Consider the following 144,179-nt stretch of genomic DNA (forward strand, 5'->3'; position numbering starts at 1 on the left):
TGTGGGTCCCCTGTGGGATCACAAGTCCTGCCAAGAAACATTGTTCGAGTATGGGCTCCTCTCTTCATGGGGCCACAGGTCCTGCCAGGAGCCTGCTTCAGTGTGGGCTTCCCATGGAGTCACAGCCTCCTTCAGAAATCCCCCTGCTCTGGCTGGGACGCTCCAGGAGCTGCAGGTGGATCTCTGCTCCCCCATGGCCCTCCATGGGCTGCAGGGGCACTGCTGATTCACCATGGGCTGCTCCAGGGGCTGCAGGGGGATCTCAGCTCTGGAGCACCTCCTGCCCCTCCTTCTTGCACTGCCCTTGGGTCTGCAGGGCAGTTCCTGTCACATACTCTTACTCGTCTCTCTTGGTTGCTGTTCCCCAGCAGTTTTTTTCCTGTTTTTATCCCTGTTATCCCAGAGTCACTGCCACATCTCTGATGGGCTTGACCTTGGCCAGTGGCACGTCTGTCTTGGAGGCAGCTGGCATTGGTTCTGTCAGACATGGGGGAAGCTTCTGGCAGGTTCTCAGAGATGCCACCTTTGTACCCCCACTACCAAAACCTTGCAATGCTATCACAACACACTATTCCTTCCAGAAGACAGAGAAAATACGTAAACTTGAGACCAGCCTCACCGGTCATCTGTTGCGCCACAAATGTCCCCCATCTTCTAATTGGTGCAGTGTTCTGCTAACCCTAACACTGATCCTAGATTCAACAGCAGAATAAATACTCCTCCCGTGCTGTTCTGTTCACATACAGAAGAGCGGGGCTCAGGCAACCATGCAGGGTTTTGTCTTACTTGTATTTTACTCTCTTCTTTTTTCAAATTATTCATGAGAAGATTGAAAAAGGATCAAATGTATTTACTCTTCCAGACAGTGCACTCATTTCCACTAAAATATTTTATCCCACCAGAAGCTCTCTGCAGTTTGGGGAGTGGATATTTCATATTCCTTCTTAGGAGTTTGAAGTGACTGGTACACATCATGGCACCCTGTTTCTTTTTTCCTGTATTCCGATCACAGATCGCTAACACATTCAGAGATGACAGGTCACAATTCATGCAGATAAGAGCTCATATTTAAAATTCCCTTATGTATACATTAATTTTATTAAGATTTGTCAAAAAGCCCTCCCAACATTGAGAGCAAATGGGAAAGATTCACAATTTACTAGATACTCCAGCTATCATTTGATTTGAGACTTTATTTTTTTTAAATGTTCCTACTGTAAAAATATCTGTAGATTATGAACAGCCTTTTCAAATTTTTATATCATATCATATCATTACACATCTTCACTAGAGTTCTCCTTTTGAGATACCTCCTGTTAATCCCCGGATTTTTCCTGGATACTTCTCACCTATAAATTCCAGAGCAACTCCAGTATTCCTAAATCCTTATTTTCCCAATGGATTTTCCTGAAACACCAAAACTTGCTACTTTATGCCTCAAGGATAATCAAGCGCTTCTCCAGACTGGCAGATGACCTCTGTAGCTAGGAAATTCAAGCCAAATATTCATTCTTTTAGTTTCTCTAATTCCATTTTTTAATGTTTTCTTTATATTTTAGCAGTTAGATTTGGATGTCAGGGACCCAAACCACCTCACACTGGATCTTTAACATTCAGTAGTTTTTATTTCCAGTGTTACTTTTTCTCCCTTTCCTCCTCCTCCACAATATGTCCCTAGTTTTCCTTCTGCTCTACTCCCACCCCAACATCTCTGACTTTGCCTGACTCCTTTTAGTGTAGGGCATTCAACTGCTTTAACACACAATCTTCTTTTTCTTCTGCATCATTACTGAAGAAACTACTTGACAACAATAATTACAAAGATCCCTGGTTTGCCACCTCACTCTGCCAAAAATACTACCCTTAGTGCTAACCTTATATGTTCTTAATTTCATTTTCAGTCCCAGGAGAGCTTGTATTCAGGCTCATCTGAATTCTTTCTGAGTGTGAGTTTTTCAGCCACTGCAGTTCCTGCTCACTGCTTTAGGAAATTATGTGTTTTAATCCAAAAGCAAGTTCAACTGCTTTCCTTTCAATGACTGTCTTAGCCATTCTATGAAAAAAAATCTGGCAAGATTTTTGCTTTATGAACATAGTAATTTCTTTTCCTCATGCTTCTGAGGACCAAATCTTTTTCACCAGTAGGCTGGTTATCTATTTCTCTGCTAAGCTGGAAAAACTCCATAAAAGTAAATAATATTATACCAGCTTTGACCTAGGCATTTTATCAACGTTCATTCCTCTTCTGTAGAGGCAAGAAGTTCTGGATACTGGCCTTAACTAATATTTTCAAAAATATCATGTAGACTTTTTCTTGGTGTGGAGCTGTCTGTTCATTTTGAGACATCTTGGATCTCATTTGAAAGCATATAGACATCCAGAAGTTTGTTAGACACCCAGAAGTACTAGCAAATTTAAAACCACTAATGTTCCGCCATTCCCACTGTCCATGAAATGCAAATACAGCCTCTCAATCTTGCAGGCATATTATGAGGAAAAATATGTCACTGTAACTTAAGATCTCAGATACTGTGCTAATGAAGCAAATACAGATAAACAGCTCCATAGACATGAACTAATTTTTTCTTCCTTCTCCTTACATTATTGAAAACCTCTACACTTCAGCTGTGGTTATATTACTTGTGCTAGCACATAAAATAGCATTTTTTATCCTTTTGTACTTTGTCCTTCACAGACTCAGGATGAGTTGTTGTCCCAAGGGAAATCACTGAAATGAGGAACATGAGCAAGATCAGGTTTCTGCAATACAAACCTGACTCAAAACATGATCTACACTTTGGTGCCACTCAGGTCATGTAAGAGGGCAAAATGTACCCAGTAATAGCTGTGATTGTTAGTTTACACTCAATGTAATCACAAGTTGATATCATATCTGGTACTTTTTGTTCCATTTTAACCAGCCATTGCAGGTCTTCTGAATCCTCCTGCTCATCAAATTGTGAAAGCTCTTAGACTTCAAAACTACAAAGAAGCCTTCCAAACTGAGATCAAATAAAATACAGAGTGTCCACTGTGTAAACAGGCTCCTCCATGAAGAATAAATCTAATGAAGCCTGGTATCACACAGATCTGTGACCTGTGATATCTCCCCACCCATCTCCTCGGAACTTAAGGGATAAATGCTGGCACAAGCTTGCCAGGATTGGGAGTTTTCCGTGGGCAAGTGTGATACTCAGAGCAGCTGACAGCCCCACAGGGTTCATTTCAATGCATTTCCCCAAATCACAGTTTCGAGAAAACTTTAAGGAGTATTTTTGACAACATTTTCAAGATGATAGCTATGCCCTCTGCCAGACTGGTGAATTGCCCTGATTGTGTCAAGGTCATTAAAAGCAGATATGACAGGCAAAGATCCTAATATGCAACTATATAATTCATTGCCTTGGCATATCAGGCTAAAATTCTCAAATTTCCCAGAATAAAATGTCACCAAGGAGAAAATAGTGAGATCCATATGCAATCTGCTTTGCCGGGGGAGAACAGAAACTTGACATGTTTTTCTACCAAAGAGAAAACAAAGGGGTAATTCCAGTGTGGTTGTTTCACAGGAGGAAAGTGGCTCAAAAGGATTCCCTCTGTAACAGATAAATGCCATAATAAGGTATAAGGATTGTAGACTAAATCTAGGTCTATAAGACTGGAAATAAAATGCAGCTTTAGTAAGTGAGGAGCAACTTAAAACCAGCAACTAATGCAGCAATCAGAGTAGATGAAGTGCTAGGAAGGTGAAGCCCCTATATAAGCTTTTAAACAGTAATAAGTACTGTTACAAAAATACTTTTTTGGTAGCAGTATTGCTAAGTAACACTGCCCCGGGCTGCCTCCCACCAGCATCTTCACATGCACCCCAAAATCTCCTGGCCTGGACCTTCAACCAAACCATTCAGAGCTCACTTCTTTGTCAGCTTGAATATGTTTTAGCTGTTGGAGCTGAGACCGATAAGATCAGTGCAAGACCTGACACTGTTCAACACTTTCATCAACAAACTAGGAGCAACTATAAAATCACTGCAGATAAGTTTTGTAGAGCTGGGAATGCAAAAACAAAGAAACAAACAAACTAACAAAACCCACAAAACAAAACAAAAAAAACAGAGAAAAATAGTAACAGAGACAGAACATTATTAACAGCAAACTGGTGTTGAGGAAATGATTTCATGGAAATAAGTGAAAATTCATATTCCTGGGAAAAAGAAATGCAATATTTATGCACCAAGGGATTTTACCAACAGTAAAAAAAGGGGTATATTTAGCAGTGAGCACACTGCAGAACTGTCAGGAAAGACTTAGAAAATAATGACAAAAGATTATTTTTCAGTGAGAGAATTGAGTTGAATTAGTTTTCAAAGATAATCAATAAATGTCATGTCATTCAAATGCTGGAATACTTTTATGGGAGAAAACACCGTGTCCTATGTATTGAATGGAGTTCTAATCTGGTGGGGAATAAAACAAAACAAAACAAAACAAAATTCAAATGTCTGGAAGCAAAAAGGAAATCTAAATTAGAAACTACGAACAAAGTTCTAGCAGTGAGGGAGACTAAACTCCTGAGCAAAACACCTGAGATAGTGTTGGATTTTCAGCCTCTTGATGTTGTTGTGTCATGACCTGATGCTTTTTTGTTTCAGGGCTGAGATTCTGGATGCAAAGTAACCAGTGTAATGCATTTAGCTCAGGTTTGGTGATCTCCTGCTGCCCTTTTTCATTTGTAAGCTCCGTGAATATATGTGAATGTTGTCTTTACACTTTCACAGATGTTCCTTTTCTTGTTTCAGTTTCTAGCCAAACTGAGAAAGAATATAAAATCTGTTGCCTAGCCTAACTAGAATCAGTCCATGTTTTATTAATACATATCCATTTCTGTTCCAATAGGAGAAGAAGTTGAAGAAGGCCTTAGTCCCTTACTTATACTCCTGGGCTATATGTGTTTTCATATTTTTTCCAAATGCCAGTTTAGCACTGTGAAGTATGAAATTAAATCAGCAATGTAGAAGCATTTTTTCTGTATATTTATACAGCATTTTGCAAAATATATTCTGCTATTTTCTTCTTCTATTGCCTGTGAGGCTTTTCAGCAGCATGTCATTATCCCAAACTGCATGATTTCTTGCAGGTATTTATTTTGTCTCTCTATATATTATAGGTCCAATAAAAATCGATTTTATAGGAGAAAAAAATTAAAAATTCTCAGATTTGTGAGCTGTAGGCAATGCAGGCATTACGGGAAAGTTTGAACTCATTTACCTTCATCAGGCTCCAATTAAAAACACCATTTAAAAGGCACGTGATAACTGCAGTCTTCAGAGAGGCTGCAGGAGATTCACAAGATGAGAAGGGGCAAATAAAGTTCAGCACAAAAGAGAAATATATTCCCAATGAACAATTAACCAGCCTTAACAAATAACAATTAAGCAGGATCTGCTGACTGGGTATACCCTGGAGAAGAGAAGGTTCCAGGGAGACTCATAGCACCTTGCAGTACCTTTGCAGTACCTAAAAGGGACGTATCAGATGGGGAAAAACTTTTTAGCAGGGTGTCTAGAACAAGGGGGAATGGCTTTGAACAGAAATAGGGCACTGGTCACTATGAGGGTGGTGAGGCACTGGTGGCACAGGCTGCCCAGAGAGGCTGTGTATCCAGTCTCTCAGGAGCAGAGCTGTGCAGATCTTGTTGGAGGCACTTGATGATGTAGGGAAAAATGTAAAGGTGTTTGTTGCTTGCCAGAAACAACCTGATGGAAAGCTAGACTTTGAGAACCCAGTGAGTGCATTTACACAGATATTACTCATCGATAACTGCAAAATAAATGAAAACTAAACTCACCCCGAGGTAATAAATTTACCTTTCTCAAAATTAATAGCCAAGAAGACAATAAATATTTATGAGAAAGGCAAAAGAAAATAGAGAAAAAGTCAGGTAGAAGTCATAATTTGTTTCTTTGAGTGTTGAATAGATAGTGCAACTGTCTGACTATGAAATTTAGTCTTTTCTATCATTAGATCTCACCTTTCAGTTCCAGAGTCTTCTCTCCATGTCTCTCCAGAACAGAAAGACCAAGAATGAGACATTACAAAGTCTACATTTTTAAGTTTTTCAGCATTTGGCCAGTACTTCAGGGTCTGGAGTGTCCTGCAATGTGCAAACAGAGAAATTCTTTAAACTAAAATGTTTTGAAGCATGTCATATAAAGTTGGTACCTACCTACTCATCTGCCCATAGCTAGAAACAAGTAGACACCTTCTTCTATTATCTCCATCCAGTGCAATAAAACAAGAATGGAATTTCTGAGACTCACAGTGAGGCTATAAAAAGCAACAGAGCCATTGGAATGGGATGTTTGAGACAAGCAAACATGAGGTGATGGCTCCTCGAGATGATCTGGCAGAAAGATTGGTCTCCTAATGCATGTATGTGTGCCTGACATGTTATTTTGGCAAGAAAGAAAGAGCAAATGACAGGACAAGAGCTGTAGGTATTTGTGCAGTACAGCTGATGGCTGTGCATGGAGCCCTTTTTGTTGTATGGCACTGGTTTTGCTTCATGAGTTAAAGCATTCCTAGAAATTTCAAATCAGTTAATCCCAGAGCTCCTCACATGGCTGCAGGGAGTAGGGATTATTCATGAATTAAGCAAATGAAGAGTGAAGCTACACTTGTAGATGATGTAGACAAAGAGACATGGAAGTTGAGATGCACACTGTTCTTTGCTAGTTATAAATCCTCCAGACTCCTAATGGCAGAGTGACCCCATATCTGTAACAGAGTTTTGAAAAAAATTAGGAGAGTCTTACTAAAAGTTTCTATGATGTCGTAATTTTCTATTAAAAGAACCAAACCAAACCAACAAACAATACAAATCAAATCAAATCAAAACAAAACCCCAAACAACTAAAGAGGAAGATAAAAATAAATGCTAGGGAGGTGTTTAATAATGCAGAAAAATGACATTTGCCCTTGACATGGATCAATCAAACAAAAAATCCTGTTTTGTGCCAGACTTTGATGGAGGTAATTGAACATGAGATGACAATGTCCTCGTAACTTCTTGTATACTGTTCTACAGAGGAGGATGTGTTGCATGGGTAAGACAGCAGCCAATAAATACCTGTAACTTTCAGCAAACATTGCCTGAAGTGAGCCCCCCATATCCACATCTATCCGTTCAGAGCACTGAACATCTGCGATGACTCCCTGATGGATGCTGCCTTCCTAAGTATGAATGTGCTGATATGAGCCAAGACTCTCCAAAGTAGCCATCAGACCTGGGGATCCCACTTGCATGCCTGACTTGAGATATTGCAAAAAAAGAATTTGTATTGCAGACAGTTTTGGGTAACTGCCCCCCAGTTTTGATCTTTTGATAGGAATACAGTTGTATTATTGCTCTTGAAGTGTCATCCTTCAGCAGCAAAGAAGAAGGGAAAGAAGAAAGAAAACAGGAAAACAGATATCAGTTATTCTCACCTGCTTAACTACCATGGTGAGCTGAACCCTTGCTGATGCTGATACAAATCTGAACCATTTCCTCAAAGCATAGCACACTGGAGATTATTTTACAGAGAGGCTTCTGAGGCAATTCAGTGAGCTAGAGCTGTCTCTAAGTGAGAACACGGCAGACTTCATGGCAGGTACATTCTTGAGGGAAATGGATTTATTTGCTATGTTTGCTTGTCGAGCCCAGCACCTTGTCTTCCGTGCTAGTCAGAACTTTACTTTCTGTTTGATTTCAGAATACTGTGATGGCTTTATACATTTTTCTCTTTTGATTAATACTTTTTTTTTATTGAATATCACTACTACTCTTGCCATATCACTTCAGCTAACCCTAAAATAACATGGAAAGGGAGATATAAACCATACAGTCCCAACAACAACAACAAAAAAATTAAACCCCCCAATTTCTCTCACAAATACAGAGAATTGACAGTAAGGGCTGAAATGTGGCAATCAATGACTGAAAAACCAGAAGTTACACAGTTTAAAGTAAAGTCTCCAGGCAAGCCAGGGAAATGTTTGCAGCCACTGGATAGTTGACCTCACTGCAGGACAAACCACACATTTCTTCCCCTAAGCCCCAAAAGAAACAAACTACACTGGGAAAATAATGTTGGTGCAGCAAATTTTGCTGGCATTGCAGGCTCTGTAAGGCATCATTTGTCATCGAATTGAACAACATGACTGTTGTAGGAGAATTGTGATGCCAGCCTGGCCTCTGGCAGTCACAAGATCCATAGCCCTGCTCTATATAAAAAGCATTACAATTTAGGACATTGAGAAGGGTCATTCTGCTCAATTTTAATTAAGAAATGTAGCACTTATGATTTAACAAAGGAAAAAAGCTCCGTAATAAAATGTTTGACAAGCTTCTTACAAACTACAGCTTTGCCACTAGAAGAAGATGCCAACATTTACAAATGGGACAAAACCATAGAAACTGTGATAACAACTGGCACTGCATATGACAGTGCCAGGCAAGGCGTGTTACTGAAACAAAATGTAACATGGCAGAAATGCAATTGCAAAGAGGAAAGATAATCAGCTGAGCTGGCTGAATCTGATGGAAACAGAAACTGCTGAATAGAGGGGGATGGAAATATCTGGAAGAACAAGAGCTTGACTGGTGCGGATTTTTGTGAACAAAGCACACCTTCAGTGTGTAGTCTGAGGCTGTAGGAAATAGGCAGGACAGATGGTGAGTACCAAGGTAGCCTATAAAGGCCTCAGGGAAGAGCTGAGGCCACTGCTTGTTGCTGGTGATTTTCTCAACAGCAGATCAGGTCTTGTTAGCTACAACCTCCCTGGGTTGTCCCCGTGCACTTGGACCATATCCAGAAGGGTGTTCCAGCTTCCAGCCTGGATCATCATCTCAGATTTTCAGCTGCATTTCTGCTCAGGCATGGTCCACACCAGTGCTGCTCTCATCCCACCACCGCAGCCCAAATGCTGTGTTTTCCAGAAGAGAGCCATGGCCCACCCTGGCCAGGTCTTCGAACTGAGTGAGTGCAGACCAGAGGGCACCTCTAGATATTTGAGATACAGCCCGAGTGCCCCCGTGAACAACCTTTGGAGTTTACCTGAGGGTCTGTGCTGCAGTCACAAGAACATGGCTAGTTTAAGGAGATTTTATCAAGGGCACACCTGAGAGGCTTGTTTCATGGAGTTGAATTGAATTGAATATACCTCATTTTGTTTCTTTGCTAACTCCATTGGACATAGGCACATTTGCTTATTAGAATCACTGTCAACTGAATCCTTGAAATCCCCATATGCTCACATTTTAAAATGAGCTGTGACACCTGGCTTCAGTAAAACAAGCAGAAATTTGAGATTTGCAATAAATATAGTTCAGATATGCATTTATGATATATAGGTGTTTTGAACAAACAAGGCAGAGCATAAACAACATCTCACAGCATGATGATGAGTACAAAAATTCAGAGCCAGGGACAGAGCTAGCCTAGCATTCTGAGCCAGGAAAAATCATTGGATGTAAGGCATAGCAGTGACTTCCAAGAAAATAGCTGACATAGGAAAAGAATGGGTAATTTTAATAAACATAAAATATATGAAATGCATTTATTTATATATATAAAAAGATGCTTTCAAACAAGCTGACATGAGTTCAGCAATTAAAACAGAAATATAGGACTTTAAATGGCAGAAAATTCACTAGAAAATAGAAAAGTAAGGAGTCCCCCAGTGACAGATAAGGTGAAACACTAGGTTGGGAAGACACAAAATTATCCATGGACTGATCAGAACCAGGACAGAGAGCATTCAGATGCAATAACCCTCAGATGTAGCATATATACCATGGATTCTAACAGAAACTTGAGACAACAAAGAGTTGTCACATGAGGGGAAAGCAAGGAGATGAATCTGATCCAACAATCCATGCAAATAGTCTCAGCAAAATCTTGGAGATTTAAGTAAAGTAGTACCTGTGTTGTAAAACCTGTGTACTCTTTCAAGGGTGGCTTGTAAGGCTGACGAGGTGAAAGAGGCTAAGCTCCCACTGACAGACTTATTCCTGTATATAGTTGGGTCATATTTAGTAATAATAAGTTTGCTGACACCCTCTGGAGCCTACCCAGCAGTAGGAACAAATGGATTCTTTATCTTGTGGGCCAGCATTGCTCCAATAATTTATTATTCAATATGAATCCCTTAACAATGTCATAGGCTTTGGAGGAGGAGATACTGTAGCACAAATGATGCTGAAAGACTAACAAATCCTCATAATGACTTTATTAACCCTGGGGAAGTATGGAAAAAGAGCACTGAGCTTGGTTTCCCAGGATTTTGGTCTCTCAGGGCTGGCAATTGAAACCAACAAAAACAATGTTTTGTTCTGCAAAGAGATTATATTAGATATGAAGATGGTCAAAAGAAAATCAATAAGCTCTGAAATTTCCAACGGCATTTATATGTCAACATTTAGAGGACTGCATACATTAAAGATTATTTAAATTTTGGAAAATTGCTGAAAACTAAAATATAGAACAATCAATTCTCCCATAGTATCTAAAATACAAATGGGAATGTTCCCAAAATAAAACTTTGTTTCTGAGTGCATATGTAAGAACAAAACTGAAAGGACTTCACTGGCTTCAGTAGTTTGAGCTCACTCATTCAAAGTCAAATAAATCCATCAGGTCAAGAGACAAATATTGTACAGCATAAATTATCCAGAAACATCATGAAAAACACCTCACAAAATGCCACATCCACAAATTTTAAGAAGCAATTGAGCTGTTTAAAAACCACTAAAGAAACTATTACATAGGGAAAATGAGTGCTGGGGTAGCACATGCACCTTTTACCTGCAAAATGACAGAAAGGCCAAAGCTCAGTAGTACAAGGCAATGATGCTGAGCCCCAGAAAAACTAGTTTTCTCAGGAAATATGAGGGGGGTCTGCTAGGAGCTGCCAAAGCTGGTAGCAGGAAGGAAGTGAGGTTGCCATAGCTCCATGTCCAGCACACAGTGAGGCTGAGCACATATACTTGATAAGCACATGACCATGTGTCTATACACACCCCAAGCCAGGGTTTGAGTCAGTAAGGGAAGAGGCCAATAAGAAGTGGATCCTGCGAGGTGGGAAAATGTTTTTTATGATGCCAGTGTTCTCTGGCTCAGGTGTGGAAAATCCCCTCCAGAGGAGTTACTGGGACATTGTCCTGGGTAGGAGCAGAAGCTTCAGACAAAGTTTACTAAAGAAGGCCTCCCATTGAGTCACAAGGTGCAGAAAGGACCCCCTTGCTTTCTAAACTCCTCAGAGAGAAGAGCCCAGACACAGCTGGATTCAGTCCTAGTTTAGTGAGAAGGCAAGAGAGACTACACTGGTCAGGCACAGGGCATGGACAGACTGACACTTGTATTGACCATTCCCAGCTCACAGGGGATTGACTGGACCCTTTTATTGCTCCATTCACAGGATCATAAAATTCCATTTTTTCCCCAATACACTTTGATTCATCTCTTCTCTCACTTTTGGTTGCTACTTCAAATTTCCACTACAAGTCCTGTACTTACCCAAAATACACTTCCCATACATCCTGCAGGGTGCTCCCTTGCCCCTTAAAGCAGTAATGCTCTCAGTTTATGCAGAGGTCCTGAGAGATGCTCCCCAGTCAACCCCCTTTGGTGATTTTCTCACCTTAACCATGGACTGATTGCTGTGCAGTGAAAACTCTAAAAGAGGTCAGGTTGGGGCTCCATTTCTGCGATGAGGATATTTTAGTTCCCCCATTCCTTTGCATTGACAGAGATTGATCTTTAGCCACACCAATGGCCCCTGTTCTCTTTCCTTGCCGTGCTACAGGACAGGCTCCTAATCACTTGGTGCAACCTGTGAAACTTGCTCCTTTGAAATTAACCCTTATCCTGTAAGAATGGAAAACAAGGTGAATTTATTGAAGTGGGGTTCATCCACTCACAGTTGTGCCTCTGTGCTCCTCTGTGTCTGTGGAGATGAGTGCTTTGCCATATAACCTTGCAGATTCTTTTTCTGTCATTTGAGAGGCACCTCCTTTTGCATGCAGAGAAACTTGCTGAACTCAAACTGAATGTCTGCTTAGATGCTGCTTTCTACACCCCAGCTACTGTCTGCTTGGAGTCAACCTACAGAACTGTAAATTGATATAAATTCTTAATTGTTAATAAAAGCATTTTAGGAAAAAAACAAATGACACCAAGAGTAATCAAATTACTGCTATCAGATGCTACTCATCCAAGCAATCTAGAACCTGGAGATGCAACCACTGAGTTTCAAACTAAGTACAAACTAATATTTAGACCAGTCTCAGTATATATGTCCATAGCTGTGGTCAGCTCACAGACCTATATTACACTACTGAGAACCATGTGGGAGTCTGGAGGGTAACTCACCTAACTGTGGGCAAGATTCAGACTTCCCGTATCGTGTTAAGATGGTCCAGGATTACCAAAACACCCGCAGATAACACACAAAACCATGGAGAAGGTTCTCCTCCCTTCCTGAAACCCCGCGAAGATGTTGCAGTGGCTTCTCCCACAGACAGCATGTGAAAAGTTAACTTCAGCAGATGCTTGTTTTCTACCAAAGAATACTTAGACACTTGAGAAATCTGTAAGTAGCAGAAATACTGATTAATCCTTACAGAACCAAATAAATTAAAGCAGAAGAACGGGAGGTCTGACAAGGCTCATAATACATTCCAGCCATTATAGAATGGTAGTGAGTGATGTATAGAGCTTCTCTAGTCCTTCAGCTGAAAACATTTTAATACAGAATTAAGAAAACAATCACTTTTCCATTATGTCTCTCCCTGAGATGTCACTGAGTGGAACCTCTTAGGCTGTCTATCAACTAATCTCATTCCTCACTCCTAGTAAAGGGTTTTTCAAGTTAACACTTTCCCTTCTCTGTCAACATGTTGAGAAAGCAATCCATCCTTACAGATAAGGCCAAGTCCAGAGCAAATATGTAGAGACTTGTCCAATTTTAAAATGTCTGGATTTTTCTTTGTGGTTTTCTATATAGGAACTGGAATTTCAGTGGGAACAGCTGCATCTCTTTTTACAGTTATAAATTATTTACTACAGCATCTCTAAAAAGATGCAGAAGCCTAACTTTAACTCTGCCCTCATGAAAATCCTTGGAGTGGAGGTGGGATTTTTCAGGAGTGCCTGTGTGACTTTAAAATGAGATTTATTATCAATGAAAAATCAGCAATGGAGCTTGCTTGTGGGTCTCATATCAGTCATTATTCCTTGGACAACTTCAAAGGTAAATTCTGCATAAGGACAGCTATTTCTTCTAGTGACGCAATAGTGGTGACAGGCAGGATAACACTGAGTTTGCAGGGTAATTTGTAGTTTTATTGATAGAGAAGAATAAAGTTTTACAGAACATCAGGCAAACCCATCCTCTTATTTGCCCAGTACTTGAGGATGAACAGTTACAGACAAGAAAATTATCCAGTTACTTGTAGTGCATCTAATGATTAAATTACATTAAAACTGTTAACAATATTATATTGTAAAATATAAGTTCATGTACAGTATATAAATACAATAGCTTTCTGCTCCTTATCAGGAACATAAGCTAATCACACACATTTTGCAGTTTAATTTAGCTTGCGCTAAAGTACATTTCCATCTTAAATATATACCTTAATGTAAACCATATCTATGAAATCTCTGTTTCACTCCCTGCCTCTTAACTTGCAACTAATATTACAGCACTTCAAAAGCTGAATGAACACTCTTATTCAGAAGAGGTTTCTGTCCAAATTTCCTCCCTTTTAAATCTTTGGCAATGCTTCACAGGACACTCTCATTAGTCAGACTTAGTTTTATACCACATGACATTTTAATATTACCCAAAGCAGGACATTCTGATTCCTGACTCTTTCTGTCTGAAAGAGCAGGCAATGCAAATGTGCTGTATGAGTGTTAAAACTATAAAAATCCTACACTGTAGGAGAAAATTGACATTGTGCAAAATATATTAATAAACATTTTAAAGATTCGAAAGATACAACATTGTTAGACTTGGCAACACTGGCCAACTGCATAAAAACACTACTTCATACCTGGTCAGTCGGTGGCCACTCACTGCTCTGGAAACTTGTGCCTTGACAGGTTGCACTGCAGTAAGACAGAGCAGGAGGATGTGCATGGCTGTGTATTCGGGCCAGCCTTTCCAACAGCTGATGGCTACGATTAGAACCCTCAAACCTATCAAGCTTCTGAACAAGTTATCTGACTCTCACAAGGATGTGTCACATTCACTGGGTACCAGGGCCACCTCTGTAGGCTGTAGGTACCCAGCTCAGCAAATATCCATTGATAGGACCGTGGCAGTATTCACCTGCACCTGACAGAACTGCCACCAAACTCTGAACTGGTTAAATCCTTCTGCACCTGGTAGAAGCACCTTCTCAGAGCTGCTCACCAGGACATAACTGAAGCAGAACAGATACAAATGGACTTCAAAGTCCTTCATTCTCCCAATACACAAGTAGAAAGATGAAAAACCAAGAGGAAAAGCAACTTGCATTTCTATCTTCTCAGTCCTACCAAAGATGTTTCTTGCAGAAGTATTTCATGTCAAGTAAAATATGCTGCACAGAAATATATTCTATTTGTGTGTAGTGTATGGGTTAGGTAAACAACAAATTCACTGTGAAACAATGGAAACACTGAGATTTCATTTAAAACAGCTTAAAGACTAAGAAACCTTCAAGATGAAAAGCTGAAGTTACCCTTTTTCTTCTCTGCTAACTACCTGTGTTTGCTCCACTGTGGCACTTCCATAAGAAAGGTTGATTCTGTGGTATCACACAGGCAGAGACTCATCCCTTCCAAGTGCATGCCAAGTATTTAACTTTGTCCATGCTAAAATCAAAATTAGAGCATCACTCAGAACTATTGCTTGAACAAATACATGCAGTTAAAACTACATGCTGTAACAAATCCCTATCAGAAATGCCCTCATCAATATGGAGATAAAAGTGCTCATTACAGTCACCAGATGGTAGATGACAGTGGAAATATTCTTAAGAGAAAACAAAATATAGATATATTTAGCAGTATATTACTCTAGCACTGTAATGCCAAATGGTAGATTTCCAAATGGTAGATTTCTGAGGAATATACTGAAGGCAGGCAAAATATTACATATATTTCTATCTTAGTTTGTATGACTACCGTGGAGAGGTTTTGGCATAACATATTTCTTGGGGGAATGTTATGATTAAAAATTTCCCTTAGAAAAATTTGTTTCTTCATAACAGGAATGATTATGATAAATAGTTATGTTATTGCACAAACCACAGGGTTTTTAGAAAAACAAGACCAAAAATAGTGCTTCAACATTTGGAGTGGAAGTCATCTATGAAGTGTGAGACAGAAAGTCAAATATGAACACTGAAAATCAGGATTGTACACGGGGACTCAGCATGCAGGCTTGCTGAACAAAACTAATTTCTACTCAGATACCAACTTATTATTTTTTTTCTTCCAAAACAGACAAAAGAAGCAAAAAAACCCGTAAAGGGCATGTTAGGTACTACTTAAGGCAAAACATAAGAATGCAAAAATAATTATTATATATTCCAATAGAAATATAGATATGTAGTCTACAGACTTCTAGCCACAGGTAATAAAAAATATAGTATTTCATACTTTCATATAGATGAAATCAAGGATAAAGAAATTGTGTAAAAAATGGGTCAGAGTAACAGTTACCAAAATGTACAAAAATAAACTGCTTATCATGTGTGATGTTGAATGCTTTTGCATGAAAGTAATATTGCTTTGATAAACAAAACAAAATCTTGTAACTTTTCATTCAAAGTCCGGAAGAGATATATAATTACTTTCTAAAAAAATAATGAATTTTCACATGTATATCCTACATCTCTTACAAACTGTACCTCTTCACACAGTACCAGTAGTTGAAAGCAGGTCCTGAGTCAAGAATTTCTTGTTAAGGAATGAAATAGTTCACAGTGCCTGGTTAATTACTTTAAGCCAGCCGCCAAGTCTGTAGCATTTGAATCTGCAGAAAAGCTCCCTGTTGCATTAGCAAGAACTGTGGATGCAGGATAAATGATTTCTTCAACCGTCACGTATGTCCCTGTTAAAAATCCAACAAATCCAACAACAGCTATAAAAACATCTTTAAATATTGTCCATAAACTTAAGTTTTCCTTGTAGAAAGTCAGTATTTCAACCAGAGGTGGCAGAATCAGTCCCAGAGTGCTGCTGCTGACGGCTCCGACGAAAGAAATCACCAGGTCTAAGCGAGGGATCAGAACTGCTACAGCACCTAAAGCACAATAGGAGAAATAGTGGCTTCAGATTCAACATCTTCATGAGAAACAAAACTGCAACACCATGGTTCAGGCGTTTTACTGATCTACTGATTTACTCCATCATTCAGTATTTTTCCAGCTCCATGTGGTGTGCACTATACAGATGAATGCACATATTTGTCAGTAACCCACATCTTTATGCTCACATGAGAGACCCAGTTTCAATTCTGAATTTCTGCATGAGCTGGCAGAGCATCAAGTTAAAGTACTCTTGTACTTGGAGGGTAAACAGGTTTGGCCTGCAAATCATAGAGAAATGAAAGATATAAAATTGCAAGGAAACGTTTTACTTTTTTGGTTGTCAATAGATTTTTAGCATGAAAGAATAAAAGCTGAGGAAGAGTAGAAAGGGCTGTTGCATGCTGCCCAGGTGACAGTGGGCAAAGATACATTAGTGTCTATTAATTTGTATGACTAATCTAAAAACCACATAAAATTATTCAAAATGAACAAAGCCTGTTGATGGCTTGGCAGTCACACAGTCATTTAAGTGACTTTTACCTGGAAACTTGAAAAATCTTGGTTTTTAAGATTTCATTCAGATTGTAAAATGTTGCTGTAATAGTTGCCTAGTTAACTAAATAAGAACTCAGCCCTGCCAAGAGGAGTCAGAACCCAAGGCCCACTTTTAAGCTTGGCCAGTCTCACCTCCTGAAACTACAACAGTTATAGAAACAGAATCCATCATGTTGGATCAGAAACACTTCTGATTTTAACCACTTTGGCTGGCAAGGTCCCCTAGTGTTAACTCAGATACATCAGTTGTTGTGTCATATTTTCAATCCTGGATTAGAAAACAGCTTTCAAAAGCCTCTAAATGACCCCTGTATATGGTGGAAATGTCTGGTTTTTTTCTTCCCTGAATATACTGCCTTTTAACTATCAGACATTAGTGTACACATTCACAGCATCAGCCTGTTTGCACCCTTCCATCACATCTCAGCACCCTTCCATCACGTCTCATCAAGACAAAGAAGCAATCATAAAGAAAGGAGAAGGGGAAAAGAGGTGTAAAAGCCACCAGCACACAAAAAAATACCATGTAATAGGTTTTTGTTCTTCCGTAACTCCCTTCTTCACCCTGAAGACAAAATAAAATCATGTTTGGCTTTCAGAGCAACTTCACCGACCATATGTTATCCAGACAGTGTTTATGGAACAAGCAGGAAGGCAATCTCCACATAACATGTGAGGATGAAAACCAAAAGGTGTGTATTAGCTTTATAATTATGAAGTTGTGCTTTCTATTTGCAGAGTGTCTTTGCTGTGGGCTGAATGGCACCAGCTGCATCAAAATCTGACACACTGTGATTATGAAAGGCAGCATACCCAAATTATGTTCCTGTTGATGTTCTCCATTGAGAATAACTTGGGGAAAACTGCATTGGAAAATACACTCAAAATCCACTTAAGGAACCCAAGAGTTGTCCACTGCTACCTGGGAACTGTTTGCTACACATCTTAATGAAACTTGTAACTATAGAGTTCTCACATAAAGGAGCTGAGACTAAAAGGTATAAACCTGCAGAGGGATAGATAGGATTCTCCAGCCCATTCTATTTGAAAGGAACATATCATGCACAGATCTGCCAAAAATAAATCAATTAACTTGTTCCTCCTTCAGATGACTATAGTTTATCAACATCTTGGGATTCTACAGAGATATGAGAGGCACCATTTGGCCAAAGAAAGACTGGGCAGAGGCAGAAGTGGAAACCTTGGAAACATCCTGTCGTTCAAAAATACATAAGACAAGGGTTTTTTTATCCCACTGTAAGGATGGACATACCCAATGCAAACCAGTTTCTTCTGTTACATGACGTGACATTTGAAGACTGGAAATGTCACAGGTTTATGCATTATCCAGGACAATGCTGAATGACATGAGAAAGGAATTATGCCAAAGTCAATAGAAGACACCAAATACCCACCACTGTAACTTTTGCAGCCGTAACTATTCAAGCCACAAGAGTAGGCACTATAAATGAACAAACAATACAAGATGAGTACTCAGGCCAGATTGGCAAGTGTGATACTTAAACAGCCATACAGAATCCAAAAGTAATTGAAAACTGCAGCTGAAGTGTATTTGCAATGTCTGGTAAAATTCTCAGCTAATGACTATGTTGAGTGTGTTGTTCTGAAGTAAAAGAGAGGGCTGCACACTTATTATCTTGCCAATTTAATAGATATAGTGGGTGTATTCATTAAATATAGATTTTCAACTTCTGCAATAGACCTCTTTCAGTTCCACATGTGTCCAGAGTTTAGAAGCCACTCATTAGTTTATAGTTCATAGTTTTGATTCAAACACTCTGCTTTATTAAAATAATGAGACTATGTTTCATATTTTTTAATTGGAAAAAAAATCCAACTGTAGTTTGTAATTGCTTCAAGTTACAGAAAAACAAAATGGTGTGTGTTGACTTGAATCTCATCAAACGTTTGTCTGACTCATACAAATTTGTATGAATCTGGATATTGCTGTGGGAGGAGGTTTGGAAAAATTTCAAGGTTTTAATTAGTGTCTTATTTATTCCCTAACAAGCCAAGAGAAATACAATGCATGTTTATTACCTACCAAAGAATGTATTCAAGAGTTAAGAAAGGGCTCCTTTTTCCAGAAGCAAACAAGGGACATGCCTACAGGTAGGGAGCCTGATTTTCCAAGCAATTTGTAGGTTTCAAAAATACAATACAAGAAGAAATTCTGATCCTTTATCTGCAGTCATGAAACCTTCTGGTTTGGAGGCTCTGGGAATCTCAGCTGAAGAATTAAGTTCTATATTAGAAGTAAGAAACTTTTTTTGGTCAACAGTTAAATTGTCTTCAGACTTGAATAAGAGAGTGGGGGCCACATGAACAAAGCATTCTGCAGAGATAACAAGAGGTAGCATCATATTGCTTCTACCTTAAACTCTACAGTCTAATCTCAAATCTACAACTCAAGGTTTCTCCAGCCTGTTTCAGCTATCTAGTCCCACATTTGTCAGCTGAGACTTTTTGAGGAGAGGAATGCTGTAGTACAATGGTTAGATTTTCTTAATGGACACAATACCCCAGTGGGAAGACACTTAATTTTATTCTCTCTATTTTGTAGTGCTGCTTCTTTTACAACTTTTTCTCTTCGTCACAGAATCAGGATATTACTCATCAGACTTGCCTGTTGGGAGGGAATTCCAGTAAGATTCTGGGGAAAAGCAAAGTTTTGCTATTTCTACCCAACCTAAATGCATTATACCTGCTGATGAAATCAAATAGGTGATTACTATATTCCAATACTTCCTCCAGTAATCAAATATTGAGCTACCTTATTTCTATCAGAAAGTAATGCATATGCCATGCTAAATCCTTGAGCAAGATGGGCACAACTCTAATTACGATCTATGGATCTAAATAAATATTGAATAAAATTTTGGTCCTATCCATAGATAGTTCAAAAGCAAAGCATATTATGTCTTCATCAGGACAGTTTAATCACAGAGCTCACTTAAAAAGCCTTTTTTTGCATATTTCCAGTAGAACTTAATTGATTTATAAGCATTTTTAGGAAGCCAGAAAACAATTTTGAAATTTAAAATGCTAATAATAATGATAATTTCTGCTGTATTTTCCTTTTGTTCAATAATAAAGCAGTTTAATATTTCTTCACTAAAATCATCAAAAGAAATTATTTTTCTGATAATACCAGATTTTAGATTTTATCTAGGTATTCAAACATAATTCTGACAAAAAACCCCAGGTCAGTGGTATTCAAACGTTGCATCTGAAAAAAAGTAGTACATACATTAACAGATCAGTAGTATGGCCCAAGCAAATCATCCTAACATCAGGTTTTATAAATAGGCACAGTCAAAAAGACTGGGGGCTTCTTATGTACAAAGAATGTTGGCTATTACTAGGGAGTGGTAACTTCACACAGTTGAAAAGCAAAATAATTGTCTCAAGACATACAACCAGTTCTCTTCAAAGGCAGTGACAGCGCTGAGGAGGCCCCTGTCCTGCAGGGAGCCAGCACACCCCAAACTTTCTATTTGTACCACTTTCCCAGGACCAGATGGCAGACTACAACATTGATGTGTTAAAGATGGGTGTCTGACATCCATACGACTTTCTAAAAACACAAAACAAAATTGCATTCTTAGCACACAGATGTCTATGTCATGGCAAAGAAAGGGTCTCTGCTGGGAGTTAAAGACGCTTAAATTAAATGTTTGGTCAAGAATTCTGCCTGTAGGTAAAAAAGCAATTCAAAATATCAGCCTGAATCCTCTTTCCCAATCTAATATCCCAGGCTGCACTCTCTGTCCATCCTTCTTTACCGCTGTACTGCTCAACCACTCAATCTGGCATCCTCTTCTTTCCTTCCTCCTTGTTGCAGTGTTTCCTGGATTCCCTTCCTCAATGCAGCACCTTTGTATTTTCTTCCAACTCCCTCCTTTTCTGCAACAGTCCCCTCCACATTGCCCAAGGTTTTTTTTTTGTTGTTGTTTTTTTTTGGTTTTTTTTTTTTTTTTTTTGGTTTTTTTTTTTTTTTGGGGTTTTTTTTTTTTTTTTTTTTTTTTTTTGTTTTTTTTTTTTTTTTAATCTCCCGTGAAATGGAGTTTGGCTGCAAGGAGCTTACACGTACAGGCTGGACAACTGGCAAGTCAAGATAACATGATCTTCTCAAGTCCTACATCACAATTAAAACTATTCGCCTTTTAAAAATAAACGTCAAAATCTATCAAAATTTAATGTTTCCATGAAAAGTTGCTCATGTAAATTAATAAAAAATAATGCCTTCCCTGAGAGAATGCCCTCCACAATGGCCACCAAATTGTTTTGATACATATGTACAGAGGAATATGAGACCAAGGAGAAATTGTTACCTATCTGCAGATAATCCAATGCAAATAATAACTTAAGAACATCTGTGAATAATTTACATGTTGATGGTTAAAAAAGGATTTTAGTTAAAGATCCTGGTATTATATAACTGCAAATTAGAATTTTACTTTTTTGTTTGCTAAAAATGATAATTAACATAGGATTTTAGGCAGTGTTTGTCTCAACTGTTGAGACATTAAGACTATAAGATACATATACAAGATTTTTTTTTTCACAAAAAGTAATTTTCTTAATCCAATTTTCTAAAAAGCACACTTTTAAATATGCTCAATCTCAAAACCAAAACTAAATAGGAAAAGGAACAAAGCAGAAGACAGGCTGCAGTTATACTATGAGGTGACAAATTCTACTTGCACATTGGAGAGAAAAAGAGGGACAGCTTGGACACAGGATAACTACACACATCATCTAGTTTGGCTTTGTTCCCTTTGCAATGAAAAACTCCTCCATCATCATCTTCCTGCAACATACAGAATGAGAGACAGAAACATAAAGTACTTCACATTACTTGCCCTCACACTACACCACCACATTTTTGATTGTTTTGTCCTGGTAGGAAAGACCAGACTCACACAGGAGAAGATGATTTCAATATCCTTATCCTTCACAATGAGAGGTGACACAGGACTCTGCCCTGACACAGAGAAGGGCCCTGTTCAGGGAATGGACAGATCCATCCCTTCCTCAGAGCCCTCCACTTTTCTCAAACATGTAAATGAATTCTGTTTTTACAGCACTTTGCATCCAAGATTTCAAAACTGTTATCAAAAGGGTTTTTGTTATTTTTATTCCTTAAACAGAAAGACTTATGAAGAATGACATCAGACCAAAGAGCAATTTAACAGCAGACTGAGTCCAGTCTTCTTACCAGGCTACTTTAAATACCTATAGCCAGGGCAAAGTACTGGCACATACCACTGGTACGAGACACCTGTTCCAAGGCAGCATTTCCCCCCTTGCTCCACTGATAAGATCACTCCCCTCAAGCTGTCTGTGTTCTATATAACCCCAAAATTCAGGCAGTGCAGTTAGTTCAGATTTCAGCTTCCACAACATGCACTCATTTTAAGCAAAATCCAGTGTCACAACAATCCAATGCAGGAGGAGGCTGTGTGAGCAGGTGTAGCTTTACAGGGACAGAGATGATCAGCAGTGACCCAGCTGTAAGGCAATTCTTCCCCTGCTCTCCTCCTTGGGACAACCCAGACTGACTTCTCTCTCTAAGCCAAATGTCTAAGTGGTAGTTAATAAGCTGCTTGGCCTCCTCATCCTGTTCTGCCTGCCCCCATCAGATCTTCAGGATTAATGTATTTTTACTAAGCACCCCCCTTGGATGGCAGCACACCAAGAAAACCAGGCTGTGAGAGGACAAGGAATGTCTTTGTCCTGCACATTGCAAATCCAGAGCTGCAGGACCAAATGGTCTTCACAAAACCAGCAAGCAGACATGCATGGTGTAGCACATGCCAGACTGGGTGTAAATGTATTTGACCATTTAATTAACTACAATCCACGTGGTCAGAAATGGTGCCTGTTTTAGGCTAACAGATCTGAAGCACTATATTTATTCATTTGTCTCTGCAGGAAATTTATTTGAGTTTTGCTGCCGATACTTTATCGTACAAATCTTTTCAGACATTCTTCAGTGAAATAACACAACCAGCTGTTAACATGCATTTCTGGATTCTAACTGAGCTCCAAATGGATGATCCTAGACCATAAGAGTACTGACACTTCCCACTTGCAGTCAGTCTCCTGATTCTACAAGCTCACCAGAAATGAGTCCACAATTGAACTTCTGTCCTCTTTATCTCACTCTCTCAAAATAATCTGTGGCTCTGAGACAGCTGAAAGGTTTCGAACTGCACAAGCAAAAATTAATGTTTGCTTATCCAATGAGAAGACTTTTTGCTACAGAGAGCAGAGGTGAAGAAAAGAGTCAGGAGGAGTGGTTAAGCCTTGAAGAGCCAGCCACGCTGCTTTCAGTGATGCTCAAGAGCTGTATTTTCCAGCATTCATCATCACCACTCCACACTCCCCAGTCTTTCTCTTAGATGCACTGCGTATAGCAAGCTATCCCACAGGAAAGTAAGCAGGGATACATGGCTGCTACTTTGTAGTCTCATAACAAAAGCAATAATAAATTCAAATAATTTCATATTAAAATTTCTATATTAAAGTTTGTCTTGTCATTACCCTTGAAAGTAAGACTTTTATTATATACCTTTTGATTACTACATAAAGCAAGAAATAATGTGGTGAAGATGAAATTGAACATACTTAGCTTTAATCTCAAGCTAATATAGTTTGCTCCATAAATACATAAATATGAAGGAGCAACATCGCCAAAGACACCTTTAGGAATAGTAAAAATTACTTATCTTTATCCTTCAGGCTTCTTTTCCTGTTTCATAATAAAATTTTACATTTCTTTAATAAAGATAATTGAAGAAACAGAATATTAAGATGACAAAAAGTATCTGTTATTTTGGAATCCTTTTGCAGTAATATAATCCATCAGGGTGCCATAAATTGTTACAATCATGCTAGGTACATTATCTTCTCTAATCACCATCTAAGGACTAAACAATACATTAAGTAATAGAGTAAGTTAGCTCTCCCTCCTCTCACCAAATATTAAGAAAACAACATAACAAAGAGATTTTGTTCTGAATAACCTTAAAGAAACTTCTGAGTCTCTAACCTATGTTTTCGGGGAGGTGGGGATTGTTTATATGTGCTACAGCTTCCAACGGCGGGAAAACATTAATTTGCAGAATTTCCAAACAAGGAAGTGTACCAGTCCAGTCTGCTTAACAAGAGAATTCATGACAGAGCTCTCTATACTAAGAAAAGCCACAAAGAGGAGATTAAGTGAGGACATACTACAAAAGAGAAATTTAGAAACATCACATGGACAAGTCTGGATGGTCTCAGGAAAGGCAAAATTCTACTAAACAGACACACTTAAGAGATGCTACAGGCAAAAAGAAAAGCTTTTACAACTGATACTTTTACAGCTGATAACAAAAGGCTGAAAGAAGGAAAGTGAGCCTGCTCCTGGATGGCATGTGGGATTCAGTGACAGCACACACAGGTATCCAGTGCTGTGGCTGAGGTATCCAGTGCTGCCTTGGTCTCCCAGTCCCTAGTGTCAGTGAAAGACCGCAAGAAGAAGAATTTTCATCAGGAGATGAAGATTGAATCGGATTATTTGAGACAACTCAAACCATAAGGATATACAGAACATGAAGAGTTGCATTCAAGAGTGTTGAAGAGAACTGGCCAATGTCCTTCTAACACGACTCTGTATTGTCTTTTAAAAGTCATGGAATTTTGGGGAAATCCCTGGGGACAAGAGAAATTAAATGTTGTCAAGAAAGGCCAAAAGAATGATACAGGGAAATACAGGCAAGTCATTTTTATTTTGGTCCTTGGAAAAATCATGGAGCAAGTCATCTTGAAGCATATTTCAGGGCACATGAAGGAGAAAAGGGTATTTGGGAACAGAGAATTAATGGATTTATGTAAGAGGAAACATGTCTCACCATCCTGATAGCCTTCTTTGATACAATATCTGGATTTATGGATGAGAGGAGAGCAGAAGATGACATTTACCTCAGTTTTAGAAAGGACGTTGACATTGTCTGCTACAATATTCTCGTGTCTGTATGGAGGGAAAACAGATAAATAAAAAAACCTCAATGGACCAAACAATAGTTGTTAACGGGTTATGCTCTACCTGGAGGTTGGCAAAAATCCAGCTGGTAGGGAAAGCAAAAGCTTCCTGTTACTGATAAAAACATGAAATGATCACTTAAGATGAGATGAATTAGATTCTTTAAACCTAGAAAATGATAATGCACTCACTACAACACTAATATCTAAATATGCCCCTGTATCACAAAGTACCAGTGTTGGAAGTGAGCTGACGTCACACTTTAATAAACATTAATTTACATCATTAATTTTTAATCCTGATTCAAAATTGGATTAAATTTGATATTTTAACAGTAATACTTCACAGTACTTTTATGCAAAATGGCTTAAAAATATATTAATTACTGCTTATTGATAACTTCAGATTACACATCATATTATTTAAGTAACAGCAGTGCTAAGTACTTTACAAGACAAAACGCTTTATTCCGCAGAGAAATTTTAGCCATTTTCATGGGAAGCCACATTCTGATTTCACACAATGTCAAAAGTTTTTCACAAAAAACAAATACATGGATTCTCATGTCGATTTTAAGTATCTGAATTGGCCTACTTATTTTGGGCTGATGACCAATGCATTTCCAAAATAATGCTTTGCAACAGCTGGTGTCACAGGCATGGGCTGGTTAAAGCCTGCTGTGGTGACTGATGATGTAGGAACAAGAAGCTGCCAAGAGCCTTGGCTCTCTGGAGAGGATCACACACAGTAGCTGGTTGAGGTTCAGCTCCCTGTGCTGACAGGCTTAGGCAGATTAAGTACTGAATTATGGCCTGCAGTCCAAATCCATCAAAAAATGCAGTCATATGCAGATGTTTTCAGTCTTAATTTGTTGGTATTTCACCTCACAAAATGAAGTTCAAAGAGAGCAGCTTGCTTCATCACGTGGGTGAAGTGGCCTCCAGCTCAGCGCAAGGGAATTCAGTCCCAGCTCGTGTCTGGAGCTGTCCTCTCCCAGCATCCCACCAGCCGTGCTCGCTGCAGGCTGGGGCACGCTTTGCCACGTGTCTGAGAACACTCACTGCATACTAGGCATGCCCAAGGGAAGGGCCACCCTCCTAGGCATTCTTCCTTCGTTTTTTGTGACCCAAGTAAATCAATACCCAACAAAAAGACATGATTGCATATCAGAAGCCTGTACCTACACATATTACCCTCTATCTGCAATTTTCTAAGAGCTCGCGACCATCTTTTCACCTTGATGGGAGACAGGAAATACTGACCTAGTGCTTACAGCAGTTACACAGGAATAGGGGAACTCAGCTTGGACATGCTCCTTGAGGAACTGAGGTTTAAGTCCCAAATACAGGGTTTTTACTTATAAAATTACCTTTCAATTATTTTTTTTTCTAAATAAGAAACTGGGCTTGTGTTGTGTGAGCAGAAACATTTTTTTCTGGCTATCCTCAAATGCTCTGCGTTCTGTTTTAGGGGTGTTTTTTTCCCCACACCAACTCTACCTTTGGTATTGCTTTTAAGTGGACAGTGAAATGATTATGTGGAAATATACTTTATAAAGCAGCATGAACTCCTGCAGAATAAAAGGCAATACTAAATATCAAGCACAAGATATTACTTTGTTATAGTGCCATTTTTTAACTAGCAGACATTACAACCAGATCAACTAATAATGCAAGCAAAAAAAAGAAAACTTCCAAATATGTAATACTGCCACCATACTTTGATACAAATACTTGCCTTAACTAAAATTTATTGGAATATTCTTGTGGAAATTATTATGTACATATGCTGTCTGTGGTCCTCACATTACTTAAAAATTATCTGCAATTGTAAACTAGCTAAAAAATTTACTTGTAAACTAGCAATTTTTACTGTCCAAAAAATTCCTCCAATGATTTCATTGTTAGCTCTGGATCACACTGTTATTTATAATGTAATATTCAAATCTAGAGTAGTTTTGTAAAACAAAATACAGGAAAACAAAACCAAAGTATAAGAAAGATCTTACATTACTCTGGTGTTCCCAAAACACTGATCTGAATGTTGGAGCACTGTTTTGCTCTCAGCCTAAATGGAGGGAGCACTTTATTCCTTGCCAGGAGCTTTGTAAATATTGATTTAAGGATGTGATTACAACCATGGAGTTAGAATATTGATCTACCCATTGTCAGTGTAAGAATCAATTTAGAAAACAAGTGAAACACAAATGTGCCACAATTTTTTCACTTAGAAGAGATAATACAGCTGTTTATAAATCAGATGAGCAAAAATTTAATTAGTTGTCCTCTGGGAAAAAAGTCATGAAAGAAAAACAAGAAGAGGGAACAACTAAAATACTCACAGAACAGTATCATCAAATGGTATCAGAATGGACTAGGAGGACTTCCAACATAAATAAAAGGACAAAAAACTATAGTAGATCTGGATTTAAGTAAAAGGAGGCTTATGATAAGGTAGATCAGTAGTGATTGTTGGTTTCTGGGCATAAACAAAACCTGATGGTTGGATCATCTTGAATGTAAACATCAAGTCAAAGAAAGAAACTGTTTTATAGGTTAGGGACAGCTGAACACCATGGAGAATTTGGAGAACCGTTAACATGGTCAGGCAACACAGTAGATCAAAATTTTGCTCTAATATTCTGCAATAATTACAGCACAAGGAAGAAAGTCCTTCAATGAGGAGAAAGGGAAAATGACAAGGTTTTATCCATCCCTCCTTCTCATGGCATGAATTTAGCAAGTATATCCATACAAGCAGGTCATACAGACATTCCGAAGCATCTTCCTCCTTGGAGTGAGTTGCAGTATTCCAGTAAGCCAGGAGAAGGAAAAACACCCACAAAAAACCCCCCCCTCAATGTAAAGCAATAATGCCAAAACTGTAACACCACAAGGATTTAATTAATTTAAATATGTTATAAGTTTTTCCTTATTTTTGCTGTAACACTTTAAAGCTGCCTTTATTATGACAAGGGATATTTGAAGTCCTAACTCTGCAGTCTGGTGCAGTCATTATAATCAATCCACAGAGGACTTAATTCTCGTACAGTTCCACTGGTGTCTCAAGACTAAGAGTCTTGGTGCTTATTACACATGGTAAGGGTGGAAGAAACAAAACAAAGATTAAAAATTTGCTAATTTTGACCGAATGCAGTTCAGAAAGCACAACAAGCTGCTAGTACTCAGCAACCTCTCTCCAATCCTTTAAAAACAAGGCAGAAATTTGAAAGCCTTTGTGGGGATCAGCTTATCAAGCCACAAATCATGAGTAACACTCAGACATCATTAATATTCTAGCTTTTATGCTTATTTGAAGCACCAGCTAAGAAAAAGCCTGGAGTGACTAATTCCAGCTATGAAGTAATTTTTTAAGAGACAATTGAAAGCAAAGCAATGTTTCACCCTTACTGAAAAGAAAAAGAGGCAGTAGGATGCAGGTACACAAACCAGCACAAAAGTTGTACTTTGATGGCCCTGAGTGTTTATTTCTCTTTTCAATATACAGTGAAAACCTCTCAAACATTTTCAAGGAACACTTTTGCTACCTTGCAATTTTCAAAACACTTACTTGCAACCTGCTTATCATTTGTGGTATCTCAAAAGAACTCTGTACATTTGGCTCTCTGCACAGCAATCTATCTATGCTTGAGGAAAAATGTTATTTCCTCATCAATAAATTAGGAAAGTATTTTGAAAATAAGTTGCAACCCAACTTCGCAGCAGTGGGCCTCATTTTAGGAGACTGACAATCAATTTTCAATTTTTATTTTCACTCAGCATACATCAAATATAGTATTTAGCTATTCAAATTTTAAATGCTCTCTCATGCTAACCTAGAAATGCAGATGGGTAAGATCAGTTTTCACACACTTTTTACATCAGCTCATACCTTTTGTGGGATGCTGACTGCACTTCCCCTGCCTCCCCTGACATAGAGCTTGCTTGCTCTGAGAAAGCAGAGCTTGCTCTTCAACAAGTAGTGCTGCTATAGAAACGTAATCAGACTTCCTGTCACTATTAAATTCATATAAAATCCCACCTAAATGCCCCCTACCAGCTGAGTGATCTCCATAGTGCCACACACATAGCACACCGAAGTATGTGTTAGCTCTCCAGTGAATTCCCCACAGGGACAGAGTCCACAGAAGGGAATTCACTGGACCACAGTTTGTCACTAGAGCCAGTATCTTGCTGGTCTACTTATAGGCCTTAAAAATAATTACCACCAGAAAATCATAGCCAAATGTCTGCAATATGTAAACATAAAACATACTTGGAGATGATCAGCTGAACTATTTCCTTCTTGCTTAGTAGTTAGATTTTTCCATGTGCTGCATTTGTGGCTAAAACATGAAAGCGCACACATCATTGCTGTAAACAGTTCCCTAATCAATTAGCTGAACTAGTTAGACCATTTTCTTCTACCACCTTATTGAGAGGACAGCATAGCTAAAGAGAAATTAAATCCCACAGGCCACAGCTGAGTCAGGGTTCTCTTTTCATCTTGTCTCCTAGTTTGAGTTAGAAAGTCATACTCCAAGGGAGAAATGGCTTCTGTGTCTAAGTTGAAAAGACTGGTGCCAATCTGACTGGTAACATCTCTTAACATTTTGCTCCATATTTTACATACATTCCTGAAGGGAAATTGACAATAATTTTCAGCTTCCTTTTCTCACAGAACTACCTAGCTCCCCAGTCATATTCACTCCCTTGCTCAGCAGAATGTTTGATAGGTCTTAATTATAGTATGTATCTGAAAATTACTTGGAATTGTACCTAAATGACTTTCAAAAGTACTTTAAGTAAGATTGTAAGTCTCCCCATTAAGTACTCAGACTTCACTGTCAATTAGTCAGAGGAGTATCATTGAGCAAATAATGCTTAGCTGGTTTTGCTCAATGTTTTTTTATCTACTTTTCCCTAGAGCTGCACCACTCCCTAACCAAAATGTTTACTGAGCTGGCTCCTCTGGAGAGGATAGTGTTCAGCATTTCCCAACTTACTAATTAGCCTGCTTATCTTGACTGGCAACATAAATATCCTGTCTGCAAAGGGCAAAATCAACACAGGCATTAACTGGCCATTCCACTCTTCTTTTAAGCCACAGCCACAGGGAAGACCACTTGACCAAGCACATCAGTCTAGGCTGATTGATGCTACTGAAGACGATAGAACATTATAAGAAAGGGAAAACAATTTGAGCTAAACAATAAAATTAGGCAGACACAACCATGGGACAGAGTAAAGATTACACAAGATATAACAGCCTGAGGCAGAGGCAGAATTCTAATGCCTAAAATTCCCAAGATTTTATTGAGTAAATTCTTCAGACTTCATTTTCTGCTATGCAGAGAAATAAACTTCAGAAATGTATGTCTCACATAAGTAGGCTTCTTTATTCAGTGCTGCAAACCAGAGAAGTCATCCCCTGGGTAAAGGACCCATTTGTTCTTCTGCTGCATAGTGGCTTCCACAAAAAGATGGACACCTTCTGTGAAAATCTGTTTTGAGTTACAGAATCACAAAATATGTCAGGTTGGAAAGAAACCATATGGATCATTGAGTCCCAACTCCCTGCTCTTCACAGAAGCCATCTAATCTGGTTTTCAAATGTTAGGGAGACTTCATTTCCCTATGCCATCAGCCACTGTCTGCACAACACTTTCAGAAGTTTGTTTTCTCTTTGCTGACTCACCCCTGCCCTGAATGTAGTTCAGTTTCATTTTTATGTTACTAATTCACTGTTGATTAGTTTATCCTGGGCTGTGTAGGCTAGGATTAAGCTAGAAAAGCAAGAGATCAGGAAGAGTAAATGATTATTAAAGAATTTCTAAAGTGCAAGCTGTAACCTACCACTGAAAGGACAATGGAATACCAATACACTAAGAATTAGTAACAATGCAAACCCAAACCCAGCCTACAGGAGTGCTTTGGCCATGATAAAAGCAATCACTTCAACTGGCTGCTCCACTAAGATATCACTAAAAGATTACTATGTAAATTATACAACTATGATTGCTTTATCTTTAGAAAACAGTTCTTTTATTGGTTTTACCTCTGTCGTCATGGTCATTTTATACTTAATCATGGTAGTTCAATTTACTACAAAACCTCTCCATCAGAAAACTGAAGTTTTTTCTTCTTTAACTTCCATCCAAAATCAGTTCAGCACGACTTTTTCCTGAGCTATGTGCCTTAGCCCTGCTAAACACCACAACAAAGGTTTTGTCCCAGAATAGTTTTCATCTTTGCTACAATGTTTAAGATATTTTCTTTAATTGATGATATTGACAAAGGGATTCAACACATATTCAGGAACTCTACAGATGACACCAAGCTGATGGTACAGCTGACACTCCTGTAGGATGGGATACCATCCAGAGGGACCTGGACAAGCTCAAGAAATGGATCCATGGGAACCTCAGGAGGTTTAACAAGACCAGGTGCCAGGCGCTGCACCTGGGTTGGAGCAACCCCTGGTTATCAGCACAGGCTGGGGATGAACAGATCAGAGCAGCCCAGCCCAGAAGGGCTTGGGAGTGCTGGTGGGTGAGAGGCTGGACAGGACCCAGCCATGGGCACTCACAGCCCAGGAAGCCAAATGTGTCCTGGGCTGCATCCAAAGCAGCGTGGGCAGCAGGGCAGGGAGGGGATTCTGTCCCTATGCTCTGCTCTGGTGAGACCCCACCTGCAGTGCTGGGTCCAGCTCTGGGGTCCACAACATAAGGAGGACATGGGCCTATTAGAACAAACCCAAGGGAGGGCCACAAAGCTGATCAGAAGGATGGGACAGTTCTCCTATGTGGAAAGGCCAAGACACTGGTAAGAGAGTTGGGGTTGTTCAGCCTGGAGAAGAGAAGGCCCTGAGGAGACCTAATACCTAAAACTGGCTTATAAAAGAGCTGGAGAGGGACTTTTCACAACAGCATGCAGCGACAGAACAAGGAGTAATTGTTTTAAACACAGTGAGGGTGGGTTTATATCTGATACTAAGAATAAATTCTTTAATGTGAGGGTGGTGAGACACTGGCACACACTGCCCAGAGAAGCTGTGGATGTCCCATCCCTGGGAGTGTTCAAGGATGGGACTTTAAGCAACTCGCTCTTGTGGAAGGTGTCCCAGCCCATGGCAGGGGATTGGAACTGGATGGTCTTTAAGGTCCCTTCCAACACAAACCATTCTATGATTCAAGTGTGTGTACCCAGATGGAGGCCATCAAGAGCACTGGATCATGTAGTCCTATTGCAGTTTAAATGGCTTCCTGAGAGAAACATAGTTCACTTTTTGATCTCAACAGACACCATTTTCATTACTGGCAGGCTTGTCACTTTCAATTCAATGTACCGAGTGTCAAACAGTTACAAAGCTGCATCAGGATGAGTGGTTGAAAAGAGCTCATCAACTGATTCAGTTGTTGCCATACTAACGCTCTTCTGAAAACCCTGAATTAGCTACACTAAAAAAATGGAGATGGAAAGAGGTGAAACAAAAGAAAAAGTAATGATTCTCAAGGAAGGAAAATACCAGAGTAATGACAAATTTAATAAGGTAAGATACTGTGGTGATAAATATTTGGACATCTGTAATATAGCTGTGGAAAGAGTTCATTGTGATAAATGCCAAATAAAAATACTTTCAATTTTATTTCACACAGGTCTGTTTCCTTCCAGAAAATTTTTCATGCCTTCAGAGAACAAATTTCCACTTTTGACTTCAGTCAATTTTGTTGTAAATAGGTATATTTGTGACTGTGAAGAGGATATAATTTTATTTTTAATTCTATCATATAATAAAATTGATGCAGAATTGTGCTATTTTGCACATGTTCCTTTATACCTAGAAGTCCCTGCCAAGCAGAATGCATAATCAAACAAAAAGTTACATATAAGAGGCAGTAGTTGCACATCAGGACAAAAATGGCTGCCTACTTCAATATGAACTGTTTTTATAGTACATGTCTAACAAAATATAGTGTCAGAAATAAAAAAAGTAGCCTACTCTACATTACTGTTCAACTGCCTGTAAAATTGTACACTAAAAATGAAGCCTTTCAGAAATGATATTGAAAAGGATCCAAAACTATTTCACTTCTCCATTCGAGAAAACAAATTTCAATTTTAAAGAAAGGCTTTTCCTGTATAATAATACAATTTAAAATTAAATAAAATAGAAACTTCTGAAATCTAAGGGTGTTGTTGGAAACCCATACTTTCGGAAAATACCTTCTTCAATTAAGTATAGAGGAGGAGCCTACAATGCTTGACAAGCTGCCATCAACACCATAGCACTGCTTAGTTAACTACGCAATGTGTGATGTAGCACCTGCAGAATGTTCACAGTCAAACACTCTCCAAATAAGCACACTTCTTACATCCTAAGTGTTGACACAGTAACTCTCTGTAAAACCAGTGGAATAGAACTTGGAAGTTCTGGTCATCTTTCAAGCTTTTACTATGTTAAAGAGAGAAAAAAAGAATAATTGCTATATCAACGTAAAGCACAATAACTATCTAGTTTGTGCCTTAAAGAAGTCTGCCTAAGCACAACTGCCAATACCCCTAACGCTGTCACACATATCCAACGGAGAAATCTTTCTGCATATTAAGAGACACAATCTGTTTGTTTTCTCAACAGGTTCATATTCAAAAGTTCTTAAAGCTTTGTAGCTGCTTTTATCAAATACTTTCACCTATTTCAAATAAACAAAAATAACTTAGAGGCCATGGCCCTTCATAATCATGTATATACATTATATTCTAAAGATGTTCTGTAATTAACCAAATACTTTATGGTACTGGATAAATAGTCTGAAATTTACCTAGTTTCATGTTACCAGATTATCGTGCAGATTAGACTATTTGTGGTTGACCTTACTCAGTTTTGCTAACAAAAAACCCCAAAGCGTGGGGCAAAATCAAAAGCATTATAGTATGACTTTAGAACACAGCAGTTTGCACTGGTAATTGTTTTAATGGATCATTTAAATTAAAAAATTCAAATACTAGGAACTTTTGAAAAAATTGGATTAAAGTTTCTTCACAGTTGGCTCAGATGTATGCACAGCTGCAGAAAGACTGAAATCAGTGCAACACCATTTTATCCAATGACTTGCTGTGCCTAAATTTTCCAACACAGGTCCTCAAAAATAGTCGGTATTAAACCCCCCTAGTATTGTATCTGTGTATTATGGCATCTAAATAATCAGACTGCTTTCCTCACCACCTGCAGTTGTGTAAGACAAACTAACGAAAAACCTCCTTGGCATGCTGCACAAAAGTATCAGGCTGTGTAAATCTGAACATTGCTGTTTTCATACAGTCAAAGCTAAATACCCCTTAGGCACCTCATCAAGCCCTTAATTGCTTCCTGTGGATAAACTGAAATTTAGGATGACTTACATGTATCAGCACAAGGATAATTCACTACAAGTGTCTGAATGACAGCATTTAACATAAGTGTCAGACACAGAGCAGCGTGACTTGAAGAACAAAAATAAATGCTCTGCAAAATGCAAGGATAGCAAGAGAAAAATACTAGGAAAAAAACCTGTCTCATACACATCTAGACTTTCTCAAATGTATGTTTAATATTTGAAATTCTTCTATTAGGCCTACTTATGGAGATCAAATACTAAGGTATATTTTCCCAATTCTACAGAGTTGAATCTTTGGCTAAGTAGTCAAATGAAGGAACTGGTACATTTCATTCAGCAGTAATGAAGTCAGAACTTGAAATGCTTAAGCAGAGATAGTGAACATTCAAACAACAGAGCCAATTACATGCAGATCAGACAGGTGATGAGAACATTATGAAAAGTGATTAGTCTTCACTAGGAGAGAAGAAAATGTAGAAATAAAGTTAGATTTTTTGGAGGATGTTTTTTCAAAAATTCAATTAATAAAATCCAGACAGAATTGGGCAGGAAATGAAAAACAAAGCTTGACAAGCCTATTTATTCTGGCTCACAAGCATTTGCTTAAAATGAAAGAAAATTGCTTCTTACTCCAATAGACTTCTGAGATTTTGATTTGGGTCAAGGTATTAATCCCATTCCATGAAAGGTATTTCAATAAATGTGCAATACTTTTATAGGAAGACAAACCTCCTTTCTATGTTAGCTGTACCAGGAACAGATAAAGAGACTCCAAACTGCAGAAGTTCAGAATAAAGCAAGAAATGCATTCTGCATACTTGTTACATAGATGAATGTTTAAGGGCCTGGTCTTGAAATATTATGGACAAACTCATGCCATTCACTGCCTTAGTGGTCTGTTTGTGACAGTGAGAGCTCTTACGTGAAATCTTTAATGTAAATGCTTTTCACAAATCTTTGACAACCAGAAGAGCACATAGGCAATGTATGTATTTGTATATCTAGAATATAATTTGCTCTTTTGATAAAAGAAAGGATCAAGACTGTACAGACAATCTTGATTTCAATGATTTCCTAATGTCAAAGCTTCATAGCAAAACTACGGAATACAAAACAACACAGTTTGAGACCAGACTTGAATACAAAACTGCGTGCTACATATTTAATGTGCCCAACTGTTTAAAAATACCGTATTTTCCCAGTCAAAATCCATGCAATTTCTTGACATTCACCCTATCAATGTATTAAAAATGTATTTAATCAACAGGAAAAAAAGCCTGGGAAAAACACTAAGAAAAATCATTATTCTTAAGTATCATTTGACAGCATTTTGCTAAATGCTCATTTCCTAGCTGCAGGATTTGATTTAAATGTAAAACAGTGAAGTATAGCATATTTATCATTTTCCTTCCCCTTTGTTTCAATAAAAATCCTAAAATCCCATGTCCCATATCCAACTTCCGTAAGCATCTATACTGACACCTCCCATCATCACACTACTCACACTAGCTTTAAATAACTTCCTAATCAACCTTAGAAAGTTTAGTCCTCCACGGGTATTTGCATTCAGTTCTGTCTTCTATGGGTACTTTGAAAAGCCAGTGCCAAGGGCAATCACGGATTTCCTTCTCATCTGAGTGTAAGAAGAATGAAGTTTCCACTGCATTTTATAGTGTAAACAGAAGCCTCCCAAATAACTCAATTTAAATCAATACAGTGATAATTAATATGCAAATGATACACAGATATTCCCTCAGGATGCCACAGTTCTGCGGTTTTCTCTCAACAAGAATGTGATGGATACAAAGCATACTAAATCTATTTCTGTTTATCATTAAGTTTTTCTACAAAAGCAAGCCGAGAAATGTCTCTCCTTTTAGAAGCATTATAGTTAGTAAGGACTGGGGTAGGTACAAATCACCTGTTTCTCTCTCATCCCTTTACTTGCTCATTTCATCTACCCAGACACAGAACTTCACAGAATCAGGATTTTTAGCTCCTCTGGAATAGGATAAAGTAGGAAAATTATTTAGTTTTGATTATATTTTATTTCTTTTTGTGCAGGAAAGAAGATCTATCCATGATTACTTCAATGTCCAAGGTACCCCTTATCAGCTAAAGTAGATATGCTTAAAATCATGATTGATTATGAGTTAGAAATCCCTGGGAAGATTTTCAGTTTCATCTATTGGTTTAAGAAGCCTGAGTTAAAAAATTCAGCAATGGTGCCACAGATCTTACATACATGTTTCTTGTAGCATAGTAATTCTTAATTTGAGTGCAATGAAAGATCTCACAACTAATGTCTAATGTTTTTTCTAACTTGTGTATACTTTAAGTGATGCCAATGAAGACTTTCATGACATTAAAAAAATCTCAATATGAGATCCTACAAAAACATTTAGGGAACAAGGGTTTGAAATTAACCGTTTCACAGAATTGCTGAAAATCTCTCCCCAGAGACTTCTACTGATAATCCATTCTGCTTCTGAAACTCACAATACAGCTCTGCTTCAGCACACTAGGAGACACCTCGCTTCTGTGGTTTCTTCTTTGTATTCCTACAAATTGAGCAATCAGATGTAAATCATCACCATGCTTAAGATTTTTGCATCAAGTTTTGTTCTCCTAACTACTAAACAATGTACTGTAAATTACTTTGGCGTAAAGAAAGTTATTGATGCTATTTTCTGAGAGCAGGTTAATTTGCAAACCCAATAGTATTTTACAAATCCTTTATCTATTGTAAATGTGATGTTTACCTAACCCATGTTTGCAAGGTGCTCTACAATCATGATGCATGTGAAGCACAAGCATCAATTTTCCGCACTGGAACTGCCTTTGGAAAATTGCAATTCTAATGTAATTTCATCATAGTATTGCAAAAGTAGAGAGAACTCAGTAATCTGTGACTGAGGCACTTCAACGCTCACCATCTTAACAAGACCAACTATCCTCTTGTTGTTTGTTGAATTGACTCCATGCAATGAAAAGCAGACCACATTAAGATCCAGTTACACCACTAGAAAATAAAAGGAGTTTTCATATGCCTGCGAGTACATTCCTGTACCAAGTTTAAGTAGACTGGATTTGGAAGGCTGATTCACTCACAAGAAGCACCTCTACATACCATTTACTTCAAAATCAGATATTTCATGAAACATGCTTATGTAAACAAAACCACCTTGAGAATATTTTAGATGTATTTTTAAAATGACATGTTTGTGTGTTTTTCTATCTGCAGTCATGTATTTCACTTTGGTAATTATTATCTTGTTTCTCCAACTTTCTGCTGCAACCACTGCTTTGCCTGTGTGAGAGGTCACAGCCCTCAAGGCAGAGTTGAGCTCCTCTATGATTTGAAATTGCATTTGTCCCCTCCAAAGGATGCTGATGGCAGAGATGCTCCTAATTTTAGCGTAACAGGAAAGTGTCTAATGTTGAACTGAATGAGTCTGGTCTTGTGATTTAAGCTAGATAGGGCAGATCTGTGTGACTCAGAAAAATTTGAGCTAAAATGTTATGGAGTTCTAACATATACCGAAACAGCAAATTTTAAAAGTTTTTATGTATGCAATTTTGAGTCTTTTCTGAGAGATAACAAGCAACTCATCAGGAAGCTGTAACTTTTTCTGGTAGCAAAATATTCCTAGTTCATTCTTGCAACGGCATCTCTACTGCCTACATAAATAGGAACTAATGGATTCAGCTCCCAGAACTCATTTTTGCCTTTGGAGGTTTCAAGGCAACAGGAAGCAGCAGATAAAAGGAAGAAAATGCTATGGAAAGGGGAAAGTATTACCCTCTTTAAGAGACTGGGAGAAAGAGAAAGGGAGGCCAAGAGCAGACCAGTGCTACGGAGCTCCAGATCTAACAGCACAGGAATGAACAAACAGTGGGTACCCACTCTTCACAAACAGGAACCACTCAGAAACTACAAGAACTTGCGAAGCATGATAGATGTGAGTCCAACACCTGCAACCACTCTGTGAGAGCTAAATTCTTTTATTACCTCTGCTGTTCAGTGCACATATCGATTTTGAAAATATTTCCAAATTACTGCAAAGCTGAAGGATCAAATCTATCTTGTTAGCTATGGGTGGATGCTTCGAATTTGCTGAATAACCTCACACTAGTAATGTTCCTACTGACAGGTATCAGGAACTAAACTGTGAAAACAATATTCAAACATCTACTGGATGTCAGAAATGTCAATCACCAAGCAATCACCACTTTTCTTCAGTTGTATTTGTTGCATGTCTCAGCACTTCAGAAAATGGGATGTCTAGATCTAGGCTATATTAATTGCAGGCTTTCATTCCTTAAAATGCTGTCATCTTATAAACCTGGGCAATAAATAAGGAGAATTTATAATTTAGTTACATTCTACCATATATATCTTACTATTTGGCTGGCCATAAATAAAAAAACCTTTTATGTTTATATGAGGAGTTTCAAGGAACTGGCTATCTCATGTCCTACACCTCCTTCACTAATAAAGGTGTCTTAAGGGCTTTTAAGTTGCTCTATCTATCAAATGTTCCACTGAGCTGTGACTCATAATCTTATACAGGAAATACATTTTAAAATGTACTCATTTTTCAACTAAATCTCATATTTACACTTCTGAACCCATCCTCTTCTTTATTTCAAGTGTCTCTAAGAGTTAGGCTGAATTTTCAAAGTATTGTATTAGCCTTACGAACAAGGAGAATTGAGCTCTAAAGAAAATTTGCTCTTAAAATGCTTAAATGCATTTTAAAATTGTATTTTTAGACTCAAATGTACACCTGCCTAGCTCAGGAACATACTGGTGCATGTTGACAAAGAGCCACAAAGATGACTCAAGGACTGAGCATTATTCATGAGACAGCAGGAACTGTTCAGCCTGGAGAAGAGATGTCTCAGGAAGACCTTGTCAATGTGTACACTTACCTCATGGAGGAAGCAAAGAATACAGTCAGAATCTTCACAGTGCTGCCCAGTCAGAGGACAAGAGGCAGCAGGCACAAACTGAAATACAAGAATTTCTTCCTGAACACGAGAAAGAACATCTCCACTGTGACAGTGGTCAACACCAGAGCTAGTCACCCAGTGGGGCTGTGTAGTCTCCTTCCTTGGAGGTTCTCAAAAACCACATGAGCAGGACAACAGGGCTGACAAGCTCCTCTGGTGCCTTCCTTCCTTCCTCTACTGTCCTATGACTCTAGATTTGCATTCATGTTTTCAAAGACTGTTCTGTTGTTTGTTTGTATAATGGAACTGCTTTTATACAGGTGCTATTTATCTGATTTTTTCTACTTGTTGTTGTTGTTGTTGTTATTGGAAGTAATGCCTGGAAAGGTGCATAAAGTAACTTACATACTGTATGCACAAATAGATTTATGAACAATTCAAAAGTTCAGTACTTTTCAAAAGTAAAAGAAGCCCATATCAGCTTCAAAAAAACCAAAACAAGTTGATCATATAAAAGACGCAGGAGTTGCACAGACAAATCAGAAGAACATGACTAATTTAAACGCCAATACTGAGAATAAAGAAAGACAAGAATAAAGGCTGACTTCATAAAGTCTAAACTGAAGAAGTACTTGCATGAACTTGGTAATAAAAGCATTTACCTTTTTCAGTGTGATGTGACATAATAGCCAATGAAGGTTGAAGGCACAGCATGTTTTCACTAATCTGATTTTTGTGAGCTTATAAAATAAATACAATGAAACAATTTAACCTATTGATGTAATGGATTTTACCACACAAGAAGAACTAGAAGACTTTCCAAGCTTGTATGATTGTAAATTATGTGCAATTCTCAAAGACAGGCATTGTGAATACCTGCAGTTTTAACAACATAGAAGTCTGTATTTTATACCGTACTAGATACCCTGTGTCTAATTATCTCAATACTCAGATTCTTTGTAAATGACCAAAGAGTGTTTCTTTTCTCTAGAGCCTGAACCTTCCAAGGGCATTAACTACACTGTGAGAACACCATGCAAAACCGAAGTATTTGCAATGAGTCACGTATGTGTTACATGGCGGCAATTTTCCAGAACTCCAAAGTACCTAATGATTAGGACATCTCTTGAGAGCACTTGGACAAGCAAGTAGGTGGCAAGAACATAAGCCAGTAACAAAGGAACATTTAATTATCCTAGTATGTATATGCATCAAAAGCTCAGTGGCCATCCTCTACAGAGAAGATAAGGCACAATGCAGACAGTGTAAGTACCATGTTTTACAGCTCCATAAGACAAAAACATACACACTAGTATTGCTATTTCAGGGAGAAAAGATGCTGTTGATGTAGATCAAGGAAAACAGAAATAATTCTTTGTCCACATTAAAAAAAAAAAAAAAAATATATATATACATATATATATATATATTTAATGTTGATGAGGCCTCAAAACTAACATCTGGTTTCTAACAATGCAATGTAATATGTAGTAATGCACTCCCACACCTGAGCAGGTGTTTCCAAATAAGGAAAAGGAGTTCCAGTTTCATCCCTGACTTAAGCAGCCCCAGAACTTTCTGTTCTTCTCCTATTGTAATTGGTCCAATGCCAGCACAGGGGCACTGGCTGGGCTTTAGAAATGTTTCTCAACATCCGTACCTGCTTCTATTGGCAGCGGGCCAAGCTGTCCCTCCTAAAGCTTTACGTGTTTATGAAGGTGCACGAAGGAGCTCAATTGCGTTTTTGGCTGCCTTAGCAGAGTAAGAGTGTTCTCTGCACTCTGTTCAATTTGTATTTCTTTTGTTCTATAATGTTTGTTATTTTTGTCATTATTAAAACCTTTTGTTTTACAAAGCATGTCCAGAGAAGTTGTCTCACTATTATTAAGCCATTTCTCTATGAGGGCTGGCCCCTCAGAGGTGACTGACCTTCGTGGGGTTTATCACATCTGACCCCATGCAAGATTCCAACAGTAATATTCAGTTCTTCCATTAATACATCATATCCCAAGAGCACACTGCAATATGAGGACATGGGAAGACATCTTACAAGCTGGGAACTGACAGAATGAAGGTTCCTTATCCAAGCAAAGGGAAGATTCTGTTGCTACAAAAAGTTGGTACAGAGTTGTGCTGTAGAGTATGTAGTCTTTAAAATATCTGATATATTTCGAGTAATTTTTTCCAACAGTTTTGCATGCAATTTTTTCAGCATCCATAGCGATATTTTAAAATGCTACTTCATTAAACATGTAAGCCATTAAATATTATTTTGCTACAATCAGAAAAAGTCCACAGGCTTTGTAAACTCTCAGAGCGCAGGGTCTCTGGATTTGTCTGGACCTGTATTAGCCTGAGCTGATTTTGGCTCATTTTAACTGTGAGAACAATTCTTTAGCCATCAAACAGTCAAACTGAGTTTTGCCCAATTTGTTCTAGCTCAGTCCTCAGACTACAGTACATGTTAACAAACTACTAAGTTCATGAACCCACTGAGCAACCTTCCATTTTGTACAGCAAAGTCACATTGCATATAGCTTTTCTGTCATAATTAACTTGGGCTATGAGTTATGGGTTAGTGTCATTATAACCGGATTAGTAACAACTGCATTGTACTTGAATTACACTCATATAATATTGGGCTTAATTAATAAAACCTTGCATCTTGTAATGTATTCTGTCTTAGCCCACAGCATAATTCTCTGTAAAAAAAAACCCAAATAACAAATTTAGGAAAAAGTTGTAATTGAGATTTTAGCCAAACATATGTATTCCTATGCGCTCTGCTATTGCATCACAATAAAGAAGATGTTGATCACAGAACTTCAGTGTTAATATACATTATGTTTCTTTAACAAAGTAACAATACTGCAAATTTCAGAAGAAACCATCAGATTATTTGATATGGATCAACAGCATTTTGTCATTTCTACTAATCCACTTCCACACCTCCTCTTGTAGCTGTTAAGCATTTTTCTTTCTGACATACCATCTCACATACACTGCATCTCATGTCCCTTCATAACCATGACTGTCTTTAACTTCTCTAAAACAATGATTCATCTTTTCCCATTCGTTTGCAGGAAACTGCTACAGATCCCAAATTTGTTCACCCATCTTATCCTTCACGATCAATAAAAACCACACACATGATGGCTCAGTCCCAAACACTTCACTCAGTTCACTGGCTTGGGATGGGTCAATGGCTAGGGAGATTTTTATTTTTCTTTTACTTACCATCTAATTAAAGTTTTCAGTTATTTAAGGGGGTTTTAAACTACATATTGATAAGCATCAGCATTTATAGAATGGAAAATCTCTACAGCTGCATTATAGTTTTCAGCTTTCTCACATGAAGGTCACTGGAATGAAATGGAACTGGAGAGATAATTGCAATTTGATCCATAAGACAGAATTACTACCTGATTATATAGCAGGGTAATTAAACTATACTTAATTGAGATGCTGCATCATGTCTGCCACTGCCAGCAATGTGCAGTGTTAGAGATCCTAGTCAAGATCTCTGCCTTCATTTCAGTACTGTGAAGGCACTGTCTTTAACAGGACTCTGCATTTTATACTGAAATATACTTTTTACAAAAAAATTATCTCCTTATTTAAAAAAATATATTCTCCCATGTCCTGGACTATGGAAGTACCACACCACTTACATACAAACTTCAGGAGAGAGCAAATCGCCACACTAAAAAGATGGAGATGCAAACAATACTGTGGAGTACCATAAAGTTGAGAGCCATTCCCTAGAAATACATGGAGTGTCTTTAGTACAACACTACAGCAGTGCTTGACATTTCAAAATCCAGGATGAAAACCACCATATATACCCTATGAAAATCCTGAAATGGATGGGACTTGATAGCTCTGATAACAGAAAGCTTCTGCTTTATATGCTTTGGAAAGAAAATCCAATCACATTCCCAACATGAGCAATTGAAAAATCAATTCAAATACCGTTAAAGAGAAAAGTTTTGCTTGGTTTTGAATTCTCTGCTGCCTTTTAGGATGAGAACTATTGCCTATGTCTGTAAACAAGTTATTGGAAAAGATCACAGAAGTTTAACCACCATTTACACTGCTGTAGAATATTTGTTTTCTGCTTATGGAAATCTCAGATCCTGACTGCTACAATTCTAAATGAGATATCCAGTTGCAAAATTAAAGGTCCGAATTTGTTTTCTCCCAAAAGCGTAAGTACAACACAGAAACAGATTGTGCAATTTGTCTCTTAATTTCCAAATAAACATAGGAGACAATGCAATTAAAATTTGGAATGTAGAAGCACACACAAAAATCAATTTTTGTTCAGAGCAATGAAAGATTCGAACCTCTAAAGAAGCTAAATTCATCTGAGATAATCAGTGCACGCATTGATCAGCTTAGCACATAAACTACTAACAGCTATATCAAACTGCTCTAATCTCTCAATCTGTGTGAATGTTGTTGATTGGAACTTCCTTGGCATCAGAAAGAAACATTTCCAGCACCATCAGCACTCTCTCATTCCTGAAGGTAAACAGTCTCCAGGAAAAAACAACAGTATCATCTTTCTCCTGCCATTCGGCTGTTTGGCCTTTCTTCTCCATGTGTAACCTTTCCTAGCAAAACATGCCTTTCCTGCACGAGCTCCAGAAACTCCCAGATCCCCAGTGGATTGTTTTAAGCTTTGCCATCATTCCTCCTCACTGAGTTAGAAGTCAGGCAGACACATCACCTACTCTGCAGCTCTCTGCAGTGGTGCTGCAGCCAATACCAACACCCACCACTGGAGAGCAAATAACATCTCGCTCCTTTGCATCATAGTTTGTACCATTACAGTTCTACACTGATTAAAAAAGCTGTGATGAAAACCAAATTGCAACCCTCTGAAAAGGCTATGGAATTATGAAATTAAGGGAACTACAATTATGTACTCAATTAGCTGGCATTGTTATTTGGAAAAGCTGCCATTTAAGAAATTCAATTCTAAATCACGAGCTGTAGTAAATTACTTCACTGTACATACAATTTAAGGTCAAACTAAATTACATTTTAAGTAACTCACTGGTCTTTGAACAAGTCTCAAGATTCTAGGGCAACTTTAGGGTTCAAAAAGCAACTAACTAGATAATGAAATTATCAACCTCAAAAAGTTCACATTCATCTATAAACAAAAGCTTAAACATTCTAATCAATTCCTTTACTCCAAAATTTAAATGGTATACCATGTTCAAAAGTACTCCAATGAAGGAGTAAATCAGCACAGAACAACTTGTATCAAAATGGAGATAAGCACAAGTTTTGTTTTATAAACTTACTGGTACTAAGGATGGAAGAATTGTTCATATATAAAAGCTGATAATTATGTTCAGTTTTATAAATTTTTATGCTCTCAAATTGCATTGTTATTATTACCAATAATTCAGTTAATATTCCTGCAAGTGAAATACTTACAAATATTAAAAGTTTTTCTCCTTCAAAATTACTTTTTCCTATGCTTTATTTTAACAGTTCTTATGACAGAGTATTTTCAAAAACATTGAATTTTTATATTAGGAAATTTTACCTTAGGAAACTATTTCATTTCTGTGAAACCCCAATTTTCCATGGTTCTATGCACATGAAAGAAATTAAATATTTAATACTGCTGCACAGTGTAGGGATTCCAAACAAATGAACTTTGTGATGAGAAAATGGCAAAAGGAACTAAGAAATTAGTAATAAAAGAGTCCTTGAAAGGACATACAAGCACAGTCTCTCTCAGGCCCTCTCAACACATGCAAGTAGCCAGTTGAAATTTTTAATAGGCAATATCAAAGATCACAGCATGAGTTCCAAATAGAGGACAACAAAAGTATAAAAGCTATTTTTAAAAGAGCAAGTGTTTTCATGCAGAAAAAGAATGGCAACAGATAATTCTTATCTTTTCATTTCCTGTGGCCAGTGAATTGCATCAAAACCCAGGTAATACTTTCCTAATGTTCAGTATCCCATGCAGGATTTACGCTTTCACAAACAAAGAAGAGTGAAGTGATTCTCGAAGCAGGTACTAACACCTTGAGCATTATCCAACTTTCCAAAATATGCACTATCCCTCTTTGGTAATACTGTCAACCACTGGCTTCTACAAAGACTCTTCAAGGTCCTCTAATTTCATTGGTACCTGAAGTGCATCAGTGAGAAACACAGTATCATGACTTTCCTGATTCAGCCAAGGAATTGACACTAGCAAGGTATATATTTTATTGACTCTGTCCATAAGCATCAAGACTCTGTTACTTGCAGATTTTTTAAAGTCAATTTTAGAATTTCATTTTAACTTCCTATATCACCTTTGCAGAAGCTCTGTTACCAGCCACTGGTTGGCAACAGAGCTGCACTCTGAATTGTGAAGACTAAAGAAGCAGAAGATTAACTTCTCAGCCGATTCTCCTCAAAATATTTCCTGCATCATCTACATGCCCAATAGCTAGTAATTTCTCAAAGAACTAAGTTACAACTCCCTCAGTTAGTAAAATACAGTATTAACTTGTTTGTGCCAGTATTCTACTATTTATGATTTTTTCTTTAACTTATAATATCCAGTCAAGTCCCCACTGCCCAATATCCATTAATGCATTTTCAACTACTACAAATATTGTGGAAAGAGAGATGTATGCTAAATTGTCTTTTGTTGAAAAAAAGAAATGCTATGGGTGATTCTTTCGGATGACAGTGATGAAACTGAAATTACATGGGGTTTTGTTCATGACTTCAAAGATCTTTGATGTCTTTACTCCCTACTATCCAACTTTACTTTTCTTCTCTTTTATACATACACAACATTAGTACATGCACCATCCAAATTTTCCTGTGTCAGATAAAAATATTGTTAGAGGCATCTAGCAAGTGGTTTTCTTGAAATTTATTAATATAAATACAAAAGATATTTTAAACAAGTCTCAGAAAAGTGGTCTGCAGGTAGGAGAAATACATTTACTGGAAGAGAAATACAGAAAGTGCCTTGGTGTTTTAGTGCCTGAAAAGCTGATGTGCGACTCACCACCAGACAGAGAAAAAGGCTAAGTAGGACTTTAGCTATTATGCATGTTTTTTGATCCCAGCTATTATTTTAGTGATTTCTAGTCTTATTCCATACATTATAGCCTATAGTATAAGGAATGCTCACCAACTGCCCTCTACTGCTGCGTGAGACTCAATGAACCTGACTTTACACCAGAGCGGTTAGGGTCTGCTTCATAAATTTTCCCTCTCTAATGTTTTGTGGTCTGCATAAGAAATACACAGGCATACATCTGAAGAGACATAATAGTCCATTTTGTTGCATAATGCATTTTGCAATTTATTTCTGTGATATTATTAGAGAAAATTATTTTGATTCTCAGCTTGTGGGAGAACTTTATAGCTGTACATAAGCCAGGAGGCAGCTTTATGGAAACGCTAAGCCTTTCCAAAACACAGAACAGCAAGTATTAATGATATCCTGCATTGAAACTCCTCCAGTCTTCTCTAAAGCTTCAAGGGAGGTTCAGCATGCCTACTGTTTGCAAACACAACACACAGAAAACCAGCCTTAGATGAACTATCCTGAAAATAACCCTATCAGGTTTTATAGGATCTTTATTTGCAAAGCGTAGCTATTCCAAGTGACAGAGCTGAATAAATAAGTTACAAAAAAAGTTTGCCAAAACTTCTCTTTGTTCTCTTTTATCTAAAAAAGAACCTTCAGTAACAAGTAGAAACTAAACCTTGCCTGCCTAAGGATGTAACTTGATATTATGTACCATATACTGGCAAGTGAGAGGGGAAATATTCAGCATTGAGAATTGATTTTGAACTTGTTCTAGGTTCATGGCTTTTAGATTTAAGTTGGAAAATCAAGAACCACAGGACCTAAGATCCTTCTGAGAAAACTTCTCATGCTTTTTATTATACACAGTCCTTTGTTGCAAACTAGTTGAAGACTCATTATCTTTGGTGAATTCAAAATGTTACTCTGCACTTTGGTAGCCAAATCAGTAAGACTGTATTCTTACTTTATATTTTGCTATCAAGCACTTTGTTTGTATTTAATCATAGCAATTATTTATATTGTGCTTACCCCCTGTAATTTTATGTTATATAGAATGACAGTTATTTGAGCTAAAACAATTGCTCAGAATAATTTGTGTGTTTATTTTTATTGTGATTATTGCCATTCCAGCTCTCTCATGGCAAGAGCAGAGCACTCTAAGTTATGCATATACACCATTTAATAATTAAGCTGTTCTTTTCCTTGGGGTTCAATCGCCTACTGAATAAAAAACAGAACACAACAACTATGCACAGAATGAAAAAGTAAATGAAAATAATAAGTTATCTTCTTACTCCTCTGACAATTGCCAATGAAAATTGTAAGAGTAATATGGGAAAATAGCTACTGTATTATTTATTTTTGCATTGAACTATCAGATATATATATTTTTTTCCTTTTGGCAAGGAATGGCTTTTAAAGACATAGATATTTACCAGCATGTGTTAATAAGAAACTGACTCCCCCAGCACTGAATGTGGGCTGAAGTCAGAGAACACTTCTTTTTCTCCACATACTCCCTCTCACTCCAGTATGTCCTTGTCAAAATACTGAGCCCAGAACTGCACTGACACTTAAACCATAGAAAGCCAAGATTTATATGACAGTAAAACGATGCCCTTTGTCTTGCTTTTGGACAATTTCACTGTCCTTTTTGTTGCCAGCGGATACTGAGTTCACAATTTCAGAAATCTCTGGGAAATGACTCCAAGAGCCCTTCCCAAATTTTAATGTGTACTTCTAAGCCCAGCACTATTGTAAGCACAATTTAAACTACTTTCCCCTTGAGGCATAAGAGAAGAGAGATATAGCAGCTTCCAGTACCTAAAAGGGGCTTACAAGAAAGCTGGACAGGGACTTCTCAAGTGCCTGGAGGGATAGAACAAGTGGTAATGGTTTTCAACTAAAACAAGGTAGATTTAGATTAGATATTAGGAAGAAAATTCTTCAAGAGGGTAGTGAAGCACTGGAAGAAGTTGCCCAGAGAAGCTGTCAATGCCCCATCTCTGGAAGTGTTCAAAGTCAGGCTGGAGAGAACTTTGAGCAACCTGGTCAAGTGTAAGATGTCTCTGCTCATTGCAAGGAGGCTGGAACTGAATGATCGTTAAGGTCCCTTCCAACACAAACAGATGTGAAAGAGATTGTACAAATATTAGCATTCTTTTTTACCAGCTATAAAAAAACTATCTTAAACATGAAGTATTGGAAAACGCCTCCTAACATCAGTATTTTTAGTTTATGAAAGAGTTCACCAACTGCAAGTTTATTATGGCCTGCTTGTATTAACATACGGAACAAAATAAGAAAGGATCCTTAAACCTAGCAGACAGAAGAATGGCATCTAAAAGCTGTAGCTTGGTAAATGCAACACAGAAAAAGGCAAATTTTAAATACACAGATAAAAGAGCAAAGATAGTAACTTACTGGATTCATCTTTACAATCAAGATGGATATGCCCAACCACTTAAGGTACTTTTCTCAGCTTTGAAGCAGACACCACCAGAGTTACAAGGGTCAGTAGTTCCTTCCAGCAATTAAAAAAAGATATGAAGAGTCATTTCTACAACAGTGACTCATGGAAATGTACCTGGGATAACCCAAAACATAAAGGAGTCTGTTTACTTTTCTCCTACTGAATAAATGTTAACGCTGCCAAATAATTCAGTTTCTCCACAATAATTCCACATGATTCTCCACATAATTCCACAGCAGACTTTTATATCCTCAGAAGGCAGGTTAATTTATCACTGCTCCATAGTTTATTTGGCACGAAGATGAATAATAATTATATCTTAGGTATTCTATAATTCAACAGAGCCATAAAAAAGAATATTTTTAGTTTTCATTCATGATACTTTAACCTTTCCTTAACCTCAGCTAAATGCCTTGCAATTTCTTTCTAGCTCATTAAGTATTATTTTGACTTGACTTTGTTAAAAATTAGCCAACTGTACAGACAGGACTTAATTAACACCATGAAGTTCAAAATTACTAACCCTTTTCTCCAAAAGTAATAAATCTAGAATCTGTGCTTCTATAATCAAAAGTCTTTCACGTCTCTGAGCTGCATCCTAATCCTACTGGACACTTCCACAAAATAAGTAACTTCTAGATGGCCACCTTGAAACAGGATCAAAATGTTAAATCACACTCCACATACCCTTAGGATGTACATTTAAATGAACAGTAAATTCTTCTAGGCTAGTCTATATGCTTAAGTATCAGGTCTTAAAATTAAACTCCTGCCATATTCTCAGTGGTGCACTTTGCAGCAAGCATTTGCGATCCTCTTGCCTTCCAGCAAGAAATATAGTGTGTACCTATCCAAGAGGGATAATTAAAGTAAACATAAACCACATAATTGCAGCTTCCTTCACCATTTAGGCTTTAGATCTGGAATACATCATGTCAAGTTGATTACTTGTCACATACCAATAATGGTTCATTTGATGCATTTATACTTATAATCCTCTGGCTTCTTGTCTGATATCACAGATTAATTCTGTCCAACAATTAAAGCATAAAATAAAAGGAAAGGCATAGAAATAAAAATGGAAAAATAAACGCAGCAAAGTTACAAAATATAAAGTTTACAGTCACTGAATAAGTAGTGGAGAAACACAGAACAGGAGAGTGAGTGGCTTTACAGAAAAAAAAAAAAAAAAAAAAAAAAAAAGGGGCAAAAAATGGGAGGTTGAAATATGAAAAGTCACAGAAGATGCAGCCAGCAAGATAACGGTGAGGCACCAGTGCGGGGAGTAAAAAAGCAAGAAGACCAAAAATAGGGCATCTGATCTTACTCCAGCAAAGACAGAGTCACTTGTGGGGGAAAATGTTGATGGAACAATTGTATACACGTAATTCCTTTGGAGACTTGACTTTGAACCAAGGAGTCTTCAGTAAGGAGGTTCACACCAGTTTAGTAGGACAGCAACATGATTTAGGCTATCTTCTACTGAAGGAAGAACTATAGTTGAGATAACGTTACCACAACAACCCCATATCAAATAAGAACATCATTCAACCTCAATGAACAAGACAGGGGTTTTTTGACCTCAAAACAACATTATTGTGACAACAGAAGAGCTTTATCAGTGAGCATTACTGCACGTCAAAACATTATTCCATTGCTTGCTGAATGAAAAAAATACACAAAATAGTTAAACAGAGAACAGGGGGGTTGGATTAGTGAAGCCAATCTGCTCTATTCTGACTGAATGCTAGAGCTAGCATGATGAAGAATATGGAATTACGTGCTGTGGTGGGATAAAGAAAAGCAAAGACAAGAGAGAAGATATTCTACATCTGTAAGCATGTTAATTTGACTCACATCATGAAAATATACTGTAAAGGTATTCCTCTTTCTCCCCCCATCTCCTAAACTCTAGAAAACAGCTTTTCTGTTTGTGCCAGGACAAAGGTTTGGGGATACAGTGCAAGTCAGCGCTAGGAAAACTTCCAGGTTAAAAAAAAAAAAAAAAAAATCTATAAGGTTTGCAGGATACAACAGGAAGGAACAAACTACTGAATCTTTGAACATGATGTTGGAAACAAAAGGATTTAAAAGTGAATGGGATGTCATTTGTACTACAAGTTCCTTAGACTTTCTGTAGCAGTAAATTAATGTTCCTCATTACCACAACATCTACACTGAGAGACCTTATCAATGAAAACATACAAATCAATATTCAACACTACTCAACTCAGATTAACCAACTAAGTAAAGCACAGCTCACTATTATTTTTGGTTTGTCCATGTACTCAATACACGTTTCAATTCTGTGTTGTTGCACATCAAAAGGGAGGAAGGAAGACATATGCCAATGTTCTGGAAAAAGTAGGAGAGTTTTTTAAAATACCAAGCACGGTTATCTATTTCCTCTTAACTGTGCACTAAGAAACCAATGTTTTTCCATCTGCTGAATCCTTTACTTTCCCCTTAGGAAACTCTGGATCATAAAGGAAATTTCAAGCCTATGAAGCATTGAATAGATGTAAAATGCATAAGGGGTTCATACAAAAATAGCTGCTCCACTCAGTAAGCATGACAGGAAATCACTGGCTCGTGTATGACATTTAAGAAGAAACCTGAAAAATGACCTTCTCTTCTAAGTCAGTTCATGTATAGAAATATAATGGGCTAAAATAATGGAGAAACACAAATTCATGAATTATTGAAATATTACAAATAAAGTTCACTTTCTATGAGCTGAAGAAAAAAGTATATATATTTGTAATTTGGACAAAGAATTTTCACACCACCACTTTAGTATATTTGTAAGCACACAGATGGAAAATATATAGAGTGGAACTAAAAAAGAAAAGCAGGCTTGGTTAGTTTTAAAAGTATTGTTAGAAAGGGAAAATAGGAGTTAACTGCAGGCAACTGAGCATGATATTCAGCATCACTTCTCACTCTTCCTGAGAAGGATTCATCACACCAAATGCTGGATATATTTCTCCCCTATATTCCTTCAAACATGCTAAAGAGAGAGTAAGCACTTCGGTGGTCCAGTTCAATTTGTCCAGAAGTAAATATGTAAACCAGATCAGACAAACTGTGCCCTTCCAAGCACCTGTTCCTCTCCTCTTGGAGTCTAGCTTGGATAACCACTGCAGCTGTAGAGGTGCAGAGAACAGAGTTCTCCGTGCTACATTAGACAAGCCTTAACGCATGTAGCACTTGGCAATTTATGCCAGGCGTGACCTCAGATCTCCAGAGCAGCGACTGACAGGTACGCTTACACTGTAAATAGTATTAGGAATCTTCTACGTGCACTTCACCACAAGTGAATACAATTTACAAAGGAGACTTCAAAAAGAAATCACAAATTGTTTTGTAAAAATATTAATAATTAAAAAGTTAATGCAAGTAATTTAAGAATTAAAATAATTATTGCCCCAGAATATGATCAACTGCTTCAGAATACACGAATGAATTGCTACACTAATTGTTCTTCATTTGTTTTGTAAATTAAGGAACAAACGTCTCAGAACAAAAACCAAGTGAATTTCATGACAAGTCCTAAATTACTTTTTAATTTTCTTATTACAAATCTTTCAAAATTTTCTATTTTTCACTTCAATCACAAATCACAGAACCAGAGTCACAGAATGGATAAGGTTGGAATGGACCACAGTGGGTCATCTGGTCCAACCTCCCTGCTCAAGCAGGGCCATCCCAGGGCACATGGCACAGAATTGTGTCCAGACAGTTCTTGAATATATCCAGTGCCCAATATTCAACCCCATAACTTTCTTTCTTTCCCATAAATTTTTTTTGGAAAAGAACTGTACTCCAAAATCTGAAGTACAAAATAAAAAAATTATTCAGAATCCTAACATTTGAACAGAAGAAGTCCAACATACACCACAGTAATTAAAAAACACCTCGAACAGATAAAACAGGACTTGTTTTGGCTTTTCAGGAATTTACTTTACACCCTGAACTTTCTATATATGGCTTTTAATAAAATTTTGCATTGATGAATACTAACATTAGACCATTCTGGAAGTCCCTAGGGCTCTCTCTGAAAAATGTATTTACACATAAATGTCTCTAGAACAATGATCAGTAAGAAACACTTCTAGCACCAGTCAAATAAACCATAACATTTAGCCGTTAATCATAAACCACAGAGATTTGGCATCCATATATTAAAAAGTTTTCATATTTGCACAGTTAAAAAGAACATAAGTTACTGTATGTCCATAAATTGATGCCTACACCAATGGCAACTCATAAGACAATTCATAACAACACATCAATAGAAAGGACTCATAATCAGGATATATTAACCCTGAAATTAAGACATTTATTTTTCTTGCAAAGATACTCAAAAAGGCTGAAAAAATCTGATTTCGCATATCAATTTTTCATGCCCACGAATATGTCAAAAAAACACTCAATAATCATCTCTCAACTTAAAACCAAAGTACAGGGTCTTCTCCTTGGAAGCAAGAATTATGCTTACCAGCTACCCATATCCAAAAAAGCCCCAGATAAAACCCCAATACACAGTGGGGGAAAATTAACTGAATTAATCAAATATTATTTTATTCCTTTGACAATTCATAAACAATTATTTTGTGTTAAAGCCCACTTTGATGGACCTGTTAGCAGTCAACACAAATATTTTATACATCATCTGGAATTTTCTTAAATCACTAATTTCACTATTCCACCTTTCTGTCATTAATACTACTCTCCAAAATGAAAAACCTCGTATTTAAACAAAAATCTATGTCTAATACCTGATATATATGCTTCTTCAATATAAATGATCATCATTTTATCCTAAGAGTATGCATTAAGATCTATTAGATCTTAAAACTCCTTCATGTTACCTCTCCTGAAGCTACTCTAAGCAAGTATTTTACTGGCACAGTGTCAAAAACCACTGTAAGACACCTGGCAAACATAATTTTATCTTGTGTCTAATTATTCAGCATGAAGAACTGTTACGTCCTAAAACCAGGCACAGTTAAAATAGGGAAATATTTAGAGAATGTAACTGATAAGCTCAACCAAATAATGTATTTATTCTCCTCTTGGTAAAATTACACACTAAGCTCAGATTTAACGGCAAGCAGCTCAGTAACAGCTCTGTTCACGCTCAGCTGGATCAGCCCTTCAATTAAATTTCTTTCATTTCAAGGTAATAATCAAAACAGCTGACAATTCAAGTGATATCTCCACATCCACATCCACATCCACAACCACATGGAAATGCTGTATTTCTTATTTTTCCTTTTAACAGGAGAACCACGGCTGCAGGAACACAGCCCTAAATTAAGCTATTAAAAAATAATATTCTAAACTTCTTGTGTGGATGAAAGATACTATTAATGCTCAACTCCAGTTTTCACCATTATATTTGCTGATATTCTTAAGCAGCTATTACCAATTCACACCAAAAATAATCCTTTCACTACTATCTTTAATAAATCAAACACAACTTACTCTTTAAAAATGAAAGTAATGCTAGAATTGTTCTTTTCTATTTTATTCCCTTAGTTCTTCAAGGATTTGCTGCCACGTTTTCAGATAAAATATTTTCTCAATACTACTTATTTTTTTCCCATACTTCTTCCAACACATCCAGCAAGCAGATTTAATTTCAGGGTCTTTCAGTCAAAAGACATGAGGAGGCCTTTGCTAGACAGCGAGATATTTACATTTTTCATTATAGTGGAAATTTATATTCTTACCCATCCTAAATTTTTTACCACAACTCCCACTGTGAGGCATCAGAAATGAATATGTCCAAGGCCATTTAGCATCAACACTGACTAATGTCAGTGGCAGATCTTCTCTCAGTCTCCAAGTTCTCAGCATATTTTGAAACTGTTAATATGGGAGAATTAATTGCTTAAGCTGAACAAAACCTCTCCAAATTCTCCCCTCCCAGAATCACCATGATCTCAGTACCAAGTAAGCAAGAGAGAGTAAAGAACACTCATGATGTAACAGCAGTTTATTTCAAGCGATGAGCGCAACAGAACTGATTTGAGTAAAAAGGGTTTTTTTCTTGTTCTCCCAGACAAATTGACCTCTGGAAAGATAAAACTTACAGCTTTCTACATAAGAGTATTAAATTGATAGCTTAAAAATTCATCCAGGATGGTCCAGTTCCTTCAGAAGTAAAGTAAAAAAGCTTCACACTTTACCAATTAATCCTAATGTGTTGGACATACAATCCTATCGTGTAACAGGCTTGCCTGAGGGCTGAACCTGGGGCATGATGCCCAAACTTCACCCAAGCAGATGCAGCAAACACGATCCAAACTGCATTTGTGACATCTGTTTTAAATATGTAAAATTGGGGTAAATACTTTCAACATTATAAAAATTCCATCCTGACCAATATTTCAAAGGACTGAGGTTATCTGGCATTCAAATATCACAAATACCAAGGCAGCAGCCACATGAAATTACACCTGCATATCTCTTCTAGTGCTTTTCAAATCCCGTGGGGACTCTTGTCCTAATCCTTCTATTTTCCTCTGTTCCTAATTTCTAACTTAGCCCACCACAGTGATGCTTAGTTCAACTCTTAATCCCATTTCTGCCTAGCTAGCTAGACAACCAGCTCCTTTCAGCATCCACCAAACATAGTCTCCAGCTCTAGGCTGGACTTTAATACAAGCTTAGCTCACCCCTCCACTCAGCGTAGAGGGTGCTCATCTGAGTCTGTAAAACAATGATTTGTGTCAGGATTTATGAAGTATGGTGGGATCTTCCAACTTGCTACATCATATACCGTGAAATCCAAGCAAAGATGAAGAGACCTTTGTCTCTTGCAAAAGAAATAGAAAAAAGCAGAGGAAGCAGAACACGGAAATCCAAAAATGCAAAAGATTCTTATGATCATTCTCCTGCAACGCTAAGCGTCCAAAAGTGAGCAAGTAAGTAATTAAAAGGCCTAAGCAACACAGACAACTTCTGGGTGTGCGTTACATCCCCATGATTTGTCAAGTCCTTACTTAAAACAAACCTTAGACCAGAAAAAATTATTAAAAAAAAAAAGACTTCTGGGTCTGCTTCTTCCAAAAAAAGTTTCACATATACTCCAACAATAAAACAATGACATAATTTTTGAGTAATGCAAAAGACCCACGAATTAGTAATAAGTGATTTTTCCTGTCTTCTCTTGAAAAAACTAATGTGTTACTAGCAGGACAGCTGAAGTTTCCCTTCTCAAAGAATTATTTTCAAGCAAGCAGATTCCCTCTAACCAGTATATGACCTCTGAATGGTCCAGACATTACAACATACTCCGTCACTGATATCAAAACCATTTAATTTCTAAAATTCAATTTAAAAGGCTTTGGATTTTTACTTTCTATTAAAAAAAAAAACACTTTCTGAATCATTTTGGGAACCATTTTCTGAAGTTAGACAAAATGCAGCTAAGTGAAAAGTGATGCTATTTAAATTAATTCTGTTTAAAACCAGTGCTTCAATGAATAATGATAAACAGAAGGTAAATGTAAGCATGAGAGCGTACACAATTGTTGGTGAAAAAGTATTACAGCTACTGCATGCATACAAGTTGTAGAAACCAGTTGGAAAAAACCTCAAATGCCATTAAGATAATACAACATATCATGCAACAGCCTGGAAATATCAAACCTTTAAGAGCAAACTTTTAATGTTACTTTTTTGTGCCTTGCAGCAAACAATTTAATGTCCTCAAATATCCCAGTAACACCTGTAACACTTCAGCAGCTCCATTTTAGAGATTCATATCACAGGTGAGTTGCAATGGCATAAACTAAGTACAATTTTACTACACATATTTTTTTCAAAGACATAAAGATGCCGCATTCTAATGTTACACCTATATATAGCTAGATATTTATATCTTTTGTATATATATCTTTTTTATATATATGTATGTATGTATCTGTATATAAATACATAAACATACTCAAATAGACACATATATGCATATACATACATATACATACATACATACATCATACATATATAATTTCCTTTCTTTTCTTTTTCTACTTTCTTTTCTTGGAGATTGTTTTCCAGTTTTCCCTTTTCAGATTACCCAGACATTACAAAGGTTAATGAAAAAAATTAAGAAAAAACCTATGGCTGAATATGATTAAGTCATTTATAATTTTCCCAAGTCAGTCAGGGAAATGTGCCTATAAGCCAATTCACCACTGGCTCTTCTCATCAGACACATTCATTAAACTATCTTTCACCTATAAATCATTGAAGCCTTTGGCTGTAAGCAACAGTTTGGATCTACAAGATTTTTAGCTTTTCAAATCTATTGTGGTATCATTACCAGGGCAGGTGATAAGGGGCACATAAAGGGCAACCAAGAGTGAACAGAAGTCGACGGCCTCATGACAGCAAGGTGTGGTTAGGATTGGAGATCTTACTGGTGACCTTTCAGTGTCCTGGACAGACACTAAGAAGTGTTTTGAACCTTGAAGCTTTTTGATCTAGACATCTCTCAAGTATTGTAAGAGCTACTCATCCATCCTCAGTCTTAAAATCTTAACGCCTTGATGACTTGAAATAGGACACAGGCTATATGATGCTTCAGGAAATATATACTTCATCATTCAAGAAAAAATTGGGTTTTCTTTTGAATTTTTTTTTTTAATTTCACGAAGCAGATACATTTTCAGAGCAGCAACTTATTAGACTGATGGTATTTCCCTTTGCTTACTGTAGTAATTAAATTGTACTGACATTAAACTGTTTATCTCAACGGGCTTGACCTTAATAAGGTCTCATTGGGTGTTAAAGTTTTCGATGACAACAATCCTTAGGTGTTATCCAGGTCATTAGCTACTGCATTCATCAAGGGAATGGTAACAATAAAGCAAATATCTTCTCTTTCATTAATACTTTCTTCTAAAACATAAGGTTTAGCGCTTTTTTGTTTATTTATCAGTTTTGATTGGTTTTAAGGTATTAACAGCTCATTTAAATACAAATGATGAAGTCAAGAAGCCAGCTTTGTACTAGAAACAATTTTTTAATAAAGTCTTTGAGAAAAGGTTGCTACATTATTGAGCACTTTGGCTGGGAGCTGTAAAGGCAAAGCTGAACTTCCCCCACCGTTCATTACCTTCAGGAGTATTGGTTCCTAGGTGAGACCACACTCACCATTCAGTCAGCTCTGCTGACTTCTACTAGTAGATCCCAGCCAGCTGTGAGAAAGCAGGGACACAGTAAGAGGGATGGGAAGACTAAGGGACAAACAAGAAAACCAACAGGAGTAACAGGAAGTGAAGGCATAGATGCAAAACTACTTTGGAGCATTATCACCTAAAGTAAGCGGCACTTCATGAACTCTGTGATCAGGCATCCATGTTTGCCAATGCCACTTTATGGATACAGACCCAGCACACCTTTAGGCTTAATCCTCAGATAAACAAAACAGAGAAACAATTTTGCCATGACAAGCATGTACTGAAGATCACATTGACAAACGCTGATGAATCTCAGCAATGTGTGTCTCACTTAAAAAAATATATTTGGAAAAGGGTTATTTTCCAGTTGGCAGCTTTAGGGTACTACCAGCAAAAGATATTACAGAATCACAGGAATTCTACATTAGAAGAGACCTCCAAGATCACTGAGTCCAACCCATGCCCCAACACCTCAACTAGATCATGGCATCAAGTGCCACATCCAATCTTTTTTTAAACACATCCAGGAAGACTCTTCCAGTACTTTATCACTTTTTCTGTGAAAAACGTTTTCCTAATATCCAACCTATATTTCCCTTGATGCAGCCTGAGACTGTGTCCTCTCGTTCTGTCAGTTGTCAAATAATTGGTCACACCTACTAAAACAAATGTGGTTAAAATACAAATACAACATTAATTTCACTTTTTTATAAAAGTCAAAATGTAGTGAAGTATTGAAACAAAATTTCAGGTTTGCTAGCCTCTGGAAAAATAAACAACAAAACATATATTTAAATAAGCAGGTCTCAACAAAATGTAATAGCAGGTTTTTTAATGGATGCTCTGCACATACTTACAGGTTGAGCAGACTAATAGTGCTCTGGCCACAAGCTCACTGAGTAACTTCCACTTCTGCCTCACTCTGGAGGTGACAACTGGAATGAGAATCTCTGCAGGGACGTAGAACTGAATCGAATACGTCACAAAAATCCCAAAGGAGTACAGAATTTTTACAGACTGATACAACCTGTTGAAAACATTTACAGTCATATTAGTATGTAAGTTGTAAATCGTTCATAAAAAATTAGCTTGACAATGGCCCTAAGGTGATACATATATATACATGAGAAAATATTTTTTCCCCAGCAAACATGAATATAATATTTTAACTGCCTAAGAAATTGCAGAAAATAAGCCAGTTAGAGTAAATCTTCCAATAAAGTGCAGACATCCTTACCACTGCTACTTCTGGCTCAGTAAACAAATGACAAAGAGCTATCCATGCCTCCAACAGTTTTAAATTTGGATATATTTTTAATTTGTGCTGCATTAACTACAAGCATTTGTCACTGCTTGCAGCAAACTGACAGAAATGATGAGTCTCTTTGTATGATTTTCTTTCTATTATGAAAATTTTGGATGAGGGCTTGGTACATTTGCTATGGGGTGTTGTGTGTCCACTAATGGGAAAGGGGATAGGTCTCATAAACCTGTTTTAATAGAAGATGATGCCAAGCAGACCAAGTACTGAAAACCTTGTTTTTTGCTTCAGTCCGTAAAAACATGTTCAACTGAAGTAAAGCCAACATGCATAACAAAGAAAATAAAAAACAGCAGCAAGAGTAGGGAAAGAAAAAATAGGACCTTGATCTCTGCATCTCTCAAAGCCTGGCAGGGGTCACTTAATGCATTCTCTCTTCGAGTATCACAGTCTGTATCTGCACTAGTAAATAAAATCCAGCCAGGAGTGCTTTTGGCCCCTTATCCTGTGGCCAAATGGCATGGCGTGGCAAAAACTGTATCTGTACAGCTCAGCTCTCTTCCACCACACTTTCCATGATTGTATGATATGAGGAAGCAAAGAAAAATAAGCATCAACTAAAAATACATTTTGACTAATAGGTCTTAAATTATCTGTATCAAAGGTTTGGTCATCACTGTACACAACTCAGGGAATCTCCAAAGGCACATTCAAATGGACAGAAAAATTATTACATCAATTTACATGCTGAAACAATGGTGTAGCTAGTTTAGAAGCTGCTGCTTTTGTGACACACATTTTTTTGACCGCTGAGCAGCTTTTAGAAATTTAGAGGGAACAAGAGCTCTGCAAGACTGCCCTTATTCCAGAAGCTTAAACAGATTTTAGTTGGTTAAATTTTAGTTGACCCGCTACCCAGAATTCACCTCTGTCCCTCTGGCTTTAGATTGGCCCAAGCCTTTACAAAAGTGATTTCTAAAAGGTATTCAAAAACAGGATTCAAAACTTTAAACACACCATAGTTCAAAGTAAGCATCTCCAAAACACTATTTTTCTACAGCTCTATGAGGTTAAAAACTTTGCAAATTAAAAAAATATTTTTTATATTACTGAGGTAATTTTGGGTTATTATATTCCAATCAGAAAAAGATTACTCCTTAGGCTACCTTTTAATAAAAATCTAAATCATTCATATGTGCTAAACCTCTTTTCAATTCTACATTTTAGATTTCATTATACTCATTTTAAAGGTAGAGACCTTGGTAAGTAGTACAATAAAACCTGCAGAACAACACAGCTAGACCAAACAGAGCAATAATTATGAAAAGCTTTCACTTGAGCTAGTCCCATGTGAAGTCTTGTTGAACTTCAATACACTAATGTTTGTATGGTCATGAAGCTTTGGGATTCACAGTAAGGGAACAGTTGCACATGGACTGTCACATCATAACAAAGAACAGATGGTGGAAAGAACCTTCATATTCAGCCTCAAGAAGACAAGAACCCAAACAAGGACAAAGAAGATATTTTTTACAATGAGGGTAGTGAAGCTGTGGATGCCCCATCCCAGGAATGTTCGTGGCCAGGTTGGATGGAGCTTGGAGCAACCTGGTCTTGTGAAAGACTTCTCTGCTCATGGCACGGGGATCGGAACAGACGCTCTTTAAAGGTCCCCTCCAGCCCAAACCATTTTATGAATCTATGGGACCCAAATCAAGGACACTACCAAGTACTAAAGCAGAATTTTCTATAATTTACATCTGCAAATACTGAAAACTACTCTTTAAGTCCCTTTTCAACATATTCTAAGTAATATATTATGCTGAGTGACAATTTGTACTTCCAAACACCATCTAAAATAGAACAGCACCAAGTCATTTATCCAAAAGCACTAACCTAGCAGGAATATTTTAAGAATATGAGCAGTCCTCTATTTAAATTAAACTTAAGAACTTAACCAGTCTAGAGTCCGTGTATGCCTTCCAGTCAATTCATCTGTGAGGACATCAAATAAAACTAAGAAAGCAGCAGAATTCAAATTTAATTTTCATTATCAGGAAAGACTTATTTTTAAGACAGGGATTGTCCAGCTGGAATTAAACACATAAGCCAAGTCTCACTGCTTAGCTACATTCCAGGCAACCTTGCCTGATTGTCTTCTTATAAAAAATTTCCTCTGCTCCTTGCAATTCCTCTAGTTCAAACTGGGAACTTACTGGCTTTTTATGTTGGGACCAAATAGCAAAATACTGTCCTGCGATTCACTGGAAATTTGTTTTTCTAGCCCAGTTAATTGCAACCATTTGTCCCTCTGTACTGTATCAGGTAGACCCAGTCCTGCACAGCAACAGCATCGTACATCACAATCCCTGAGCGCACCACTGAGATGCTTCTCCTCATTTTGCTTGATGCTCTGGGATACTCTCCAGGGTAACACAAGAACAGATGACTTTGTTAACTGTGGATATGTGCCCTGAGTACCTTTGAGGTTATTACACTTATAATGCCAATTTCCAACCCCATAGAGCACCAGTTTCCATCTCTTTTATTATCTGTTTCCTTGCATTAGGCCTGCAAAGCCATCAGGACAAATATCATCATCATCACATCTGCACTGTAGCCAAGAGCTATTTGAAAACTCGTATGTGAACAGCTCTGTTAGGCAGCAGGGGTGCAGAATGAAGTTCACTCTGTTGCTTCCTTGAGCACAATAAAATGCAACAGTGAGTAGCAACCTTAGCTTATTCCACATTCCTCTCACTCCTTGTTTTTTAAGAGCACCTCTCTTAAGGTGCAAATAAACCCAAAGCTACCATTTAAAACAAGCTTTTCACTAATCTTATAAACAACAAGGACTGCCGTGTTATAATAGAAATAGAAGTATTTTTCCTTTCAGCTGCATCACATTGAATACGTAAACATTTGCAGATTTCTGGGTTGTTTGTTTTTTAATGTCAGAGAATCACAGAATGGTTTGGGTTGAAAGGAACCTTAAAGGTCATCCAGTTCCAATCCTCCTACCATGGTTAATACAATTCACTAGATCAGGTTACTCAGAACCCCATTCAGCCTGGTCTTCAACACTTCCAGGGATGGGGAGTCCTCTCTGGGCAACCTCTTCCAGTGTCTCACCACCCTCACAGTACAGAATTTTTTCCTGATTTCTAATCTAAATCTGCCCTCCTTGAACTTAAGGGTGTTCCCTTTTGTCCTCTCATGACATGCATGCCCTTGTGAAAAGTCCCTCTCCAGCTTTCTTGTAAAGCCCTCTTTCGGTACTGGAAGGTGCTGTAAGGTCTTCCCGATGCCTTCTCTTCCCCAGGCTGAAAATCCCCCAGCTTCCTCAGCCTGTCATTGGAGCAGTGCTCCAGCCCTGATCATCCTAGGCTGTCCTCTGGACTTGTTCCAACAGGTCAACATCTTTCTTGTGTTGGGGGCTCCAGCACTGCACACAGCCCTGCAGGTGGGGTCTCACCAGAGCGGAGGAGCAGATTTCCCTCCCTGGCCCTGCTGCCCACATTGCTTTGGATGCAGCCCAGGACATATTTGGCTTTCTGGGCTGTGAGTGCACATTGTTGGGTCATGATGAGCTTTTCAACCACCCCAAGACCTTCTCCCCAGAGCTGCTCTCAATCCACCCTCTGCCCAGCCTTACCTGTGCTTGGGATTGCCCTGCCCTGCCCTGCCCTGCACTTGGTCTTGCTAAACTTCTTGTGTATGTACATACAATGAAAGGATATAATTATATATGATGAGCAGTATCCCCAAAAACTAGAACCACAGGAGAAATAAGAAGAGGGGAAGGGGAAGGCAGAAAATCCCATGAAATGAAAAAAAAAAAAAAAATTAAGGCCCAAATGTCAGTTGTTACAACAGCAGTATAAAAACAAAGCAAGCAAATAAGCAGTAAGAAATAGATGAAAGTTCTAGCAATGAAAAAAACATTCATCCTTCAAGACACATTTTTTATACTTTCATGTATTAAGCATTGGAATCAGTCTAGCAATTACACAAAACTTCTTAAGAATATTAAAAATGAATAGTTAACATTGACTCCAAGGAACAAAAAGGAAGAAAAGAGAGTGAAAAAGTAACACATAAAAATTAAGAACATTCTTTACATGTGTTCTCCTCTTTTTCAAAGAATAAAAGAGTCAGCATTCAGCTCATCAGAGCAGGGTTTTTTCCCCACGATTTGTGATTTCACTACTTTACGAAGCTACTACAACAGACATTGAACAAGTAGATGCAAGTATATAACCTGTAAGACATTGTTTGATCAAAATGAAGACATTAAAATACTTTTCAGTTTTAGCACTTTAGCACTGGTGATATACCTAATTTTAGGCCTATCAGAAAAAAGTGCTAAAAAAAATTGTATTAGAGGATAGAGTATATCCATCCACAGGTAGATACAAAACCAACAATACAGCAGTTGAAATCATCTTCAGTGCATCTTCAGCATGTGAGACGTGCAGCCCTCATAGCATTAAAAAAAAAAAAAAAAAGCTAAATAAAATTGTAGTATCCTTGAGACACTGGCAAACATAAGTTTCATTCTCCTGATAGGAAATCATCATAGACACTATCCATGGACTTGCACTTGAACTACAAACCTATTCATCTTTGATGTCTTCTATTCCATTCGTTCACCTGCTAAACTTGGTGATTACACTAAAAAAGGGCACTATTCACCAGGATATCCAAGGTAAAAGTAGCTCATTTCAGAACTGCGTGACAGCTTGTTACAAACTGCAGATTCCCTCTTTCAACAGTCCTGGAACTAGCTTCTTCGAGAGATGGAATGATTTATAATATCACTGATCAGTCTCCATGTCCGAGTCCTTTTAATATGGAAGAAATTACTGGCTAGGACCACAGGTCTATTACAGGTACATTAAAACTCTGAGCACCCTGATGGCACCGAGGCATGGAACAACCTTGGCAACATTTCTGCCTTCTAGGTTACTGCTTTTAAATCACAGAGGCACTTACCACTTATCCTGTGGCAGGTTTAAAGTTATGCTGCCTTTGACTTCATCCCCAAAGCGGAGATACCCCAGAGTGGCCAGTGAGATGTACAATGCCATGACTATTGCCATCCCAATGTTCAGTGCCAGGGGGAAACGTGTGGCATCCTTCATTCTGTTTTCCAATGGAAGTACCTGGAAATACAAGGATAATCAATCACATTTTATGTTCTCCGAGTAAAACTACTTGCCTCCCCTATTTCAATGCCAACTTCCAAAATTTGGGTGATTTTATAAATAAGTAAGATTATTCTACAATAATGTTTTACCACCTGGATGGTCACAATGTTTTATGTACCCAATAGAAATATACTGTTTTGAAAAGCACATATTTTGGTTGGAAAAAAAGCATCAGTGTGGAATTATAAAGCAGTATTTAGAGGTTAGAAAAACCATTGAGAGAAACTTAACAGTATCCAGATGAAAATACATAAGCAATGAGAGTAACATGAATATATATATATATATATATATATATATATATACACACACACACACACACACACACACACATATATATAATTTTTTTTTTTTAAACAAATTTATTTTTTCAGCATCCAAGGACATTTCTCCTATTCTGGACAGGTATGCCTGCGCTTTCAGCCTCCATCACAGACAAACCTGGAGTCCATGACTACCAGAATGCAGTCCCATGCTCTTTTTCATCTCTCTGACAGAAACAGGGCCAGGCCAACTAAGCACTGTTTTTCCTAAACATAGTGCTTTGAGCCCCACATAGTCAAGCCATCTCACTGGGCCTGCAATCACTTCAAAGTGAAGACACAGGCATTGCAACCATTCCTGCATGAAGTTTTCTGGAGATTGCCTTTTACTTATACTCTTCAGCATTCAGAAAAATATACTCAGTAAGTTCCAACTTCAGTTTATGGACACCCAGACAAAATTTACAGGCAAGGCAGTAAAACCAAGTGACAAGCTCACATATTGCTCTTCCCACCTTCAATTTCAACAGCAAAACAGATCTTTCTACATCATTAAAACACCAGCTGAAGGTACATGGATACTCCTAGACAAGTACAATTTCGTCACTTCTTTCAGAAGAGCTGTACAGTCACCTCAAATACTCAGTATGGGATATACTGACAAGATTAAGACACTTACTACCGTATGTCTACATCTAAGTGAAACACCTAAGCTTCTACTGATGTCTTAGGATTTTAGCTTTTATATTTTTCATATATTTGTAATCCTGCAATTCTTTAGTTTATAACTCTAAACTCCATACAGAGTATTAGCTATTGTATTCCCGTTTTGGTCAGACAGAACAATTCCTCTCCAAGCCTGGGAATGAAGGACACTTCACTGTCTCAGGCCTCAGAAATGTAATCAATAGTGAGTTGGGGGGGAGCAAAAAAAATTACTTCATTGCCTGAAGCTGTAATTGGAAGATTAACCCCCAATACGCAAATAGACCAAACAAATAAAAGTATGGAAACCCATGACCTGTCATCCGTTTTTGGATGTAGCCCTGAGGCGGGGGGGGGTCTTCTTCTGCCCTAAATATACCTGAAGGCCCCTTAATAAATGTAACTGCTTTTTATTCTCTTAATTTTGTCTGGCCTCTGTTTTTAGGTAGTCCCAGAAAGGCATCACTATAATGAAGTTAGGTAATGAAGATCTAGGCAATACAGACAGTGAAATAAAGTTCCCAGTTCAGCTTATCTTTCAGTAGACATGCAGGTTATATTTGATGAACACTATGGCACTGTTAATTAAAGAAGCTTGTCATCCCTGGTTAGCACTTATGTCATATCTAACACAGACAAACAATCTCAGTGCAACAGGGTTGCCCTGTAAAAGCTACTGTTCATCATACAAAATTGCTTTTTAATTGACTGAATATTTACTATTTAAGCAATATGAGTTATGAAAAAGCAGATGTCATCCTCTAATAAACCAACAAATTGATACATCTGAATTGCTGGCATATTGTTTTCTATAGAGTAATCACTCCTTTCCTCCTAGTTACCCACTGACATTTACTTCCTGACTTATAGTAGCATATCACCACTGCCAATCTATCCCACATGGCCCTATTTCTCCCATATTTGAAATCCCAAAGAGGTAATTTTACACTTGTAACCAAGGGGTCCCTAAAAAGGTGCACATTTAGAGGCAATTTTCATTCCTATGCAATTAAAATGCATTATACATGTTAACTTCTTTATATATTTCACAGCCTCCACTGCTGACATTGTTCCTCAAGAAAAGAACCTGAGTTTGGACTGTGACTTGATCTGGTGGGGAATGCAAAATTTAAACACAGAAGAGTTTCAAAAATTAAATTAATTTTTAAATGAGTGTTGAGCAGCAGGAAGAATACAAAAAGAAACGTGGTCTGTAACTCTGACCAGGATATCTGCCTTTTTAATCTTTATACATTCTAACAAAGTTCTTCTCACAGGCAGACTATTATCATACAATTGTCTATCTGAAAATCAGTTTATAAATAAAGGACTGGTGGTACATACTAAATTCAATGTGCTTGAGTCCAAAGGAAACATTGAAATTTTCTTTTGAAATTTCTAACTATAGTGAATTTTTTTATATTTAACATTTAAACTCAACCAGTTTAGCATTTAAACCCAGAAGACTTGTGTTTCTCCAAGAAAAGAAAAACTTCTAAAAAAAAATAAAGCAATTTAAAACCATTAGAGAACAATGCTCTTAAGCAAACACACTCTGCTTTTTAACTGCCCACTAAACCAAGTTTACTCATTAAATGCAATGATACCATTTCCTGTATACTTATGAGTAAATCAGAATAAACCACACCCATTTAAATTCATGTTCTTGTATGATCATCTGTTACCCTGGTTTTTCTGAGTTTTTTAAGGCCTTTTTGAATTTCATAAATGGAGTCAGATCTTTTAGTTACTGTAGAATATTAGAGCAGTTTTCTACCTTTTCCCACAGATGTAACATAAACAAATCCTTTGTTTTTCATTCTCTGTCCTTTGTTTGCATATTTCTAACCTGAAAACAACTGTAACTGACAATTGGTCTGGCCACTGAGGCTGAGGGGTGGAAACCCCAAAAAGCCAATCTTCTGCTAGACCCACAAATGTATAAAAGGTAAGAAATAAACAAAGGGGTCTCTTCTCTCTGCTCTCTCAGCTGGGAGCTGGTTCAGAAGGACCTCTGCCTTGCGAAAATCTCTTGTCTGCGTGTGACTGCTTTGTGTGTCTCAGTGACAATCATCCTCTCTTTAATGTTACAACTTCCATTTTTGCTGAGTTTAAGGAAATGAGACAATAAAAGAAATACAGGATAATAAGACTCTTGGCAAGAAACACATTAACACAGGTAAATCTTGCAATTATATTTAAAAATGCTAATTCCTCACAGCTTATCCTTGAGTTAGTATCAGAACTACATGTGCCTCCAGGCTGAACAGATGAGAATGCTAATGCAATCTTTCCTGCATCACTCAGTCCAGGTGACAGTGTCCCTAACCAGCCCAGCACCAGCCTCCCCAGGCTCAAGTACCCTCTCTGACCAGCAATCTCAAGATAGTCGTCATTGCAGGAGATGCTTTCCTCAGTAAAACTGATCCCCAAGGAAATTATCCAAAACCTTAAGCTAGGTTTTACAGAGCATCCAGTATCACCTACTCCAGACAAGCTAAAAATTTCTGTAACTCATGGGATTAACATGACCTGAGTAACAAACATTTACATGTATATTACATGTATATTACACAACCACCGGCTCCCGAAGCTGTTGAAGCCCATCAGGATCCAAAAGATCAGCAGAGCGCTCACAAGGAGACAGAGGCTGCTGGGAGATACAGTGGGAGCCAGTGCTTGTTCTGACACTGAGTCACTGGTGGGCAGATACTGGATAGATCTTCACTGCAAAATTTCTTTCCAGACCCTGCACAGTTCCTCTTGCAATGATTCAGAAAACCTAACATTTCTCTGAATGCAAGAGACAAGGTTCTTTTCACGAATGCTTCTTAGTTCTGATTTTGTTGCTTCCTTCCTGGAACCAGGAGGTGAAATGAGTTAAGATTCAGTTTCAAAAATATATTTTTTAACCTTTTTATTTAATGACTCTCTTCTGTGCTTCTGATTTCCATGCTGTACTTCCTTCAAGCTCTTTCTCCTTCACTTCACACTAGTCCCTGTCATACCCCTGAACACCTATGAAATCAGATATTTTAGACTAAGCTTATTCTTTTCATAACTTCTCAATTTCCATCCTTTTTATTTTCTTCTTCACTGAATACACTATCATTTTTCTCTGTCACCTGCTTCACAGAGCTTTTCCTACAATTTTTGAGACATTTGCACACGTCACTACTATTATACTCCTTGAAACTTAATACCGGGTTCTTCTAGTCACAATCAACCTTTGGTTTCTTAAAATTGCAAAACAAATACAGTATATCTTGCTTTCATCCACCAAATAAATTCAGAAGTACCCATAATTAACTGGCAAAGAATCATAACTGAATGTCTGAAATAACCTGGCTAATCTGATATCATCCATTATGCAAAGTGCTTTCCCCTTCATTTCAAGCTGCTTGAAGCAGGTATAAACATCCTCAGTAATACCACTGCCTCCTCATTCCTTGCCTTGAATATCCTGCTACACTCACTGTCTTCCTGCAAATAAGCTGCAGGGGACTGCCTAATTTTAATCAGAAATCTCTACTGTACTTTTCATATAACTGCACAAAACAAAAAACAAAACAAACAAACAAAACAAAAAACAAACAAACAAACAAACAAACAAAAACCCACAAGAATTCAACCTGCAGGCAGTCAGATAAATTTTTATTTTATTTTCATAGCCATTGAAAGCTGATCTTGTAGTGGATAGCTTAAGAGCAGACAAGCTTAATGTTTAAATACATATAGTCACTTTTCCATTTCTCAGGAAATCCCACTAAAATGGCCATTTTTTATTCCCTGCACTTTTAAAATAAGTAATTCAGGTAGACAGCTATACAGGAGTTTTGACTGGCTTAGGCCAGAGACAACTCAAGAATTTTGGAAAATTAAAACAAATACATTTATCAATTTACTCAGGGAAAAAACCCTCCATTTCTAATCATGCCCCACAGCACCAAATAAAGCCCTCTTCAGTCAAAACAAAAAAGGCATCAAAGTTATTCAAGATATTTAAACCTAAATTCTACTACCTAATCTCCAAAGACAAAGTATTCAATCCTCAGCAAACCAATGCAGCGCAGGCCCGGCCCGCTCCTTCTTGTCTGCAGAAGGTACCAATGAATTCATCTGCTCACTGAAATGTGGATTTACAACCACAAAACCTACAGGGGAACTGTCTGCAGAAAAAATATAACTACATGAAGTAAAAGAATAATAACAACATACATCATTACATTGCCATGTTTGCTTGCCTGTCCTAGTGCATTTCCTCTTGCGCTGCACACAAAAAGGCCCATGCAATATTCTGAGCAACAGGCTTCTATTCCATCACTTTTAGATACATTTTTAAAGCTCACTGTCTTTAGTAATCTACAGAACATCACTATTTGCAACACGTACAATAAACAATCCAATTTTCCTTAACAGATCCCTCATGACTGCAAACAAAAGGTCAGCTACTATTACTCAAGGAAAAATGCAAGCCAAATGGTGACTGTACATCAATTTTTACAGTAAAAGTTTTATATGAAATAAATAAATCCAGAAGACAAGTTCTCACTATGGAGCACACTACCTTCTAAAATCTGCTGAGCAATTCCAATCACTCCAAAACCCAATCTCCTCAGATTCCAGTAAAGCCCCTTTCCACTTGCTTCACGAGGAAAAAGAATTACTCACCTACACAAAAAACCCCAGCCAATCTACCACCCTATTCTGATGGCCTTGATTTAACAATGCTTGGAGGAGGAATTGCGTAAATCATACTTAGCCTGCCATCCAAACCTTGCATTTTCTCCAGGGGTTCTTTTTTTCTTTTATTATGTTCAAGAGTTTATTTATCACTTCATGATTACATTTATTTAATCTTTAGATAATTCCATACATTGCAGGTAAGTACTCACTCAGAACATAACAGAAAGGAAATCTTATCCACAACTACGTTCAAAAAAAGCTGCAGTTTAGAAGACTTCCAGAACGACGGGCCAGGGGAACAAAAAATCTGTCTCCAAAATAAACTGGATAAATATTCCTGCCTGAAATTATTTAACTACACTTCTTAATTACATGTAATATCAGCATAAGTAGTATGCGCATCACTCTGACTCTACTGCATGTATAGTTAAGGCAGACAAGTACTCCCTCTAAGACAGGGTCACATCTAAAGGGAAAATTAGCTTCTGTACCTCACTGAAGATCTGTCTCAGACCCCAAAGCCCACCTGCCATAAGCTGGCAAGGCAGAGCACGACAGCTTGGCACTCTGTCCCTCCTGCTCTTTGCCCCCTTCTCCAAAGTCACCGACCACACAATGATTAAGAAAAGTTCCAGGCAATAAGCAAGAAACTTAAAATGCCTGTGTTCTACAAGTGTATAAACACAGGTGTATCTTATGTTTCCTAGGAAAAAGAAACGTTTGAATGTTACAAGCATGCCCGTGGGACGCTGCCTGAAAGAAAGTTATCCTAGGGGGCCTTCTGTTTGTGTTATTAAGAATTGCCTTTAAAAGAAGTAATAAAAGCACAATATGTACAAACAAATGGTTCCCCAGGGTGAAAGCAAGTGTCTCCATTCTTAGGAAGTGCAGATTACTGGTAAGGAATATTGAACTTCGTAAGGAGGTGATATCAAATTGTCTGATATTTTATCAATTTTATCAGAATTGGGCAGATGAATATTTTTTACAGTTTCTGATACAATATCTTTTTATCTGCTTTATCTAACAATATTCCCTGTTTCTAACACATTTGCCCATAACTTTTGCCTGATTTTGCACAGTAGACACCAACACTCTTCTTGCTGACGTAACATCTAAAGTACACATTTACTATGTACAATCTCCACAGTCATCAAATCCAGTCAGCTACACTTGCTTGTCCAAATACAAAAACATCCTCAGAGAACTCCTACCTTTCTTATTTTGAGGATGCAAGCCTCTGCATCATCTCAAAAGAACAACAATGGAATTGATATACCTTGGTCCAAAGAGCTGATGCCACAAGAGATTTAGATGATGTCATGTTATGTGTTAAATGTCTGCTTCTGACAAATACAGTCTGGTCTTAAGGACAAGGGAAGCATGCCATTGGGTGGTTTTTTTTTGTTTTTTTTTTTTTTTTTTTAAGGGCAATACTAATCTGTCAAAAGAGTTTTCGACAATGAGAGGCTTTTATCTCAAAGCCACAGGCCTAACAAGCTCATCTGCATTACTTTCAAAATCCAAATAATGACATTTTAAAATGATAATCCACTTAGTTTTCTCTTTTTAAATCTTCTGGAATTGGTTAGCTGCTGCCTAATGTGATTCCAGAGCCCGTCTTCTGGTATACAAACACCACCCTATCTTCAGCTGCAAAGCTGTGATATCCAAGTTCAAAAGCAGTTTGAATAGACATCTTCAAGTAATAGGCCAAAATATAAGAAGTCCTATTTTCCAAACTTGAAATTAATACTGGAAAGTAATGTTTTTCTCTTCACTAAGCTAATCTCTCTGCAGGACTCAACAGGAGGGAAAAAATCATACTCAATTGTAAAAATTGTAGTTAACTTAGCATATTTATATGTAATGGAGAAGGAAAATTATTTCTTGTTCAAATGTTATGATTCTATTGCTTGCTTCTTCCTCCTGAAGCTTACTATAAAATATCACTTCCTCATTTGGATTTGGTTTTTTATATCTAGAACAAGAAACCCAACCAGACTTTTGATGCAAAACATCCATTAAGCGTAACTGCTATTACATAAGCACAACATTATGCAAAGCTATTACCTGCACATGGCAATGCTACAGACAGAGCCAAGCCTGAAGGCACTGGTTTACTCCTTCTCAAAACGGCATTCAAGACTCTTAACTTCATTTTGGGCAAACTTAGTCTGAAGTTACTTTTATTTCAGTAACAAAATCTCACATGAATTTTAAAACCAAGGCCTACTCACCTTTGGGATATGAAAGAGCCACTCAAACATAATCATTACAAAATAATGTTACATGTTCTGTGAAAGACACCTTCACTCTACTACATCACTCGCTGCTCCTGTATTCAAGAAGCAGCATTGGGACTCTCTTCTGCACTGTGGCATGAACACCAGCCTCGTGATTTGCCAGGCAGATCACCTGGCACAGGGAACCCACAGCCAGAGAGAACCAAACTACAGAAGGAAAGCAGCAGTTGCAGAATCTCCCAGCCCCAGCACAGCTTTGTATTCAAAAACGTTCACTGAGGGCCGAATATACATTTTCTTCATTTCCAAATCAACATTCTGCCCGCTGAAGCAAAATCTTCCCTTGAAAGCTTAAACAAAACCAAGTATCTTATATGGTTTGTGGCATCCACTTAAGAGTACTCCATTTCTGTTGCCACTGCTGTTCCACAAACTGAACTGATGTCACTAGTTAGTAGTATTTTCACAAGGTCACCCCGATGATCTTAAAAATTAAATTTACAAGCGTTGAAATCCCAAAGCAACTCTCAACACTATGAATGGTAACCGAGACTGACAGTACTGAGCTCTCGGCTGCTATTTGCTAACTCGGGGTCACTGGGCGCCCCTGCTGCCATCTTCTCCTGTTTCCACAAAGTAATGATCCTCATCCAGCTGTCAAGACAGCCACCATTTGCAGCAGCAACCTTAGACCAATCTGCAATAACCCCATTTCTACAGACATCTCTAAGAGGCAGCAATTAAATGAATAGCACAAGCAACTGACTGCAGCACTTCTTAATCCTCTTACAAGCATCACTCAGAGCGTAGCATGAATTAAAATTAATCAGCTCTTCAATAGCACTAACCTTCTTCCCGCTACAGCGCTGTAGCAACAAATGACTTGCCTGGACTTAAGCAAAATGACAAAATTGTTCAAACCTGCCATCAAATAAGAGTCTAGACTGATCTCACAGGCAGATATGAACAGCTCAATTCATCACATTAATATCATCAATTCATCATACTAATTGCTTTTATTTTAATGAAAAACATCTCAAAACAGTTTTACAACACTGGCTGGTGAAATGTTTTAACTAGCTCTTAGTGTTACTCAAGTGCTACTTTCTAGGCACCCGGCTTGGTTTCTTTGAGATTTTATATATCAATTATAAATAGTCCACCTTTGAGTTTTTACAGACTCAAGTCAGGAGAATTGAGGTTCTTCAAGTCTATTTATTTAGGGGTTGGCTATAGCCTAAGCAACAATATCCCAAATTCCATACTGCTGATTTTCTTATAAACACTATGACAGCTAATCAGTCCTAAGCTAACAATAGATTTTCACCAAAACCCATGTTCATACACTCATCATCTATAAGACAAACATGGTCTCTCAAGATCAAAAAGAAAATTCTAGTAGGAATCTGCTGAATCATTGCAGCTCTCTGAAACACATTCCATTCAGTGAACAGGTCCTCTGTTTTATTAGTGTCACTAATTTTTTATTAGTTACTAATGAACTACAGTCATATTTTAGGTGATGACAAGTGCTAAACCAAAAGAAATATATATATATACATATAAGAACAATGGAATGAAAAAAAAAACCCAAACAAACACACGGGGGGCAGTTCTCCTCTCTTGCCAGGTTCTGCGTAAGATGACTGCACCAGCCCAAAACCTCAGAAATTCTTTGTCCCTTTTCATAACACCCAGTAATCTGGTAGCTCTCAAGATGAGAATTGGCATAATATACATTAAGATTCAAGGAAAAGGAAAATGAGACCTCCTAACTGTTTCAGGCGAACTGATTGTATAAAATGAAGTAATCAAAATCAACTTTTCTGAGAATTAAGACCTTATGTTTCTGTTTATAATGCCATGGTCAGACAGTTTCACAAATACGAGATATTTGCAAGACATTCCAGAACAGAATCTAAAATCAAGTCTCTAAAATCGAGACCAAGATTACATAAATCCATTTTAAGTGCCTGCAGCCAGACAGTAGGCTAAGGAGCCAATCTAATTAAATGGAGATGTTTTTTTCCCTTACCAGAACACTCAACCATGTGGATACAAGAGCAACAGTGAGACAGGGGGTAACAAGTTACCAAACACCAGCTACACAACCGGTTTATGATGGTAAATTCCTGAGCTCTAATAACTAGTTATCAATTAAATCATTCACCAAGAATTATATGAGATGTTAATTATGTAAAGAGGAAATGTCTTGCTTTGCTTATCTTTTTTTTAATTTATTTCATGCTTCAACAACTTTGTTTAGTTCTGATTATTCAGATTTATGAAATATTTTTTTCTTCACATCTTCTCTACAGTACATGCAAATACAGCATAAGCATGCACAGCAAACATTGTGCATTCCCAGGATATCCCTGAGAGGCAGGGACATCTTAATATAATTCTGCATATAAGGAACAGACTTTTCTATTTTTCTATTAAGCTACAGATTTTCACTTTCATTTCAGTTTGTAAAGGTAGCCACGTTATATTAATGGTTTTGTGTAACATAAGCACACACATAAAGTGTATTGAACCATAATATATATAAAAATTTAATTAGTTTGTAAACACTAATAATGAGGTGAAAACTTAACTATGCTTTCCATCTGCTTTGAAGAGGGAGTAAATTATAACCAAGTAAAAAATAGAGACAGCCTATGCAGAGATAAATGCAATGCATATATAATGAAAATACCTAATAATATAAAGTAGTATTTTTACATTTTAAAGGTACAAATAGAATAAACCCTACATCATTAAGCTCCTGAATAAAAGAGAGAAAAAAAATGTGGATTTCTTAAAGATGTCCATAATAACAACCAGGGAGTCAAACAATGCTCTGGGCAGTCCTTTAACAGGTTTACATCAGAAGTCAATGCTGCTACTACTATTGATGTAAAAATTTAGGAGCTGTCTAATTTGGGATCTAATGTGCTAGAAAATGATTACCATAAACCAATTCCCTACCAGTAATTCAATAAACTACTGCTACCAAATGATAGGTGTTCACCACCTTCCCGAGGCTTACAGGACTCTCACTTGGGATTCCCTGGCTACAAATACCTGCGTGCTTTGCAGTACATGAGCAAACCTGGTACAACTGGGACATGTAACAGATCTACCGTGCATGACACACACAGCAAGTGCAGTCTGTCCTAGGCACACTACATAACCTAGAAGTAACAAGCTTTGTGTAGTCCACCCTGATTCTCTGAGCCTGGGGAGGTGTCTTTGCCCAAGACCTGTGGGCATCAAATAATCTCTAACAGATGATTTCCTATAACAAAACTTCCACATGACAAAAGGAAAGATGTTCAGATACACTGAGACATATGGTAGCTAAACCTCTGCATCCATCAGTTCATATGTGAGAAACAGCAGAAAATAGTTTGAAAACACACTTTTGTACCACAATATAAGATAAAAGTTTTTCCTATTTGGCTCTTCTGCCACTGATAACATAGCAGCGAGGTAAAATAATCTGGTTTAAGTCAGAGCTGACAAATCCAAAAAAGAATACAGAATTGAAAATCTCCTGTGTTATATGAGTGACAGACAATCATTTCAGATTAAGTGCATGCCGCTTTGGAGTTGTTTTAGTTTGGGTTTGTTCAGTTTTTTGGGGGGCATGGGACAGGGACAGAAGGAGGGGTTGGTTGATTGTTTTTTAATTTTAAGCATAAACTTTAAGCATAACACTTAAGTATGTAAATATATAACGAAGCATATACAGTAATGTCCCAACAATTTATGACCTACCATTCCCAGAAGCCTCTTTAACTACTTTTTAAAATATATCATGTGGAACAAAACTGGTTAACTAATAAGAGGAATGCCTTTGCAAATAATTTGATGGGTGAAAGTATGGCTGTTAACATCTTTGAAATGGGTCTTAATGTCTCTGCTAACTGGGCAGAGCTTGGCTCCTGAAACAACCAAGTGGGACTGCACAAGCCTGAACTTCCGAACTTTGGGGTAAAATAGTAGGTTCAAAGGGGGAATATGTGGTAGGCGGTTCAGGAAGGCCATATAAATGAAAAAGTAAAGTTGCAGGATTCCTCTCTCTCCTTTTTGGACATAAACCTTAAGTGTTTGGGGATTTTCCTGACAGTATTTGAAACTAAAGACATTTTTGCAGTTTGGGACAGGGTTAAGCATCCAAATGATGGGGATGTTGTCACCACAACTTTCACCTTATTTGACCAGACAAATTAATCCTTTTCATACTGACACAGGAGATTAGTGCTTCAACAAAACCAACAAAATAACAACAGGAGTAAAACTGCCTGTATCCCCAGCACAGAACCAATGATTTTGAAGACTGAGTAAAAAGCACTTACCACACCAATTCCTTCAAAAGCAAATACTGCAGTTCCAAAGAACAGTGGATATTTCTTCCAGCCAGCCACAGGAGGCAGTTTTCGAGGATCTGCTAGATCCTGAAGAAAACAAAGCAAAACTCTGCATTAGCTCTTCCTACAATTTTGATTGATGCATTATGTTACACAAAACTCAGTACATGTTGACAGTGGTGTATATGTTGCTATTTACAATCCCTGGTTTTCCTCCCAAACTTAGTCCTTTATAGACATTTATAGCCACCTTCTCACACAGAAACTTGCAGATGTATTTATTCTAGGTTCTACCACTGTCACTAGAAATTTTCACATTTAAAGTATTACATTGGTGTGTATAAGGGAGAATCAATTAAAACAGAAGGGAAAGTGCACATCTCGAGTCATATCTTCTGCCAACTTCTTAGCATACTGCTCTTTCTAACCAGCTTTCATACTGCACAGATATTCTTCATAACCATGAGGGACACTAAAAGAACATCTCTTTAATACAAGCCAAAGTTCTGCAGAATGATTAATTACTATCTTACCCTTTTTTTTTTTCATAATTTCTCCTTCCTCCTTGCCCAGCCTATAACTCTCATTACCTTTCTCCCCATGCTTCATTTCCTACTTATCAAAATACATATTTTTATTATCTTAAATTAAGGTGCCTCAAACACAAGATAATGCTGCCTTTCAGAAATTGTCAGCCAGTATATATCTATCAAAAACCAACTGTTACATTCAACAAACACAACCTGCCGCACTGAAAAAAACAGATAATAAACTTTTTTATACTCACTCTAACAATATACTGGTAAATAATCACCAGGCTGACAGCCATGGACAGATTGGCAAGCAGTGAAAGCAAGGACATGCTCTTAAGGTCACGAATGAAGACCAGGAGGACCAGGAATGGCAGGAAGCACAGCATGTATATTCGTAAATCAGTATTCCTTTTCTCAGAGGAACTGCTAGTGGCACTCACGTTCATGGGCATGGGAGCAATCTTACTTTCCAAGAATCCTTCGTGGACCTTTATTAAACAAACAAAACTAACATGTTAAACAGTGGTAGCAGTGAGTATATGGTCACATTGCTGTTCTCCTATACGGAAGTTTGTCTCTCTGCTTCACCTGGCGAGTGACAGGAATTTTGAGATCCCTGTACATGTACTCTCCAGTGCAGAGGGGAAGACTTCCAGCAAGTGTTTAGTACTTAAGTACTTAAGGCAAGTGATGAAATCAGGACTTGAAAGCATCATTATCCTACCACTGACTAAAGAGGAAATTCACACATACAGTTTAGACCATTCACACATGCAGTGAGTCCTTTCAAAAAGGGAGAGTTTGGTAAACTGGAAGGAAGCCAGACAGATCTGGCCTAAATCTTAAGAGTTTGTATTTTCCTAGGGAGAGTAAGGGGGTAAGACAATAAAATGCTGATTGCACCTGAGTTCAGTGCCTAACAACCTCATGCCTTCACCAAGCGTATCATTGCAGTATACATACAAAATAATGTTAGAATATGAATATGCCTTTCATTTCGTTCAAACGATTTTTTTTCACTCTTCACTTTTTTATTAATATACATTAACTCAATTTTAAAATACATGAGCTCCAACAGAATTGAGAGTCCTGTGTCTAACAAACTGATATAAATTAATACCTATAAATTAAAGTTGTACACACTGTGAAAGTGCATTCGATTTTTTTTGTACACAACATTACAACAGCTGCCTGTAGTGCCAATCAGAAGACTGAGTTTGAGACTGTTCATGACTCTCATTGCTTCTTTTGGGAAAAAGTCAGCATGGCCGCAACTGCCAAAAATTTCTTTTGTGGAAATGTACACAGCCATCTGTGCTGTGTGCACACCAGAATCAAAACATCCAGAGCTGGTGGTTATTCTGCTTGCTGCAAAATGAGAACAGTCCAATTTGTTTTAAATCTCATCATGCTGTTTCCCTTAGGTATCCTTTCCTTCTCTACCACTGCATTCACCATCTTACAAATTAGCCTATGACTGTGCTTAATCTGCTTATGCTGCCTAAAGCCTTTGGCTAGATGGCTACAAAAAGATACCTAGACAGTGAAAAAAGACTTCCTTAGAGCACAGAGACAAACAAAAATGCTAAAATGATATATAGCTGAAAAAACTACATATATAATTTTTTTATTTCCATTGTTTCAAACAATCCACAAATTCAGGAAGAGAGAATTAACTTAAAACTATTCTGTCTGTAACCAGAAGCACTGTACTTGGGTTTTTTCCACAATGAAAAAGGGAAAGCTAAACGATACAATTCTGCAACCGCATGCTTTCCAGAAATCTCACTTTATATGAAAACTCATTGGTCATTATGGAAACACTGATGGTTTTCTACCTTGCAAGAATCTAGTGTCACTTTAACAAGACATTTAACATCTGTTAGTTTTCATTAAGATACCATTCATTAAGATACCATTTTCAGAAAGCTACAAATAAGTTCTAATTACATTTAGAATTGAATTCACACAGCTACAGTAACTCGATTTTGCCAAGCAGTAATTCAAAGACTTAACCAAATTACTTCCCTAATGCCACATGAAGTAGACCTCTCTGTGGAAGTTTCCTGATTTCCCACCATACTCAAAACAGAAATACAGAACCTTTAGGCCTTTCACTTTAATAGGTCTTGTGTGTTTACTTGTTTGCATGCATTTGCAGGTAGCCAGAGCTACTCGGCACACAAGGACACATGAAAGAGCTTCTAAGAATCACAAAGTGATTTGAGTGCATAAACTCTGTGCTACAATAAATATTTAGCCCAGCCTATCTTCAATTTATACAAATATCTGTAGCCTGATGAGCTATTAGGAAAAAAAAAATAAATACTATATTTATTCCTTAAAAAACCCAAACAAGAAATTAGCAGCAATGTACATTTCAGGTTCTAAAATACATTTTTACAATACCACAGTACTAACCAGCTTCTACTCAAATAATTTCAAGCATTCAAAGACTTCAGTCTTCTCTTAAGGACAGAGGCATTCCCTTAATACACATAAACCCCATTACAAAGTGCCTGAAGTCAGAAATATTTTTTTCCTATTAGACATTCAAGTGGAGTTTACTGGCTAATACAGCTGGAAAATGCAATGTACAATACTCTATAAAATTATATTCAAATTTCAGCCTACTGTGATCAGGTACTCTGATGATGGGTGTGATGAGATCACATCTCCACTTTGTGTTAAGTATGGTCATACAAAACACCCCTTATAATTATCTGCCTTTCACTTTCACAAATGTCTTGGGCTATGTAACCAAAAAATGTGTATTCTATTCCATCTGTTAAAAGCCGATTTTTGGGAGATGTTCTATCCTTCTCTTGTAACTCCAGGGAGGAGGGGGGCAGATGCTTTCTGATAATGGCCCAGCCATTAAATCCAGGTGGGGCAGTGTTTCTTATCTCTTTCACCACCCCTCCATCCTCCAAGGGGACATCTTCTGATAATGGGCCATTAGGGCCCACCAATGACAGGACACATTCCATCATCCCATTGTGAGATGCTCCACACAGTGGGGGAGGAGCCAGCTGTTCCTAGGTAGATGAAAACTAGGACTGAAGGACACATGGGATCCAGTTTTTCCACTGGATTCCCAGAGGAAGACGGGACCCATCTCATTGCCACTGGACTTCCTACAGGACCATCTCTACTCCACAGAACCACATCTGTTACTCCAGGAGGATTTATTTGGACTGCTTCCAACACCCTGACCAACAGGGTGCCAGGTTGTATCCCTGACTCTGTCAGGGTTTTTTCCAGGGCTTTTGTTTGCTTGCTTGCTTGTTTTTTTTTGTACTACTACATTTGTATTTTCCTTTTTTAATACTCCTAGTAAAGAACTGTTACTCCTGTTCCCATATCTTTGCCTGAAAGCCCCTAATTGCAAAATTATAATAATTTGGATGGAAGGGGGTTTACTTTTTCCATTCCAAGGGAAGCTCTAGCTTTCCCTGGCAGACAACAGTCTTTCAAAACCAAGACAACAAGAGTACTGAGGAAAGCACAGAGAAAGAACATACTACTGCTACACACAAACTCTTCAGCTGAATGCACACTGATGCACAATCAGCAAAACACAGCTGACTAAAATTCTCAGACTGTGCCTCCCCCGCCCTACCTTCCCACCTTCCATCTGCACCTTTCAGATATGAGTTATACTCCTGCAATAAACCACAATACTATAACCTGCTTCACAATATAGTAAGCGTGCTAACCCCTCTCCCTACATTGTTCCCTGCTCCAGAATTCACCGGAGAAGGAAATGGAGGCCAAACAGATTCTCAAAAACTTCATGACTTGCAGGAGCCTGTAGCAGGTCCTGATCCTTGAAATACAGTTTAAAGAAAGAAGTCAGGGCATCAAAGACACTCTAGTTGGGAGGGGAAAAAAATCAGAAAGATACAATTTATGAAATTCTGAAACTGCTCAGTACAGATTACTATTCTGCATTAATCAGATTTACAGTCACAGTTGTCTTTAGTCTGAGATAGGAAAGGCACCTACTTCTTGTATGCTTTCGACAGCTTTCTCTTGCCCTCCCTTTTGACCTCACCAAGTACAGAACTTGACTTGATTTTCTAGACAAACCCTTTGCAATCCTCGCTGCTCCCAAGTCTTCCAGAAGCCACTTCTCCAAGTCGAACAAGCCCAACTGTTTCCCCAGCCCTCACAGGGCAAGGGCTTCAGCCCCAATCATTTCAGCAGGCTGCCCTAAACTCTCTTCAGTCTGTCAATGACATACCAGTATTGCAGCTATCAAAACTCAGCAGAGTATGCTAGATATGGCCTAACAAATGGGAAGTGAAGGATGACAATCACTTCCCTCCATCCACCAGCAATTCTTCCGTTCATACAACCCACGATTATTGTTGCTTTCAGGGCAAATTGGTGGCTCTTGACTATGACCTCTGAATCTGACCATACAAACAGCATTTTTCCCCCTCCCAGCTAGTTGTCCGTCCATCCATCCATCCATCCATCCATCCCATAACAACCTTACTTGGATACAAGGATAGGGTCAGAGACATGAAAAAACTTGCTAAATTCAAAATGGCATCTAGTGCTTTCTCATCATGTACAAATTCAGACTCATGGACACAGTTATACTGATAAAAATGCACAGGAGGACACAGTTTATTCCTTTTTTGTGGACATTTATACCTTTAAATCAACTTTGTATCAAGAAAGCAGCTTTAACAACACCAGTCAGAGCAGTACCACTTACAGGCTTTAGGCAAGACCAGAGAAAATGTCCTGCAAAGGTGGATTTTGAGATGTGAGAAAATAGGGATCCTATACATAAACTCAAAAGTGGCACATCAGGTAAGATCCAGAGAGGGTTAATCTTGTAGGAGAACTAAACAAACAGGCACGAGTTGCTGACAAGTTACTGAGTCAGAAAGTAAAATGCAAAAGTTATACAAAGTAAGGATCACTGCTCTCCCTCTTAAAATGGAGCAATTGGTTTTGGGAGATCTGACAGCAGAGTAGCAAAGGAAAACTCTAATGAAGGTAAGATTATACTGACTATTTCAGGTGAGAGCAAACATCACCACAACTTTGAAAGTGTTTTCCTAAATTTTGCTTTTAAAAATTGATCAGACAACACTTAAAACTGTTCCAAAAGTATCAAAATACAGAAATAGCAGGAAGAATTTAGTATTTTTAAACTTTTCATGTGCTGTTTAGTTCCATGCAAATCTACTGCTGATTGTGTTAGGATGGACTATGACACACTTTCTATCTAACCTAGTCTCCTAAATATTAGAATTAATATTACCTCAAATTCCTATTCTGAACAATAATCACTTTCAATCTCCTGCTGCTCTCTGCTAGTGCATTACTACATATGGCAGTCATGCTGACTGGCCAGGAACAGCCAACACTCTCAAATTGTCTTTGTCCCAAACAAAGCAACATGATCTGGTGTCAAACATTTCCCCAAACCACATAAGGAAGTATCATCATAGTTTTAGAAAGGAAATAGCCACTGAAGTCACTAAGCATAGTGATGTTCCCATACACAAGATTTCATCTTGAGTTACTTCAGTTACTCAAGCATTAATTTACCATGCTGGTGTGATGTCTGAAACAGTTTTTTTCACTCATTTACAAGTATAGCATTCACCAGCTTCAGCTGAATCCAGGAAGATCAAACACTTGTGCAAATCTAGATAACAAGTTCCTTCTCCACTTAGAAAACTAACGCACAATTAGAGGCTGCAAAAAATTCAGTTGAACCAATGAACACCCTTCATACAGGAACTATCTCAGAAGCAAGGAACAATTCCATTTCCTTAGTCTCCTCAACTGAGACTACTTTTTCCTTGCCTGTATCCCAAACCACACCTTATCATGCAAATTTATGGACTTTTCAACATCTAGTGAGCTCAAAACAGTGGCCCTTGAAGTCACTAGTCACTTATTTCTTCCTTTTTCAGCTCAGAGCAACAGCCAGTGCAATACACAAGGCCAAATCTGGGACAAAATCAGTATGTTATCAGAGAGATAAAGACAATACTATAACCCTGTAATCTTACATGAACAGGCCAAATAAATGTTTCACAGTTTATTTAGTTCCGGCACTTCATTACATACTGCGCTTTGCAACATTTAACACATCCAGTCTTATGACTAAGCATGGTTTCTAAAGTTTTGTGAGGTTTTTCCCTAAAAAAATAGAAAAAAATCAGAATTCCACTACACAGTATGCTACTGATGGGTCATCCTCAGGATGCTAAAGATCTAAAAAATGTTCACAAAAAGCAAGAACATGTTTTAATTTCTTAGCTTTATGCAAACAGTGAAAGAGGACACTTTTCCAGAGAACTCAGCAAATATACATGAGAAATCTGATAAACTTTCCTTCACTAAAAAGGATGGTCAGGCGTTGGAAGAAGTTGTCTAGGAAAGTCTTGGAATCACCACCCTTTTAAGTGTTCAAGAAATGTATGGATGGGGCACTTGGGAACATGGTTTATTGATGAACGTAACAGTATTGGTTGATCTTGGTAAAAATCTTTGCAAAGCCAACCTCCACAATTCCATGACTCTAAGAAATGCCAAGACTCTTGTCACAGGGTCTTCTGCTGTCCAAGCAGGAAATGAAAAGCAACTATGGCGTGAAAGGGGACCATGTTCTTCTGAGAACAGGTTCTTTTTGCTATCCCTGTGTGTTCCTTCCCTAGCCTTGCTGCAGTCAGCCCCCAAGATTTTTGTTCCAGCTTTACTGTTCTTCTCCAGTCTGAAACACTTTCACCCATAAGCCTTTATTACATCCGACAGAGTTAACCAGAACTTTTGTCACCAGTCTCAGTTTCTTTGGTGCGCCCGAAAAGCATTCCTTAGGGAAAGTTTGACTTGCTATTCAATATAACTGAAAATAGGATCTTGAAGCAGTGTCTGGGAAACACTAATGTAATGTAAAAAAACCGCGAATAAGTTTCCACCTGTTTTGATGGGTTTAAATTGCACACACCAACACGCAAATATGATCTGCAAAGTACAGGTTACAATGCAGATGTATTGGTCAAGGTGTGTCATTAGTAAGATTTTTACTATGTTTTTCCTTTATCTTAGTTCTCCCACCCCTCTACTCCCTCTGTCCACCTTCCCCTTTCACTACCCCAAATCATTAGATTTAGGCTGTACCAATTTTTGTTCTTTGGTGCCCTCTACGGGACTGATTTCTGCAATAGAGAGATGCCAGGAAGAAACCAGACTTCTCCCTCACAGAAGAGCAAGCACAGGGCAGTCCAAACCAAGTACATTTGGAAGTGGAACTTCTGAATTTCTAGTGACTTTAATCCACCCATCCATGTTACAGGTCTCTGCAGCTACTGCTTTTGCAGCAGCTGTCTTCCTGTAAGAGCTTTCAGTTTTTCCTCAACAAAATAAAAAGTTTCCTGAAAAACATTTAGGTTTTTTTTTTTTTTTTCCAAATCTACAAAAGCAAACGTCAGCAAGTATTCAGTCTCATCTTTTTCCTAAGGCCACAGCACATACATAACCAGTTGATCAGGTAATTACTTCATAAGAAAGACTTTAATTTAAATTTACATTACAAAGCTTGCATTAAAGAGCTCATTTCAGAAGGCCAGCAAAATGACATCAGATAGTATTTTTAGCTTTAGAGACAGATTCTGACAGTAGGAGTGTAGTTTTAAAGGCTGGTACTTTTTTTTCCCCTCACAACATACAAATTACAGAGTACCCAGCTTCCAAATACACAAATTTGCCTCATTGTGACAGATCTTCATCCAAAGAACTTGGAACAGTTCTTAAACACAATATAAGTACTTATCCACAATGGGATGAAAAAAACCAAACTATCTTCTATGTGCTAACCGCCCAAGGGGACAATCTCCTTCCTAATTAAATTAAGGTAAACTATGCCAAGACAGCTGTTGCCTATGTTATGGGTAAACTAAGAATCCATACAATTAATGCTCAGCAACCTACCACACCTTACTCCTCACTTCACTGCTTACAGGAGCACACACAGAATCAGAGGGTCACAGAAACGTCTGGGCTGGAAAAGACCCCCAAGATCACTGAGTCTAACCTTTGACCAATCATCACCTTGTCAACTAGACCATGGCACTGTGTGCCACATCCAGTTGTTTCCTGAACACCTCCAGGAATAGCGACTTCACCACCACCCCGTGTAGTCTGTTCCAATGCTTAACAACTCTTTCCTTGAAGAAATTTTTCCTCATGCCCAACCTGAACCCTCCCTGCCACAACGTCAGGCTATGTCCTTTTATCCTGTCACTGGTTGCCTGGGAGAAAACAACAACCCCCACCTGCCTGCATGCTCCCGTAAGGCAGTTGCAGCAAGTGATACGGTCACTCCTGAGCTTCGTTTTCTCCATGTTTAACACCCTCAGCTCCCTCAGTCACTTCTCATATGACTTACTCCCTAGATTCTTCCCCAGCTTCACTGCCTTTCTCTGGACTCACTCCAGCATCTCAATGTCTTCCGTGAAGTGAGGGGCCCAGACCTGGACACAGAACTCAAGGTGCTGCCTCACCAGTGCTCGTATCGATACAGGCTCAGACTCAGACTCATGAAGCTTTTCGACAAGTGACTAACCAGTCTCCTGAGCAGAAAACACAGCAGAGCACATTGGTAGAGCCCATGGAAGAGAGAACACCCCAAACTCGGCACATCTGTGTCTGAGCATCCATCCTGTGCTGGCTGATGCTCCATGGACCAAGTGCTCAGACACACAAGCTGCTGACTGCTGACTGCCAAGTGTGCCCCGAGGAAGGACCAACCCCCACCAGGACCCCATCAACAGAATCACCCTGTGAGAAAGAGCTTAGAAGGACTGGAGAGCAAGAGACAAAGCAGGTGAATGAAAGTGGGAGCAGCTCTCACAAAAGTGATGGGCACAGTTTTGTTTGCTTTTGTCAGTGATGGATGGCTGTAGGAAAGAAAAGGGGTAGTTGGGTTTTATTGGGGTTGCTTGAGATGTGTAAAGGCATTTGTGGTGGTGGCGATCCATTTGCAATGTTTAGTTACTTAAACAACTTCAGGGATTAAACTTGAAAGAAAGAGATGTGACCAAATATAAAGCATTCACAGAAGAGCTAAAACAATTTTAAGATTGTATCATGTCTCCCCTCTATTAGATAAAGGGGAGACAGGATAAAAATATTCAAAAATATAAAAGGAATCCACAAATAGAAAAGAAATTACTTATAGCTAGAACATGAAATAAAGAACTTACAATATCAGTAAGAATCTGAAGCTTCTACAAAGAAGCAGCTGTCTAAGAGAAAGAAAGCATTGGAACTGACTACTGAAGAAGCTGTAGAAATGTCAATGTCAGGCATTTTCTGGAACAAAAATCAGGATTCATTTAGATACAGTGGATTCAGTGAATAGAAGGGACTAAACAAGAACAACAACAACAAAAAATCCAGTTACATGAAAAAGATAATATATGCCCAGGAGTTTGGGGAGAAAAAAAAAAAGGAAGTCAGCAGAAAGCCTAGCAAAAAAAAAATCTGGGACAACTGGCTCCTACACCATTTTATGCCTTATTTTCCATAATTTCCACAATTAATTTTTAAACTCAACAAACAAGTCAGAAGGAAATACACACTTTCACAAGATCTGAATTTAGTTCACCTTGCCCACTGCCCCTTTTAACCAAAAGCTTTATAGGAAATAAAAGTGAGGGAAAATGAATCTAAACCCATAACTGCTTCCATATGGCAGCATTACTCACTTGTTTCACATTTTCTGCCAAGAACACAACATAAACGCCACAAAATCCTAGCTGTGTTATCACTAGGAAAAAGTCCACAATACACCTGAGGAAGAAAAAACAAACATACATTATACTTAAGATCCAAACAATCATCCCATTGCTACCTAATATGCAATTACTGCTCCTTTTTAGAGTAGCCAAAATGCTAGACTCAGATGCCACATTAATCTCACAACCAGTGCAGTGCAGGTTCCTCCTACATCAAAACAGGGTGGTGATCATTGAAAGACCACTGTGGTTGCGGTCTGTTTTTGAAAAAAGTGATACACAATGGTGGCCTGAAGACAGACTGTAACGAAGCTCTGCTAGAGTCACGCACAGAGCAAAGATCTGCCCCAGAGAATGGATCTGCCACAGCAGAGAGTCTCTGGAGACCCAATTGCCCATTTGAGGCTTGTAACTCTTTGGTGCAACGGAAAATTGTCATTATATATCAGAACAAACCAATTTTCCCCCTAACTGAGCTCTACTCCACTCCTATGAAGTCATCACAACACATCTTAAAACACTAGCTCACTAACGAGATGCTGCATCCTGGAAAGTAACAAGAATATAAAAAAAATCTTCCACAAGTGAGGTAAAAAACCATTTTAAATTAAGGCTGAGCAATATGTCTGTTTTAGATTCACAATTTCACTACTGTGCAGTCATACCATAAACTCTTCAAACAGCAACAGATGGCAAAGCAAAAATAATGTGGTTTTTGTAAAAGAGGGATAAAATATATAACAGACACAACAAGCCATTTATGTCTTTGTGTCATTGTAGCAAAAATAGTAAATATTTCTCCATTATTTGTATGTTACATCTAAACAGGAACCAAAGAATTGTTTTGCTTCCTCTCAGAATACATACATAAAAGTAATTAACATTTGCTGTGTCAACCTGCAGCGGAGAGAAATGGAAAAAGGGAATGAAAACCTTAACTACTTTACTGCATAAGACAACACAGAATGCATTTCTAGTTGTAACACATCTCTCCCTCTATTACTAAAAAGAATTCTTTTTCTTCAGAGCTCTTGTAGAACTGAAAATTGAAATGCCTAATAGAATCAGACATCTCCCAATCTCACCACTACCAGCTGGCAGCAGGAAATAACAAATCACACTGCATAAAAGCACTTTTAAGGAAGGTAGAATCTTAGTAAAATGGAAATCTCCTAATCATTCCAAGTGTAGCCATTAACTTTTAAAAATGAATTTCCTCAATTAAATTCTAGTTCAAACTTACCGGCCCCAAGAAGCTCGTTTCTGAAGAGCAGGCAGGGGCCCCACTTCCATTGCACAGCTAACTGTATCACTGTATCCCAGGGAGGACTTCTTCATCCTAAAATCAAATAGTGAAGAAAAAACAATTACTAGAAACTGTGAGGACCTAGAACCCGACTTTGAAAATACTGTTGGTCTTCCATGATTATAAAAAGTTGTCTCCTGTGGCAACACTCTGCTGCTGCTGAATTTCAGAGGTATGGTTTGGGCTTCTTTACCCCAGGGAGAGCTACTTAGCGCTCTACAAGCATGTGAAACACAGTGTTGCTTTGCCCCAGTTCAACAGCATTAAATAAGTTTCTTACAAAACAAGGGGGGTATTTGATAAACTACTCCAAAATCATATTCTTATATGAGCTTAAGAAATTAATCTCAAATCTAAAAGTCACAAAGAACTTAAACAGACTTCAACTCTTGTTGCACAAGCAGTTAATCACAATTGATTCAATGATCTTATTTCTATCACCAACTTTAAAGACCATTCAAAACTACAGAGGAAAAAATCAGGAATGACAGGGTCTGTCCACAGTACAATATCATATTAGTGTGGTAAAACAGATTTTCTAGCTACAGGGACATGAATAGTTTTGTGATTCTACTCGGTTCAAAAGTTCACGGCACTGCGAAACATGAGACCCTCCCACTGCTTCTCTTTAACACTTGACAGCACAATAAAAATGTTTAATGAAAGTCACTATTAATCAAAATACTCTGTCAGTCAAAACTGAGTAACTGCTTCCCCACAGTACAGCACATCTCCCCTGGAGGAACATTTAATATTTACCTGCTCAATAGCATCATTTTAACACGCACTACAAGTTCAACGATTCCAATTGCCACAATTCGGAGACACAGCTCACGTATAATCATGAAAGACATTAACAGCATTTCTTAGTTTATCTTTTACTCCTATAAAGTACTTATAAACTGTGTATTCATAAATTATTTACATTTTTCAAAGCTATCAAGACTCAGAAGCTCTATGAACATAAGAAGGACTGAAAATAAGCAATTAGAACTGCAGTGAGAAAGACCTGATTATTTGCCAGCAGGGAAGAAGGCACTGGGCAACACAAGTTAAACCAACCTCATTTTGCGTATGAGCAGAGAACAAATAGGTTTTTTTCAACGTGTTGCACAAAGCTTAGCTATCATTATTAGGTGCACACTAAGAATTTGAGAAGATTCTAAACTGACAGAAGAAATTGCTACAGCACCAGACTATTCTGTAGACCAAAAATCACAAGCAGAAAAGAGGAATGAAAAAATAAATACTTAAACTCAGCAACTGAATGAGTAGTTCCACATTTACCTCTGACACAGATAGTGGCTGCAACGTACCAAGATGTGCATACAGTGAACAGATATAAATCCTATGAACACAAGGCTGATTGGTCCAACCTGGTATGGAAAAAAAGAAAGGGATGGCACAAGAGATAAGAGAAATTTTCATGAAAATATGCTGAGGAAAAATCTTTACATGTAAGAAGTTCACATTGTAGCAAATAAAGCAATAATTAAAAAATTTTCCCCTATCAGTGAGGTGTTGCTACTGATGTTTTATGTCATCCCTCAGTTTCAGTTCACTACTTAAGAGAAGGCTATTCAGGGCTGATCAAGCCATAAGTACTAAATGAGTACTTCACTCTTCTCACTGTTTCACTTGCCAAGAAAGTTTGTCAAGAAGACTGCACAGACTGCACAATTCAGTGGTTTGAACCACTTGGAAGGGGCAATGTCAGTAAAAGTTACAAGTCACAGATAACTATCAAATGAAATAATTTGTTCCAGAATAGAAGCTTGACCAGAAGTTTTCACAAAGTTCTCACAAAGAGAACTTGCCTTACACACATGTAACTTTCACTCTCAAACTGAACAACCTGTACTACGGAATTACAGGATTATTTAGTCATAAGGTGAAAGTTTCATTTGATAAATTTACCCTGCCTAGGAAATGTATTGCTGTTACTAGGTATAAACAACCTGGGCTATAGCCTGTTTCTGCAGAAACACTAGATTGATGTAACAAGCTGATGCTTGATCCTAAGACATACAATCTGTCTCTAGAGAAGTCTGTACAAAGGTAAGACAACCTCATAGAAACAATTCCCATGAGATATCACAGAAGTCTGAGTAAATAAAAATACTTCTTTTCTTCTGACAAACTTTTTGTTTGGATCAGAAAAATACTTTGGCTAAGCAAAAATGCAACTCATGCAATGAAGTCTTCAGGGTGAAGTAGTAACTTCCTTTAAAACAATAAAATCTTAAGCTTCATTACTGATTTCCCCAAATTAAAGGGAAGAAATGACACAACTCTATTAGATGGCAGTGACAAATAAGAAGTATTGAGATTTTAATTTTCCAGGACATATATCTGTAAACCTTTTTAATTTTTTTTTTATGAAAAAAGAATTCTTACCACAATGCCAGCATTTTTTATTGCAAGCGGAAGACCAAGAAGTCCAGTTCCGATGTTTCCCTTGAGGAGGTGAGTCAATGTTTGTACAAACCTGAGGATAAAATATCACATTAGAAGTACACATAGATGGGGTAGAGGGCAAAAAACCCTCACACCCTTTGTCTATAATAAAGTGATAAATTTCAAGTTTCAACTTACAATCTACAGTGGTCCAGCTATTTTAAAGGAAGTGCAGCACATTCAAATAATGTTTTTTATTCATCCTTACATGTGAGCACCCTCATATAGAACACACAAGTCTGATCTTCAGTTCTTTACTCCAGCTTGTGAAATGTTAATTGCTCAGCAATTTCACAGTTCTTTTGCCTCAGAGTGAAAATTACCAAGTTTTATCAATGTTATTTTAAAACCTATAACATTAAAAACAATCATCAGCTGCAAATCACAATTCTGTCAGCCAAAGCTTTCTCCAAAGGAAAAAAAACAAAAAAAACCCCAAAACATTTACAAGCTTTTCTAATCAGATTTTCAAAACAGGTTATCTCCAGAGTCTCTCAAAATCTTTTTCAAATCGTGATTGGACTTCAAGTAGCCAAATCACTTTACAAATAAGAACCTTGAAATATTTTACAGCCAGTACATTGTGAGCTTCAAAATAAGTGAGAACCTACTCAAAATGAGCTCCTTTTTGGGAGAATTATGCAAAGTCCTTATGTATAACCACAAAAATGTTAAGCAGGTGCAAGAAGACCCCTTCAAAGTTCAGAAAACTGCTCAAAAGAAACAAGCCAGAGGCAAAAAAATCTGAACAAGCTGATACTTAAGATTAACACATACGTAATGCCTTCTTTATTATCAAGCTGATAGTGCGTCTTAGCTGGCAGCAAAGTATTTTCATGCTCTTCATCTGAGATGCCATCTGAGTCTTCTTCATCAATTAAAGGCTTCATTACTTCCATGCCTGTACAACAGTTAACACTACATTAGCATTAGAAACAAGCTTACAGTTCAGAAGTAAAACATGATTCCAACTTCCCATGCTATGAACTTGTAAAATGTTCCTTACTAGAAGGATGATTTAAGCAATTTGCACAGGATATTCTTTAAAGTGGCACACCATATGATGATGATGATGATGATGATGAAGAAGAAACACTAAGTCTGCACTCAGAGAGGTAAGACAGATACCACAGAAAGCACCTCTATTCATTGAAGAAAGAACCAAAATATGAGAATCAGGTTCGCTGCTTTGAAAGCTGCAATTTCATGAACCTTTTAAACTAGCATAAAATTCCAGCTCAATAACAGCACCAAGTAACAGCAAGCAGTCAGTAGTGAACAAAATTGCCTTTTAGGCAAAACTAACAGCTTATGCCAGTTTAATGTCGAGGAAATTATAACCATTTTAAATTACTACAGTTAAGCAAAGCAAATCCCGCCAAGAGCAAAAAGATTATTTACCCTACACTTGACTACCACAGTATCCATTCATAAAAAATATTGAATAAGTCTCAAGTTCCATAACTTTTACCAAAGGAAAAGAGAAATCCCTGCGATGTTAACATTTGGTATTAACAAACAAACAAACAAACCACACCGCATTTACATTTACAGTACAAAACAGCCATTGCGTGTCAGGGCTTTGGTTGTGATGGGGCTGCAGGAGCGGCTTCAGTGAGAAGCTGCTGGAAGCTTCCTCATCTTAACAGAGCCAATGCCAGCTGCTTCCAGGATAGATCTGCTGCAGGACAAGTCCAAACCTATCAGTGATGGTGGCAGCACCTCTGCAATAACATAGTCAAGAAGGGAAAAAATACCTGCCGAGCAACTACAGCTGGAGAGTGGAATGAGAGTATGTGACAGCAACAGCCCTGTAGACACCAAGGGCAGTGCAGAAGGAGGGGAAGGAGATGTTCTAGGCGCTGGAGCACAGATCCCCTACAGCTCCTGGTGCACACCATGGTGAATCAGCCGTGCCCCTGCAGTCCATGGAGGGCTATGGTGAAGCAGAGATCCACCTGCAGCTCGTGAGGACCCCACAGTGGAGCAGGTGGATGCCCAAAGAAGGCTGTGACCTCAAGGGAAGCCCACACTGGAGCAGACTTCTTAGCAGAGGACCTGTGGCCCTATGGAGAGAAGAGCCTAAGTTTGGAGCAGGTTTGCTGGCATGGGGATGCACAATTGAGCAGTTTCTGGAAGACTTTCTCCCACAGGAGGGGAATGTGGAAAGAGTGTGAGGAGTCCTCCCACTGATGAGAAATGAACAGAAGAAATAATATGGTGAACTGACCACAGTCCCCATTCCCCATCTCCCTGCATCACTGGAGAGAAGGAAGTAGAGAAACTGTGAGTGAAGTAGAACCTGGGAAGAATTGAGAGATGGGCAGGTTTTTTTAGATCTATTCTTATTTCTTATTAGCCTGCTCTGATTTGACTGGTAAGAAATTAAATTAATTTACCCAAGTCAAGTCTGTTTTGCCCATGACTGTAATTGGCAAATGATCTCTTCCTGTCCTTTTCTCAACCCACACACAAGCATTTTGTTATATTTTCTCCAGCTAAGGAGGGGAGTGATAGACTAGCTTTTGTGGACACCCAGAATCCAGCCAGGGTCAACTCACCACAACCATTAAACAAATCGTTAAGGTTTTTACGAAGACTTGGAGATGTCTAACCCACCAGCAGGGCGCTGAAGCCAATGTTAAACAATTTCTAAAGAAAAACTGTAGAACAAGTGTAAAAATCCCACAGAGCAGAAGGCAGCTTAGCCAAGTCATTAAAATTAAATCATATAGCTCAAGTTCTCCTGAAAACACCAAAGGGTTGTCAAAATTTCATGTCTGAAAAGTTGAAAGGAGTAGTGAAAGCCCTTGACAGACGCAAAAATGCCAAGTCAAGAGCAAAAATCAGAGGTCAGAGACTCAACCAGAAAGTACACTTTAAAGCAAATTTATACTCAGTGATATTGTAATTATACAAGTCAGGATGGACTTCGCCACATTTCTCTACACAGCACATAGTCTATGAATTGATCAAAAGAAGGATCACCAAAGTTCCTTCCCTCTGCTCCCACAGCTTTGTGCCAACTAGTTCTTGAGGATGCCACGATCATCCTCTCCCTCAGCTCTGAGTTCCTGCCAGGCTCATTTGATGCTCACAAAGACCTGCATACTCTAGTTCTGGAGTAAAAGTTTGCCTCCTCAGGGATCAGAGGGAGCAGGAAGTTTCACACCGCAATTGCTTAGGCTGATTTTCATTCATTAAAGTTTAATTTTAAACTAACAATCTGAAGGAACAAGCCAAACTACAAGCGTGCAAGTCTGTAATCTCATGAAGTTCAACAACATAGAAATAATAATTAAATTAATTTTCCAGTTTTGTCTCCACATTTTGTAGGATGCTCTTTGTAATTCTAAACAATAATGACAGCATGTAGCAAGTAAGGCTCTTATTTAGCAGTAGCAGGGGACCAGTATAACCCATAAGACCAACAGCTTTGGTGAGTATCAGCAACTGCTCATTCAAGGGAGAAAAGTAAAATTTTCTTCTTTCATTGCATGCTGAGACCGGAACATTAGCTATATACATACATCTACACTGTTTACCATGCAGCCAGATGACACACAGAAGACTCTGAACTTTATTCAGACATCCCATTTTACCTTCTCTCCCAACTTCCTGACCCATCTTCTGATCACAAAGACAGTCCTTTAAGAATAGATTTAGACAGATGCAAGCATTCCCCTCATCTCTCAAGTAACAAAATTTTTCCTAACACAAGCTATTTTACTTCTGAAAAGTCATCTCCCCATGCTTAAAGCCATCTAGTCATCTCAGAGTTATTGTTATCACTGTCCCACTGCCCCATTCACCCACTTTCTCAGAAGTGGCTTAAGTTAGACCTGAGAACATCCATTTCCAATATGCACAGAAAGGCTGGGAGTTTGCTGTTCCTATTTGTCCTGGTTTAGGGCAAATTTGGGGGAAAACCCCTGAATGGGGTCCCTCTGGGGAGCAAACCTAAACGGCCTCTCCCCGCAACCGGTCCGGGAAAGAACTTCCTCGGAGAAAAGTGGAAAAAAACTATTTTACTTAACAAAGTGCATACAAGTACAAAGAATGAATAATATGAAACAATAAAACCTCTCGTTCTGAAGTGAGATGGCAAACTGAGAAAGTCCTTGCCGTGGGTGTAGCTCGGCTCTCTCTCAGTCTCTCCTCAGTCCCAGTCCCTCTGGCGCTGCTGGAAAATGCCGAGGTCCAGGCCCCGGTGGGCCGCAGGTGCAGCCCCCAGTGCTCCCCTGGGTTTTCAGTCCAGAGCAGGTTTAAACAGTTCCAAGAAAAAAAAAGAAAGAAAACAAACCAGTCCAGGGAACTTTTCTGCCCTAGCTAGCTGAAACTAACTAAAAGCAAAAAAAGATCTCTGTCCTGCAGTCTCTCCAAGCCTCCGCCGAACACCCCATCTGGATACGAATGTGTGGGAGTCAGGCAGTTTTCTCAAACTCTGTGCTTCTCCTTGCTCTTAGAACCAGTCTTATGGGCACAGAACTCAATATGCAGCACAAACAGAACAGACCATTGGAGATACAAGCATCATAAACTCACCCTAGGACACTATTCTAATGTAATAATGCATTTGAGGATAAATTCCGTTAGAAGTTTTAAAACACAAGCTACAGCAATATCATCAACTCACATTATCATAACCTAAACAGGTTATGACTTACTACAGGTTCCTCTGAAATACTGCATTTTATAGAACATTCCAACAATGCTATCTGGTCTATCCTAGCCTTAAAAATGCTCTTAAATTGCTTCTTTTCCTCATCATTCCTCCTTCATCCCATGACTGCTGTACAGTTTTGGCCTAAGTATGTGAACCCATTAAGAGTAATGGTACTGAGACATTAATGGGAGGTTTGGATCATGTGACTTTTTAAGCATGGGTTTCCATTTGATAATAGATCTCTACTGTTGGAATACTGTGGCTGTGTTCTACAGTACATACCCACAGTGACATTCAGGTTTGTGTAACATCCACATTCAATATGTTCAAACTTGTAATCTAGAACACATGAGACAAAAAAGCTTGAGCTTTGCATACTTGGATCTAGCTTGAAATTAATTATTCTGGAACATCCGCAGTTGTTGCCAGAAAACTGGCACTGAACAACCCATATTTACTTTGATTCCTTCCTACAAAGGTCCAGTATGTGCAATTTAAATATATTCTCAAGCTGCAGCACAGGAACAGTGTATGCATGTCATACCTGAATCAGAGCATACCTCAGCCAACATTAGATCCATGCTCCACGAAACTGTCCTGGCTGCATCCAAAGACACTGTGAATAATCCAACCCAGTGCTCAGCCATGGAACTCACTGAAAATTTTGTATTATCATTATTCAGCACAAATAAGAATAAGGAAACTCATTTCTGCACACCCTTTTGCTTTCACTTAGACAAAGCACCAAGCTGAAAATTGGCTTCCATCACCCAATATTAATTTTTATCCTTGATCCACCACAAAAATCTTTTCAGATCAAATGCTGTCTTCTGATTGTCTTTACCAGTTAATTAAACTGACATTGTTTCTGCTTTCTCCTGTGAACACCCGTGCAAGCAGAGTGCCAAAAAACCTCTGCAAGTACTCCTACTGTCAACTGAGGCAACACAATGTGCATTTCAACTTCTTCCACCATTATCACTGCAATGCTGAAACTAATTCCTTAAGCCACTGGAGAGATAAATCTCTGATTCACTGCAGCTACACATCACACTATAATCATGCATAAATGTCAACACTGTATCCTCAAAGATCCAAATTTCAATCACTAATCAGCCCTCAGTTACACAGTGAGATTAAATCTGTAGTGTTAAAATTATTACTACTATTTCCAATTCTGTATCTTCACGTGTACTTTTCTATCCCTGTGAATTTGCCAGCAGCTTGCAAACACTTATGGACATACTGCCAAGAAACTTTTGAACTGTTACTAAATTTACTTAATTCTCAAGCTTTTTGGGCACACTGAAGAAATCCTCTGGTTCAAAAGTTCAGCAAAGAAATTCGTTTTCACTGAGAGCTTTAGTTAATTTTTCTATATTGCTCAAACAATTAACACTTCCAAATTTAACTGAACCACTCAGCACCACAGGGAATAAAACTGATCTCCATCATTTTCATTTTATGGAAGAAAGAGTGACAAAAGAATGAAGCAGCTCCCCAGGCGGGCATAGCAACCTAAAGAAGGTATTAAAAATAAAAGCCAAGTACAATCTTCTAATGTTCCTTTGGAGAAGGTCACGCCCCAGACAAATTCATGTCTAAAACTCCTTTTCCAAATCCAATTTAACAATACAGTCTCCTTTTTATTTGCTTGGGGTTTTTTTCCCTTCGGGTTTTTGAAGTCAGTGTCAGCAAACGGAATGAACTGGATTTGACATACAAGCATATAAAGATTCAGGGGATAGGATACAGCATACCATTGCTTGCATCAGCTGGTTTTACTCATTTAAGGAAGAGGGAACACGCAGGTCTTGTTGGAGCAACACCTCACACGTATATAAAATGCTCAGCAAAAAGCAGTAGGCAAAGGAGGTCTGGCACATACCTCACTGCTCAGTCAGCTTCTACACAAGAACATGCCCACAGGGCCAGAAACACTGCCCAGGATTCACAAACTGTGAACTGTGTTTATTAAACAGAGGATGACCCAGTGCCTCTGTAACTGGGATTAAGATTCAATTTAGCAAGCAGCCACATCATCACAGCAGCCTAAAATGCAGGTTTATGCTAATATTTTCCCACAGGCTATGCAAAGTCATATTCATGATCCTGAGGGCATACCCAGAGCTTCTGTCACCAACCAGGGCTGCCTGCTCTTACGAGACAAAGCTAGCGACTGAATCTATGAACAAGCAGACACAATCAAGGAGTCTTCATGGCAGTGTTAACACAGAAGAAACATTTATATCTGGCAGCAGCCACATCTGTGACAACAGGAGAGGCTCAGTTTTCCCAGCAACTGCACCCAGTTCACAGATGATCAGTGTGTTACCTCTGTGCCACGGAGAGGCTTTTCAATTCAGCATTCAGAACCAGAGCTCTCAAGATAAATTTAATTACAAAGAAAACACTGTCACTAATTATTTTCAAAGTAATGCTCGGTTACTCCCTCAACCACAGAAGGAAATACCTGTTTAAATATTCAGGTACTTTAGCCTACAAATATCCCTCCCAGCACTTCTCCAGAAGACGTCTAACTGTACAGTACAGCTTTGTCCACAAAGCACACATGATCAGCTACTTTACTCAGTCACATGCTCCCACCACCTCCAAAGAAATTACAGAGCAGGACAAAGCGACTGTGAATGGTATTGCTAGAGGCACGCTGGCTCAGATGGGTAAACCTTTGTAAATTTTCCTAGCTCAAGGGGGAAATAACAGATAACCCCATTCAATCATACACAAGCCAGCTCCCTTTTATTCTCCACTATAGCTACTGTTGTTGAATATAACAGACATAAAAACAAACAAACAAAATGGTCAAAATAAAATATAGTATTATTCAGTTTGAAAATTGAAAAGAAAAATCTCATCTGGCTTTAAAATTCCTGTAAAATACTAATAATTACTTTTTCCCAAAGTAGTCAAAGCATTAGCTTTCGTTGTTTATTTGTCAAGAACTCCAAGCTATGCATCGTGCAGTTACTTGAATCCCTTTTTATTTCTCTTTGGAAAATAAATCTCGGGTCATTTATTTCTCTCCATTACAGACTGTAACTTAGTAAAGTAGATTTGTTGTGCTTTACAGTAGAATGTATTAAACTTGAGAATGGTTATTTCTAAGCAAATGCTGAAAGTCAATAATGGCCCTGAATAAGCAGGAAGAATTGTTTGCTTTTGCGTCGTAACTGTAGGATCCAGAAGGCTCATAAAATGGGACACGTGAGTTATTAAACCAACGTGCACACAGGTCTGCACAGCTATTACACACTTTCAGAGGAGCAATTTTACTCCAACCCACAATGGATCACTTATTTGAACAGACACCAGTCTTAAATAAGCCACTATCCTGTCTAGACCAAGCCACACATTTAACACACTCTTAAGTGACAAAGCATTGACAAGACTGCAGTTTTATTAAGTATTCAACAGCAGTGAACCATGCAAAAGATTTTGGAATTCTTATCAGGTGTAGAACTGCATTTTTAAACAGTTAATCCCATAGAAATTCCCGTTTCTATGGGTTCTGACAGAAAAACTGTCCAATGTGTGAACTTCTGGGGGAAAAAAAGAAAAAAGCTCTAAAATTTATTTCAACAACCTTTCCTCCGAAGTGACAATCTCTCCACGCAAGATGGATCAGCCTTGCGGACAATAAAATTTGACATGTCTTCCAAGTCCTATCATTGCCACTGGACAGGACAAAATCTGCAGATTTCCAGCAGGGGGAACAAGGATGACTGGGGGACTGGAGCATCTCTCTTATGAAGAAAGGCTGAGGGAGATGGGCTTGTTCAGCTTCAAGAAGAGGCAGCTGAGAGGAGATCTCACCGATACACGTAAGTATTTAAAGAGGGCTGACAAAAGGATGGAGCCAGGCTCTACTCAGCGGTGCCAACCATTAGGACAGGAGGCAACAGGCAGGAACTGATGCACAGGAAGAGCTGAACAAGAGGAAGAGCTTCTTTACAGTGTAGGTGACCATGCATTGGAACAGGTAACCCAGAGGGGCTGTGGATTTTTCCTTTCTGGAGATACTCAAAAACCATTTGGATGCAATTCTGTGCCATGAGCTCTAGGATGGCTCTGCTCGAGCAGGGAGGTTGGACCAGATAAACCCACTGTGGTCCCTTCCAACCAGACCCATTCTGTAAAAACAGCTCTGAGATGAGATTTTCTACGAGTTCAGCCCAGCCCCAACAATATAACTAAACCTGCTACGTGCATCCGTGAGTAAAAAAGCTAAGAGAAGAACATCTGTGTGCCCTCCATCAATTAGATTTAAAGGTGGAAAGCCTAATATACAGTAAATACAATGAATACAACACGGCAAATACATAAACACACATACGCCCCGGGAAACCCCAACCCAGTCTTCCAGGGCAGATAAATGCATCACCTAACGATGCAAAGAGAATGTATTTCCTTGAACTTCTATGGAGGCCGTGACTTCACCAAGAAACAGCGCCCGCCAGGTGCGACTGCCGCCCCGCAGAAGCCCCGGCTGCGCTGCCCTCAGCCCGCCCGGCCCCGGTGCCGGTGCCGCCGATCCGGCCCCGGCGGCTCAGCCCTCGCCACCGCCTCCGCGGCCCCCGGGGCGGCGGAGACACCGCAGCACAGCGCCCACCCCCACGGCAAGCGGGATGGTTCATCCCGCCCGCCTCGGTGCGCCGAGCGCCGCAGCGCATCCCCGGTGGGCCGAACCATCTCTCCTGAACCGGAGGGGGGTAAGGGCTGGCCGGCCGGTCCCGGTGCTCACGCCCTCTCCTCTCCGCCCCGCAGCCAGCCGCCATCCCGCCGCCCCTCGGCCTCTCCCGCCGCCGCCGGGCTGCACGGCTCGGGTCGCCTCACCCAGCTCCTCCCTGCCCGCGCCTGCCATGGCCCCGCCGGGCTCCGCTCGCCCTTCCGCCGATGTGGAGCCGGCCGGCGCGGCGCATGCGCCCGGCGGGAGCGAACGGCGGCGGCAGGCGGGCCCTGCGCGGGCGGGGAGGCGGTGCCGGCTCGGGGTGCGGCTCCGGCGCCTTCCGCACCGCCCTGGGCCGGCTGCGGCCCCGCGGCGGCACCTGCCCGAATAGTCGTGGCGTGTCTCAACTTGGGAGGGCCCCGTAAGGATCTTCAACGCCCATGTAGGACCACCTAAAACGAAACCCTGTGACTAAGAGCACTGTCCAGACACTCCTTGAACCGTGACATCATTATCATCCTTGGTAATGCTCCTTGGCTTTGCTGCGGCCCCGGCTGTGGTGGTCCCATAGAGCGGTGCCCCTCGGCAGGGCAGGGGAACCCGGCTTTGGATGGGGCACTGCAAACTTTGAGCCACCATTAACCTTTTTTGCAAAGACTGCAAACAAGGATGGGTGTGAAGGGTTCAGCAGAGCTTGACAGCTGGGACGCTTGGAGATTAACCACTAACCTCACACCCCACGTTAACCTAACTTTATGCTAGTTGCTCCCAGAATAACCTGCCACTATTTGTCCATCAGAACTACCTATGTCTATGGCTGATTTGACATAAGTAATAACGTTTCCAGCTGCTGCTTTCCTAAAACAACTTTTTTTTTTTTTTTTTTTAATGGAGAATATAAGGTAATTTTATTTTTTTTTCCTACACAAGAGAAATGCAATCTTCTGAAGCTTCTCATAAACTTCAATCATCTTCAGACATATATCATTAATTAGTTTATCTACGATGAAGAATTTCCAGTGGGAAAAGCATTCATTTTCAATTGTCAAATTTATGTGATTTCCAAATAATCCTCCAAACTTTTATTTATTTTGGAAATTTATTTAAGAAAAGGGTTCTCAGTGGACAATCCATGACTGCAGGTTATTGATTTAAGAAGCTGACTCACTAATTACAATGTTTGTGTCAAGCATTTATGCAGTGTTCTACTTTGTTTCTAACAATGCCAAACTTTGTTCAAGAAAATACAAAACTAGCTGATCTTCAAAAGGTGTATTAAGAGTGTTAATTCCTTCTACCTTGCATCTCAGGACTTGACTCACAGTAAGTCCTGTGTAGACACTGAAGAGACATTTAGGACATGATACATCTTTATTTCACATCCTACCCAATGGAAATCTCTTTCTTTCTACTACTTGCATGAAAAATCTTTCTTCTGGGAGAGGTTTGTTATGTGCTTGGAAAGAGTTTTCTAATATGCTCCAAAAGTTTTATCTAGCATGTGAGTAACCAGTGATGATCAATGAATATTCAAAAAACATGGGAGATACTATAATGTGATAGGAATTAATGATTTTGTAATCTGCATTTTCTTTCTCTTTGGTAAGAATAGAAGGTAAGAAGTGCTTTGATGTGCACATCTGGCTAAATTCCAGACACCAATCCATCAAAGCAAAATTACTTCAAATGATGTGAATATTTCAGACTCCAAACACTTGTTTACCATAAGTTTCAGGTTTTGAATAGCATGTACAGCTTCTCTCTTAGAAATCAGGGAGTGAATTCATGTTGTTTCTGTTCGTCCAGAACAAGGCTAAATGGGTTACAGTACCCAGCTTCTTCCATTTTTATTTTTTTCATTAAAAGCGAACCCCAAAATCTTTAAGGGCCATTTTCAGTTTGTTTTGGTGGTTTTTTGGTTGTGTTTTTGGGGGTTTTTGTATGTGTGTGTGTGTGTTTTGATTGTTTTGTTTGTTTGTTTGTTGTTTGTTTGTTGTTTTTGTTTGGTTAGTTTTTATTTGTTTGTTTAGGTTTTCTGTTTTGTTTTGTTTCTCTGCTTAAACCCCTCATGTTAGAATAGATGTTCTGCTAGGTCTATCTAAACACAAATATACTCTGGCTAAATATCCACTCTTTTTTAGGGAAAAAATGCAAGAACCAATTAAATAAACAGAAATACTCTTTCAATATGCAATCTGTCCTCACAGATGCCAGCTGGCTTTAGCTTTGGGGCTGCTCAAGTCTTGAGGGACTTCCATTTCTTCATGGAATTTTCTTTTTGTGATGCTTTATATTTGGCCTCCAAACCATCCACTTGCAGTGAGTCCCATAATTTAATTATGCATTGTACAAAAAACAAAAAAAAAAAAAAAAAAAAAAAAAAAAAAAAAAAAAAAATGCCTTTTGAGCCTGCTGCTTGATATTCTAGTCTTGCAGTATAAAAAGAATTGCTGCACTTCTCTAAGTCATTCTTGACAGATCACTGCCATACTCTCTCTCCTGTCTCTTTTCCAGGCTGAAGAGTCCTAATCTACTTAAATTCCCTTCACAGAGATGTCATTCCATCTTTTTGTAACTTCTGTTCCCTTCTTCTGTGAGTTCTAGATCTCTCATGTTCTATTTTATTTGAGGACACCAGAACTGCAGCCATACAAAGCCACTAAAACCCTTCCCCCTGCATCTGAGGGGTTTCCACTCCTGCTTTTTGAAATAACTTGTATTTTAACATCTACTCAGGTACTACTTTGCAAGGTGATTACTTTGCATGATGTTTTAATGAGCCATTGGTAGGCCTCAATTATGTTGCCATCCATCTGTCTGTAGAGTATAATTCTATCTGATTGGTAAATGATTGGCATTCCTCTTAAGACTTATATCAGTGGTTTATATCTAAGAGCACATTTCAAAATCACCTTGAATATGAATACGGCATCTACATTTCATGAGATTCTGGACAGCAAATTGTTCATCGGTGTATCAAAAAGCAATACCTCCTGTTAATTCATCACTGAACATCGTGGGATCAAACTGAAAGAGGGATGTTTAGGCTAGATATGCAGAAGAAATTCTTTACTGGCAGGGTGATAAGAGACTGGAATAGACTGCCCAGAGAAACTGTGGATGCCTCATCCCTGGAAGTCTTCAGTGTGGGATGGGGTTTTGAACAGTCTGGTCCAATGATTGACTTCCTGCACATGGTAGGGAGGTTCATAGAATCATAGAATATTCTGAGTTGGAAGGGACCCATCAGGATCATTGAGTCCAACTCCTGGCCCTGCATAGGACACCCTAAGAGTCAAACCATGTGCCTGAGACCATTGTCCAAATGCTTCTTGAACTCAGTGAGGCTGGTGCTGTGGTCACTTCCTGGAGGATCCCGTTCCAGCACCCAAGCACTTTCTGGGTGAAGAACCTTTTCCTAATATGCAACCTAAACTTCCCCTGACTCAGTTTCATGCCAGGTTGGAACTTTCCAACCCAAACCATTCTAAGATTCTATGATTATACAATCTGAAAATAGGTAAATATCTCTTTATCTCTTTTCATTTCCTTAGTTACAAGCATGAGCTTCCTCTCTTAGCAGTTCTTTATGATCAGTATGCTGGTCTGTAACAGCCCATTTCCAAGGGTTCTTATTTTCCTTCTTTTCTTGGTACAAAAATTTAGCACTGAACATTTTAAACTGTGGTTAAAAACTCAGTGCCTTAATGCAGCTTTTAAAAATTACAGTTGATAGAAGGAGACACTTAAGCTTCTTCAAAAGGCCTTGGTTTGATATTTATCGAATGGGGAACTGTTTTGTAGTATCTTGATATGAAGTTTTATGCGATGCCCACCTAGAATCAGAGAACGGTTGAGGTTAGAAGGATCTTTGAAAATGATCTTGTCCAACCACCCTGGCAAAGCATGGCCACATGGCATCTTTTAAATACTTTCGCAAAGGGAGACTCCACAGTGTTTCTGGAGAGTCTGTGCCCATGCTTGGTCACCCTCACGTGAGAAAAGTGTTTCCTGATATTCAGAGAGAACCTCCAGTGTTTCAGTTTCTGCCTATAGCCTCTGGTCCTGGCACTGAATGCCACTTCAAAGAGCCTGGCTCCATCCTCTTTGCAGCTTCCCTTCAATTATCTTTAGATACTGATGAATCCCTCTGAGCCTTCTCTTCTCCCAGCGGAACAGTCCCAGCTCTTTCTGTCTTTTCTCATGGAAGAGATGCTCCACTCCCTTCATTCTTGGGGCCCTTGGCTGGATTCCCTCCAGTCTGTTTAATTCTCTCTTGCACTGAGGAGCCCTGCACTGAACACAGCCGTGCACGTGAGGCCACACTGGTGCTGAGCAGAGGGGAAAGACTTGTCACCCCCCCTGCCATGGTGTCAGTACTTTGCCCAGGACAGCCCAGGATGCCACTGGCCATCAACAGTTCCCTGCTGGCTTCCATTCAGCTTTGTGTCCACCAGGGCCCCCGCTCCTCTCTTGCCAAGCTGCTTTCCAGCTGGGTGGTCCCCTGCATCCACTGGTGCCTGTAGTTGTTCATGAGGTGTGTGACTGAAAATGGCAGGCATGTTGTCAATGTCACCACCAGTTAAGAACACAGATCATAAAAGGTCCATTGTATTCAACAAATATGCTTCAAACTCCAAAACTGCTGCTTGTAAGTTTGATTGCTACAGCTGCAACACAGAAATGTTAGATGGCACCCAGTGGAATCCATAAAACATAGCTGTTTAAAACAAAATGTTAAAAGCTTGGGGTGTGTTGACTCTCCCTAAGCTTTGATGAAGAACAAATATGATTACAGAAGATACTGCAGCTGTCAAATGCGCTGGTGGTGGTTCATACTTTAAATAGAAATTATCAGCACATTAAAAAAATCAGAAACATTTGAGAAAGCCACCAAGATTTTTCCCAACATGAACCATTATCATGTCAGTAAAGTAAGATATTTTATCTGTCACTTAATGAAAATAAAATATCTTTATTTGCATATAGAACTGTGTGTGCTGGGACTTATCAGTCAAGCATTGCTAACATCAAGGCTCGCTTTTGTTGTTTAATTTGGTGAGCTGCCAGTGTCAACTATCTTTCAGTGCAGTTCAAAGTCAGAGTACAGCATCCCTTCAATAAGTAAGTCACTTGGGAAAATGTCACAAATAGTTCATATACTTGTGAATCTTTGTCAGCTCTTATTTGTCATTAAATAAAAAGCCAGATGTACTGCATGATAAACATACCAAGTTCCACAAAAGGAGATCATATGATAATTTTGGGCAGTGCTTCAGATTCACAACACTTTTCCCTATTATCCTGCAAACTTCATGAATCCTACAATCTGAAAAACAGTGCTTGAATTCTGAGGGTGTCCAAGAAATACAACACTCCATATAGTCTTAAGCATCTGCATAGACCTACCTTGATGCTTATGAAGTTAGGTATATGTCTGTAGTTCTGCACATGAGCAGAGACACTGTCAAATCTTGACATCTGCCTCCAACTTATGGTCAGTTGTGTCTTGTCCTGGAGTATTCAGTAATGAAAGGATCAGGGAGATCTTAGTCATGGCCCCGTCCTGGACTTCAAACCAGATTTCTCCAAGACTATGTCCCAGGATTGTCAGGGAACAGTCCTCTTTAAGTCAGCTCCCAAAAAGCACTGTGGACAAGAAGGTACAAAATCCGTCTTCCTCCATTTCCCCGGTCCCCCACAGTATTCCAGTAGGCTTTACACCTTAAAACAGCTCACGTGTCCTCATGTAATGTTTCTAGGGTATTTAGTATACCCACAAGAACTGAAAACTGATGACAGGAGAGGGGAGAAGTACTGTGGTGGTATAAGACAAATCATTCCTGTTTTAAAAATTCTACCATTCATAGTTTTTCATGGCTAGTTGTAATCAATCGGCATAGGTCTCTTGGTGCCCATAGCTGTAATACTGCAAAAAGTCATGGCCCACCAGCAGAGCCCTAAGGTAGCTGTGAGCCACCCTCCCACTCCTATGATTCACATCAGCTTTGGGAACTAGCACAGCCCATGGCACAAAGCACTACTCCCAAGGCTGCTCTAATTCCTGAGAAAACTCCAGAGAACTACAGCTCAGAGCAACTGAAAATCCACATTGTGGCATGCACTGCAGGCACTTCTTTCATGTGTCTTGGGAGGATTCTCCTTCCACCAGCTGCAAGGCTTTTACAGCCCTTGTATTCCTGTGAAGCGATGTTGAAAGAGGAGTGTGAAGAGGCGGATGATCATCTGCCTGCTTGAGCTTCCTGAGGTAAAAGTGGTTGTAGGACACTGTAAAATCATAGCCAGTTAGTGATTAAAAGGTGATACTGAAAATACTTTTTAAAGCTGAAGGAAATATTAATTATAGGAATTTAAAAATAGCTGCATAGATAATTTCCATTTACTTCAGAGGATGAATCAAATCCAATTTAAAAAAACAAAAAGCCTCCTGGGAGGGAGCACTGGAGTAATGACATCTGTGGGATTTTCACAGGATCAATTTCTTACTCTGAAATTTGCAACTGCTGTATACATACAAGTAGCTACACTGGTAATGATTTATTCAGTGAACACGGTAATCAAGCTCTTTCTCATCTCTTAGCTTTATTTAATGTCTGTGAAAACAAAAGTGTACCATTTGGCATTTATCTTAGAAACTCTGGTCAGCCACTCATATTCAGGAAGCATTTAGAAACTGTCCTTTGATCCACAGGAGCCACCCTATTGAACAGTGTAAAAATCAATGCCACACACCGTCTTTATAGCCAGACCCAACGTGAGTAGTTTAGAAAATAATTGATGGCCTGTTTCTGTCTGCATAACGTATTCAGTGTGCAAGTGAGCAATCGTCTGTCTGGACAGCTGCACTTTGGCTGTTGTGCTTGAGAACAGCCACCATTTCCACCCCCTGCCCACTGGATCTGCATGAGCATGGTTTCAGGTTCTGCCCCTCTTCTGAGCTGCTCTGCTTCACACGTTGGAGGTAACACTCAGCCCACTGTGGTGGGTTAACCTTTGCTGTCCACCAGATGCCAAAGCCACTTTGTCAATACCCTCCTCACCTGGACAGGGGAGAGAAAACATGATGAAAGGTCTGTGAGTTGAGATAGGGACAGGAAGAGATCATTCAGCTTTTACCATCACATGTTAAACAGACTCAGCTTGGGGAAATTAATTTAATTTATTGCCAATGAAACAGAGAAGGATAATGAGAAATAAGAAAAAAGAAAAATCTAGAAACAACTTTCTCCCACCCTTCCTTTCTTCCTGGATTTAACTCCCAATATGAGGATATAGGAGAGGAGTAAAAAATTCACTTCCATTCATGGAGTGCCAGTGTCACAAATTATCAGACATTGTTTTATCTTTCTGTTTAAACACAATGAAATGGTGTCTTCCATTCATGAAGAAGTTCTGCTACACTGTAATTAGAAGCAATCTTACTACAACCTGACAAAAACCATTTTTCTCCTTAAAGATCTAACTCTGTTGACTGCAATGATTGCTTTTGAATTGTCAGTTGCATAAAATTCCGTTGCAAACCCCATAAATAAAGCATTTACCTGAACAAAAGGATGCACTGACAACGTCATCTTCTTCTGGGGTACTGACTTTGAATGGTATTTATCAATACAGTGAATACCGCCCCTTCTATATAGAAGTCCATTCTGCTCTTTATTTCACAAGGACATTTTCAAAATAATGAGCACATCCATCTTCTACAAGTGCTGCACATTTAGACTGAGGTAAATAATAATTTGTATTAATTTAATGTTGAGTATTTTACTTAGCGGTGGACTTCTAACAATAGAATGGGTACTGGTACCCATTTACAGCTACAGTTCTCTATGTAGCATAAAAAGAAATTACACCATTAACTTTATCCCTTTTTTCTTTTTGCTAACCCTTTTCATTATTCCTTCCTCCTCCTTTCTCAGCTGAAATGTTTGAGATAAGCATGATGTCAGCAGCAAAAATAGCAAAGCATTTAACAGTGAAAAGCGAGACTACAAAGAGAGACTAAGGTGACAGAGACCTCTTCATGGAAGCTATGGCTGCTCCTGGTTAGATCTCTGCTACTGGTAATGTCTCTGCCGCTGTTGGTTTGCATCGAAGGATCACATACAGGCTGGAAATAATTCATATATGTATATGTACATATATATATGTGTGTGTAGATAAATGTAGATATAGATGCTATAGATATAGATAGATTATATAGATAGATATATTTGGAAATCCACCAATTTACATCACCAAATTATATTCTAAATAGGAATATTTTGGTGGAGACTGCTATTGATTAGCAGGGAGCAATCATGACTTCAAAATCCAAAAGGTGATATCTGGGTGCTGGTCCTGGTTTGTGGGTAGGCTGCATATCCCAAAAAATAGGCACATAGACTGATTAAACCAGCTATCAGATGGTGAGTAAAATCAGTGTCCTGTGATAATCTATATTAAATTCTAATCCAAAACCTGGCATAATTCAGAGCCGAGCTTGCACTTTCCCAGGCACAGCTGGCATACGAACTATTCCCAACAAGATTGGATGTGGCAATCTCATTTTGGAGGGTGGTAAGCTTTAGGTATGGGATCCTACCTCATGCTCAGAAGAAAAGGATCATGACCTCTGTTGGTTACAAGTACAGAATTTGTTCTCTGGTATAGATGCATTGAAGAAGGGGTCAACGAGCCTGTGGTTCCTGAAGGATCTCCTTTGTCTATAGCTGGAACAAGAGCAGAGCATGGGCAAGGGGGAGAGAGAAAGCAGATGTTTGCTGTGCAAGGTGCTTCCTTCCTGTGCAAAGCAATGTTGTAAATCAACCATGTCTGGTGTAGCCAATGGGCACAGAAATCTTCTGAGTCCAGTTCTCCCTGCCACTCTGAGTAAAAATGCCTGCATGTCCTTTTTCAGTCACAGCTTGCTCCACAGCACCAGACCCAGTGATAACCACTAATGCAAATGGGACATAGTTATTTTTTCCTTGCCTTGTTCAGACAAATTAAGACAGTATGAAAACAGAAATATTAGCTGCTGACATTTACCAGCTGGTTCTGGTGGCACAGCAGTGGGAGGCTCAAAGGAAAAGTATGGATGTGATTTCTGCTCAGTTCACTCAGGCTCAGTCAACTTCCCCCTCTGTACATTACAGCATTGTAATTAGTTGCAGTTCAATTGCATTTCACAAATTAAAGTGTTGTGTAAATTATTCCCCTATTCAGCACAACACTTCTGCTCTTAAGGGATAATCCAGGCCAAGGAAGCATCCTGAGACTCCATGGAGAAAGATTACCGCTTCTTGCAGAGCAGAGGGGAGTGAAGCAAATGAGCAATGTCTATTTATGCATCTGTATTCTAGGTCTTCCAGGTAGTTTGTCAGATTTTAGCCAGAAGTAGGATTGAAACTAGATGATCTTTAAGGTTTCTTTCAGCCCAAACCAATCTATGATTCTAACATTTTGCTAATGAAAGGCTATTAATGTAGGAAAGAAGAGGCAGAAGCAGAGGGGGAAACCAAATATTGCTGGGATAGGAAACTATCCTGGACAAATCCTTCCTTCACTGTATAATAAAGCTTGTTTAAGAACCTAGGAGGAGAGAGTAAAGGATATCTGAATGCCTAGTCAGAGTACATGGGCTTTAAATGTTATTTAGTCCTCCAAGAAGATTTTAAAACTCTGTACTGAGGACACTGAAGGCTTTTTAACTTGAGCTAATGCTCCCGTGAGCAGCACAGTGGGTCATGTAACAGAGGTGGCTGCCTCATCCTTCCTAGATATCATAGATACAACAGAGGACAGCAGCTCCTTTGGGATATCTCCATATATCTTTAATCAGGCTCTAACCTCTACAGCATTATTTGAGGTTTGAGCTGCCAGACAAGGCACTTATTCTTCTTGGGGGTGAGACACATCTGTCTAAATTTGGGCAGCAGCAAATAATGGAGAGCACTGAACAGCAGGGTTGCAGTGGTGAGCTCAGGGATGCCAACCCTTACTCTTAATACTGGACTGCCCCTGGGAAACTGTTAAAATATCTGTATTTGTACATGTCAGGGGGTTGAACTTTGGAAGCTCAAATTTATATCTGCCAGAATATGCTCCTACGTCTCCAAAGCAAAATCCACCTTCTCCAGGCATCATATTAAAAGCACCATTTCAGCAACAGGTATGCAAGATCTATTGCCAATCTTTTCAGTGTAACTAGTTAAAATACCTTCTCAGACAGGGAAAAGTGCTTAGTGCTTGGGGTTTTTTTTAATAAATAATCAGTTTTATGGTACTTTTGGTGGACCAAATGGGTACAGAAGTTAAAAGCACTGGTAAGACTCAGCCTGAGGCTAATATTAGAATAATAAATGATAGGAACATCTAAGCCAAGATTTGAGATTTGGGCTTGCTTCATCTCATGGTAAACATTATTAAAACTTCTTAAAGGAGAAATAGTGACAATACTGATTAAGTTTTAATTTCAACAACATGAGTTAATGTCTTTCTCTTTTGTAAAAGAGAGGGGAACTTTCAACATTTGGCCATCATTTAGATCGTCCTTCGTAGGGAGATGAAGAATTTCACTGGGAGATAGTCTGAAGTTGTTAGTGTTGCTGTCCTGTTTTCTTGAGGATAAAGCAAGACAAAATTTCAAAAGAAGAAAGAAGTAGCAAGGAAAGCAGCAAGGATGGAAAATACAGGGTCAGGGAGCAGCAGGAGCTCCCTGGGTGCAGCAGGGTGAGACATAAGGCACAGGTGACAGTGAGGGACAGGACAGTGACCCACTGACATGGCCCCATCTCACAGAAGTGAAGCGCTGGGCAGGGCCAGCAAGTCAGCAGGGCAGGATCCACAAAAAAACAAGGGCAAGGCCCTGAGCCCGATGAGGCCACATCAGAGCTGGCCTTGAGCACAGGCAGCCAGGCTCCAACAAGGACTTCATGTTAAGGTTCTGCTTTGGGTGTTCTTATTTGTTCTTTTTTTGGAAGAATGTTAGTATGATTCAGTTGGCTGCTCTGTGCACAGGCCAACTCTGTCAGCAGCATTACTAAACACACTTTTTTGACTAAAGGAGAAAACAAAAGTAAAAGTAGAATAAAAGACACAAAAAAGGTACAAGTGGAGGGGGAAAAGGTAAAAGAAGCTCCAGATCTAATACTGAGACATGGCCAAAGCTGGTGGAGGTGGAGATGAGGGATCTTTTGCATCCCTCTGTCTGTCTCAGGAAAGTCACCCTAACTTCCAAGATGAGATGTGCCAGCATACTTATGCTGGATTGCACTTTCAGGTCCTACCAGGATGTTACAGAAGTCATTTGTTACAGGTCCAAATTATACTGTTTGTGTCACTATATTAAAAGCTTCAGCAAAGGGTCTAGGGTTAAACTGAGTTTTTTCCTACTTTCTTCACCTGATGCTCCTAATTTCTTACATTACCAGATTAGTCCCCTGATTACTCAAACCACACCCTTTTTGGCTAATATTGGTATGTCTCTTTGTTTCAAATAATTGAATTTTTTAATTTTTTACTTGGTGAATTTCTACAAATAGTTTTAGGTAACTGGCTGGATCAGATTCCTGTTATCCTGGCTAAACTTAAATATAAGAAGCCACAGAAATCTTTGAAATAGTGCAACTTTTTCTTATTAAAAAATGTATCCACAAATTGCTCAAAGACATTTCTGTATTATGTAGTGTTATGATCGCACAGTCTTATTATTAACACAGTATTAATCTCCACTGGGAAAGACATGAAATTCTATTGTATGCCACTTCAATAGGAGAAAAAAAGAGAAGCTGAGGAAGAACTGAAATACAGAGAAAAAAAAACCAGCTTGCCTAAGGCCACACAGAAAGTCTGTGACATTGTAAGGACTTGAATTCCATCCTCCTAACACATAAGCTAATACCACTCCTGCCCCATAAAAGCCTTTGGCAGTTTTATTTGTAACAGACCTCATGTAGATGGATTAATGTGAACAATGTTCGTTTCCATCAGCACTGCAGATGAAAGAATTTCCTAAGGCTTCCATTTAGAAGCAAAGAATTAACAAAGTTATTTTTAAAATATCCCACTCCTTCAACAGTTCATCACCACCACTAAAAATTAATTAAAAAAAAAAAAAAAAAATCAGTTCGGTGAATAACCTCCCTGTGTACACTGGCAGAAGTGGTCCCAGATGTGTTAGTGTGCAGCTCCAGGGTGGCATGTCACAGTCGGCAGTGGCAGCTGAGAGGAGTTCCCTAAGAGCAGCCCCAACTCATGCTCCCAGTTCCTAACCAGCTCTTGCCTCCCATCTAGTGGCTACATCCATGCGCCAAATAGTTTATTCAGGTTTTTTTGTTTTTTTTTTTTTTTTTTTTTTTTTTTTTTTTTTTTTAAATTAAGGTACTGAACAAGTAAGAATCTTGTCTGCAAGATTTTACTAAATAACTTTGCATAACTTTTTGGAGTAACTTCAGTAAACTCCATTACTCAAATATTGTTGGTTCCTTCAAAGGTCACTACAGGAACTTCTGAGATTGGAAAAATAAATCTGAACGTGAAATTCTTCTCTTACCTCCATGAGCTCCAGTTTGAGCCCTGTAAGGAAGTTGTGTTCACAAACCTTTCACTGTTAAAACAGAAAGCTTACTTCTCGTCTCTAAGGGCAAGGTTAAAATCTTGTGTGGAAAACTCTTTCCAGAACAGCAGCCTGTAAAGAAAAAACTAGGAGACTGAAAGAACACTAAAATCCCAAAAGTGAGCATAGACTCTTGACTTTACATCCTGCAACAAATACAGAACCTGGAAGGGACCTCCAAAATCATCTGGTCCAGCCTTTCATGGGCTGGGGAGCCTCCTTTAAGCTCTCCATTAGGAGATCAGGACCCTGTCCAGTCATGTCTTGAAAACCTCTGGTGAACAAGGAATTCCCTCCCTCCGACCACGAGCCAACCCCCTCCTGTTTTGCACAAGCCATCTCCAGAGGAGGCACAGTCTGTAGCTACATCACCTGAACAAAGAGCGGCACTGGCTGAAGTCACGCCTGAGTGTGGCTCACACAACCAGAGCTGCAGCAAGGAGGTGCCAGAAAAGATGCCAAACACCAGAGCCTGGCTCCTCACTGCTCCCAAAAAGCAAATGTGTGTTCTCAGGGAAGGCTGCAGCCAGAAATGCCACTCAGCATCTGTAGTGTACAGAGTGCTGCACGTGGGGAAGAAGGGCAGAGATGTTGCTAGGGGATAACAGGGCCCAGGACCAGCCTTGGTGCAGCTGGCTTCTCATCCATTTGGGATTGTTACTTTCATTGGATATCTACAAATTTTAATCATCCATCTTGTTGGTGAGTATAGCAGGCAGAATACAAAGCAGGGAGTTATTCCATGGGAGAATATGCTGGCATGTATTGCTAGTCAGTAGGTGTTCGTAGTACTTTAGTGGGAAATATCTCCTTTTCAGTTTATTTCAGTATAGGACCTATCTATTTCTGGATCGTATTCAGAATATAAGCACAGCTCAGAACTGATAAAGCCTGAGGTACTTTATATTAGCAGCATGTACTCCTACTAGCAATAACAGTAAATTAAACAAAGCCTGGGCACAGTCTTTAGACACAGCAAGTGATTGTTTAAACTGTTTAATTGTTAGGATAGAGCCTGGGGTATTTTTATGCTCAAAGTTTCCTAAACAACTCCCAGGCATAATTTAGGACTTGGCATATGCCATGCATCATTCTCAATTAAATTGTCTCCCTATTTTGAAGGGGAAAAGGGCTTGAAAGTTGGCCCCTGTGCAAAAGAAGTCATTTAACATGGTACTATAGGCATTGCCTTTGGCTACATCCATGCTGCTGGGAAATAAAAGCAGCAGACTAAAAGTTTGAATAATGTTCCCCTAAATACGCAACCTCTAGAGTTTCAGGAGCTTCTATAAACAGCTTCTCCTCATCATGGGATGCAGAAATCAGATTTGATTTTTTTTTGTTTTTCAGGAAGCAGCTTGCAGAGTTCAAAAGTTCTTCCAGTATTTGGAGCAGTTGTTTATAAAAATTTAAATGTAGAATTAAATTCTTATTTGCCTTGCTGTTCTTTAAATAAAAGACAAAAATTCCCTGGTGATGTCTATTCTTGAGTAAAGAATTGTGTTCTACATGTTTATGGAGTAGTGGTATAGGGAAACATTTCCTTGATAAAGCAAACAAATTATAGAATCACAGAATGGTTTAGGATGGAAGGGAGCTCAAATATCACCCAGATCCAGTCCCCCTCTCATGGTGAGGGTCACCTTCCAATAGACCAGCTTGCTCAGAGTCCCATCCAACCTGGGCATTAATTAGATCAAATAGTTAATTAGTTAATTAACTAATCTGTGCAATTATTTAACAAATATTAACTTAACAAATATTAACTAATAAGCTCAATTTAGTTAATTTCAGTTCCAAAAAGCTCTAATAACTCTGAGAATGTGTCCAGCATTTTTAACCAGACCTAATTAGGTTCTATACATCAAGGAGACCATGTAGAAGGAAAAATAAATGTGTTTTACCTAGAGAATTAAAGGAGTTACCAGTGTGCCATTGGTATGTAAAGAATTAATACTGAATGATTATAAGTGAATGCACAAAAGGTTGGAAATTTGCAGAGTCCTCTAACCACTGGCCCTTAAATGTACCAGGTATCCTGGTTAAAAAAAGTACTATTTGAAGTACAAGCAGCCTGAAAGAAACAAAAGTACTGCCTGAAAATGATGTGCTAAAATTTCTAAACCTCCCCAAGGAATTACCTAATTAAATTTAATTCCAAAAATCATCCCTTTTTTCATTCTTCAAATCTCACTTGATCTATTTCTGCTTTACAAGTTAAATGGCAGCTTTGCAAATGGATTGGGCTGATTCTCAGTCTCTTTTACAATCCTTATTCTCTTCTTCATGCAATATGATATAAAGGAGCTTCACCGTAGGCAGTCCGATCCAAAGTCCAACAAAGAAAACAGTAGCCTTCCCACAACTTAAATAATTTTAGTGTGAGGCCCTAAATAGTGACAGATCTCAAAGCCTGAAGTACTAATATGGATGGATGTATCAATTAATGAAGAGTTTTATACTTATTTAGGCACAAGCATTTCAATAAATACTTTTATAAATAAATACATGCAGAAATAATACTTTGAGCCACTTAATTTAGCAATGATTTCCTGCATTGAAGCTAATAAGATCCCATTGGAATAAATGTTATCATAGCTTATCCAAGGCAGAAGCATCATCAAACAAGATTGGAGAAATAACACACTATCATCATAAATGCTAACCATATTTGTTTAATAAATGATGCTTCAGGCAGAGTCCCCAAGCAAAATATCCTTAAAGCCCAAAGATTCTTGAACCCTGTTTGCACTACTGAATGATGGATTTGCAAATCTGTAAATCTGTAGTAGGCATCAGTCAGAGCTAAGTCACAGAAGATGTTGCTTAAAAAAAAAAATTAAAAGTATGCTAAAATCATCATGGTATTCTTTCCTTTTTCCACTGAAATCACCTGTTTTTCTAGAAAATCATGGTATTCTTTCCTTTTTCCACTGAAATCACCTGTTTTTCTAGAAAAAACCTTCTTCTAGACACCATACTACAGTTATGGCTGTGGTGTGACTGGTGCTGTGCCTGAGATAGAGTTTGAAGTCTCCCTGGCAACAAAGTCCCAGCTGTGTCTTTGTCTCAGGTAGCAGTTTTGTGTTCATATTGATTGCAAAATATCCTTGTAGATTTCAGCCAAAGAAGGTCTTTAGTGTGATGTCTGCACAAAGATATCATATAGTTATAAAGTTATTTTGCATATGTCAAGCCCATCGAGTTTGTATCCAAAGCATATAACTTGCTAGGTTTTGAAGCCTGTCTAAATGTTACCCCATTTTCTAGTGATGATCATGGTACTATAGAGCAAATAGAGATAAGCAATGCTAATTCCACACAGGAGAAAATATATCATTATGGTACACTCTAATAACCTTTATAACTGCCTCTAAACAATTAACTCCAAAGTCTTTTTAGCTCCTTTTATCACTATGAGGATATTGTGACCTTTGTCTTTGTCTTGATTACGTAATAAATTAATTCACGTTACACTCTTGGGAATCACTAGTGGTATTGACACAGGAGACCGTTTTATTTTTCTGGAGCAAACAGTGAGATGCTCATAGGTCCACTGAGGGTAGTTTGGGAAGCAAATGTTAGAGATGGGGTGTTATTTGCTTGTATCAAAACACAGTTCTCATCTGTGCTGCTTGCAATGGTGCGGCAAACACAGGGCTGATAAGCAGTGTGTGAAGAGCTGTGTACATGCCCTTCTCATTGCCTTTCTTCTGCTTGAAAAAGTTAATAACTACTTCAGTTATGCACATATTCTGCAAAGAATGTTTCTGTACAGGATCTATACTTCTCTAAGTCTTGAGCTGCTTCTTTTCAAACTCAGGACAGTTGGAGGAGGAGAAATGGGTAGGTATGTAACAGCACTAGTAAGTGTAACCCTTTTAAGTATTCTGCACCATCATAAAGATCCCTTTGCAACAGCTACACATAACCATCCAGATAATTTTAAACAATCCTGAAAAAAACCAAAATTTTCAGGCCTTGCCTGATCTTGAAATTAATTCCATTTGGCAATGAGTTGTCAATAATAAATAGTTGTATCCATTCTTGGGCTTGTAAGACTTGGTTGGTTTAGCATTTAATAATCAACACAAGTGTCTTTATCTATTTCAGCTGGTCTCATAAGAGGTGGGGATTCCTAAGCAGGGAGAAAAAAACCTAAATATTCCTAGATACAGAGCACATGCCTAAATGCTATTTAGATACAGCAGGACAAGATGGTAACAGAACATGTTTTAATATAAACCAATAGCACTTCCAAAGCATGTATCTGAATACTTTTCTGGAAGAAAACTAGTTAGAGGTTCCAATGGTATTCGTGTGAGTGATGTTTGCTTAAATAAACATTTATTCAAAGACAAAGACGGGGGGGTGTTTCCAATGGCTCTTCTTAATGTTCAGCCATAGCTAGGCCAGTTTCTTCAATACCATTCCAATGGGTTTAATCCCTACAGGATGAAGACATAACTAAACAATAAATGGGACTGTTCACTCTTAGCTGCTATGGCTGCTTAGTAAGATTGTGTTTCTTGATGAGTTCCTGCTTAAGGAACAGTCCTAATGAAATACTTTCATGGCTCCCATTATAGTAATTAAACTCTGAAAATTACACCAAAATGGCAAATGTCCAATGTTTAAGAAAACAGCTGCTAGCAGTATTGCTCTGTGGTGCCATTTGGTGACAGCACTGAGTGCACTGCTCTGCTGTGATCAGTGCTCTGGTGTTATTGCAATGGGATCATAACCATCAAGGGAAGCATATCCCAAAGTGCTAATGTGGTGCAGATGAACAAAACTGTTCCCAAGTCAACAATGGATGTTGCTTTTTTTTCTTCCCCTGATTTATATACACATATATATTTTTTAATTATTTTATTTTATTTTATTTTATTTTATTTTATTTTATTTTATTTTATTTATTTATTTATTACAAGGACAGGGGATCAGCCAGCCATTTGGGCCACCTGCAGTCATGAAATGGACTTGTCATTTAAAGCCATTTGCAAACTTTTTGACCTCAGTCATAAACTAGTGACATTTCTTCCCCTGCTGCTTCCTCCTGGGGGATTGTCCCAGTCTGCTGAGTGGGAAGAGTCAAATCTACATGCAAGACTGTATTTCTTTGGTCAGCATTTTCCTGAATGCAGAGTGCAGGTAAGTCAGCATTGCCACTCCTGAAACACAGAACTCAGGAGGAAGCAGGCAGGTAGGTAACGCTCAGCAACAGCCCCAGGCCATTTGCACGTGCTTCTTATTTTAAAAAAAACGTGCTTTAAAAAACTTCATCAATGAAGATAATCTCGCTCCATGTGGGAGGGCATGGGAACATTGGACAACAATGAAAAGATCTTCAGGTTCTTCAGGAATCAAAGAGGATCCTCACATTTTTCAAGGATATGATCTCTTAAGTAAATCAATGAAAGGAACTGATCCCTTAACTCAATAAAACCTGTGGAAATAGACAAAGTAACCTTATTCACGGTAACAGAACAGTACCACTTCAATTTCACAATCAATAGTGCTGAAAAAAGATGCTTTGTTTTTCCTCAAGAATAAAAGGGGGGTTTTAACAACAAAAAAGTTTCAGAGATCTACTTTTAAATTAAAATATCTCCTCTACAAATGCAAAGTGTGTTTAGCATGCAGTTTGGAAAATCTGGAGAAATATTACCCTGGTCTATCTACCACATCCTTCCTAGAGATGAATGACAAAATGTCCAGTTCTACTCTAAACAGTGAGAACTATCATTCCAAATTAAGTGGGCAAAGTAAATCCTGGATTTATGACAGATTATGTTATTTAATGCTCAGTGAACTGGTCTTTCACCAACAGAAAGTCTGCAGTAGATAGGTCACAAAAGCTTAGACACTTGGCCCTGCTCTGTGACTTAGCCTGGAGCTGAAGGGTACACAGGGGACAAGCTGGAGAGCACTGATGACAGAGGAGCCATGCTGTGGCCGTGCTATTCAGTCCTCTGTATTGTGTTCTAAAACTCCTTGTAAGTTAGATAGAGTCCAGATATTCATTAAAAATTAGGCGAGAATCTATTTGGACAGGATTTTTTTAAAAATACAGTCTTCCAGACTGACATAGAATGGAAACCAAGTTCTTAGAGAGCTTTTGCATTTTAGTTCTGTTTTGCTCTAGCTTCCTTTCTGGAAGCACATTTCTTACAACACTGGCCATAGAATCATTTGTATCTTTGTGCCAGGGGACAGTGCAATTTTCACTGACTCTTTTCTGTTTATTTGCACAAAATGTTTCCCCCCAAGTGATAAGAATATTTTGCTGCACAGTTCTAAACCTAACATATTCAATGGAGTTCCCTTGGGGACAGAGGAATGGAGCCTTTGGATCACTAATTGTGTTTCTAAATACGTCTCACAGTAGCCTAGCAGGCTGTAAAGAATTCCAATATCTATAAGGAAGAACTGGACAAAAATAAAATCTTATTGACAAAAGCCAACACATGGCTAATACAGAAGAATGGTGGAAATCTGCCAATAATGGCAATGTCATTTCCTTCCCAGCTGTTCTTGTGGGCAATGCTCGAATTATTTTTCTCATTGACCCTTTTCAGAAAAAAAAAAAAAAAAAATCCTTTCCTGCCCACTATTTATTGACCGTATTTAGAATGGGATAGGATGAAATTATATTGACATAGGTTAGCCTGTAGGGTTTAATTATCACTGCTGAGAAGTCTGATGCCCAGAAGGCATAGCTGCTTTCATATGGCATGAGCTGGTAGTGCCAAAGCCAGGAGGAAAGCCTGAATGCCAGTGATGAATTCTGCATCTGTCAGAGCAGGGCTGCTGGAGACTCCTGGAGTTAATCTGCAGGGTTAGCATGTGCTCCTTGCCGGAATATTCCAAAAGGCCCACAGCTCTGTGGAGTAATACCTTGAGTTAGAATCGAAGTGAAAATGGCCAGGCAGGGAATACTGGTGCATGGATCTTTTTTTTCTACAGAGAACAAGGGGAGGGCTCCAGGCAGCTTCACTGTGCATCGGGTATGCAGATACACACGAGAATCGTCTGTCCTCATTCTTCCTATTGCTTTGTTATCCAACCCCTAACTGCAACTGAAGTAACCCACCCAAGTCAAGGGCTTGATTGCCAGCAGAAGATGCATGAACTGATAACTGTGATACAGAGAAGTGTGTAGTACTTTATGCTGCTCTCTTCTGAAGAATCCTGGTGGTCAGATTGTAATTTGAAGAGCTCTTCAGAAGTCCAATGAGGACTGAGCAATGTTTTTGGATAGCAAAAAGAAGAGCTGCTTGCTCCCTGCTTTCCAGAGATACCTGTTTACCCTTACATATTCTTTTGTCTATTTCTTTGTCCTCATTTTAGAGAGTGTGAGACAGATGTGACAGGGCAGCTTTTCTCCAGAGAGGAGGTACTAGAATGGAAGTAATACAGTCAGGTGAAATTGCTCAAGCCCTTCCCATGGAGTTCACTGGTTCGGTCTCAAAAACGTAATTCAGTGGCATGAGAGGTGCCTAAGCCAGTTCTGAACAAGGCAGCTGAGGGACCAAAAACTGCTTAACAGCCCTGTTTGAGCCTGCAGCAGCCAAAGAAAGTGAAGCAGACTGAGAAGGGACAGCAGTGTGCAAACGAAAAGGGGAAAAGGCTGGAGAAGCTTGGCTAGCAACCAGCATCCCTTGTAAGCCGTCCATAAAGTGTCTTCATGCAGAAGCTAAATTGTTTGTCCAGAGTTTCATTTATACATGTGTACTAGTGTGCTACTGTGGGGGGAGCTTTGATTGTATAAATGCCCTTTCTAAAAGAGTAATTTGGCCCCTAAAAGTAAATTGCAAACTAATGACAGAAAAGAACTGTGGAAGTGGTCTTTAAGCAAACTGTAAAAGCTGTATAATGCTCACAGATGCAGCTGGTCTGTGCTGCTGTACGACCATCAAAGAACACACAAAGTGTCCATCACTCCTGACACTGTGTAAGAAACATCCCCTCCCTATCATAACTGACAACAGAAGATGGTCCTGTGTGACCAGTTCTTCTCTAGGAAGGGTTCACACTATTTGCAGGTATTTTTTCTATGTAGAGATTGGTCAATTTTGCAGTAACAACTCCCTGAAGAAGTTGCTGGGCTGGCCAGATTCTGCACCCAGGATATTAGTAAATTCATTTTCATTTCTTGGTGGCCATGACTGGACTTCAGCTATATTATATATAACATATGCTATATAGTGTACCTTATATCTATGTATCTTAGCTTGCTGTTTGAAACTATCATGGCAATAAAAAGATATGGGGCATCTAAGAGCAGATGAAGATTCAAATAGTTATTTATGTTTACAGGCCTCTAGGAATCCTTTAAAATATGGGTTTAGATTTGAGCTTTTTAACAAGTGAAGCCTGTTTGAAGCTGGAACTGTGAAGCTCTGCTTGGCATAAAAAGTGAAGGAAATTTTGATACTTGGTTTTATTTTTTGACTGGGACTAGGCTAGATGAGTCTTCTGCTGCTGCTTCAGCATCAGATCGCACAGGAGTGAAGAGGCAGAAGCAGAAAAGAACGATTTGACAGTGTGTAATGAGGGGACATTTCTCACTCAGCCATTGGGTTTTGGCAACTTATTTTGAAATCTTGCACTGTTTGCATGAGGCAAACAACAAAGAGCATTCACAATTTAAGCTGACACTATCCATCCAAGTTTTAAAATATGAAGAGCTTCCCTACCGGGGAAAGATTTTATTCTTTAGATCTTTTTACTTTAAATTTTTAAAGCCTGTTTATTCCCCTACTTACCCTGGCAAATAGACTGGGGTTTATATTTCCATTTCTGATAAAAGTCTTCTGATACTAGTTCTGAAACGGAACTTTCCACATCTGATTAACTGTGGAATTGGCAATGTGAAACATATGAAGTAATATTTTTCTGTGCAAATTTGCCTGAACCAGACTAAACTCAATGGCCTAAGTAATTAGTAGAAGACAAATGCAACAAAGATAGCTGCAGTATTTCCAGATGAAAATATCTTGTCAAGTTAGTGCTTGACTTGATGAGATCTGATATATAGTGATTGTGTCTTTTTAAATTATCACAGTTCTCTTATACTCATTTATTGTTCTAACAAAACTGCTGAAGGAACTTCATTTTAAATCTGGAGCCCACAGAATTAGAAATATCAATTTCAATCTTAAATGAAGGCAACATAATTATAGGCAACTTAAAAATTTTCCATTAAAATTTGATAGGACCTGACTCTCACAGGATCAATAACTATTTTGTTCTTCAGTAACTACATTCTGGAATCAAAAATTGTAAAGGAAGTCAATAGATGTGATTTGATGACTGGAGAGGTTTGGAATTCCCATGAAGCATGTGTAAGGTTGTCAGAGTGGTCACACTGGGTACATACATGCAACTGGTTTTCTTAAAGATTTGTACTTGCATGTCATCTTACCCAAAAACAGACTTTCAAAATAGCTTAGCTTGCATTTAGGCCCCCCCCCCCCCCCAAACCCAGTCAGGTATATTTTGGTCCATTTCAAGTACTGAGGTGGTTTTGAAGCCTTATTTCCACAGCTTTCCTGAATCTTGAAGTATGTACGAGTGTGTTTTTGATTATGGTGCTAATTCTGGCCTGCCAAAGATATTTGGAAAAATCTAGCTCTCTGCTGGGCAATACTCAAGTGGATGTGGGAAAGATCTCCCAAAACACAGTGTGGGTGAGACTGCACCAGTTTTTGTATTATTCCTTCAGGGGAGAAAAGCTGACAGCTCCCAAGTGTCCTCAAGCCATGTGTCCAGCTGGCAACATGAAACTGCAGTTTCATATGCTGAAGACATCACACCAATTGGCTCAGAATCAGCTCTTACACTATTACAGACACCCCAAATTGTGAATACACAGAAGAGTGACCTCATTGAGAGCTACAGGGGCAACAAACATCATCTAGAGGAGACCCATGTCTGAGTCTAAGGCACTATGGATGCCGATGGACAGCTTGCCTTCAGCTGGTTGGACTTGGCCAAGGGCACCTAAAAACATACTCCTTTAATTGTGTGAATGTGCCCTCAGGAAACCGTCTGGATACTGATGAGCTGTAGCTCTGAGAACTGCAGCCCTCTTCATGGCCTGAGGACACATTTAAGTGTACTTTCAAGTTACTACCAAAACTTGTAGATCACCTGCAGGAGATCTACAGCAGTTGAATCAAAAAGTATGATGAAACTGCTAAGTTAAGGTTGCTTCTTCAGTTTTGGAGTTTTATACAGTTTAACTACTTTTATTTTCAAGCTTATTCCTCATTTAGATGGTGAAGCTTTCTACAGCAAAGAGAATTGTTTTAGTTGTTTGGAAAAAAACCACACTACCAGGCTGTAAGCCCAGAAGTAGAACTACATAATATAAACCATTACTAGTAGCACCTTGAGACCTTGTTTAAAGGATAAGATTCTGCACCAATGCTACATTCATTCTGCTGAAGTAACTTTAGGACCTGTATTGATTTATACCAGCTACTGCTTTGGTCCCTTTGTAAAAGTACAGCAATTCTTTAGATATACCTATGGTTGATGGTACAGGTCTTTTATGAGTTAGCCCAGCTGGTATTAATTTTTCCTTGAGATTTCTTATTTTTAGATCTATACATTAAGTACCATTAAGAAATCTTTAATTTTAAACTTTTATGTCCCATTATATTACTTTTAAATTGTCAGCCGGATGATATAACAGGTAACATGATGGACACATCCGGCATCAATTAAGACTTAAAAGCTAATAATGGTCTAAAAATATAGATGATTGGAATTACGTGGGAACAATTTTGTCAGAGCATCTTTAGACATGTGTAGGTCTATTATTCTAATGGTAAATGATCTTATCCTATGGCTGTCTTGCTCTTCCCAAGTACAGCTGAAGGTCAGGCCGATATTCCAGCCTTATAAGTGGAAGAGACCGGCAGAGGGATTCTTGTTTTCTAACTAAAAGTAGAACAAAAGTTTCTTCTCGGTTATGTTTGTTGCACATTGATTGGAGGCACTTTACATCACTCCTGCATGAAAAACATAGAGAAGTTAGAGCAGGTAGAAAGGAGATTGAGAGATGCACATTGAGACTTGCAGGTTTTACATCTAGCGGAGTTCTCCATGGGAATGGGAGAAAAGAGAAGATTTTTTTGGTTTGTTGACTAAAACCTTCAGTGGAATAAAGTTTCACAGGATGTTTTTATCATTTTTTTACCTTTTTTTCTTTTTGTTTTCTCTAGCTTTATCTTCTCTGTACTCAGAAGACTTTTTTCCCCTCTTGCCTAGCTGCTTTGTTATTTTTCAATTTAAAAAAATGCAAAAAACCCCCCTGAAAACTGTTCGAATTGTTCATTCTATTGGATTTAATGCCAGAAGAGGAAAAGAGGAAGATGAAAATATTATCAAAACTATGAAAACTTCTAACATTTTATTTCTAAAAGTTGAAAGAACAAGAGTTTTTTGTTTAATTTTTGAGATCAATAGATGTCTAAGTGAGGAGAGATAACCCAACCCCAGTTGAAGGAATCCAGCTGAGCAAATAATTTCCATAGGAAATTGGGCTGATAGAGAGATTCTTTGCAGTACTTTTTTCAGTCTGACCAGAGTAATTCTGTAATTTCTATTCCTCCTGTTGCTCTATTCAGGACTTTGTGTGAGCATAAGGTAGTGTCCATTTGGTTCAATTGGAACTTTGTTACCTAATCTACACAGAAATGATTGAAAGTGTTGGACATAAAAGCCCTATAATGTCAGAATTAAGAAATTTAGTCTCCAAAACTTCCTATCTGTAACTTAGGTGTTTCTCATACTGTCACTATACAGCAACTTCAAAAACATTTCACCCCTAAAACCTGGAATCACTAGATATTTAATACCTCCCACATAGGAGTAAGTGACAAAGTAACTGCTTAGGCTGTTTAGACTATTCCTAAAAAGAAAAGTAATTCTTTCCAGAAAAAAAAAAAAAAAAAGTTTGCAAGAAGAGATTTCTATGTGTGTATGTGTGCACGCATGTATATGAATGTTCTAGTCTGACAGGAAAATTACACACTTGGCAAAGAAAAGCTTCCAAATATAGGGCTTGCCTTTCTGGGTGGATCTGAATGGCTGACTGTCACGTGTAATGTTTTGAAAGGTTTGAAATATGTAATTCTGTAAAACAGCGGGGCCCAGATCCTGGCCATCTCTGAGAAAATGACCTAACAAAGCCCTGGGTAAGAACTAGTAGTTGCCATTATTTGGAATAACCCTCAGTTTGCCTTGTTCTGTCACAGCAGTTGTCCCCTGAGATACCAGGGATTCAGAGTCTGAAAACCATTACGCATTAAGCAGTGATGTTTCTGCTACTGTCTTCACCAGGTCACACTGTGCAACCAAGGAGGTGGAAAGTCTATTGGCATTCCATTCAAGAGCTGTTCCAGCAGAAAAGCTCGGAGCCCACATGTGACTGATAGTCAAAGATTGCACCTTTTCATCCACTATTAAGTACTTCTAACTCCCCATGAACAGTGCCTTCAAACCCTGTGTAATTAAATGACCAAACCACAGCAAGCACCAGATTACACGTTTTTATGCTGTTTCATACAGATATTAGGTAGTGTGTGGAGCAATAAACATCAGGGTATACCATGGCTTGTAGGAGTGGTAGCACTGGGTTTTAAGAGCAGCTGTGCTTACTCACCAACAAGTACCTGGAAAGTCTTAATTTCTGCATGTGGCACAAGGAGACAAGAGAAGATGCTGAGAAGTTGTGCCAAAGCACTGTTATTTCCCACTTCCTCTCAGCCTCAGGCTTCTCCACAGACAAGGCTGTGTCGTTCTCTGAGGAATACCTGCGTCACCTCCTACCAAAACAGAGTTAAAGCAAAATGCAGGTGGCTCAGTCTCCATAGCAAACCTCAAAATAAAATGCACATTAGTATCTGAAACTCATTTCCCAGGTAAAATGTCTCAATCATGGCACTCAAAAACAAGGTGAGAAAAAATCAATGTCTGAAAAATGACTTAACAATAGGAAGGGTCTCTGTGAGCAGAATTACTCTTTTCTCCAGTGGAGGCACCCACTTCCACCTCACATGGATTCATTAAGAAGCTCCTGTCAAGATTCCTTGCCTTCAATTGTCACAGGAAAGTGTAGTGTGGCAGGTTTTGTTCTCCCAGGGTCATTCAGCTTCAGAATTGGGTGAATCAGGCAGCAAGGAAAGAAAGGTGATAATGGCACTGCAGAAATCACAATGAACTTTCATCTAAACCCCTTTGTACTACACCCCAAGAAGGATGAATTCAGCAGAAACAGGTGCTTTGAAGGATGGTCATTTCAGTCAGATGAGGAGAAAATCTGAGGGGAAAGCTGAGAGATGGGCTTGTTTTGTTTAATCTAACAAAACAGGAGCTGAGACAAAGCTGGCTGATAAGATAAACAGTGAGCAGAAAATATACATAAGGTAAAGCAAGAGCATGTAGCTATAACAGGTTATGAATAAGTTTTAATCTTCAAATTGGAGGAATGACTTTGAACTCTGCCTGAACTAAAACTACTTTTCAATTTTCTGGTTAAAAAAGAGGATGAGGCATGATGGCCTTCTGTACCATGAGAACCTGCACCCACTGATCCAGAAAAGGTTTTCACGGTTCCTGAACCTGTATTTCTGTGCCGAATTTAAAAAAAAAAAACAAAAACCACAACACCTCTCTCTTGACAAAATTTCACAAATATAGAAAACATGAATAAATACACAGGGTTCAAAGATCTGAACATGATCATTTAATGTGGAAAAGAAGCTTTTTGTTTGATTTTTATTATAAGATTTCCTTATCTCTTTGAAAAGTGACATCTAACCTAAATGCCTTTGCAAATCACTTTCCAATTCATGTGACAATTTCAAAACTTTGCGAATAAGAGTAATTGAAATCTGTCCACACCACTGACTGTTACCCTCTAAATAATATCACATATCAAACAGATGCATCAATGAACATATAGATCTAATTAAATTAAGTATTACAATGTTATAAAAGGAGCAATAATTATATTTAAAGTAGATTATACTACATGGAAAAGGAAATTTTTATTCTATCATCCTTTTGATTTGAACTAAATCAAATAATACCTATGAAAATGCTGAATGTCTTAATACATAGTTAAATACACAACAATAGCTGAATATTCAGTAGTAAGTGTTCAGGTGGGAGCAAGATCTTGACATAGCCAGCAGTGTTAAGCAATTATTTATAGGTAGAAAACTAATCTGCCAATAGAGCAAAGGAGAAAGAAATGTCTTTTCTGGTTGTTACTGTTTGAAATCTGTCACCAGATTTCCCTTTGATCTGACCTTGTCTCACTGGCAATAGCATGGAATGTTTGCTCAAAAACTCGGTTGCTGTAGAAGCAGTGCAGCCGCCTGGTGACCACTCCATCCTGGGGTCTAGTGCTAACACTGGGGATTGCTTCATGAGAAATTTCACAGAAACTGTCACAAAGAAAGTTCAAATGTTTCAGAAAAATAAATCTAAATCAAAGTTGCCTGCAAGAAAGGGCTGCAAACATTACTGCATATATAATAAATGTCCTAATAAATGGTTATTTCAAGAAATATAGCATTCTTTTGTGACTCCAGTAGGTGAATGCTTATCCATGACCACAGGTTAGAAACACTTTTGATGTGCTTGATTTACGACTGCAATATATTTGTAATGATTAATAATGTATTAATTCTTTAATAAACCTTTGAGAATCTAAGGACCTAAACAAGTTTAAAATTTTGACATTCCTGGCAGTGATGGTTGTGTCAGAGGCATGTAACATATTTCCCACATTCCCCAAAGATGATAATAAATTGTGATCCTTGGAATTTTAAAAATGTGTCATGCACTGCAGCCACAGATTAATTTTGGTCAAAAGCCAGTGCATATCAGTGTAGACTATGAAAAGATTTTCTCACATGGTCCTATCTCCAAGTAGTGAATTAGCAAATCAGAGTTAAGATTGACTAGTGCGACAGATACCTGTAGTGTAGAGAAGTTACTAAACCACAAACATATGCTTCAGTACATTAAAAATAATAAAGTAGTGAAACACATTTGGAAGCAGTAATTTTTAAAAGGTTCAGAAAAAGAAAGCGAGTATCATTCTCTGTGTCTCTGTTGTCTCTGGCAGCTCCTTTGATCATCGTCCCACCTCACATGTCATAACTCACAGTCTCGGTAAAGTTTGTCCTGTGGGATACTTGAAGCAGGGACAAAAAATGAAAGCAGAAGATGGATTGACATGTCCACTCTATAAGGCCTTACTTCATTTCCCTGAGCCTTCCTCATGATAAACAGAGGAAGAACTTGAAAGTAACTCAGTCTCAAATGTCACTGCAGTTCCTCCTAACTCCGTCTCCTATGGCCCCTGCAGTATGTGAAACACCAGAATTCCAGCTGAAAGATAAACAGATGTAAGATGGGACAAGGGATTATATACCCACCTCTTTACCTCTTCGATTTTTGTAACAAAGTGCTTTTTATCATGGCTTTGGTTTTTTAGGGCTAATGTTATTTTGAAGGGACACAAGGTGGTGGGGTGGTATATTATATATTTAGTTTCAAAAAGAGCAAACATTGTCAGGAATGGATTTGACAGGGAAAGATGTAGATTGATTTTCTGGGAACTTCTGATTTCCTCCATTAAGTTTTTCTGCCCTGCTTTCCAAGCAGCAGAAATAACATGGCACTTGCAATTCCACCAGAATCCGAGAAACAGAGATGTCCTATGGAGTTGACATTTTGGCTCTTTCCTTCAGTTTACAGAGTATATAACTTTACAATGAGAAACTAAATCATTTTAAAACTATTATTTATCCTTGCAGAAAAATGGAGCGCCATTAAACAGCAATGGCAAACATTTCCAAGATGGTAAGAATAATTAATTCATTTTTATACTGGTGTCTGATGTGATTTGAAAATACATATACTTTTACTGTTAATGTAACCTTGGAACAAAGACAAGAATGAAAAAAAGCAGCCTCTGTTTCAGACCTTTCAGTATGCCAAAAGAGTTCAAAAACACAGTAAATTATGCAGCTGTCAGGTGACATGTGGGAGATAGGGCTCAGAAAAGTTCAAGCTCCTCTGGTTGACTCCAAATGATGTTTTCCTCCAAAGATGATTAGGCTCTTAGGAAACACCTGCAAATGCAGACCTAATTAAAACCCTGACTTGCCTACACAGCAGCTGACTACCTTGCAAAAAATGCTCTTTCTGTGAATCTGTGTCCTTATTGCACTTCTCTGTTCATTCTCTGAAATTCTTTCCATTTCGCTTCTTCTGTGGACACTTTCTTGAAAAGAATTGTTAAATCCATGCCAAAAACTGGCTCAGCCTCATAAAGGATAAACTTCTGGCTGCCTTCTAATTGCAGAGCACACCAAAATTCGGAACAAACCTTTTATGCTGAAAGGAGACAAAACTAACCTGAAATATGAAATATTTTCACTGAATTTTCTAAGAAATTTTGAGGACACCTGGGGAGATTTCATCTCCTGCAAAAAAAACCGTGTATTTGTGCCTCCAAGCTTAGGAAACAGGCAGGAGGACACCAGTTCTCGTCAGAGCTGGTCTCACTGCCACTCTACATTCGCAATCCGTATTATTATCCATGTATCCAAATGATCCCAATATGCTGAATATTCTTCTCAGGAGCCACCTTTGCGCTGCGAGGGCTCATGGTCTGCCCTCGGCCATCAGCAAGAACCAGTCCTGCTCTCAGGCCTGCCCGCTCCCGTTGCAGTGGGCTCTGCTGCCATCAAGTGGAAACCAGCATGAACTCGAAGGACCTCGCCTCAAAAACCGGGCGGTGCTGGTGTATTAAAGCTCAGGAGTCGCCCTGAGGCCGCGGGGATGGATGGATGGATGGATGGATGGATGGATAACCCTCAGCAGAGCGCAGCTGATAGCAAAGCTGGCTCCTCCAAAATATTCTGCTGGAGACTGTGCCGCAGGGCAACCAGTGAGTCATGCAAGTCTGCCCTGTGCCAAAGGGGCACCTACTCATCCTCACTGAAGGGTTCGAGTCAGCAGGGTGATTTCTAACGCACGTACATATACCCAAAATCCTGCACAGTGAGGGACACTCGAGATGTCCCTCAGAGTGTCAGGCAGAGGTGCAGCAAGGGCAGGAGAGATGGGGACTGAGAGTGAGGGCAAGGGCAGTGCCATTCCTGACCACAGAATCATAGAATCACAGAATGGTTTGGGCTGGAATGGACCTTAAAGATCACCTCATTCCAACCCCCTGCTTAGGACAGGGATGCCTTCCACTAGACCAGGGTGCCCAACCTGTCCCATCCAGGGATGGGACATCCACAGCTCATGTCCCCAGCACCCAGTCAGAAAAGCACAGTAGGTAAAGAGAGAGGGACTGAGGTGAGCCCTAGCCCAGGGATGGCCAGCCCAGCCAATGGTGACGGGCAGGCCTCAGTCTCTCAAGTCTGCCCCCCAAGCCTGAGCAGACAGCACTGGTCCCAGTGATGCCTTCCCATCACCGCTAGTGATGCTGAGCGGCCTCGCAGCATAAGCATTCGGACCAGCACCACGATCCCCTTGGCTTCCCCTGCCTCTGGGCATACGTATATCTCACAATCACCTTTTTGGTGCAGAGAGTGATTTCTCTGTTTGTCAGCACGTGGAGGCTTACCTGGCTGGCTTCTACATGCTACAACATCGTTTAGAGTCATATTCAACCCACAGATGTGGGTAAGAAAATTTGCCAAGAAAGAAAATAGCAAAATAATTTCTGCCTCGTAGATTTTTGTGCTAGAATGTATTGCATACTGCAAATGGTGCAGAGATCTTTTCTAGGCATCAATCAGTGAGTGATGAGTGCAAGGAGAGCAGCAAACAGCAAGCATTTAAGTCTTCATCCAGGAGCATCCCCATTTCCCTTCCAGCAGCAGGCACAAGGTTGGCCAACTCTCCAGCACAAATCACATCACCAGCCACAGTAGCCATCCAAGCACCCTAAAATGTTAAATCAATGTTCAGCTGTCACCTCTCACAATGATAATTTCTGAGGATAGCCTATCTCTGACAGCAGGTTTCACCTGGGAGCCAAAGACGCTTTCCCTAAGCCAATTTAACCATAACTGCAGACAAAACTACAATTCCAAATGTTTAGAATTAATGCTACCCACTGAGAGGTAGCTTGTTTTCAGCTTAGTGTAGACAGTTTATATTGTAAATCTCAACTCTTTTAGGAGTGAGATGACACCTCAGTTTTTTTGGTTCATGTTTGCCCAGGATTCAAAGATTCAAGAATTCAAGAATTCTTGATCATACAGATACATTTTAGCAAAATGTTCATGCATGTCTGCATTTATGTGGTGTATGAGGCAGTAGTGCTGTGATCCCTTGACACATTTAATGCTGCGTTTGTAGCCAATGAGAGAAGTTCTATATACTTCTGTAAAATGTGAATAAGGCGCAAAACAGTCACAAAGGTCTGGTTTCTATCCTAGGTTACTGTGTCAATATAAGTCTTCTTATAACCTGATCAGGTTCTATCCTAAACATGCTCTTCTATTCCCTTTAGTCTCCTTAAATTTTCTTTCCAGGGAGTTAAAAATTTTCCTAACTTGATTCTTTCACGAGGTCATTTGAGCTTTTTCACCAATGTTGTCTTTCATTTTAAATCATCTTTCCTCAGTGAATATTTTCTCCTTTCCTGACATGTCTATCCTGATGTATTTTTATGGAGCAGCTGCATTACTTGGAAACTTTGGCTTGGAGGGATAAACAAACCACAATCTTGCCAGTTTTTCTGCTTTATTAATATCAAATAGGCTTGTACTTGCCTTCCATTGCACAAATATGTATGACCAAGTAAAAGAAGGGCAATTGAAAGTAAGAACCAAAAATACTGCCGAAAGGGGGAAGCCACTCAAAGCCCAGTAAACAGGGGTGGGTATGTATTGGCTCTGTTCCACAGCCATACTGAAAAACCACAGCAGGAGTTTGGTCTGAATAGAAATATAAAAACATACATATTCAACAAAGAAATACAACAAATATTCAACACATTTTTTCAAAGAAAACTGAGACAAATAATTTTGGTTTATGTGGAAGCCTCTTATTCAGTCCTAACAGAAGCGTTTAATTTGTCTCTTTAATTATTTGGTCTTTTTGTAGGCCTTGCACCCCACTTTCTTGTTTAGAAAAGAACTCTGTAGGCTTCAGGTAGATCATGTCAAAACCAACAATTTAGCAATACCAAATATTTCATTCTCAAAATGTTAAGATGAAATGTTTTGACATTTCCCCAGTTTATCCTCCTTTTTTGCAGTCTTAACTATTTATCAGATTTGACATGACCTCACAATTTGCTTACTAAAATGTCCATTTTTGGCAAAATTACTGATCCTCAGAACAGAAAATGGTCCATATCTACCTCCTGGATGTGCCTCATCTTACTCTTCATCCTGTCAAAAAAGGTGGTTTATAGCAGTATCAGCAAAATGACAAGTGAAATGTAGAGGGTGAACAGGTTTCACTTATAAGCTGCTTCTCCAAATAGAAAAGCTAAGAAATACCAAATGTAGTAGCAGATGGCAAGTTAAAAAAAAGTATATTTACCACAGAGTTCCTTCATACTGAATATTATGAAGACTAAGAAGTTTACATGGAGTAGAGGGATAAACTTATGCAAAAGAAAGCTTAAGAGGATGGCTGAAAACACAGACAACACCTGTGGCTCAGAAAGACACCAAGCTGCAAAATGTTGAAGGCTGGAATAACGTTTTGGCAAATGATTGTTGCATGCTTCCTCTGTTCCCTGTGATGTACCTCTGGACATTTTCTGAGGAAGGATACTGAGCCAGACAAACCCTTGATCTGACCCACTCATCTGGTCTGAAGTGCGTTCAGTGCAAGTAACGCAAAGGAACAGAATTAATGAAAGAACCAAGCTCAGCGCTCTGCCCGTTGAGCACAGCTGTGTTTCAATGGTACAAACCTTATTAAAAATGTCACATTTGATGTCTGCAATGCTCTTCTGAGTTCCTACTGAAAAGTGAGCAGCTGCCCATCTGGGAAGCTTTAACAACACAGATATTATCTGTTTTATTTCCCTATTGGTAAGCTTATGATATCCTGACCTATCAAACTGTTTACTGTGCCATACTAGTCCACTTTATTTCTTTTTGTCTTATGAAGGAATTCAGATATGTTGAAAACAGCAGTGTCAATAAATAAGCAGAAGGCATCTGCTAATGTCTTCTGCCAAGAAAAGGAGAGTGGGGAAACCAACATAATTTAATTTAGACATTTACTCAATAGTTTTAAGCCCATCAAACACCAATACTTTATAGTTCTCTTCACTTTGCATAAACATTCAGCACAGCATGGGGATGAAGCTGCTCCTCAAACCCAGCTCTCCCCACTCAATGCTGATTTCATTGCATCCTTTAAAGAAAGGGCTGGCAGCATTACTCTTATTTCTCTTCTGAAATGAGTGGAGAGAAAATTAAACTGATTAAGTTTGGGGGGTTTTTTTGAAGCCTCAGTCCTTCAGCTGAGCTCTTAAGCATCATTGTGACAGCTGTTGGTCTCACTTGAATATGTAGCCTTGAAAAACTACTTGAAAATCTGCTCTGTGATTCATAAATAGCATGCTGAAGTCACTGTCGCTGGAGTTGAAGAGCCAATGTGTGGATCACTGCAAGAGTCAGGCTACAGAGAAGAAATTCCTGGGTTTGTAACACCTGTAATAGCTTTTCCATTAATTACAACTCAAAAGAGTAATTGTTTTTGTCACTTTTAGAGACATAGGAAGTGTCTTCTCAAAGAAAAAATATGGTAATGCTACACTATGTTTAAAAGCTAAATTAGTTCTCAAAGCTTTGATTCATGGATTACTTGCTAGAAGTTTGTACACATTAAAAAAATACAGTTGGTATCTTCTGATTCCCTGCATTAAAATTGAAAATACTTAATATTGTCAAAATGGTGTTTTGTCTGTCAACAGCTCCTGATTTCATTAGTGGAATGGTGTAATTCTGTAACTGGGAGTTTATTATCCATAATGGCGAAGGGGATGACAAATGTCACAAATGTCATGAATCACACACCAAAAATCAGGGTAAGGTTGCAAAAGAAACATTACAGGATGACTCACTGCTTAAGGACTATGCTAATTAAGCATTAGTCCAGGCCTGGAGTGTCACATTGAGAGCTCGCTTCAATCTGTGGACCCAGTTACGGCTACAAACAGTTGGAAATGTGCCCAGTGAGACACAAAACACACTCCTGAAGTAGTGGGCACAGCTCTTCAAGTTGTGCATGCTGCTGCATGAAGAGGGAGAAAATGAGGAAGAAAAATGAGGGTAGAGAAAAACAGTGGAGTCATAAGCATTTGTTCCACAGAGAAACGCTACTGTAAGAGGAATAGTGAGAGGCAGGGAGGTGTAGAGGAAGAAGAGACAACGCCACCGTTATTTGGGAAGGTGCCACAAGAAATGGTGGGCTCAAGGTAAAGGAAGCCCACCCCTGCCCTGCACTGCACTAGTCAACCCTTGCCTCTGCCCTAGTGATCCCAATGCAGTGCCAGCCACTTAGCCTGGCCATACCCCAGTGAGGCTGGGATTCACTTTCAGCCTAAAGAAGAGCTCTAAACTAAGTCAGCTGTTGGAGCTACAACTGGGAATCTGATCCTGAGGGTTTTCTCTGAAGTGGGGTGGTGTATTGATGCAACAGTGGCTGCCAGGTGGGTGTTCAGGAAGTCCCACCTGGGTTCCTTATTTCACCAGGGAAAGGTTTCATTTCTGTTTCTCAATTCTCATTCTGTAAAATAAGATTATCTCCCCTCCACCCTAAAGGACTTTATGACAGTAAACGCATGCCGGGACATTCTGGTTTTAAAAAACCACAAGGAAAGTTGCAAAAGGAAATTAGTACCTTTTGTTTTCAGAGTAGGCTTTAAAATTTTAAAGCAATAAAGAGTATTTGACATTCACCGAATGAGGGAAAAGTTGATGATAAAAGACAGCCTGCAGATAAAGAAAACATATTTAATAATGCATGTGATACCCCTACCTCTCTCATTATAACTTTCCCTTTGTCTGAGTCTCTCTCATTGAGGGTATGTTTGAGTTTCAAAACAACTTCAGTTGTGTTATCCTGCACTGTATTTTTCTTCAAAAATGTTTTACAGTGTTTGCCATTTCCTCCTGGTTTAGTGGCCTCTGCAAATTTGACAAGAAGGAACACTGTCCTTTCCAGAGTGTTGGTAGAGATGCTAAATGAGACAGGTCCCATGCAGACCCACGTGTTAAAAGGCCTCCAAGGTAGAGTGCGACCCATTAAATGTGACCCTTTAAGCCAAATCATGCGACCAGTTTTTCTAGTTTTGTTTTACCTCCCTGCAGCTCACGGTGCCCTAACTTGAATCATACTTGTTTTAATCCATTTTCCTGTCCACATCCCTATGTAACGTCAAAACATCAAAAGGCTGGTAAGTAACAAACATCGATAAGGTGTATATAGGAATTTGTGTTCTCCCGGGAGACAAAGGAAGTTGCATCCTAATATACATCCTTACAATAACACTAAGGAGTCTTATTAATGCAATGATTGTGAAAATGCCACAAGACAGACAAAAATCCAGGTTCACAGGGTGCAGGAACACAAGGACAACAGTCATTAGTAGAGATGTTGAAAGAAAAGAAGATGCCTTAGAAAAAAGGCACTGAATGCTAATTCTCTGCTGATTATCATTATTTCAGGGAAACGGGACTCTTTCCAAAGTCAGGCACTTTGTGCATTGCTGTGCAACAATGAAAGAGCCATTTGGGGTCAGCAGTAACTGTAAAATGAATGGACAGCAAAGGAGTGCCTCATTACTCAGCTTGACTGAAGACAGAAGAGTATTTGATGATCACTTTTATATTCTGTCTCCAAAGCTGACCATAATTAAGCCAAGCCAAAATATTGATGGCTAATGGGATGCCACTGAGATTCAAATGTTATGTAGAATCCCATGGTATGTGAAATCAGAGCCAGTAACACATTTCTGTGGCCTAATTAAAAACAGTTACAGAAATTTAATGAACACTGTGTTAGTGCAAAACGTTGTCCTAATGAGAGAAGATGGAACACTTGCGTGAGCTATAAAAAAAAAGCCCAGCTGGCCAAAGGATCAAAAGGTCAAACATATTTCACCACTGTTTTTAGTTTCCTGAAGGAAATATAAACAGAAGGATCTTTGAGAAACTTAAGCAAGAAAAACAGCTACAGCAGTACCTGAAACTACAGTGGGCAGAGGAATTTCAATGGCATTCATCGAGCCTGAAAGAAGAAATTGCTCACTTCACTGGGTGAAATGTATTAACCTCTAAAAAGCAGTGAGTCAATAAAAATGATTTAAGACTTCTTTCTGGCCTGAAATTCTTTGAATCTATGAATACCAGATGACACCTCTGCAAAGCCAACTGCTTGTCATTCACACCATGATCTGCTTTGTTTCCTCAAGTATTAAAAGGGCAATCTTCTTCTTCTCTATCTGCCTACTTGCACATCTTAAAAGAGTTTGTAATCATATACCAGAGACTCTGACTTGTTGCTGCCCTCCGTGCAACCTACTTGAGCTACTTCTGAACTTGGGATACATTGCACAAAATCGCAGCTGTGCTACTACCAGCATGTGATAAAAGTGAGAATACAACTAGGCCCTGGTTCTTTTATTTTTACCAAATTCTTAGTTCCAAACTATGGATTTCCCATAAATCCCATAGGTCTCACAACACTGGCAGGACATAAACAGCAACACTGATTTCAGACTGTGACCCCTGGTGTAGTGCCACCACAAGACACAGAAGGAGACAAGGGCATCTTCGAGTGAAACAATTGCTTAGCCATAAACTTTTGAAAAGATCTTCCATGAGCTAGGGAAGAAAATACAAGTGCCTCTTAGGGATTTAGGGAGACTTAGGGAGAATGATTAGTCTTCCAAAAGTCAAATGGATGGGAAGGGTGACAGGCAGAGAGGGGGTTGTTTGGGAATCTCTTCTTGGTGCTCAAGCTTTGGTGTTATGGAAAGCACTCCATGTCTCTCCCTGGCCGCAGCAATTAGCTGCTTCCCGGGAAGATCAGAGGGGACTTTGTCGCCCTGTGTCACACCCCAGTGAGAGGAGTCAGTCTGCAACTTGTGAAATGCCAAGAGTTTTGTTTTCACCTCTGCTGCTTTTCCCTCACTTCTTCCACTGCAAACTGACAGTCATCTCCTTGTGCAACTGTGTACCCTCATACCTCAAGGGTGCTGGGGCAGAATTTTGTTCCCCTCTATCCAGCACGCTGTCATCCTCACAGCTTTGCACTCTGTGCTCTGGACCACAGCCATGGCCATTGCTTTGGATTTCTTATTAGAAGCAATTGCTACCACTGTGTGAACCGCTCTTTTTGTCTTTCTCTTCCTCTTCACCCTTTGTTTTGTGGCTTTTGATGTATAACATTATATTAGGGAACATGAATTGCCTAGTAGCTGCCAATAGGAGATAGAAGTGATTTAGGTAGCCAACCAGCATTACCCAGTGATACGTTTGCGAAAAGCTGAGCAGACTATTAGCATGGGCAATGTGTGTGTAATCAAACCATACTCTGAGCAGTAGCACAAGAAATAAAGATGATCAATAAAGTTTTGGAGTGCATCAGGGTGAAACCACATAGTTACTGTAGAAAGAATATCTGGGAGAGAAAACCAGACAGAACACTAGAGACGAAGACTCTTGTGGAATGCCCACCACTACCACCAGTACCAGAACTACCACTTCACCTCCCAAGTAGCTGCCACACAAGATTCCCTTTTCTGCATGCCTTTCCCTTTTTTCTTTCTTATATTCCATTTCTCCTTTCTTTCTTTCCGTTCCCATTTCCTTTTCCCATTCTTAAATTAGTGGATCTTTTAATCTTTCCTTGCAAATGGGCATTCCTGCCAGAGCTGATGTCCCTCCGTTTTTTTATATCATCAGTCATATACACACTCTCTGTAAAACATCTACGTGGATGTTGTTGGATAAAACAGCTGGGTAATGAGTCACTTCAGTAATTTACTGCTGCTGCCTGGGGTGCATAGGGTTTCCACTTGGAAACTTTGTAACAATTTCCTATGAATTAATACAAATGAATATCTAACAAGCCTAAAAGATCTTGCTTCTTCTTATCTATTCTTTCTGCATATAAAAACTCTTGTCCACAAAGTTCTGTGTCTTTGTCTCTCAGCCAAACACTTCTTTCAAAGAACTGTGCTCTCTGCCTCTCTTGCTTTCCTCTAATAGCCTGGAAGAATTCCTTGCTGGATCGTTACTGTCTCAGGAGTTCTACAGGTCATCTCTGAAAACTGTTCTGTTACTCATTTGTGGGAGGCAGCAGGCATCAGTAGACAAGGCAGTATACAGAGACTCAAGTCTGCTGGGGTCTGTTCCTGTACATGACTCCATTTCCTGTGGTTTTTGCCAAGACATGCCACCTTTGGGCCTTTGTTTCTTTATCTGTGGTAAACAGAGCATTGATACAAGGCTTTTACAGTTACCTGCAAAGTACCTTGACTCTAAAGGTGAGAAGGGACTTAGATAAGTATGGGTGTTTTTGTAAGATTGAGCTTGTTGGCAATTTAATCTTTATGAACAAATAAGTCCTAAAATTAGACCATTGTGAGGTCAGCTTATTTTGTTTCACCAAATCTCCTTTGGTGACAAAGGAGAAAGGAAGCACTGAAGAAGAATGCATGGAGAGGTGTTTGGTCAGATTCTTCTGCTGTTCTGTCAGCTCAAATGAAAAATCCCTCACTCACAGCTAATTAATAGAAGTGTGACATTTCATCAGATTTATCCATATAGAAAGTAGGAATCTAATCCAGACATCTAATTTTCTGCCATAGTTGAGAAGGAAGCACTCCTGTATGAGCAGTACCTCCTGCTGTTAGGATACTACCTTGCACAATGGCATCTTAACCTGGTATCTGTTTTTTGACTAAAACTACTGTAACTGCAATGCCCTGGCATGATTTGTACAGTTTTGTAGTTGCATTTCTTTGGTTGCTTATAATCGTTTTGTGAAAAAGCAGTCTGCTGAGATCTTCCTTCTCAGTTTTCAGGTTTTTTTCCAAGATCTGTCTTGTTCAATGACTCCAGAAATTCTTTTTATTATTCCCTAAATTCGTGATTTGACATTTTTTCCACACATGTGAATTTCTTCCCATTTCAAGTACTTTGAATCTGAAGATCATCTATTTATTGCTTGTGTGATAGCCTATACCTCTCCTATATTAATCATGTCCCATAAAACAATATCATAAGCAAGTTTTGTCAGCGTGCTTTCATATATAATCGTAAGAGAGTGAAAATAGTTAAGACATCTGTTACCTTGTTTTTTCTGAGTTTCTTTATTAGCCTTTTGATTTTCATAAATAGAGTCAGATCTTTTAGTTACTGTAGAATATTACAGCAGTTTTCTACCTTTCCCACAGAAGTAATATAAACAAATCCTTTGTTTTTCATTCTCTGTCCTTTGTTTGCATATTTCTAACCTGAAAACAATTGTAACTGACAATTCGTCTGGCCACTGAGGCTGAAGGGTGGAAACCCCAAAAAGCCAATCTTCTGCTAGACCCACAAATATATAAAAAGTAAAAAAATAAACAAAGGGGTCTCCTCTCCACTCTTTCAGCTAGGAGCTGGATCAGAAGAACCTCTGTGAAAATCTCTTGTCTGTGTGTGATTGCTTTGTGTGTCTCGGTGACAGACATCAGTCACTGGACTACTCCTTAAGGAACTCCACTCCTGACTTTGCTCTGCATAGCGCATTCCCCTTCAAAGGCACCTATTGCTGTCTCTCCTCTGTCTAATTCCTATTCACCTGAAATTTCTTCCACTAATTTGCATCTTTTCCAATTTCCCATATGGCTAGTAGGCCAGACAGATGACATCGATGCCATTTCTTTTGTCTAGAAACTAAGTTGGCATAGAAGGATGTTAGGCAATTCAAATGCAATTCACATTGAGTAAACCCAAGCTGCAATTTATCTCATTCTCCATTTTTTTCATTGTCTTTGGTTTCTTTTTCCATGGAAATATGTGCCAGGGCCCTGAGGGCACTCAGTATTTAATTGCCTGATCAGCCTTGCCTGAGGCTTCCACCCCTCCTGCCAGCTCCTCTGCAACTGCCAGCCCTACTTGTTCCCTGACAGTATTTTCTTAAACTTCTCATACCTTTAGAATCAGAATAATGGGCCTGTAGTTGCACAAAGAACCCTCCCTAAATAACAGTACTGGGTTCTTATGCTTTCCCTGACTTGAGGTCTGTGTGGAAGCACTGCTATTGGACCAACAGCTTTGTGTATTCTCTGGTTTCTTTAAAGAGGAATCTGTAAAGATCACACTCTGCCCCTGACCTCAACTCACCAGTTTCACTGACATTTTTGTGTGTGCCTCAGTTCTGGTAATTTTTACTTCTACATTCCTAATCACAGAGCTCTCCTGCCTTTGCCCATATGTTGAGCATAATTATCTTTACATACAAGTGAGAAGTCGTTAGTAAACAACAACAATCAATGCTTCATCACAAAACTTCCTGTGGACCCTCCCTCAGCCAGGTTGTTAGGTATATGCCAAATTTAGAGGCCACTGAGAAAATTTGAATGTTGAAACACTTCACTCTACTGGAAATCTGCACCCAGTTGCCAAGGTTGCTGTCACAAGATTAGTGACATTTTGCACTTCAGCTCACATAACGTAGTCTTCAGGCATCTCAAGGAGCTGACACAGGTGTCGAGACACTTTCCAAGGCTAAATATTGGAGCTTGCATTTTAATACAGTACATTATTACCAGCAAATATTCTCATCTAGCTGCCATGCACCATATGTTTATCCAGTTTCAAGCAGATTGCTAACCACAGACAGCCTTAATTCAAATAAATCATGGCATTCTCTTAGTATATTGGAGACTGCATCTGTTATCCTGCACCTGTCACTGCTGCAGCAATAGAATGATTTATGGTTCTCAACTTCAGGGTGTTACAAAGTGGCAGATGGATAGATGCATGTGCCACCATCAGTTTGGGGACAGATGGATGTGTAGCAGTGTCATAAACTTCAGGCATTTCCTGTAATATCAAAGCTCTCTTTTCTTTTGGGAAACACACCTAGAAACTGATTACTCGCCAACATTTCCACAATTGTTTGATAACTGGAACTGTGCTTAACATCTGGTTTAACTTGTCATATATGACATGAAGTTCACTTTAAAAGTTTCTCCACACTGGAAAAATGAAGATCAGTACTTTAAAGTACAAACAAGAAACCTCTCTAATTATTTGTTGTTTGCAACTCAGTTTAAAGGTGACATGGGTGGAATTGAGTGTGTGTGTGTGGTGTGTGTGTGTGTGTATGTACACCTTAGTGAAAACAGACCTCCTGCTTACTCAAAAACCACCAATGAAAAATATTCATACCTTGGCAAATAAAAACAACTTCAATCCTATTTTTAAATTGCTCTTTCTTAAAGATGATTAATTTCACCTAGCCTTAAAAATGTCATAAAAACATGCGTGTCTCTTGTGGCCCTGTGGATAATGAAGGGCAGCTCCACTGAGGTTAAAAATACATGCCAAAGAGAACTACCTTTTAAGTAAATGCAGAAGACTTTTTTTTTAATTGTATGCCAAAATTTCATGTCTTAAAAGAAGATCAACCCCAAGACTTTCTAAAAGGTAAGGTTAGGGATATATTAAGGTTACGACATACCGTGATTTGCTCCATTTAAATTATTAATTCATCTTTTTGCCCTATTTTTTTTTTTTCCACAAAGTCCTTGTCCTAGCTTTTCATCTACCAGCTGACTGAATGGACCTCTTGTTAATGTCTGCTCTTTTCAAGGTACTTAAATATAGCTGTTAATATTTTCAATTACAGATTGTTTGAACACCATGAAAATAATTCAAGTAGCTTGAATTATTTTCAAACATCTTGAAGATATTTATTTCAAAAAACATTGGTTTTTTTATTTTATGATTTCAGCTTTCATAATTACCCCGTTGTATGCTTGGAGAACAGCAGAACATGGTTTCTCCATTATCACGTAAGCATGATATCTTAGACAACAAGATGAGATAGATCAGAAATACATTTCTATATAGTGTTTCTTCTCATTCATGACCAAATTGGAGTAACTGAATTTCTAATGCCATGTAATGTTACACATTAGTAGAGGTAGACTATTTTGATTGTGCTTTTCATTCATAGCAGGAATCTGTAAATGACACCTGAGCTGCTCTGAAATTTTCTGTAACGTATTGTTATACAAGAGTCTTTCATTCACATTATTTTTTTGAAGGTTGCTTACCTGGTTCCATGCCAACTCACTTGCTTCCTCAGCAACCACCAAGGGACCTAGAAAAATCTCAGATTCCTCAGCTTTTGAGTTTTGTGACTACAGAGTATTAAACACAACAGCTAAATTCACTGTTTCTTTAGAAAATTATTGTCTGACTAATGAAAGAGCACTTGATTAGTTACCTCTACATTTTGGTTCTTAAGAGTTTCATCCTGTCCCAAACAAAAAGTCCTGTTAGAGCTCCAACTGCAAAACTCCCACGCTATTCTACAGGCCGCCAAGCAGGATATTGTAGAACAGGAGACTTCTAGATACCTGGAGTATATCTGCAGCTAAATATTAAGGAATATTGACTCCATTAAAAGTTCTGGAGTATTAATTACTTATTATCCCTGTTTCAAAACTATTTTTAAGATGCAGAATTTGCTCTTTCAGCAAGCTATGAACTAGACACCATGCACTAACAGATGTTACTATACATCTCAGTAGACATCTCACAGCTCACTAGAGTTTTCATATTTGTTTGATGCCATGCTGCAAGATTTTAAGGTTTCTACATATGCAAATTTGCAGGTAGAGTACTTTAAAGGCTTTTCAGAACAGCCTATAGACTTCTCATTCCACTGATTTCAAATGTGCTTTTGCATTCTGTGTAATGAAAACAAATACTTCTGAAGTTATCATTATTGCCTCTGTGGCAAATACTCTGCAACAGGAGACCATGCTCTGTAGAGCAGAAATTTCTCTGTATATTACAAGAATTACTGATGTTCTACAGTTAGGCTTTAGAGCCTAGAAGGTGTTCAAAGTGCAAAATTATTGTCAAACTGGGAGCAAATTAGCACTGTTTTCTAAAAATTGCATGTGTGGATTTCCATTCCTGAATGGAAACTGGTCTTTAATATAACATAAATAAATTTTAGGACAGTGGGACAAATTCTGCCTTGACAGAAACATAGTAAACTCTCTGTATTTTCCTGACAATGAATAGATTGTAAATCAAGACAGATTTCAAGTACTGAGCAATGGAAAAGTACCAGTCTTGGAGGAGAGATAAGTTAATTTTTCTATTAAAACTGAGCTGGCTCAGACAAACCACAATTCTCAGTCAACAGCTTTACCCATAGGAGAAACAAAAATACTATGCCAACCTTATGCTTTCAAGTGAAAATACATTCTCAATGTTATTAGTTATTTAAGGATGGATCCAAAACCTGTGGAAGCCTGCCATGTATTTTAATAGACTTTGGAAAAAGTCTTTCAGAATCATAAACAGATTAATAGTAAATAGAAAATACTACAGAAAGCAATCTCAATGATCGTTCATTATTTTAGAATGCCTACCACTGGAAAACTACCTATGGAAGTTATAAACATATTTCTGATTTATGACACTACATATGCAGAGAAACATGCACACAGAAATAAACATTCTTCATGTTTTATCTTCTGTTTTCTGCATTGCATACATAGGCCATTTGAACGTGAAAGTCAGCAGCCTGAAGGAAGTTGTAAAGTTGGTGAAAATTCTGAATAAAATAGAAAAGGCAAACAAGTCATGAGTCTGAAAGTCTGAGAGAAAGCTTAGTTGAGTTAAAAATGTTTCTGTAGATTACCAACAATTATATAAAAATGGACTTATTTAAGAAATCAGTGGTTTTCAGGTTGATATTCTTAAAGGAAATTACTAATGTCACCAATTTTCTAAATTCAGTCATAATTTTTGTGATATTTAGTTCTATTCTAATAGTTCTAGATTCTTTGAATACAGTAATAATGTAGTAATTTCAGGCTTCATGAGAAGCTAAATTAAGTTTCTAATCCCTAGAGCTAAAGAGAAAGTAGAATGCCAAGGCACAAAACCAAATAACCAACAAAAGGATCAATTAAATCTACAGGGGGGTTTTATCCCAAATCATACTTTTTAGAACCACTAAGATTTAGCAGCTGTTAAGAACTACTGTTAAGAATATAAAAAATGCTAATCTTGCATAACATGGGGTCTTATATTCTCATTATATCATTATATGAT

At 38.6% G+C, this 144,179-nt stretch overlaps 1 protein-coding gene across 3 annotated transcripts; it reads right to left on the bottom strand.

Annotated features, from left to right (window-relative positions):
• Positions 1–13,576: 13,576 nt before the first annotated feature.
• SLC36A4 (solute carrier family 36 member 4) lies at positions 13,577–100,420 on the bottom strand. Of its 3 annotated transcripts, XR_005699674.1 has the most exons (12): positions 100,343–100,420; positions 91,600–91,723; positions 90,763–90,853; positions 89,653–89,741; positions 88,303–88,398; positions 87,030–87,114; positions 77,541–77,774; positions 76,742–76,840; positions 64,284–64,453; positions 58,885–59,054; positions 24,826–24,944; positions 16,266–16,341 (listed from the first exon to the last, which is right to left on the bottom strand). XR_005699674.1 is itself a non-coding variant. In XM_040056968.2 (11 exons), exons 1-11 carry the CDS (start codon positions 100,368–100,370, stop codon positions 16,034–16,036), a joined length of 1,494 nt encoding a protein of 497 aa, XP_039912902.1. In that variant the 5' UTR covers positions 100,371–100,420; the 3' UTR covers positions 13,577–16,033. The 3 variants fall into 3 exon arrangements, 2 of the variants coding, with proteins under 2 accessions (XP_039912902.1, XP_039912903.1); XM_040056968.2 differs by lacking the exon at positions 24,826–24,944 and having other exon boundaries at positions 13,577–16,341; XM_040056969.2 differs by lacking the exons at positions 24,826–24,944; positions 91,600–91,723; positions 100,343–100,420 and having other exon boundaries at positions 13,577–16,341; positions 89,682–89,741; positions 90,763–90,828.
• Positions 100,421–144,179: the final 43,759 nt, after the last annotated feature.

This window comes from Hirundo rustica, chromosome 2, assembly GCF_015227805.2.
Source record: "Hirundo rustica isolate bHirRus1 chromosome 2, bHirRus1.pri.v3, whole genome shotgun sequence".
Classification (NCBI taxonomy): domain Eukaryota; kingdom Metazoa; phylum Chordata; class Aves; order Passeriformes; family Hirundinidae; genus Hirundo; species Hirundo rustica.

What these genes read in the sequence shown, in the direction of transcription:
- SLC36A4 (XM_040056968.2), bottom strand. Translation starts at nt 100,370, where the DNA reads ATGGCAGGCGCGGGCAGGGAGGAGCTGG. An exon ending in GATAATAAAGAAGGCATTAC is followed by an intron (nt 90,854 to 91,599) that starts GTATGTGTTAAT and finishes TTTTATCCTCAG; the next exon opens with GTTTGTACAAACATTGACTC. An exon ending in CTTTTGAAGGAATTGGTGTG is followed by an intron (nt 64,454 to 76,741) that starts GTAAGTGCTTTT and finishes TTGTATTTCCAG; the next exon opens with GTACTTCCATTGGAAAACAG.